Source organism: Dromiciops gliroides, chromosome 2 (genome assembly GCF_019393635.1).
Source record: "Dromiciops gliroides isolate mDroGli1 chromosome 2, mDroGli1.pri, whole genome shotgun sequence".
Lineage (NCBI taxonomy): Eukaryota > Metazoa > Chordata > Mammalia > Microbiotheria > Microbiotheriidae > Dromiciops > Dromiciops gliroides.
In genome coordinates this window covers 49750502-49891894 of record NC_057862.1, presented here as the reverse complement: position 1 = coordinate 49891894, position 141393 = coordinate 49750502, and the positions used below count along the sequence as shown (strand labels likewise).

Below are 141393 nucleotides of genomic sequence, written 5' to 3'. Positions count from 1 at the left end.
TAGAGGTGAAAGCTCAAAATTATTTTACTTTGTATTTTTCATTAGTATTTGGTGTGGTCTTTTATTTGATGGTTTATAGTTCTTTTGATAAGAGTTAATTACCTTTGACCAGTTTTTTGGGCAATAGCTCTTTGTCTGAAATACTTGTTTTAATTCTCTGTGAGCAAAAGGATTTTTTTTCAGTTTAACATATTTAAAGGTTATTTATCTTTTATGATCACTTACTTCTTTATTGATTCTCCTTTCCCCTCATCTCCATGGTACTGAGTAGTACCTCTTTTTCTCCTTTTTTTGGGGGTGGGGTGGGACAATGGGGGTTAAGTGATTTGCCCAGGGTCACACAGTCAGCAAGTGTCAAGTGTCAGAGGCCAAATTTGAACTCGAGTCCTCCTGAATCCAAGGCTGGTGCTTTATCCACTGTGCCACCCCACTTCCTTTTATCTTTATCTCTGGATGTGATCTTGTATATTCGTTATCTCGCTGTCTGGAACTTTCTTTCGTATATATCTTGTAAGATGCTGGCCCAAACAAAATTTATTTATTTTTTTGGGCCAGGCTGCTCTCTAGTTTTCCTAGCAGTTATTGTTGAATAGGGAGACCCTCCCTAAGCAATTTGTTCAATAAATTAAATAAAAAAAAAAAACAACAAACCTCTAGGCTACCATTTATTTCTGATTCTTGTTTATTTGGTCTTGTTTGCTTTTTTAAAAATTTGTAACAAACAATATTGATTATTGCTTTATCTTATACTTTGAAGTTTGGAAACTAATGACAACACATATTTGATATGCTGATATTTATTATTATAAATATAAATTCTACCTGGATTCCTTCCTATACCATGGAAGCAATATGTATTCTTGATTGGAACTGTAGGACATTTAATGCCCTGAATTTCATCATATAAGAAAAGGGGGTATCAAGAAGTACTAAGGGAGATAGGTATGAAAGACTGGATACATGCATGCTGTAGATGAAACAGTATAATTTTAGTCTAGTAGCTACAAGGGTAGGGTAAATGAGACTCAATCCAAACACTCAGTGTTTAGTAACTGTAACAGATACTGGTTATTCAAACAGCCCGAAGGAAAGAATTACTCTTGAAAGTTTTTAATCCTGTCCCCCAAGAATTCCCATCTGCGGTGTTTCTCAATTGAGCATTTATTAAGTGCTTCCTTACTCTGTGCCAGGCACTAGACCTCAGTCCTAGGTATTCAAAGACAAAAATTAAATCGTCCTTTTCCTCGAGGAGCCAAATTCACACTTGAATTTAGCAACCAGTATAATAATTTTTTGAACAAAGACCAAGATAATAGTGGTAACTAAAAAGGTTGTAGAGATGGCAGATAGACTAGTCCTAAGAGACATTTAAGTTCTTTGCAGCCTGACTCTCATCTGTTCCATCTTATATATTATTTCCCAGCCTTCCTGACCTTTTTTTGCTATATTTTACATTCAATATTCCATTTCCTTTCTCTCTGGTACTACCACTACTGGTGGCCTTTTGGATCTCCTCCACCAGCTGTTTGTTCCTCCCCTTCTCCCTTTTACACATACTTGTATTCAGTTTGTTTGTATTTATATGTGTACATGTCTCTTGTATGGAATATGTTTTCTTGGGCAGATATTGTTTCTTTTTTGTCTTAGTATCCTGAATGACTGGGATATACTATGTTTTAATAAATGCTTGTCGATTAATTGATTGGAATGACTTAATTATAGGAAGTACTCCAAACTCAGACCTCCTGATTGACTTTCATTAAATCAGTTTTGTACTTCCTAGCCAACCTTATTTATTTATTCATTCATTCATTTATTTTTGCGGGGTGATGGGGGTTAAGTGACTTGCCCAAGGTCACACAGCTAGTAAGTGTCAAGCATCTGAGGCTGGATTCGAACTCAGGTACTCCTGAATCCAGGGCCAGTGCTTTATCCACTGTACCACCTAGCTGCCCCGCCAACCTTCCTCCAACAATATCTGGTGGGGAAATTTGATGGTGATTTGAAGACATATTGAAGGTGGACTTTTCATGTTCTTTTCACTACTTTCTCAAATCCTTCCCTTTTTGTGTTTCTTTATATAACTTCTCTTTGTCATTCCCCATATGTCCATAAAGTGACACAACAGTGGTTAATACACATAATCTCTCTCCCTGAAGGAATTTATAGCATTAAGTAATTCATATGATGAGGAGTGCAAATAAGGAGCTATGTAGGTTTAAAGAGGAGAGCTCCTTATTGGTATGTAAAATTGAGAAAGGTTTCATGGACAAAAAGTCTTAAAAGATTTTAAATAAAGATGGGCTTAAATTAAGTAAGAGGGAACACCATTGCTAAAGATGTAAGAAAGTGCAGGGTTTTTTGGGAGGGGGGGGGAGAGATGGAAGATGATCTCTGATATTTCTTCCAGGTCTAAATCCCTAAGTTGATTAATTTGGATTGCTTAGCATTTGAAGTTGACAGGTGCCAGATTGTGAAGATTTTTAATCACAAGGCTAAGAAATTTGAAATTTAGGGTTTTGAACAAGAGTGTGACAAATTAGCACTATAGGAAGATTAGCCTGGAAAATTGGATAGTGGAGACTGGACACATACACCCACCCACCCTAGTTCAGGCTTCCATCCCTGCCGTTTGATTTATATGTTGTGTTGGTGTTAATTCATTGTCTTTGTTACTTTTTAGTAAAATTTTGTTGTTCCATCTCTTAATTAGCTTTATTTTTATTTTTGCTTTATTCGAGATCATGATTGCTACCCCTGCCCTTCTTACTTCAGCTGAAGTATAATATATTCTTCAGCCCCTTATTTTAACCTTGTGTGTATCTATCTATTTTCAAGTGTCTCTTGTAAATATAACATATCGTTAAATTCTGGTTTTTAATCTATTTTGTTATCCTCTTCCGTTTTACAGGTGAGTCTGTCCCATTCACAGTTATGATCGCTAACTGTATTTTCCTCCATCTTATCTCTTCTATTTATGTCTCTCTTTTTTAACCCTCTTCCCTCCTCCAAAGTCTGCTTTGCTTTTGACCACTGCCTGATTTAATTTACCCTCCCTTCTTTCTCTTAGCCCTTTCTTTTCTTCTCTGTTGGGTAAGATGAATTTCTGTACTCAACCATGTTTGTATATTCTTTCCTCTTTGATTCACATGTTGTCCACTCCCCCCCCCCCCATTTTCCCCTCTTTTATATGAAAAAATGTTTCCCCCTTGATTCCTTTCCCCCCTTCTCCCAGGAAATTCCTCTTTCTTACCCTTCCTAACATTTTAGACTCACACTAGTGCCCTGTCTAAGTAGATTCCTAACTGTCCTGATAATGATAAAGTTCTTAGGGGTTTCCATTAGGGAATATAAGTAGTTTAACCTTATTATATGACCCATATGATTTCTCGCATGTTTACTTTTTCATGTTTGTCTTACATCTTTTCGTTTTGTTTTGTTTTTTGGTTTAAGTGACTTGCCCAGGGTCACACAGCTAGTAAGTGTTAAGTGTCTGAGGCCGGATTTGAACTCAGGTCTTCCTGAATCCAGGGCTGGTGCTCTATTCACTGCGCCACCTAGCTGCCCTTTGTCTTACATCTTATGTTTGAATGTCAGATTTTTTATTCAGCTCTGGTCTTTTCATCAGGAATGCTGGAAAGTCTTCTATTTCATTAACTATCCATCTTCCCCTTGGAGGATTATACTCAGTTTTTGTATAGTGGATTATTCTTGATTGTAATCCTAGCTGGCTCCTTTGCTTTCTGGAACATTACATTCCAAGCTTTCTGCTCCTTTATTGGAGGTAGCTGCTAAATCTTGTATAGCCCTGACTGTGGTTCCACAGTATAAGGGCCAAAATTTAGTAAGGGGAGAGTTAATTGGGTGCCTCACCGTAATATTGGGGTAAGAAAGGAGATTAACAGCCTCTTTCAAAAAACAAAACAGGGTTTATTAGTGGGAACACATTTAAACACAAGTAAGGTTAATAGAACTAGGGACAGTGAAAAAAGGAATAGGGGAAGGAAAAAAAATACAACCCGCAAACTCACCACCACCCAGAAACAGCAGTTTCAAAGAGAATCAGTTGCACATTGTCCCTCTCCCTCTCTCACTGGTGCCAAAGTGTATTCTCCTCCCTTCTCTCTCCCAGAATCCCCGTCTCCCACAGGAAACAGAACCGACCACACAAACACAGCCCCAAGCTGGCAGCCCTGATTGACAGAACTAACAAGCATCTCTACAGAGACAAGTTCCAGATGCCGAAGACCACCTGACCTGTCCTCACCAGGCTTCCCATCATTTTGATTTGGCCAGGCCCATGCAGGTGCGTGGGTGTCCAGCATGAGGCCAGTGCGCATGGGCGCGTGCCAGGGCCTCCAACCCCAGCCAAAGATGGGGTCACAGAAACCCCAAATCACAACCAATTCCTTACAACAGTATTTACATTTTTTATTTCTGACTGCTTGTAGTACTTTCTCTTTCCCTGGGAGCTCTGGAGAAATTCTGGGAGTTTCCATTTTGGGATCTCAGGGAGTAATTAGTGGATTCTTTTAATTTCTACTTTTCCCTTTGGTTTTTAAATATCTGGGCAATTTTCCTTCATAATTTCTTCAAATATGATGTCTAAGTTCTTTATTATGGCCTTCAGGTAGTCTGATAATTCTTAAATTATTTCTCCTTGATCTATTTTCCAATTTCTTTTTCTTCCCCATTCTTTTGACTTTTGTTTTATTGTTTCTTGATATCTTGTGAAGTCCTTGGCTTCCATTTGACCAATTCTAATTTTTAAGGAATTATTTTCATTTTCTTCAGTGAGCTTTGTATTTCTGTTTCCATCTGTTCAATTTTGATTTTTACTGTTATTTTCTTCAGTAGTTTTCATGCCTTTTTAAACAAGCTATTAATTTTCTTTTCATAGGTCTTTTATTCTCATTTCCTTTTCCATTTTTCCCTGTATTTCTTTTTGAATATTAAAATGGTTATTTTGCTCTTTTAAAAATGTCTGGCTTTTTCTAGGAATTCTTGTTAGGCTTATGTTCAATCTGCATTCATTTTTCTTTGAGGTTTTGCTTGTAGATGTTTACAAGTCATTGTCTTCTGATTTTGTGTCTTGAGCTTCCTTGTCACCATAGTTGCTTTTTGTATGATTGGGTTCTTTTTTTGTTGCTTGTTTTTTTTTATATCCTTTTTCTAGACTTTGGTCTTTATGTTAAAGTTAGGCTTTGTTCGCCTCTGGGGCTTGGGAGGATATCTGTTCTGAGTTCTGTTTGTTATGTCCTTCTGCTACTTTGACAGCTCATCCTGGTGGCTTGTAAGTTTTCTGTGCTTCCAAGGTTGTGTGGTCTGGGGAGAGTTCTGGTCATTTCCCTCCTGGTCTACACTTTGGTCCTTTCCCAGGTAGTGCTTCTGCTTCCTCTCAACTGCAACCATTCTTCTCCACCTTGGAACTTAATATTGGTTGATGGTTCTGCCAGATGGCTTCTGATTCTGTGCCTAGTGCTGGCACAGGCGTCCCCTGGAATCCCTTTCTAACCAGGTTCTGTCCCTTTAACATTCCCTGGGTACTTCATGCTCCTGCTATTGCCATAGCTTTTGCTACCACCTCTAAGGCCTACAGCTGCTGGTGCTTTCTCTGGGTCACACCTTCGAGTTAGCCACCACCCCAGGGTTGGCAGACTTCTCTTTGTGTCCTCCTAAGTCCATCTGGGCTGGAACAATAATGCATTGTGACCTTTTGTTGTTTACCCTGCTTTGAATTTGATTTGATGTGCTTTTTTGTGTTGTTTAGAGGTAGGGTGTGATGGGAGAGCTTGGTGATGTGTTCTACCTCTAAATTTCTTATTTCTACATAGAGCACTACCATTCTAGTTACCCAGGTTTGCAACCTAGCTGTTTTGTCCTAGATTCATTCACTCTGGACCATCTACCCCCATCCATTGAGTTACTAAATATTGTCTGTTCTACTTCTGTCTATCTCTTTCTCTGTACTTGAATTAGGGCCACTCACTGCAACAGTTGGAATGAGGACTTCTTGAGCTTAAGGAACTTAAAAATGAGGAAGAGATTTTGTCATCTTTCCCTATTTCAATCCCTTTATTTTGATGGCAAATGACTCTCCATATAAGTAACTATGTGATAACCCAAGTGTTCATAGAAGGAAGGAAGAAAGGAAACCCATGCTTAAGATTTATTAAGGGACATTCTTTATAGCTGGCTGGAGATGAATACTGTTGGCCTCCAGGTCTCTTTCCTGATGGGGCAATGCTGTGGCAATTCCCCAGATTTCTGTGCTGTGGGAGCTTTAAAAGATAGCTTTCCAACCTTTCCTTTTTGAATAGGAAAAGTCTTATCCCTGATGATTATGAAAGTTGACCCTTCCTTTGGGGGGGAGAGGCTTCAGGATGATGCTGGGTGGGAATAAGGTGTTATTTGATACCTTCACTTTCAAATCTATACCGAGGTCTTTCGTTGCAGTAGTGGAGAATGAGAGTTTAGGAATGGCAGATTTTCCTGATTTATTAAAGATTGACTAGCAAAGGACATATAGACAGTCTTATATCTATGATGCCATAAGGGACTAGTTGGACAGTTTATTTGTGGGGTAATTATTGGGTAAAGAGGGGAGACCTCAAAGAGTCCTACAGGTAAAAGCATGGGATAGTTAATAATAAGGGGATGCTTTCCAATTTTCTGGCTGGTGTCAGAAGTGACCTTGGGTTATCTTTTCAAGTGAGGAATCCAAGCCTTATAGAAGTGCTTATGATTTTTTCCCCCTTGAAAATGTGAGATACCAGCTAAAGACTTATGTAATTGTGTAATATATACATATATTCTTTTTTTTTTTGGTTGGGCAGTGAAGGTTAAGTGACTTGCCCAGGGTCACACAGCTAGTAAGTGTCAAGTGTCTGAGGTCGGATTTGAACTCGGGTCCTCTTGCATCCAGGGTGGGTACTTTATCCACTGTGCCACCTAGCTGCCCCAATATATACATATATTCTATAGCAAGCAGTTCATTCACATTTCATAGAATGAGGAAGGCAGGTACTTAACAGTTACAAAATTCTAAGAAGCAAAATGATATCATTTATATATATAAAATAAGAAAGGGGTATAGAATTACAGAAACCAGAAATTATTGTCAGCATTGTAGAAGTTGAAGTGTTATTGCCCTGTCATGATATCTATCCCTTTGTTCAATAGTTTTTCAGTTGTGTCCGACTCTTTGAGACCCCATTTGGGGTTTTCTTGGCAAAGGTATTGGATGATTTACCATTTCTTTTCCAGTTCATTTTACACATGAGGAAACTGAGGCAAACAGGGTGAAGTGATTTGCTCAGGGTCACATAGCTAGTAAGTGTGTAAGGCCAGATTGGAAGATGAGTTTTCCTGACTTCAATCCCAGCAGTCTATTCCCTGTGTAATACTCATCATCCCTGGATTGTTGCAGGATGGTTTTTTTGCATCCATGTCTCTCTTCTACATTCCAGCCTGCCAGATTAATGTTCCTAAGGCACAAGTTTTAAGCATGTTTCACTGACTCCCAAACTCCTCTGTCATTCACAAGTCCTGCACATCCTGACTGGAGTTTAACTACCCTTTATGTCCTGTCAGCTTGCATGCCTTCACAGCACGTTCATTCTCATTGCTCTTGCCTTAACTTAGAACCTTTGGTTCACTTTCAGGCTCTTCTCAAGTACCACCTCCTTCAAGAGGTCTTTCTTGTGAGCAGTGTCTTCCTCCTCTTCCTCCCCTTCCCCGCGCTCCCTGTGTATTTATTTTGCATGTACTCCTAGTAAACTACCCTCCTTGAGGTTGACTGTCTCATTTCTGTGTTAGTACCCCAGGGCCTGGCACATGGTTTGGGATGAGTGCTTATTGGTCGAAAGGGATGTAATCTTAGGGTTTTTTAGTGTGAGACTTTGGGGGGGCGCGGCAAAATGATGATGATGGCAGTGGCATTTATATGCTTTATGTGGATCACATTTTACCCTCCAAACAGCCCTCTGAGGTAGGCGCTGTTATGTCTTCCTTTTTTACTAATAAGGGAACTGGTATTAAAAAGGGTCACACATGAAGTGTCTGAGGCAGGACTTGATCAGGTGCTAAGAAGGAAGAGACAGAATGAATGGGGAAAGGTGTGTCTGTTTCTGTCTTCTTGATTTAATTCTATTGCTTCTAGCCAGTTAGATAATTTTAAAATTAGGAGATTAACACTGTTAATGTGCTTTTTAAACAAAGAGGATCCTTAGATTGTAAAACTTGAATTTTGTCTCTCTCTCTCTCTCTCTTTTTTGCAGGGCAATGATGCTTAAGTGACTTGCCCAGGGCCACACAGCTAGTAAGTGTGAAGTGTCTGAGGCTGGATTTGAACTCAGGTTCTCCTGAATCCAGGGCCTGTGCTTTATCCACTAGGCCACCTAGCTGCCTTTGAATTTTGAATTCTTACAAATTTGTCTGTTGAAGAGAAATGTTACCCTCAGGACTTAGTTAATGTGTTAGTTTTGCTGACCTTCTTTAGATTGTAAAATTTTTTTATTATAATGGAAGTCTTCCAGTAGGAAGGATATATTGATAAGTGAAGATGATGTGAAAAAGAAATGATTTTAATAAAAACTTTAAAAGTAAATGTTGCTCTCCTTAGCCCCTGTCTTTGCTGCTGCCCCCCTCACCCTCCCCTGGAAATTATTTTTACCTTTTTAAAATAAATTTCATTTTCCATTAAATGATCCTAGGCCCAGAGCTTCACTATTTGTGGTACATATTCCCTTTTTTGTTTTGAATTTTGATTCTTATGATTCATTAGGGTATTTTGGGTAATTTATTAACTCTAGTTCATTGCATTTTTGTAACAAAATCAAACTGCTTAATTTTTTTATACTTCAATGCTCTTCCTTGCTTTTTTGGAATTCAGTTTTCACAAGACCATAGGAACTCAACACAGCAAGACTCAGGTGACATGTGAAAATTATATCTACCAAAGGAGAAGTCTAGAAAATAGTTTTTGTGACATGTGGCTTTGCCATTATATTTTAGAGGAAATATTCAGTCTTCACCTTGCTTAGGACAATTCTACTTGTATCTCGATTCTGTCACTTTGAGCTTCTTCTAGGACCTAAATGTCCCATTGTTGTCATCCTTAATTAAAAGATTTTTCAGTTTTCTTTCTTCACCAGCTTTTTACTCTCTGCCAGCAAACATGCTCACTTTTCTAGCTTTTAAAAAAAAAAGTAGCCTGCCCTTGTTTAGCTACTCTCTCATTATATTCTTCATGACCAATCTCTGAAAAGTTTTCTATGCCACACTCTCACCATTTACCCTTCTGTCCCTACCACTTTCTTAAAGGATATCAGTAATCTTTTTTTTTTTCCTTTTCTTTTTGCGGGGCAATGAGGGTTAAGTGACTTGCCCAGGGTCACACAGCTATTAAGTGTCAAGTGTCTGAGGCTGGATTTGAACTCAGGTCCTACTGAACCCAAGGTTTTATCCACTGTGCCACCTAGCTGCCCCTGGATATCAGTAATCTTAATTACCACATCATAGAATCACAATTTAGAGCTAGAAAGTGACAGCTGGTCATATTCCTCTTCTTTCTCTGCCTCCTCCTTTTTTTTGTTTGTTTATTTGTTTGTTTTTGGGGAGGGGGGAGTTTGCAGGGCAGTGAGGGTTAAGTGACTTGCCCAGGGTCACACAGCTAGTAAGTGTCAAGTGTGTGAGGCTGGATTTGAACTCAGGTCCTCCTGAATCCAGGACCAGTGCTTTATCCACTGTGCCACCTAGCTGCCCCCTGCCTCCTTCATTTTACAGATTAAGAAACTAAGATCGGAAAAAGTTGAATGACTTGCCCAGAATGTCAGACCCAGGCCCGTGTTTAACCTCAAGCCCTCAGCCTTCAAGTCCATTATTCTTTATACTATATCACCTTGCCTCAAGAGAAAAGCTAAGGCCTTAAAAGATCAACTGTCTTGTCTATTTCAGTTTTACTCCTGAGCAAACTTAAAAACATTTCTCCAGGTTATAAGCAATAAATAGCAAAACCAGCATGTAATCCCGGCTCCGATTACATACCATTCTGCCTCAAGAAGTAAATGCAAAAAAAAAAAAAAGTAAACACATGTCCTGGGAGGTTGTTCTGTTTTGTAGATGAGATGGATTCTAACTAGAGAGGAAGCATCTGTTTGGTCCCTTGCACACAGAAAGTATGCCATGAATGGATCTAATGGTGAAATTGAGGCATCTTATTCACCCCATCCACCTAACACTCTCCTACCTTTCTAATTCATAGTGTAGTACTCCCTTCAAAGTACTTATTCTATTGATCTCTTTCAGAATTCTCCCCATCCTGCACCTTGGCCTCTCTCAGACTTTATTCATTTTGTAGCTAGGTGGTGTCCCTTTATCTATTTGGAACCCTTTCCCCTTCACATAATCCTGTTTTTTCTTTATTACCTCACACCCCGCCCTCCCATCCTTGCTATCTCTAAATAATCTTCTCAAATTAGTCTTCAATCTCCTTCTCAAAAACTTAAGGTGGCTTCTAATTGCTTACAAGTTTAAGTGAATGAATGTAGGAAAAGGCATCACTATATGCTTACAAAATGCTCACTACATGCCAAGCACTTTGCCAAATGCTAGAGATATAAATAGAAAAGGAAGATAGTCCCTGCTTTCTAGGAGCTCGTTCTAATTGGGGGACACCACATATAAAAGGGTTCAGCTGCACATCAGTTGAAAAGGCCTTTGGAGTTTTTAGGGTGTTGCTGTGGGAGGACTTCACTTATATATGTAAGAAGCTGACCTGGGGAGTTCTATATTTGTAGCTTTTGATGGCATCTTACCAGTTGGGGATGAATTAACTTTTGATGGGAAGGAGCCATCACTTTGGTTTTTGTTTCTTAAAAATTTTTTATTTTTCAAATTAACAAACATTTTTTCTCTCTCACTTAACCCAACCCCAGTGCGGAAACAAAATCTAGCCAAAGAAGTTTCCTCATTGGCCATGTCCAAAAATGTATGTCTCATTTTGTAACTTGAATTTATCACCTCCCTGCAAGAAGGTGGGTAGCATGTTTCACCATCTATTGTCCCATTAGTCATGGCACCAATAGAGTTCTTAAATCTTTCAAAGTTGTTTGCTTTTACAATGCTGTTGTATATATTTTTCTCCTGCTTCTATTTTCTTCACTATGAATCAGTTCATAGTGATTTCTCTGAAAGTTTTTCATGATTTTTTACAACACAATAATTTTCTATTACATTAATATACCATAAGTTGTTCAGCTATTGCCCAGTTGATGGCCACCCCCCTCCCGAAGTTTCTGGTTCTTTGCAACCCCCCAAAAGACAGCTATACTTTTGTACATAAGAGTTCTCTTTGATCTCATTGAGGGTAAAGGTGTTATTGCAGGGTTAAAGGGCATGCACAGTTTTAGAACTTTTAGTCTATCGTTTCAAATTGCTTTCTAAAATGGCTAGCACAGTTCATACTTCCAACAAGGTATTAATGGGCCAGTTTTCATATATCCCTTCCAACATGTGTCATTTAACTTTTTGTCAGCATTGCCTATCTTAAGAGTATGAGATGTATCCTCAGAGTTGCTTTTGGGGGGGTGGGGCAGGGTTAAGTGACTTACTTGCCCAGGGTCACACAGCTAGTAAGTGTCCAGGGCTGGTGCTTTATCCGCTGTGCCATCTAGCTGCTCCCATCAGAGTTACTTTAATCTGCTACTCTAGTAATCATTTGGAGCCTTTTTTTGTTTGGCTATTGTTAGCTCAGACTTGTGCTTTAGAAAACAACTGGTTTGTTCCTTTGAATTGGAGGATGACTCTTATTCTTATAAATTTGAATCAGTTCCTTTTATATCTTGGAAATAAGACCCTTGTCAGAGAAAATTGCTCCAATGTTTTCTCCCCCCACCCCACCCTCAGTTACCTGTTTCCTTTTTAATTTTAACTGGATTGGTTTTATTTGTGCAAGATCTTTTAAATTTCATATAATAAAAGACTGACTTTTATCATCTGTGACCCTCTCTATTGTTATTTGATCACCAATTGTTCCACTATTCATGATCTGAAAGGTAATTTTTTCCTTGCTGCTTTAATTTATTTCACCTTTTATTTTTCAATCATATATCCATTTGGAGTTTATCTTAGCATGTAGTGTGATATTGGTCCATACTTAGTTTCTACCAGACAACTTTCCAGTTTTCCCTGTAGTATTTTTCCAATAGTAAGTTCTTAACCCAGTAGCTGGAGTTCATAAATTGGTCAAATGAGCGCCCTCTTTGTACTGCAGCATATTGTCTCCTTCCTCCTTCCCCCTCTACTGTTCCCCCCTCTTTGGAGTAAGTCATCCTTTGATCTTTTTTTTTTTTTTCCAGTTTTTATTGTCCTTGGTTTCTGTGTGCCTCCTGAGCAAAAATCATGACAGCTGGTGGTGCAGTGGATGTAGTGCCTAACTTGGAGTTAGGAATATGTGAGTTTGAATCCTACCTCAGACATTTAAAATAGATGTGTATTCTTGGGCAAGACACTTAATCTGTTAGATGAAGATAACAATGACATCTAAGACATTTACCTGGAAGGATTTTTGGGAGACTCATATGAGATAATGTTTGCAATATTTTCAAGACTTTTCAAACCATCAGGCACCAAATAAATGCTGGCTATTAGTATTATCATTATCAACATCCTTTTGCCTTTTTCAGCTCTTATTCTTTTAACAAATTCTGTGGGGTTTTGTGTGTGTGTGTGTGTATTTTTCAATCAGAAAATGTCTTTTCTGTCTCCCACCTTAACCTCCCCCCCCATTGAGAACAAAAGGAAAACAAAACCCCTATTACAAACATGTATAATCAATCAAAACATTTCCACCTTGACTATGTTTAAAAAGATAAGTCTCATTCTGAATTCTGAATCCTTTACCTCTCTTATCAGGAGATGGGAGCATGTGTTATTATTAGTCCAATGATTGTGGGTTAGTCATGACGCTGATCAAAGTTCCTAATTCTTTCAAAGTTGTCTTTACCATGTCATCACTGTATGAATTGTTCTCTTATTTCTGTTTGTCTTTCTTAAATTTCTCTGAAACCATCACCTTAATTTCCCTTTTTTTTTTTTTTTTTGGCGAGGGAATGGGGGTTAAGTGACTTGCCCAGGGTCACACAGCTAGTAAGTGTCAAGTGTCTGAGGCCAGATTTGAACTCATGTACTCCTGAATCCAGGGCCAGTGCTTTATCCACTGTGCCACCTAGCTGTCCCTATCACCTTCATTTCTTAACAACTCAGTATTCCATCACCTTGTTCAGCTATTCACCAGTTAATGGGCCTGTCCTCAGGTTTCCCTCAGAGCACTTCAAGAAGAGCTCTGGTTTTTACATCTTTAGATTAGGATCAATCAGTCCTTTAATCTACCCTACCTTTTCTACTTTGTTTCCTATTTCTTTGTTTATTGAGATGCATTTTTGTGCCTAATTCTGTTTGTGTTCATGCATGTGCATGTGTGTTCTTTGATCTGTTCAGATGAGAGTGAGGTTCAAGGGTCAATGGCTTCCTATCACTCTTTCCTCCTTATTTGTATAGGTGCCCACTAATTATGTGATTATGTGAAAGAGCTTTTCCTTTTCTACTCAGCCCCAGTGTATTCCTGCTCTTTTCTCTTTCTATTGTTAAAATCATCAAGAAACAGCTGGGCCACCTCCAGGCCTTTTCTCTAATCAGTCCTCCCTCTGACCCCTGATGATGATAGGGTTCAGTGGGGATATATGTATCATTTCCCCATATTAGAATGTAAGTAGTTTATCCTTGTTTAGTCCTTTATCATTTTTCATTCATACTTGCATTTTTATATTCTCTTCTGTGTTTGAATTTCAAAGTGTCTATGCAGCTCAGATCTTTTCATCAGGAATGCTTGGAAGTTCTTTATTTCATCTCCCATTTATAGCCATCCATCCATATCTTCCCCCCCCCCCTACTTAGTTCTGCTGGGTAAGTTATTCTTGGCTGTAAACCTATGCCCTTTGCTTTCTGGAATATGGTATTCCAGTCTCCCTGCTCCTTCATAATGGTACTTGTTATGATCATGTATAATCCTGACTGTGGCTCCCTAAGTATTTGAATTCTTTCTTTCTAGCTGCTTGAAGTATTTTTTCCTTGACCTGGAAGCTCTGAATTTTGGCTACGATGTTCCTTGAAGCTTTCATTTTAGGGTTTGTTTTTTTTTTTTTTTTTTAGGAGATGGCTCTCTGGTTGTTCTGTGACATCTGTGCAGTTTTCTTTTACGATTTCTTGAAATATGATGTCTAGGTTCTTGTTTCGGTCATGTGTTTAGTCATGGTATTCTGAAGATCTTAAATTATTTTTCTTTGAATTGTTTTCCAAGTCAATGGTTTTTGCTGTGAATGTTTTATATTTTCAATTTTTTTCAGTCTTTTGACTTTGTTTTAATATTCTTGTTTTGTGGAATCATTGGGTTCTTTTTGGTCCATTCTACTTTTCTGGGAGATTGTTGCATGGACAAGGTTTTCTGCTAAGCTCTTAATGCTCTTTCCATTTTTTCTTCTATAGTTCTTATTTATTTTCCAGGTTTTCCCCCTAGAGTCTAATCTGATTGACTGAATCAGTTTTTAAAAACTCTTGCTTAATCTCTTCTAGGAATTCTAGTTGCATTTGTGTCTAAGCTGTTTGTTTTTTCTTTGATAATTTGTTTGTAGATGTTTTGGAACCATTCTCTTCTTTTGGGGGGGGTGTCTTTTTAAAAAAATAATAAACATTACATTTAAAGTTTTGAGTTTCAAATTTTATCCCTTCTTCCCTCCCTTCTTTTCCTCCTCCCTGAGGCAATAAGCCATCAGATACATATGCAGTTATGTAAAACATTACCATATTAGTCATTTTGTATAAGAAAACTTGAATAGAAGAAAGTGAAAAATAGCCTGCTTCTGTCTGTGTTCAATCAATATCAGTTCTTTCTTTGGAGGTAGATGGTATTGTGAGGGCCGAAATTTAATATATGGAGTGTTAATTGGGTGACTCGCCAAACTATTGGGGTCCTGGAAATAATGAGGAACCTTTAGATTCAAAGCTCCCTCCCCTCTGCACTGTCCTTTTAGATATTTCTCCCAGGCTAATAAGAAAGGAGCCTTATAGCTTCTTTTTCACAAAAGGATCGGATTTTATTACTTGGGAATTAATTAAACAACAAAGGTGAAGTTAATAAAAATCAAAGATAAGGAAGTAGGAAAAAGAAAATACAGATAAATTCTTTTAACTCTAAACTTAGCCTATGCAATCCCCAGATCGTTTCCAATTAAGCTAATTCAGAGAGTGGAGCTAGAAATGTGCTCTCCCTTTATTAGATGAATCTAGGCCTTTCTCTGTCTTTAAATGCGTAAAAGTCTAACTCTTGGAGCAGCTAGCTGGCACAATGAATAGAGCACCAGCCCTGGAGTCAGGAGGACCTGAGTTCAAATCCGGCCTCAGACACTTGGCACTTAATAGCTGTGTAACCCTGGGCAAGTCACTTAACCCCAATTGCCTCAACAAAAAAACAAAACAACAAAAAAAAGTCTAACTCTTGCTAAAGCTTATAATTTATTGGCGACCACTCATTAGATATTTTAGACAGACTAGCTAGAATTTTAGCCCCTTACAGTATGCTTAATCATTAGTCCTTTGGGATTGTCTTGGATCACTATATGGCTGGGAATAGTTAAGTCATTCACAGTTCTTCATCAAACAATATTGTTGTTTCTGCACAACATTCTCTGGTTCTGCTTACTTCACTATACATCAGTTCATACAAGTCTTTCCAGGCCTTTCTGAAATCATCCTGCTTGGCATTTCTTATAGAACAATAATATTCCATCACCATCATAAACCACAGCTTGTTGAGCCATTCTTCAATTAATGGGCATTTCTTTGCTTTTCAATTCTTAGCTACTACAAAAAGAGCTGCTATAAATGTTTTTTATACAAATGGGTCTTTTTCTCTTTTGGGGGGATGTCTTTGGGATATAATCCTAGCAGTGGTATTGCTGGATCAAAGGATATGTACAGTTCTATATCCCTTTGGGCATAGTTCCAAACTGTTCTCCAGAAAGGTTGGATCTTTTCACAACTTCACCAACAGTGGATTAGTGTGCCAGTTTTGGGAGGTTGTGGCATAAGCATCCTGTTCCCATAATAGCTTTTTATGGTGGGGTTCTTTTTTGTTGGCTCATTTTTCTAGCCTACTTTGTGACTTTGGATTTGATTTTAGGGCTGGGCTCTGCAGAACATGGAGGGAAGGTCTCTTCTGGTCCTGTTGTGTTTTTTTCTTGGGATATTGAATGTTGTTTTAGGCTTTCAGTGGAAGCTTCCAGTGCTCCCAAAGGTGAGATCCAAGGCAGAGTCTGATTGCTGCCCCCTGGTCTGAGCTCTGCAAGTTCCTGACTTGGGTTTGTGTCTAAGCAACAGGGGATTGCTGTTATCTGACCTTCCTGTTTTCCCCTAGGACAGGGGTTCTGAACCTTCCTTTGTGTCATGTGCCCCTTCTCACAAGAGCTTACTGTGTGCCAGGCACTGTGTCTGAGGTAGGAGGTCCTTGACCAAGATGTCTGTATTTCCTGTTGTGTGCTCTCTTCCTCGCTAGAGCCTGTCCTCCTTCATCCACACATCTTTACCTGATTTAAACTAAGTGTCACTTAGATTCAACAAACATTTAGTATTATGTTGAATGAGGATACAAAAAGAGCACTTAACTTTTCTACTAATTTAGTCTGAAGTATGAACTGCTGTTTTGTATTATTACCCTTTCATGTTTGTATGCCTTATCTTCCCAATTAGATTTTATAATTCTGAAGGGTGGGATTTTTGCTTTTAAAAAATCAGTTCAGTAAATTTTTTCTCACTATTCTGAAAGGGTTCTTGTACATTGTATATTTTTTAAATGTAGTGTACAGTTAGTAGGGAAAAAACAGGAAAGGCATGGAAAAAGTTTTCCTTGTAGCTTTACATCCTATGATTCTACCAATGGCAAAATAAATAAATAAAAAATGGAATGAGTTCAGTAGAGTAGGGGAGGGGGATTGAGCAAGTCTAAAGCTTCCCTGGTGATAAGTCCCTAAAGAAACAAGCTTTCCCAAGGCTCTACCATTGCTTTAAGAAGTTTTAATAGGTAGAAACAGTGGGTGTTCTGAGTTGTCTTCCTGAAGTCCCAGGTAGGTAAATCATTGTTGTTTAGACCCTCAGTAGTCATAGACTTTTCTTTCCAAGAAGGCTGTAGCCCTATGGGAAATTAGATCTGTCTCCAGAATAGTTGGGGGCTCAAAGCTGCTCCACCTTGCAATCCAGGCACTTCCATTATCTTGGTTTCTTCTGGGTGTATCGGTTTCTGCTCCTTAAGTATACTCTTTTTTTTGAAATCCTTTCCCTGCTGTCAGACTTTAGTAGTTTTTTGATAAAGGAATTTATTATTTGGAGCAAGTAAAGCCATTAAAAAGACAAGACTTCAAAAGTAGGCAGGATGACCCGACCCTGAAACTGGAGCAAGAAAGGTGGCCTCTTCAAATATAGAAAATAAATCATCTCCTTAAGAATGATTTAGCATTTCATATTTATTGGCATTTTACCTGTGATTGGTGAATACATACCCTCCTGACTAGTGGTAGTCTTAGGACCAAGGTGTTAAAAAGTGACCTTAGAGGGAGTCCTTAATGTTTACCAGGAGGGGACCTTGTGACAGAGAAAGTGATTTTATCAGAACACCTACAAAGGACAGCTTGGAGCACTGGAAAAGGGGAAGCTGCGTCAGGAGTTTGGGGGGAGCAGACAAGCCGCTGAGAGCACCTGGGCCGCCTTCTGCTAGATTTCCTTCTGTGATGAGAGCTCTTCCAGCATGAAAGGTTAAAATGAATTCACTAAAGGCAGAGTTGTGTCAGAAGAAAGCACCAAAGCTTCTAAACCAGCAGAACCGAAAGAACAGATTCTGGAGTTCAGTGACAGAGTGGGGACTTGGAAGCCTAGCGGTCACTCAGCAAGTGTTTAGTAAGCACTGACTAGGTACCAGCCACTGTTCTAAGCACTGGAGGTAGAAAAAGGGGCAGAAACAGTCCCTGCTGTGCTCCAGTCACTCACAGTCTAAGGGAGGAGGCAGGTAACATGCAAAAACTAAGTAAATCCCGGGTCATTTGTGCTGCTGATCTCAGCCTGAAAGCGTGAAGGGACCTTTTCAGTCTTCTTCCAGAAAATGGGATTGTAGCTGGAAGGTGAAGGAAGCCAGGAAACGTAGAGGAGGAGGAAGAGAGAACTCCAGACGTGGGGTACAGCCAGTGAAAATGCCTAGAGCCCCAAAGCGTGATCGCCAGTGTCATCGGAGAGTGGAGGATATAGAGGGAGAGCTGGGAGGAAGCTATCGAGATAGGAGGAAGCCAGGTTGTGAGGCCATGTTGCATGGGATCCTCAAGGTGCAGATACATGGTTATTCCTGAGAATGATTGAGAAGTGGAATGAGCACCAGGGGCAAACCTTGGTTCTGCAACTTCCTTGTTTGGTGACCTTCAGTTAGATCATTTTAGTTACTGAACCTGTTTACTCATTGGTAAAGTAGCACTGTCTAATCTTTATCTCATAAGGTGGTTTGTAAGGAAATGTCAAATGTGTATAAACCAATAAGCTGCTGTTAATTGAACTTTGAAACTGCCCTACATATGCTATCAGAGTTCAGATAAAGGGACATGAACCTGATGGTATAAAAGTCTCTTCTAATATTATACAGATAACCATTTGTGATGAATAACATTAAGGTTGCATGTTTTACTAAATGGTTGTCTTGATCTTCTTTTGACTTAGGTTTATGAAGTCTGAAGGTTGGTGGAGAAAGGGCAAGAGTGATAGGGTATATAGTTCTGGGAAACATGGGGGTAAGGAGCCAAAGAGATGACTGAAGTAAGTGTGAGGGAGTTCTGAGAGCCACCTCCACTCCATGACCAGTTTGTACCTAAGGAATGGGGGGAATGGTGGGAGAGAAGTTCCCTACAGGTTGTGACAAAGCCTCTTGTGTTTACATTTTCTCCCAAGTGCTGTTGTTGCTTGCAACTGGCTACTGTTGCTATTCCTTTACCAGGCAGAGTGATGGCATTTGAAGAAATCTTTGTGAAATGACAGGAAGTAAAACATGGCCCCATTGTGTCTGTTGGAGGATGGAATGTGCTTCTGCCTGCTTTTCATCTGGCTGCGAATTGTATTTGTGTTAATGATAATTGATTTTGAAAAGAGCTCTGGAAAGACCCTAGGCCCTTGTGGTTAGTCTTTGTAACTTTGTTGTTCTGTTGAGAAAAATACTGCTCAAATGGAAGTATTTCTGAGTTAACTTAATAGATTAGAGTTGGAAAGGTATTCACAGTTGGTTAAATATTGGACAATTTTGGACCAAATTTACTATTAAAATCCTAGAATTGTAAGGGTAGAAAGGATCTTATAGTAATCTAGATAAAAGGTCATAGAATGTTAGTGTTAATGCAGGGGTCTAGAAAACCTTTTTCTGTAGACTCAATCTACTATTCTTCCAGTAAGATTTGTAGATAACATCATTTGGGAGGTAGGAGTTGAATGTTTCCTTTGGGAAAAAAATAGAGTTAAAATTAGAGGGAGTTTGAAAACAGGGAGGTCACTTGTTTAATAGGAAATCACTTGGCCAGAGAACTAACCAGAACCTTAAGAATTTATTATATGTATTAGAAGTGTTATATTGGCCACACCTGTATGGCTGACATATAGACAGAATTGGACTTTAAAAAAAACTCAGAAACCAAGCTGGTGGTTGGTGTGTCTTTTAGAAATTAGAGGACATTTTTATTTGTTTTGTTTTGGGTTTTTTTGCAGGGCAATGGGGGTTAAGTGACTTGTGGTTTGTGCCCAGGGTCACACAGCTAGTAAGTGTCAACTGAGGCCAGATTTGAACTCAGGTACTCCTGAGTCCAGTGCCGGTGCTTTACCACTATGCCACCTAGCTGCCCCTAGAGGACATTTTAAAAAGCTTTTTTCAGGTCCAGATTAGTTACAAGAAATATTTTCGTTTTGAACACTTGGTATTTTGAAAGTAGGAAAGAGTGCTATGGCCTTGGAGTCTGGAAGACCTGTTTTTCAAATCTTAACCTCAGCTATTTATTAGCTTTGTGACCTTGAACAAGTCCCTTCACTTCTCTTGGCCTTAATTCTCATCCGTAAAATGAGGGTGGACTACGTATCTCCATGGCACTGAGGTCCCTTAACTCTAAAGCTCTGGATCCTGTGATCATTTTTACAAGTGCTGAGATTATACCCAGGCAGGGTCCTTCTCTGGCAGAGGTCTGCCAGCTGGGTGGACTTTGAATTGAAACTGTTGAGCAGATACCCCATTAAGTTTGTGCACAGCTGACGGTGTATCTGGGGTGGCAGAGTGTGTGATTCAGCCATTTTTGTTTCCCCTAGGTTTTGTAGAGCAGCCCCGAGTATGACTGCAGAATGAAGCGGCGCTTAGATGACCAGGAGTCACCTGTGTATGCGTCCCAGCAGCGACGTATCGCCAGCAGCACAGAGGCATTTCCGCACCAGCACCGCGTGCTTGCCCCTGCACCTCCTGTGTATGAGACGGTCTCTGAGACCATGCAGTCAGCCACGGGGATTCAGTACTCTGTTACTCCCAGCTATCAGGTAGGCCTGGGCCGCATTCCCAGAGCAGCCAAGTAGCACAGGGCATCTGGCCCACACTTGCCCTCTCACCCTCTCTTTTGTCATCTGTAAAATGGCAATAAGAATACCTACCTTTTAGGGTTACTTGGAGGATAAATTGAAATAATAAATCTTATCATCATTATCATTAGTATCCTTTTCACACTGTTCTCATATGAACATGAATGTGAGGCTCATCACTCTGCGTTCTTGGCCTGTCAGTGTCCTTTCCAAACTGTGTCAGAACCGAGTACGATAGAGAACAGGAGAACTCCAGTATCCCGAGCCAGGTAGTCTCTTCTTTTCTGAGTGCAGCCTAAGCAGATACTTGCCTTCTTGGTTATCACACTCCTGACTAGGAATCTCTGCCAGAAATGCCTCATTCTTTTTCATTTGTGTGTGGTGCAAATCCCCCCCCCAATCTTATACTTGTGAATTCACCCCCATAACCCACGTTGTAAGATTTGGCACGTACTTTGTCCTGATCTTATTCTTGCAGACTCCCTCTACTGGTGCTCCCTCCCCTAGGTATTGTTCTCGAGCAGGTCTTTTTGAGCTTTTCCCACTCTCAGCCCTGGGTAGATAGGTATATAAAATAGCTATACAGAACTTTTTACTGTTGCCAGATTTTTCTCAGTCCCTACATTCAGTTTTGCAGCCTCATATGGGGTCATGACTCAGAGTTTAAGAAGCTTTGTTCTAGAGTATTGGTTGGAGCACTGAGGTTTAGCCTTGCCAGCGGAGGCACAGCTAGTGTATGTCAGGCCTGAGCTGACATTCATCCTTATTAAATTTCACCTTGTCTGAGTAGTTGGAGGAGGGGACATAAGGGGGAGGAGGCTGTAGGGAAAGTTATGAATGATGTTTTGGATACACAGGTTTAAGAGGTTATGGAACATTTAAGTTTTTAAAATTCAGGGTTTTTCCCCCCAATTTGTTTTTTCTCCCAAAAGAATAAGAAAAACAAGTCAGCCCTTGTAAAAGATGCAGAGACAAGTCAAAACAAATTCCCTCAGTGACCATGTCCAAAAAATTATCTCAGTCTGTATCTTGAGCCCTTCATACTTGTCAGGAGGTGGGTACTTCATCTTTGGTCCTCTGGAATCATGGCTGGTCATTGTGTTGGTTAGATCTCTTAAGTCTTTCAAAATTGGTTGTCTTTACAATGTGCTTGTTGTATAAACTGTTTTGGTTCTGCTCACTTTATTGTATCAGTTCATACAATTCTTCTCAAATTTCTCTGACATCATTGAATATCCAGTTTGAAATATCCGGTAGGAATGGGTACTAGGGTAGATATCCAGGTCTGTCATCTCTTCCTAGATAAGATAGTTAAAGCTAAAGAAGCTGATGAGATCACTACGTACTACAGTGTAGAAAGAGAATAGCAGAGGGCCTGGAGGAGTCCCAGGGCCTTGGGCACTTTAGGGCCATGTTGGAAAACCAAAGAGAGTGTTACAAGAACCCAGGGAAGAGTGAGTGTCCAGGAGCAAGAGGGTGGCAGCAAAGTCATTTGCTCTTCACAGAGGAAAAATGACAAGCACTGAGGAAAGACCGTCTGAGGAGGCAGTTACCATTGGTAAATTTGGAGAGGGTATTGGGGTGAGAAACTGGATTGCAAAAGGAGTGAGGAGAAGGAGAGGAAGTGGGGAGGCCAGTAGAATTGTTGGCAGCTTCTTCTAGGCAGTTTGAGAAAGGGATGAGATCTTGAAGAGTTTATAGGCTCAGGGCAGCTAGGTGATGCAGTAGATAGAGCACCGGCCCTGGATTCAGGAGGACCTGAGTTCAAATCCGGCCTCAGACATTTGACACTTACTAGCTGTGTGACCTTGGGCAAGTCACTTAACCTTCATTGCCCTGTCTCCCTCCACCCCCCCAAATTTATAGGCTCTAGTGAAGTTTTGTGTTTGCTTTTTTTAAAGAATCAAGAGACTTGGACAAATTTGAAGGTGGCAGGAAAAGAACAAATATATTGGGAAAGATTGAAATTAGAACAGTGGGAGATGATTGAGGGAGTAATCTGCTGGAGAATGGGATTAAAGGCTTGTAGAGAGGGATGGCCTTGGCTAACCTCATTCTTAGAGATGGGTAGAGGACAGTGAGAAGAGGGGGAATTTTCAGGAAAGAATAGGTTCTGTGCAGCCTCTGGGTGGAGTGGGCTAGGGAATCATTTAGGGAGGAGGGAAAGGATTGCTTGCTACAGTGAGGACCCAGGTGAGGAGTCTCAGTTCATCATGAGTAGAAGCATGGAAGAAGGAAGGTAACCTTGGGCTTGGATTTGTCAAGGCTAGGGTGATGAGGAGACATATTGAGCAACTAGAGAACAGTGTGGAGTTGTACACTTTTAGGTTAAGATTGGGATCTTTTTTTTTTTTTTTAGTGAGGCAATTGGGGTTAAGTGACTTGCCCAGGGTCACACAGCTAGTAAGTGTTAAGTGTCTGAGGCCAAATTTGAACTCAGGTACTCCTGACTCCAGGGCAGGTGCTCTATCCAAAGATTGGGATCTTAAGAGAGGAAAGTGAAGTCAAAGCAATGCTGAGCAAGTACTGAGGGATACAGGGATTAGAGGTCATGGTTAGGATAAACAAATAGGAGGGTTTGGTGTGGTGAGGCATGGAATAAGAGAAAATTAGGATGAGATAGAGGAATGTCAGTTTTTGATAATAGAAGTGGGACACTTGTGAATGATGATGAAATAGGGTATGACCATCCCTTTGGTTGAAGTTTGTGGAGGAATAGGTCATGGAATTGGAGATTGTGGAACTGGGAAGTTAAGTAAGGGGTTTGAGGGAGCATCACCCTGAATGTTCATATCCCTTAGAGTTGGGGAAAGATGGTGAGCCAGAGAGCTAAACTGCTTGAGAAAGGAGGGAGGATGCCCTACCTGGTGTTTGAGTCTTTAAAAATATTGTTTTTGTTGATGAGTTGCCCCTTTCCTCCTTATTGAAATTGTTTCTGTTTGTGTATTCAGAATCTAATTCTTTAGAGTTTCTGTCCCTTTTGGTCTGATATAGAAGTTTTAATTCATTGGATCCTAGCTTGCCTTTCTCTGAACCCTTTAAAATCTACTATTGAAAATCCAGGGGGCATTTTCAGGATATTTCCAGCTTGCTTTTCCTTTTGCATCACAGATTATTTTTTTTTTAATAGTATTTTTTCCAATTACATGCAAAGATAATTTTCAACATTTATTTTTGTAAGATTTGAGTTACAGATTTTTCTCCCTCCTTCCCTTCCATCCACCAATCTGATATAGGTTATAGATTACAATCGTGTTATACACATTTCCACATTAATCATGTTGTAAGAGAAGAATCAACAAAAGGAAAAAAAAACCACAAGAAAGAAAAAACAAACACCCAACAACAAAAGTGAAAATAGTATGCTTCAATTTGCATTCAGACTCCATAGTTCTTTTTTTGGATGCGGAGAGCATGAGAAGATCTAAGTCTATCACAGTTGATCATCACACAGTATTGTTGATACTGTGTACAGTGTTCTCTTGGTTCTGCTCATTTCATTCCACATCAGTTCATGTCTTTCCAGGTGTTTCTGAAATCCACTTGCTGCACGTCATTTCTTACAGCCCAATAGCATTCCATTACTTTCATGTACCCCAATTTGTCTAGCCATTTCCTGGTTGATGAGCATCCCTTCAATTTCCAATTCCAAAAAGAGCAGCTATAAATATTTTTGTACATGTGTGTTCTTTTCCCTTTTTTATGATCTCTTTGGGATATAGACCTAGTAGTGGTATTGCTGGGTGGTATGTATCACAGATTTTTAAAGAGAGTGGTTACTTTCCCTCAAAATTGTCATCATTCCCACCCCAACAATCAGTCGTCCTTTTTGGCTTGAATCAGAATTTTTCCTTGTTAATTCATCCACCTTTTTTAAGGAAATCCATGGAGGTAAAAAAGGAAATAAGAAATTGCTTTTAAAAACCTTGTATTTGCTTCTAAGGAGACTGAAGAAAAGATGTTTGTGTTTGGATTTTCTTTCCAAGTTTGTATAAATCCAAAAGAACAAGACTATTTTAAATGACCAAACTCCTCTTTAAAACACTGCCCCCTTCTCTCTGCCCCCTTATCAGACATTCCCAGGTCTCTCTTTTGATACGGTATCAGCTTGTCTGTTTTCTATTAGTCAGAATCACTTTTGTTTTGCTAGTTGTTGTTTTGGGGGGGGGGGCACGATTCATTTGCAAATACCCCAGGAGTTTGTGTGATATGTTGAAATGTTATCAATATACTTTTGAAAAGCATACCATTTGTGTTGGGAAGGAAGGTCCCGACTAAGGATTTCATTATTGTGTTTAGCTGGGGTGGAATTTGTTCATCAAAGATTCAGCCCTGGAGTTATTTGTTTTCAGGTTTCAGCTGTGCCACAGAGCTCTGGCAGCCATGGCCCCACACTAGCAACTGTTCACAGTGGCCACCACCACACAACATCCGTTCAGCCTCATGGAGGACAGGTGGTTCAGAGCCACGCTCATCCAACCCCACCAGCCGCACCAGTGCAGGGACAACAGCAGTTTCAGAGGCTCAAGGTAGGATTCAGCTTTGTCTTTCAGAATTCAATGTAATACTCCAGAATGTCTTAAAATCTAGGGGGGAAAAATCTCCTTCCATGTGTTGTTTTGCCCAGCAATTTGTAACATGATAGAATATCAGGTAAACTGATTTAATGTGTATTTTGATTTCTGATTTAAGTTTTATGAAATCTTGTTTGATGTTTGCTCTGTTCCATCAATTACTGATAAGATAATCACTATTGCATTATCTCTGCTTATGACATTAGCACAGCCTCCATTCTGTGTTAGATCACAGTGTGTAAATAAGCTAAGACAAAATATTGGTGCAAATCCTGGTACTCAAAAGTAAGAGACTCCTGACTGGATTATTTTCTTGCAAATAAAGTTCATCCCATTGTAATTCTATTCAAATCATCTTTAGTTAATAGTCTTTCAGTTACACAAATTCCTGTTTCTTGAATTCTGTTTTCACTTAGGAAAAGTATAATTATAGCATTTGCAGTAGCAACATTATATATTGTTTACAATAGCTTATTAAAACATTCCTCTTCACTTCTTGGAAACAAACTGAAGCTCTTAGCTGAGTCCTCAACAGAACATATAATGAGTTCTCATAATAAAGGTTCTGTAATAATAGAAGGTAATATTATAAATCTTACTGCTGTTCTGGAATCTTGAGAGCCAACTGGTTGGCTTCACAGAGTTCATTCTTGATAAATAAGTCACGTTTCTTTTTTGAGGAATCCTTGTCAAGTTTTAGAGAAAAGCTCTAATTGTGAATTAAGTGTTAATGTTTACATCTGTTCTCCTGAGGGTATGGTAGATTTTCTTGCAGCAGAAGTGCATTACGTTCATAGTGCTAATGTAACACTTGAGCTCCAAGATCACCTGACTTGAGTATCATCTCTGAATGTATTATCACATCTTCATTTCAGATTTGGGGATCTCTGCTTTTTCTCTCTGCATGCAGGGAACATGAATTTAATGAAAGTATAAAATGTCAGTTTGTCATTTGAAAATGCCCTCTGCCTGAATATTTTTTTCCATATTATATATGTTTTATCATGTTTGAGAGTAATAGTGATTTTTTTCTGGGTAATTTAATAATTTTATTAATAGGCTGGCAAGTTATTAGTAAAAAGATGGTCATTTGGCCATCTCTCAGACCAAAAGACCCCTAATGGTGGTGGGGTCACAGTTTATCATCACATAGCAATCAGATCTAATTGGTTGACATGATATGGAGGTATGTTATATTAAATTAAATCTGGGGGCAGCTAGGTGGCTCAGTGGATAGAGCACCGGCCCTGGATTCAGGAGGACCTGAGTTCAAATCTGGCCTCAGACACTTAACAATTACTAGCTGTGTGGCCCTGGACAAGTCACTTAACCCCAATTGCCTCACCAAAAAAAAAAAAATTGATGTAAAAAAAAAATGAAATCTGGGGTTACGTGATTTAGTTCACTTGGGAATATTGGTTATAATATAAATTGATTAACAATGGCTTAATCATCATGATCTTGATGTGAACTGTTCAATGGAATCAACTTTGGCAAGTGTTTAAACCCTCAATATCCTTATCAACTAGCATGTTTCTAATCCCTTCCTTGAAAGGGGTGTGTGTGTTCAGGGAATGCAAATTTATTTTTATATTGGTCTAAAAAAATGTCTGAGGAAGGGATGGAACATAAATGGTTCTAAAGTCAAAAGAATTTTAGATCCGTTCATTTGTCTCAGATAATTGAATTGACTGCTTAATGTGAAACACATTATTTGAAGAGTGCTTTACTTGTCTTGTTCATTTCAAAATTTTGATAATGACTAGCATAGTCTCAAAAATTCTATTTAAAAAAAATTGTTAGGTGAATTAGTGGTCCTCCTAGGGAAAGTTAGACCATTGCTTTCTTTCTGATTCATATAATTTTATGTTTTGGTGAGGTTTGTCAAATCTCTCATGCTATGAAGAAACAGTATAGTGAGGCCAACATTGTGTATGCCTGTATTGGATTGTATTCACATGATGGCTGGTGACTATTTTTCCATTAATATTGTGTAATAGAATTCAGTGTTACTGATGCTACCCAAGGCTGTCAGGTTGTGTCATGTATTTGTATAATTTTTAACAAAGGAATATTCTGTGAGAATAGTGAAATATTCCAAGATTCTTGATTTTACCTCAAGGTTCTCCCTCCATTGATATAGTTCCTTTCCCTTCTATTCCATAACTTCTGGTCTTTATGATTTTTTTTTTTGTGACTACCCTTCTGGAGATGAGGCTGTTTGTGCTTACTAGGCTTATTTTCAAGTGACATGCAGCCCGTCATCAAGCTCATCATGCTTGAGCCTTGGCCATCTTGCTAGACCCTGCAAGAGTCTGCCCTAACAGAGAATCCAGTCACTTTTCATACCACAAAGATGCCTCAGAAGATGTTAAAAATGGAGGTCCATAAGAATATTCAAATATTCCAGGAATCATTTGTGTCTATGCCATCTTTTTTCCCCCCTGTCTTTGGAAAACAAAATTATAACAGTTTAATGGGGAGGGAGGGGTGTTGTGATTTTTTTTTCATGTCAGCGCAGCAAAATATGCATTTACTGTTTGAATGTTATTAGTTGACATTCCTTAATAATTAATAATAATTACACTCTAGGATGTTCAAGTTCTTAGTGTTCTCCTGAAGCCTTCTCAGAATATCAAATTCATTATTACTTCCAGGTTACTAGATTTATATTGTTCCTCTTTGCAATTGGGGATCCCAAACATGTATGGAGCACTCCTATGGAGTTTTGATCAGTGCTTTTATGTGATGGGGGAGGATTTTCTTAACTGTTTATCCTGATAAATTTTTTTTATCCTGTTATATTTTAATGAAATCCATTTCATTTTTGCTTTTTAAAGAGAAGTACTGTATTTCACTAATGTATTGTTTATAAGCACCTATAATTCCCAATTTCCTTTCCTGTCAAGCTTGTACATAGCATTTTCCATTATATATTTTCTGCAGGGGGATTTCCACTTTAAATGTATTTTTTACAATTTAAATCACCATCTCTCTATGGTATAGATTGTGAATTTCTTGTCATATCACTTTGGATTTTATTCCTTTCTCTCAAGGAATTAACACTTACCTGCTTAGTTGCCTTCCACAAATTTAAAGAACTTCTCCCTGTTCCATCATCCAGATCACTAATGAAAATTTTTCAATAGCAATGCTACAGAATCAAAATTCAGTTGATTTGAACTTCATAAGACATTGAAGCATCTGTAAACTTTTTTTTTTGTTCTTTTTTGGTTTTGTTTTTGCAGGGCAATGGGGGTTAAGTGACTTGCCCAGGGTCACACAGCTAGTAAGTGTCAAGTGTCTGAGACTGGATTTGAACTCAGGCAGGGCCAGTGCTGTATCCACTGTGCCACCCAGCTGCCCCTTTTTTGTTTTTTTGGTGTTTTTTTTGTTTGTTTATCTGTAAACTTTTGAATAAGGAAATCAATGAAAGTAGATGTGTGAACATATACACGGTCTTTACCAACACTTTAATATGAGCATTTTGGATGTTTATATCCAGTGGATTATAAATTTAAACTTGGAAGGGGCCTTATGGTTTATAGAGTACCACATTGTTTGAGAGCCTCTTGCTTGAGGGCATGTGGATATTCAGTCTTCAAGTCACATTTGGAACCTGGGTCTTCAGGTTTCAAATCCATTGTTCCTTTCACACCATAGCTACCTTATAACAATAAATGATGCGTAAGGACATCAATGAGAACAACTTAAGGGAATTAGAAAATGAGGATGAATCACAGGTGTAACCCCCTTTCTTTTTAAACATATGTTTAGAAAATGCCTTAATGTAAGACTTGCTGATTTTCTTTTGTGTGTGTGTTGTGGTTTTTTTTTGTGGGGCAGTGGGGTTAAGTGACTTGCCCAGGGTCAAGTGTCTGAGGCCAGATTTGAACTCAGGTCCTCCTGAATCCAGGACTGGTGCTTTATCCACTGTGCCACCTAGCCATCCCTGACTTGCTGATTTTCAAAGGGACTGCCACATGCTAAATTGCTGATTAAAATAAATTTTTATTAATAGTTTTGTTTGCTTTTTTAATGTTCCCTAAATTTCTCCTTGTCCCTTTTCCTTTCTCCTCTCAAAAAGCCATCTATATAACAAATAATAATTTTTTTAAAGAAAAGGAGGAGAAAAATAATTGTCAAAATCAATCAGTATATTGAAAACAATCTAAAAATATGTGTAATGTTTCACACCTGCATACCTGCCATTTTTACAAAAGAGTGGGTGTGGAGGTATCATCACATAACTGTTTTGGGGGGACCATATTTATTGTTTTGGGGGGGGGAGCCAAGGAAATTGGGGTGATATAGCTAGTAGTTTCAAGTGTCCGAGGCTAGATTTGAACTCCTGACTCCAAGGCTGGTGCTCTATCCATTGCACCACCTAGCTGCCACCATAGTTATTCTTGATAATTTTGCATTTACTTTTTTATTATTTTGTGGCTGTTTACCTAGCCACTTACTCTTTTGAAGTCACTGTGTATGTTTCTTGGTTCTGCTTAATTCACTCCATGTCAAATTATGTAAGTCTTTCCATGCTTTCGTATTTCATCATATTCATCAGTGACCTCCTTGGGGCTTATATGGTGAGTAGGGGAACCTTTACATCAAAGGATAATTTAGTCACTTTATTTTCATAACTTCAATTTGCTTTCCAAAATGATTTACTGGGGCAGCTAGGTGCTGCAGTGGATAAAGCACTGGCCCTGGAATTGGGAGGACCTGAGTTCAAATCCGGCCTCAGACACTTGACACTAGCTGTGTGACACTGGGCAAGTCACTTAACCGTCATTTCCTCTCCAAAAAACCCAAACCCAAACCAAAATGATTTACTTATTTACAATTCCCCAACAATGTACCAGTATCCCCATCTTCTCACAGCCCCTCCAATATTGACTTCCCATCTTTTGTCACCTTTGCCAGTTTACTGGGTGTGAAGTGAAATTTCAGGGTTGTTTTAATTCATATTTCTCTTATTAACAGTGGCTTGGTTGTTAATATTTGACAATTCTTTTGAGAACTGTGTTCATATCCTTTGAATACTCATTTGTGAGGGAATGGTTTTACGTCCTCTATATCTGTTGGTTGTCCTGTATATCCTAGATAACAAACACTTACCTGAGAAACTTGATACATAGATTCTTCTCTTCCCGCCCCCCCATTCAATTTTTTTTTTCTTATCCTGGTTGTGTTAACTTTATTTGTTGTAGAAACTTTTCAAGTAATCAAAATTGACTATCTCTTTTTTTTGTATTTGCCTATATTTATATTCTTTGTCTGGATAAGAATATAACCCCATTTCTTTTTTTCTTTTTCTTTTTTTTGTGAGGTAATTGGGGTCAAGTGACTTGCCTAGGGTCACACAACTAGTAAGTGTTAAGTGTCTGAGGCCAGATTTGAACTCAGGTCCTCCTGACTCCAGGCCCGGGGCTCTATCCAGTGCACCACCTAGCTGCCCCTGTCTTGATAAGAATATAACTCAGATAAGAATATATCTTCCAATTACTGTTTTTTAATTCAGCTCACCAAATACTTGCTGAGTGTTTACTTTGTAACAGATCTTTACTTTTTTTGCATGTGATCAACTTATCCTTTCAAGGAGGGGTTGGGGAAAGGATGATTGCCTTTTAGAAAGTATAATCAGGTGTAGTGGGGAGCAGAGAAGGAAGAGAGGGGTGTTTTATCCTGCCCTCCATCTTGGGGTCAAAGTATAAGGAGTCCTCCCTCTTGATCTTTTACCCTCACCTCCAAACTAATCTGATTCTAGCCAGGGGAGAGAGTGAAGTGAGGACCACCATCCTCAGTCCTGGACCACCTTTCATTTATGGGGAGGGTTCCATTGGTACCTCTGTTTCTCCATTTAGTAGAGGAAGGTTTAATGTTTTTATTTATTATTTTATTATTATTATTTTTTTTTTTTAGTGGGGCAGTTGGGGTTAAATGACTTGCCCGGGGTGGCACAGCTAGTAAGTGTTAAGTGTCTGAGGCTGGATTTGAACCCAGGTGCTCCTGACTCCAGGGCCGGTGTTCTATCCACTGTGCCACCTAGCTGCCCCTTTGAGGAAGGTTTAATGTATACACCACTTGCTGTCCACTAGGGCTAGGGCTGGCTCAAGACTGTGGGCGTTTTTTTCTTCTGAATAGTGTCACTGAAGGCCCTGAGAACATTTTTGGCCAAGAGACATTTCACTTACTCCCTGGGAAAGGTTGGAAGGGAAAGCTTGGATGGTCCCATCCCAACTGGACTCATCAGGTATTGGCTCTGGGGATTGAAGTGGAGGCAGCTAAGGATGGGAGGGAGGAGGAGAATCGTCCAGGTGAGTGTGTCAGGGACCCCTCAGTGGGTGGAGAGCAGCTCCTTTATTTGCTGAAAAAGCTTTTTTTTTTTTTGGCCTGGCAATGGGGGTTAAGTGACTTGCCCAGAGTCACACAGCTAGTAAGTGTAGGTGTCTGAGGTCGGATTTGAACTCGTCTTCCTGAATCCAGGGCTGGTGCTTTATCTACTGTGCCACCTAGCTGCCCCACTAGAAAGGCATTTTTAAAAATATCAACAAACAGTGGGATTTTCTTTCCAGTCAATTGTTAGCCTATAAAGTTTTGATCTGCTAAAGAACATTATTTGCAGAAGCCTGCTCATTCTCCTCAAATCTTCATGAAGGATGCCCTCAATCCGTGGAGAGATGATTCTCCTAAAGATTTTTGTCGAGATGCAGAAGTATTCAGTTATTGCCCCTCTCTTCTAGGGTAGTGATCACACCTGGGACTTTTACTAAGACTTTGATATCCTCTTATTTTTCAAATACCTCTTCTCAAAACTTGTAACCACCAGTATAAATAAACCTTATGAATGGTCTCATTACTTTAGGAGCTAATACTGCTGATCATTTTCTACCATCTTGCTCTGTAGGAGTTTACAAATGAGTTAATATTCTAATCTGGTTTTGTCCTTGACAGCTGTCTTTCTGCTTGACAAGGAAATCAGGTGTTTGCTAGGGTGAAATCATTTAAAGACTCTCTTGGTGATTTATCTGTGTGGTTTTTTTTTTAAGTCTTTCTCATAGTAGATACTAAAGTGTTTGCTGAGTTGAATTAAAAGACAATAGCTGGCAGTAGAGGCACATGGTAGATTTGAGTAGGTTGTAATATATTACCAATGAAGAAATCATTAGGATAATCAGTGTGATATGAGAAATGTATGGTTGGATAGGCAGTAACTGGCCCTATAATGAAAGTGAGGAATGAGTAGCTTATGTGTTTGGAAGACATGGACAGGGTTAGAGAGAATGGGTTACAGTTGGCCCCATTGAAAGGACTATGCACAGCCTTGAGAGCTCAGCTGTCCACGTACTAGAGAGTGTGGAAGGCACTGGACCAGGGGATCTACGTTCTTGGTCTTCCAATTCAACATTCTTTGCTTCCTTGAAATGTTCTGTTAATGTTTTACTCATGGAGAAAACTAGTTTGGTTTTTCACTCATATATTTTCAGAGATGGGGCTTTCCCCAGTGATGTGGTTCCTTAATTGTTTTTTGAATCGAGGTATGGGACTGATATCCTTAATATTGGCTGTGTTTTTAAACTGGATTTTCCATCTGTTTTCTAGGTTTTATTTATATTCAGTTTTATTTGTAACTAAAGAAATCACGAGATAGCTTGTGGATTAATTTTTTTGGTGGATAATTTGATGATTTGTTTTTGTAGGTGGAAGATGCTCTCTCCTATCTTGATCAAGTAAAGCTGCAGTTTGGTAGTCAGCCTCAGGTCTACAATGACTTCCTGGACATCATGAAGGAATTTAAATCTCAAAGGTAAAAAGGCATTTACAGCTATCCTGATGTCCTGTGCTTAGGTGTGAACATTGTTTGAGGAGGAAGTTCCGTCTAATGTAATTTGGGGGGATATGGGTGGATTCTTGAGTTTTAGATCTCCATTAATGCAAGGTTCTTCCATGGGATAGTGGGTCAGGGAGAGTGTTGAACACTTTTTTTTTTTTTTCTCCTTAAGAGCCAAATTTCCAGCTCCTGGGAGCCAGGTTTTCATCAAATTTTTTCTCCCCTGAGAAATACACATTGAGATGGATCTAAATAATTTCAAAGAAGAATTTAAGACTGCCTTGTGTTGTTATAACACAAAATATTAACATAGATGAAATAGTGGTTAACTAAATTCTGCAATGTGTATAGTATAGTGTATAATATATATAGTTTTATACTACATACACACACACACACAGTACAGCCCACAGGTAACTTGAGCTTCTTAAAAATGAATTAGTAGGGGCAGCTAGGTGGCACAATGGATAGAGCACCGGCCCTGGATTCGGGAGGACCTGAGTTCAAATCCAGCCCCAGACATTTGACACTTACTAGCTGTGTGACCCTGGGCAAGTCACTTAACCCCAATTGCCTCACTACCATCACCACTCCCCCCCCCCCCAAAAAAAAAAAGAATTAGTGACCTAGACTCTTTCCTTGCTTTGAAGAATTAAATATTTGGGGTTAGCTTCTTCACCAGGTTCTTTATTGAAAAAAAAAATTATTACTTTTATAGTGGATTTCAGAGAAATCATGGTAATCTTGTTGTATGTCATAGCTTCTTAAACTGTGGGTCACAATCCCATATGGGATCGCATAACTGAATGTGGAGGTCTTGAAAATTTTAGTGACAGTCAAAGGTTATGTATACCTATTTTATATACCTATATATCTGGGGTTGTGAGTGGAAAAAGTTGACAAAGCCCTGGTGTATATGACATGTATCTGCATGGTTCTCAGGTAATTTATAATGTTTCTTTTTCTTTTCAGTATTGATACTCCAGGAGTGATTAGTCGGGTGTCACAACTATTCAAAGGCCACCCTGACTTGATTATGGGCTTTAACACCTTTTTACCTCCTGGCTATAAAATTGAAGTGCAGACCAACGACATGGTGAATGTGACAACTCCTGGCCAGGTTCACCAGATTCCCACCCATGGCATCCAGCCTCAGCCTCAAGCCCAGCCCCAGCATCCTTCCCAGCCGTCAGCTCAGTCCACCCCAACCCCTGCCCAGCCAGCCCCTCAGCCACCACCTGCCAAAATCAGCAAGGTAAGGACTTGGGAACATTTTGTCCATGTCAGAAATGTGAAACATCGTCTCTGAATTCTCATAATGCTTTGGCAAAGAGATCATTGAAAAATGTCTGAAATTGTGGATGTGAGTATTTTAGCTATAGTTCTTGTGGAATGATTTAACTTTGTACATCAAAACCTAGAGAAAGGGTTTGGGTTTTTCTGTTTACAACATGAAACATACAGTTTATAGGGAACATGGGTAATGTGGCAGAACCAAGAGTGCTGGGCTCAGGGTTCAAATCCTGCCTGAAGTACTCCCTCCCTATGTCACTGTGGCCATGGCAGTTGGGCATCTTCCTGGGGCTTTGTTGAGAAGCGTTAACTTTCACTGGAAGAAAATCACAGAACTTCAGACCACTTTGAGGGTTTTTTTGCCCTTGTTAGTCCACAAGGGTTTCTCCCAAATTTTGACTGAGTAGATTCTGTAAATTTCAAGAGGTAGCATGATGGCAGAGTCGACAGAGAGCTGATCATCAGTCACTAAGACCTGGGTTCAAGTCCTTCTTCCAACACAGCCTGGCTATGTTACCCTAGTCAAGTTATTATTTTTTTTTTCTCTTTTTTGGTGAGGCAGTTGGGGTTAAGTGACTTGCCCAGCGTCACACAGCTAGTAAGTGGTAAGTGTCTGAGGCTGGATTTGAACTCAGGTACTCCTGAATCCAGGGCCAGTGCTCTATCCACTGCGCCATCTAGCTGCCCCTAGGTAAGTTATTTAATCAACTTAGTGCCCCTAGCCAACATCATAAGACTACTTTGTGGGACAGTCATGAATCTGTATTGGTGTATGAAATTTCTTTGGGAAGTTCTGTATACCAGTGAAATCACAACTTCTCCCCCAAGCCCCCATCACCTGCAAAACCCCCCCAAAAAAACCCTTGTGTGAGGATATGTGTGTGATTCTTCTATCAAGTCTCTGATTTGAGTTCAAAACAGTATGCCAAGAGTAAATAAATGATGTGAGTTTATCTGGAAGCATATTCTTTCTCCATTGCTGTGGGCCTATTTCAATCACATCATACCTGTTCCTAAAGGGGGAAATGCATTTTTTTTTCCAGCCATCCCAGCTCCAAGCACATACTCCAGCCAGTCAGCAGACACCTCCCCTCCCACCATATGCTTCACCACGTTCTCCACCGGTGCAGCCTCACACACCTGTGACAATCTCCCTGGGAACTGCCCCATCCTTGCAGAACAATCAGCCTGTGGAGTTTAATCATGCCATCAACTATGTTAACAAGATCAAGAATCGATTCCAGGGTCAGCCGGATATCTATAAAGCATTTCTGGAGATTCTGCACACATATCAGGTGAGAGCTGTCTTCTTAATGTGCTGTAACCAGAATGTCCTCTAAGTGTACAACTCACATATACTATGTTAATATCTCTTGGCTCTTTCTGAAAATGATCAATAACTCTGCTTAACGTATTTCAGCTAGATTCTTTTTGTTATAATTATCTTGAATTGAACAAAAATGTCAAAAATTGATTCCATGTGAAATTAATATTTATATACCTAGGCAGTCTAGAGGGTCACTGGTATAGTACAGTTAACAGACAGTGGAATAAGGGGAACATTCTGCATGGAGGTTTTTATCAGTTGATCATGGTCTCATGAGCATTGGGAATGCCTGCCCTAATTTTTAAAGGGGCTGCCATTTACCGTTGTTCTCATCTTGATGACTGAGGAACCTTCAGGGAGAAGCAGAGCCACGAAGGTCCCCTTCCTCCTTCCTCTGTGAGGCCTGGGAGTGTGTGCACTATGAGGGTGTCAGACATGGAACTCAGGCCTCCCTCCCTCCCTCTCTTGTGACAGAAGGAACAGCGGAATGCCAAGGAAGCTGGAGGGAATTACACGCCAGCCCTGACAGAGCAGGAGGTGTATGCACAGGTGGCCCGTCTGTTTAAGAATCAGGAAGACCTCCTGTCAGAGTTTGGGCAGTTCCTCCCCGATGCCAATAGCTCCGTGGTGAGTTCTTTTCATTAGGACTGTCACAGTGGGTATGGATGGCTAAGGAAGCAATGTGGGGTAGACTCCTGTTCTGAACAGTTCCTTGATCAGGGAAAGGGGTTTGGAGAACATTGAGCTGGGTGCAGAAATCCCTGTAGATTGGCTTACAGACAAATGGCAGAGGAGCATTCACGGGTACCTGGAACTAGCAGTGCTCATCCCACCTCCCAATGTAATTGGAGGTCTTGGATCATTTATGTCTTAATCAGCTGTTAAGTAAGACGACTGCAGAGAAGGTCGAGTCTGTGAGGAATGACCATGGAGGCACCGTGAAGAAACCTCAGCTGAACAACAAGCAGCAAAGACCTAGTCAGAATGGCTGTCAGATCCGTCGGCACTCTGGGACTGGGGCCACGCCCCCAGTGAAGGTGAGCTTGGGTGCCCCTTCTCTGGCTCTGGGTCAGGGCCTCCTCCCAGGTGTCAAGCATGCAGAGAAGTGGCTGGTCAGATGCGCTGAGACCAGGTGAAGAAGTATCATTGCTGTTGGGGGCAGACCTGGGATTGATCTCACTCGAACAGATGAACAGCTCTATCCTTCGTAGTCTAAATGAACTGTTTGCATTCTGAGAGGTCAGATGCGAGGCCTCTTGGATCACATAGCTAACATATGACAGCTTGAATCCATATCTTCCTGACCCCTGAGCTAGTGCTACTGACTACAGTGAGCTACTTTTTCTGTGTGTGTGTGTTTTAATGTATTTTAATATAATTTCCATGACATCAGTCAAGTTGAGCACCTCTTGTCTTTGTTTTGGTTATCTGCCCTTTTGTATTAATTTTCAGTGTGACAATATTTAGGTCAGCAAAGTCTCCTCCCATCCTCTGTCACCCCTCATGTGGAAGCCTTGGCTTTTCTTGGGGGTTTGTAACTCCACCTGTCTTTTCCTGATGCAGCTTAGGGTTTTTTCATATTTTTGGAGTAAGGTTGTTTATTATTATTTTTTATTATTATTATTTTTGGTGAGGCAGTTGGGGTTAAGTGACTTGCCCAGGGTCACGCAGCTAGTAAGTGTCAAGTGTCTGGGGCCGGATTTGAACTCAGGTCCTCTTGAATCCAGGGCCAGTGCTGTATCCACTGCCCCACCTAGCTGCCCCAAAGTTGTTTATTCTTACACTAAGAACTAGATGCTGGAAATTGTTCCATTGACTTTCCCTTGTAATTGAACTCACTTGCTTGAGGTCTGGGTTGTCTTTTTAAAACCTGTGGCTCCTGTCGTGTGTTGTGCTATGGTTCCATACGTGTGACTCTTCTTCCATCATTTGGGTATCTCATTACAAATAGTTGGAGAACAGCTTTTTAAGGATGAATTTGTTTGCTGTGTGTAGGGTTACATATGTCATCATGACATTATCATTGATCTGGGTTGGTTTAGCATTCTCTTTAAAGAGAATCCTTAGATTATGTGATCTCAGATTAGTCTGTATAAGATATTGCTCCCCTTTCCAAAGAGTTGGTCATCTTGGTTAGTTTTTTTTCCTAATTAGTGATACTTTAATGTGTTATCATTTAACTGTCAATACTTTCATCTAAATTGGACCCCAAATGCCATTCATATGCTCTAAAAAAACCACATAGGCAACTTTTTTGTGTCTCCTTTTATAAATAATCTACCTGCTTGAAATCTTTAAAAGAAGAAAAGCACTATTTTAAGCATTACAATGGGGTCACAACAATTTATAGAAATGAAAACTAGGGAATCAAAATATTTTGGAACATTTCATTGAAGAAGAAAACTGGTGGACTAAAATGAGTTCAAGAGATTGGAAAGCTTTTTTAGAGGACCAAGTGAGGCAGAGAAATTGTTCCTTGGAGTTGTTTTCTCCATGCTAGTTGAAGATAGTTAGAGATGGACCTCTGAATATACAAGTAGTATGAGCTCTTTCATCCTTGGTTTCTTAATCATATGATTGTAATTTATCTTTTTGCAGAAGAAACCCAAACTGTTAAGCTTAAAGGACCAGCCTTTGGCAGAAGCCAGCAAGCATGGTGTAGGAACTGAATCCTTGTTCTTTGAGAAGGTGAGGAATGTATAGATGGAATGAAGTTTGTGTCATGTCCAATTAGTTTAATAGTAGCCTATTTTTTTCTGGTTTCATTTATGATTGTGTTGTAATAAAATTTTTCTGAATATCACATCCCACACCTCCTTACCATCATTGAACCACCACTTGGCTATAATAAAAACAACTTATAAAATGAGTGCCTGACAGCATATGTGACATTCTAGTCCTCTACCTCACCTCTTGTTCTCTGGGACCAGCTTTTTTGATCATTGGTAGCAGTGCCTGGAGAAGATCCCCTCAGAAAAACTCCAGTGGGTTTTTTTGCTTGTATGTTTGTTTTGTTTGTTTTTTGTTTTTGTTTGGGCTTTTTTTGGGCATTTGCCTAGTCTTTGATTTGGTTGCAGTTGTTAATTGTGTTTCCCTGCTAATCTGTTGGAACTAGCTAGATGTATCACTCGCGTGAGCATTCAGAGTGTGTGTGTGTGTGTGTGTGTGTGCGCGCGCGCGCACGCGCGTGTGTGTGAAGTCATTTGTCCTTAGACACAGCTTTGCCCTCATTCACTAAGTGTAGAAGCTGTTTGAAATACCTAAATGTGATCTCGCAATAATACTGAGAATTCTCCATTATCAAGAAACCAGGTAGGTTGTGATGTCTATAAAACCTGTTGGAGATGGGGGAGACATATTGTAACCCTTGACCTTGAGAAAGTTTAACATTTCATGGCTTCTGGTGTGCTTCTGGACAGGTTGGATTTGTTAGCTCTGATCTGGGAGGGGTCTTAAGCTATGCAGTGTATGGGCAGAGAGGTTAGATTTCTTCCTTTGTCTGACTTCCTTCACCCATGTCGGTTCCTCTTGTCATGGGCTGTGTAAAACATCCTGAGGATTGCTGGCAGGTGTTAATGGGCCTTGCTGGAAATCATACAAAAAACACCTTAGCCTAAGATGATCTGGGGTTAACCCTGTAATGTTGTTATAACCCCACCCTGAAGGGCATCTGTCAGCATCTGGTGTGTGCTCTTCTGTGAGTTAGTCACTCTTCTTGGATCCAACCTATATCATCTCTTGAGCAGTCGACAGCTGTTGACTGTCTTTATTAAAGCAGCTGTGCAAGGCTTATGTCAGGTCAGGGGGCAGAAACCACTTGTTTCAAAGTGTTGTTATTCCTGAGGTTCCTGCTGTGGGCCTCTGTATGGATAAGCAGCATGAAGTTTTGTGCTGCACACTGAGGATGGCCCCTGCAGCATCCCTCCCTTTTTCACCGTTACCTTCTCTCATTTCTCTAAGGTCCGGAAAGCCCTGCGGAGCACAGAAGCTTATGAGAATTTCCTGCGCTGTCTGGTCATCTTTAATCAAGAGGTCATCTCTAGGCCGGAGCTTGTGCAGCTTGTCTCTCCTTTCCTGGGGTGAGTAAGGGGAACTGAGACTGGGGGAGTCCAGGGTGGGGGGCCCAGGAATGCTAAAACTAAAGGAAACTTTAAAGGTCATCTTGTCCAACCTCTTCATTTTCCAGATAAGAAAAGTGTCCCTGGGGGCAGCCAGGTGACACAGTGGATAGAGCACCGGCCCTGGAGTCAGGAGGACCTGAGTTCAAATCCGGCCTCAGACACTTAACACACACTTAGTAGCTGTGCGACCCTGGGCAAGTCACTTAACCCCAATCGCCTCACCAAAAAAAAGAAAAGTGTCCCTGACAAGTTTAACATTTCCCTCAGGGCCAGGTTCTAAGATCAAGACCTCAGCCTTTGACTCCCAGACCATTGTCAGGTGGTTTTGGAGACCTGGTCAGTCATTTCATTCTTGGGTCTCAAGAATTACATGAACATTGGCAGCACCTGAGTTGATGTTGCCTGAGGAAGAGGTGATAGAAGTTTTTAAAATTAAATTTCAGGTCCAGTAATGGAAAACAGGGCACTTGTCAGGAAGCTTTTCTTTTCTTCTCTTTTCTTTAATAGCTTTTTTTTTTTGTCAGGGCAGTGAGAGTTAAGTGACTTGCCCAGGGTCACACAGCTAGTAAGTGTAGGTTTCTGAGGCTGGATTTGAACTCAGGTCCTCCTGAATCCAGGGCCAGTGCTCTATCCACTGTGTCACCTAGCTGCCCCCTTCAGGAACCTTTTCCTGCTTTTTGCTTGTGATCCAAAGATTCATGGTCCATTTTCAGCCCAGCCTTTTTCTCGGGTCACCTTTCCATGTTAGCTTAGAATGACAGAGATGAACAAGGGTGGCTGCTTGGAGACTTTGGGAGGCTTCTGGGAGGCTTGAGCATTGAGAAGTGGCCAGAAGCAAGACTGGAGGAGAGTTCTGACACCTTGTGCTTCCTTTTGAAAACAAAGCTTTGCTACTTTAAAGTACTGCTATTGTTGACCCATTATTTTATTTTATTTTTGCCTTGTTTAGGAAATTCCCAGAATTGTTCACATGGTTTAAGAATTTTCTGGGGTATAAAGAATCTGTTCACCTGGAGACCTTTCCAAAAGAGCGTGCCACAGAGGGTATTGCCATGGAGATAGATTATGCTTCCTGTAAAAGGTTGGGGTCGAGCTACCGAGCCTTGCCCAAGAGCTACCAGCAGCCCAAATGCACGGGACGGACCCCGCTGTGTAAGGAGGTAGGAGGCCTCGACCTGATCCACCCCGCATCCTCATGTTCCTAGAGTGCTAAATGTCTCGAACTTGTATCTTTGGACCAAGGAAACTGGAAGCTCCAAGAGATGGAAAATAATTTCTCTTGTTATTTAGTGCTTCTCTTAGCTAATATCCTTTTGTAAACACAATTCTGGTTGGAGGTCATATCAGATAGGGGAGAGAAACCAAGGAAATGATGACTCACATGATATCTGTACTCTATCAGTCACTTAGAAATTATTGAGCTAGTGAGATCATATTTTTAAAAGAGAAAAAATATTTATAAGGGTAGGAGAAAGTTTAAAATCTTAAAATCTTGCTTTATTTGATTAATGCAACATTTTTGGAGTTCAAAGAACTGGCTATAATGAAAGCTTTTAAAAAAAAAATTCTCCACACTTTTCCCCAAAAGGTTTTAAATGATACCTGGGTGTCCTTCCCATCATGGTCCGAGGACTCCACTTTTGTCAGCTCAAAGAAGACACAATATGAAGAACACATCTATAGATGTGAGGATGAACGCTTTGAGGTATGGCTTCACCCGGCTAGGGACTTTGATGTTGTGGGGAGCACAGGCATTGAGTGCTAGAGCTAGAAGCAGTGTGTTTGGGTTGTAAATCAGCCTTCCCTGCCTCTTCCTCTCCCTTTCCTACCCCCCCATTTTTGAGCTGCTTAAAATAGGCATCTTGGTGAGGTTGTGAGCTGAGAGTCTAGAACTTCTTTTTATTTTTTCTGAAGTTAAAATTTGAAGCTTATTCAAAGAAGGATGAAGAGGTTTATAATTAAGTTGTGAGGAAGTAGAAATCTAGGTTGAACATAAAGGAAGGTTGGGCAGCTAGGTGGCACAGTGGATAGAGCACTGGCCCTGGAGTCAGGAGGACCTGAGTTCAAATGTGGCCTCAGATATTTAATACTTACTAGCTGTGTGACCCTGGGCAAGTCACTTAACCCCAATTGCCTCACAAAAAAAAAAAAAGAATAATTTAGAAAATAAAGGAAGGGAGGTTGAGGTTGTCATCATTCTATGGGGTATAAATAGTTTTCTATCTTTTTGAGGTTTTTTTAAAAAAAGTACCCACTGCAGGAATAACACAGAGTTTACCAATGTCAACAAAGCTACAATAGTTTTTGCCCCTAAATATTTGGATGTTTGGGAGTCTGGAGAATGTATACTTGACTAGATGCCTAGGCAGGCAGTATGAGATAGGTGTATTACATATGTGGGGACCAAATTCTACATGAAAGACATGTTTCATATTCAGGAAAAGGTGATAGCTCTAGTCATGGGGTGTCCCCCACTAGAGGCATGTAGAAATTTGTTAATAAATATGTTTGTTGTTGTTCTAAAACATTAAAACACATCAAAATAAACTTCAGGACACTAAAATCCACTGGCTTATTCACATTTAGCCTTGTCCTACATATAGTCAATTCATGCAATCCAGTGTGAAGGCAAGAATAATTAACATTCCCAAGTATATATTTTTTCCTGGTTGAGCATATATTCACATTTACTTTAGGACCTGATGGGATTTTCTTTCATGGGCTGTGCAGTGGAACTGTTAATTCATGGCAGGCCAAAGACCTGACCATCCCCTTTCTATCTTCATTTGGCTCTAGAACATAAAACACTGGCATCAGGCAGTGCCACAAGTGTTCTTCACATACTTAGGGAATGTGTATGGACAGCTTTGAATTTTGGATTTTAGTGTCCTGAAGTTTATTTTGATGTGTTTTAATGAAAGACACATTTCATATTCAGGAAAAGGTGATAGCTCTAGTCATGGGGTGTCCCCCACTAGAGGCATATAGAAATTTGTTAATAAATATGTTTGTTGTTGTTGTTGTTCTTCCATAGCTCGATGTGGTCTTAGAAACCAACCTGGCAACCATCCGGGTCCTAGAGACAATTCAGAAGAAACTTTCACGTTTGTCTGCTGAGGAACAAGCCAAATTCCGCTTAGACAACACCCTGGGTGGCTCCTCTGAGGTGATTCACCGAAAAGCGTTACAGAGGATCTATGCCGATAAAGCCGCTGACATCATCGATGGCTTGAGGAAAAACCCGTCCATTGCTGTCCCCATAGTTCTCAAGAGGTGCGGTCCCAGCAATGGAGAAGCTCCTGTGTTCATTGTGCTTGTGTCTGTGAAAGAAAGGCTAGAAAGCGTATTCTGTTACAAGCTGGGCATTGCTTTATGAAACCTTTTTCTGCTTCTAAACTCCTAAGGAAGCTACTAGGCTGCAGTGTTGAAAGAGAGAGAGAGAGAGAGGGAGGGCAGAAGGGAGAGAGAAAGGGGGTGGGGGGGTGGGGGGGAGAGAGAGAGAGACAGACAGACAGACAGACAGACAGACACAGAGTATGTATGTGCCAGAATACAGAGCAGAGGGAGATCCTTCAGAGGTTGCTCCGTAACTGGCTTTCTTTGTAGTCACTAGCCCCATCCTGGCTATGTTGGAGGCTGCTGAGACACTTCACATTTTCTCCTTAGTGGAAGTTCGCTGTTGGTCCTGAACAGCCCCAGGAGCGTTTGTTTCTTTTCCCTTTAAGCTGTCAGGTGTCTGTCTGTTCTAGCAGCAGACCGTGAGTACTTCTCTAGAATGTTTTTTTTTTTCCTCTGTGTGTGAAAAGGGGTCCAGTGGAGTTCAGTTCTTGACTTTCAAGGTCCTGGATGAGTTTCTTTACAGTGGTGTGGAGTTCATTCCTTTGGATCATTTCTGTCATGCCACAGTGGAATGTCTTAGGCAGTTTATTCAGATTTTTATTTTGGTCACTCAGAAGTGTTCCCAAATTTAACTTAAGTTCTTAATGAATAACTGTTCCCTAATAAACCAGTCTTCTAAGGTTAGTTTTGCACAAACTCTTGCCTCTTTTATCTCCATTTATTTAGTATCCACTTTTATATTGACTGTAACTTGAATGTCTTTTCACCATTTAAAATATTTTTACTATTTTATTTATCTGAGATGCCTATTATTTTTCTCTTCTGCTTATACTCTTTTTGTTGAGCTAATATCAAAGAACTGGGTTTTCAGTCACCTTTCCTTTACTTGTTATGCCTGTTTACTTATATCTTCATTAATGGTTTTAACTTTTTATTTGGGCCTTGAATCATTTTCTCACAATTCCCTACCTTGTTCTCTTTAGAGTTGGTATTTTCAGCCAAAGTTTCTGAAATCTATGAGATGGGTTTAGGGAAAGAGCCTTTAGTAAGGTTCTTCCTTGTTACAAAATTTAAGAAAATAAATCGTAGACATTGATGTGTGCTCCAGAGAGTTAAGAGGCAAGAGATGAGTGGGTTTCCAATACTTCTAGAGTGCTTGTTATGGTCTGAGTAGCTGACAGTCAGGGGTAGAGTCAACTTTACTGGTGCCTTGATTGAACCTGGTTCTATGTGCTCATATCCCTCGGTTCCTTTTTATTTTTGTTTATGTCCATCAAAGGTTGAAGATGAAAGAGGAGGAATGGAGAGAAGCTCAGAGAGGGTTCAACAAGGTCTGGAGGGAGCAAAATGAGAAGTATTACCTGAAGTCCCTAGACCACCAGGGAATTAACTTCAAACAAAATGACACCAAGGTCCTGCGGTCAAAGAGCTTACTCAATGAAATAGAGAGCATCTATGATGAAGTAAGCTGGGAATCCTCTTCCTTTGTGGGCACTGTTAACACTGTATTCCCATCTCATCTGTGATGTTATTGTAGGGACACTAGCATTTGCTAATCTGTGATTATGATGTGTAGATTCTGTCTATAGAAGGGCACCACTTTTTTGGCTCGTGTAAAATGCCCTTATGTTCTGTAGAAAAGAATGAGAATGGTTTCCCCAAGTTCTGATGTATTTCTTCATATCAAGTTGTGTAGGTGCTTCGTTTATAACCTGTACCTTCATTTTTCTATCTGCTGTCTCCTTCCTAGTCTTAGAATTCCTTCTTCCAGTCTCTCCCTTTTCTTTCTTTCTTTCTTTCTTTTTTTTTTTGTGAGGCAATTGGGGTTAAGTGACTTGCCCAGGGTCACACAGCTAGTAAGTGTCAAGTGTCTGAGGCCAGCTTTGAACTCGGGTCCTCCTGAATCCAGGGCCGGTGCTTTATCCACTGCGCCCCCTAGCTGCCCCACAGTCTTTCCCTTTTCAATCCATCTTACATGCCAGTACCAGACTCATCATCTTGAAACCCCACCCTCAATCACCTGACAGATAAAGTCAAAGCTTCCCACAGGACCTTTTAGGTGCTTGATATATTCTTAATTCTGGTGGGTAGCTATTTGTATTGATGCTGTTGGGTATTAACTCATGTTCTTTTTGGGTGACATTGTATAGAATCGGAGTACCTGTCTTATCTCTTCCTGTTGTCATGTGGTAGCCATTGGGAGTTTGGCAAATGGCATGCATCTGATTGGTGGCTCATGTTTCCTGTTTGTGTCTTTCCTACCTCAGAGGCAAGAGCAGGCTACGGAAGATAATTCTGGAGTCCCTGTTGGTCCACACCTTTCTCTTGCCTATGAAGACAAGCAGATCTTGGAAGATGCTGCTGCTTTGATTATCCACCATGTGAAGAGGCAGACGGGAATCCAGAAGGAAGACAAGTATAAAATCAAGCAGATTATGCATCATTTCATTCCAGACCTGCTCTTTGCCCAGAGAGGTGACCTCTCAGATGTGGAAGAAGAAGAGGAGGAAGAGATGGATGTGGATGAAGCCACAGGGGCTGCCAAAAAGCACAACGGGGTGGGTGGCAGCCCCCCCAAATCAAAGCTACTATTCAGCAACACAGCAGCTCAGAAATTTCGTGGGATGGATGATGTCTACAATCTCTTCTATGTCAACAACAACTGGTATATCTTCCTGCGACTGCACCAGATTCTGTGCTTAAGGCTGCTGAGAATTTGTTCCCAAGCTGAGCGACAGATTGAAGAAGAAAACCGGGAGAGGGAATGGGAACGGGAAGTGCTGGGCATAAAGCGGGAGAAGAGTGACAGCCCCGCCATCCAGCTCAGACTCAAAGAACCTAGTGAGTGCTCTGGGGGTGGCTGCAGTTGAAATGATTTTATTGGTAGAACTTGGGCAGGTAGATTAGTCACTTGTCCTTTTTTTCCCCCATTTTATTTTCCAGTTAACAAACATCTATTTTTTCTCCTTCCCATTCTTATTTAAAAGGGAAGGAACCCCCCCCTTTTTTTAAACAAATATGCATAGTAAAGCAAAACAAATTCCCACTGTGTTCACGTCCAAAAACGTATATCTTAGTCCGTGTCTCAAAACTGGTACTTTTCTGTCTGAAGGAGAGTTGGGCAGTTCTTTTGAATCTCCTGCCCCATCTAATTGCTGACCAGCCTCTTAGTGACCATCCCTCACTGGTTCTTGTTGGATAAGGAGGTGATTTAAACTCTGTATGTAGCCTCTGTCACAAGAGAGATTAAGCCCTGGGCAAAGCTCAGACTTTTTGGGGCTGATGCCCCATATACCAGTGAGAAGCGTTTTCTTCTTAGTGACCACAGCAGTTACTTGGTCATGCCAGAGCTTCTCAAAGAGGAGCTGGAAACAGAAATAAGACTTGCATAGGAAACTCCTTCTTTTGTGAAGAGCCCAAAGCAGACGATATGAAAGGAAATGGGGAATCAGAGAAGCTAAATAGGGCAGCTGTTGATGGCACTAGAGAAGGGGCTACAGCATTCGAGTGCATCGAGTCTGCAAACCACGGCCTTTCATAGACTCTGTGTGCTTGAGCAAGTCAGAAATCTCTTGATAGAATCATTCCCTTTTGCTTGGGGAGTAGAGGGAGAAAGTTCTGAGGAACATCTACAAATAAATGGAATTCTAAGACACAGAGTTAGTGATTCTAATTTTTATCTCCTTTTCTACTGAGAAGGCTAATTATCCTTTTGTGGCTACCAAGGTATATGGTTAGTGGCAAATCACTTAGAATATTTCAATCTTGAAAGCTAACCCTTATTCCACAGAGAATAAACTTCATTGTGGTGCAGTGTTTTGAAACAAAAGTACTGCATAATTTCAGGTTGGTTGTGTTATTTCCGTCATTGCTGTTGATCAAATAATCTTTCAAGCCTTAATGTGGACTTTAGCGGTTCCTAACTCTTTTTGATTTTACCTTTAAAAACTAGAAGGCACTGAAATTTAGATTGAAATGTGAGCAGAAGGCCTAGGCAGTTACGTTTGTCACCACAGGTTTTCTTACCTTCACCTTCTTTTCTCTCTGGTTGTTGCTAAGTAACGATTGGACAGCCACTTGATTCTATTTCAGCCAATGGGTGAAAAGATTCACATGCAGCTTGTGCTAATCACTTAATTCACTGTGTAAAGAGCGTAGTTGAAGATCCATCTAGACAGAAGGGTCCTGACAAGTGTATATATGGAGACTATCATTAAGTGCAGATTATTAATTGCTGCCCTAGAGGATTTGTCCTGTTTTCCTCTTTCTGTCTGGAGATGGCCCAGCTCATGAGCAACGTACTGTCAGTTTGTAGCCAGACACTTTCCCCTGCATTAAAATAGCTCTTGAGTAAGTGATCCGTGTAGTAAATGCTGTATTAATACAAGCCCAGGAAATAGTGTTCCCCTTTTGCATGGATCCAGAGGCTTGCTGCAGGCACTCAGTGCTGAGATGTTTTTGTGCTCTCAGAATGACTCAGAGCCAAGCAGCCCCGTCAGTAGCCACTTTTATAAAGTGGTCAGTCATTCAATTTTAGAAGCTGCCATTTGTTGTAGAATCACCCCGCTCTTCTCCGCCAGACCAGGCCGGTCATTTATCCACCTGTTGTCTTCAGCCTCAGGGGTTGGGTAGCTTTGTTGAATTCCTGTGGGAAGTGCCCTGTCTGGGTATTTTGGGCATCAGGCAAAACTTGAGTCATCTGTTGCTTCTTTCCCACAGTGGATGTTGATGTAGAAGACTATTACCCGGCCTTCCTGGATATGGTACGGAGCCTGCTGGACGGCAACATAGACTCCTCACAGTATGAGGACTCCCTGAGAGAGATGTTCACTATCCATGCCTATATTGCCTTTACCATGGACAAATTGATCCAGAGCATTGTCAGACAGGTGAGAAAAGGACAGCCACGCCTTGAAGGCTGGAGATGAGGGAGAGTTTTTCACAAAGAGAACTCTTGAACAGTTAGAGCAGAAAAAGTTGTAGTTGGTAATCTTAAAAAAAAAAATAAGCTTGTGCAGATTTTTCTGTGGTCTGAGGGGGTATGGGGAAAGAGTGCTATTAATTTTTTGTCTGTTTTCTCATATTATCAGTAAGACCTGTGTTTTATTTGTTTAGGGCCATATGATTTGCATCATGACCCTTTCTTTGCCCAAGGCTCTGGGGTTTTCTGCTTCATTGTTTTGTAGTTCACATCGAAGGAAGTAGGATTGGCCTTGGTCATTCTGATGCCCTGTAACAGTTCCAGAGCCTCCCCACCCCGTGCTCTGCTTTGCTAGCAGGCCTGGAGGGTGAGCAGGTCCGACATCCAGGTCTGGTAGAACTGACCCCATGGGTGTAAAGTTCCCTTTCTCTTAAGATCCTTTCATCTTTTTGCATTTTCAGACTTGAAATGTATTTAAAAGAGAAATAGTATCATAACAAATATTTGCCTTTCATATTTTCCTCCTTATCTTTCACAGTGGTTTCCTTTGTTTTGTGGCGAGTAAAACTCTATGTGGTCACCTTATTTCTGTTGCAAGTTTAGGGAAAATTAGCTGGGGTTTCTAATAGATTTGTTACTTATAAATTAGAAGCTTTAGCACCAGTTTGGGGCATTAAGCATTTATTAAAGCATACTAAATATTAGTAAAGAGAGAACACTTGGCTCAGAAAGTTAAGAAAAGGCCTATCTAGCCTAGAGCTCAGCCTGGCCTGCTTCTTCCTCCAAGTCTTCCACCACGAGCCTGTTTAGAGAGCCAAACTGAGAGTGGGAACTTCCTCTGGGTCCGGAGGAGAGGTGGCCCTTCCACACTGCTCAAAGCTCATTGGCTAGCATCACTCAAATCCATTGGCCCACTGGACCTGCGGGTGATCCATGAGCAGACAGTGCTGAGGTCAGGGTTCAGAGAACACAGCCCCTGAGGGCCAGGCCCTCAGGTAGGTGTGGTTCCAATCAAGTTAACATCAAGTGAGTCAATCAGCAAAATCAATCCAATCAATCTTAATATAATCCCCTCAACTGGGGGCCTCTGCATGTCCCAGAACCATTATTTTCTCACAGATTCTGTATGTATTTTACTTCTGCTCCTGTGAGTTTTGACTAGGTGCTTTATAAATTAGTTATTTACAACTAGAACAACAGTAATGAGCAGTTTACCCAGAAAACTCTGACTAGTGCTTTGCCTGGAGCGCTGAATTCTCTAGAGGGATGTGGTCCATTGTGACACCATTTCTTGAATCATTGTCTTTAATATTGCAGAAAACTGTAGTTCATGTGTTTGTTAGTAGAGGAGGTGAAAATGGTACTGTTGTGCCTGTTGTTTTCATCGAATAATCCAAGTTATTTCCATTATGCTTAAAGCCCCTTTTATTCGTATTGGAGCAGTTAGAGTATATATGCATCTTTCATTGGATTCAATATAGATTAAACAATGTGTGTTTTTTCTCAAAATCGCTGATTGTGATGTTTGGGAAACAATTTTCAGCACAGCTGATTTTACTTTCTGTCCTTAAGAAATGATTAGGCCTTTATCATGACTATGATGTAAGAGTTGTCCTAGGTACTATGACTATAATAGATTGCTGCTTGTCTTGCCAGTGGAGAGAACAGGGATTTGGAATTGGAAAACTCAGGCGTGAAACCTGTTCCTCTTGTACTTGTTATCTCTTGGATCATGGCCCCCTCTTGGGGCTTCAGTTTCTTTATCTCTAAAATAAGGAGATCTGAACTAGTATTCTAGTCTTGCTTCCAACACATTTGGTTATCATTGGGATATCCACATAGTCTGGTGGAAAGAATGCTGGACAGCGTATCAGAGGGACCTATCCCAGTTCTGTCCCCAGGTGACCCTGTATGGTTTCCTCATCAGTAAAATGAGGGAATTGTGTTAAGGGCTAAAATTCTAGCTAGTCTGTCTAAAATATCTAATGAGTGGTCGCCAATAAATTATAAGCTTTAGCAAAAGTTAGACTTTTAAGCATTTATTAAGGAGAATAAGAATTTGGTAAAGAGAGAAGGAAAGGCCTAGATTCCTATCTATTAAAGGGAGAGCACATTTCTAGCTCCCTTCTCCGCCAGAGTCCCCAGGAAAGAGCCCAAGACAGAGCGCTAGTCTCTTCCTTCTTCCTCTCACTACTCGCTTCATGGGCGGAACTCTTCTACAGTAAGTCTCCAGCAGGTGGCGTCATTTCAATCGTTACAGTTGGTTGGATTTGATTTAGAATATTCTAAAATTCTACGCTCTGATTTAATGGAACTAATGCTTCTGGGTCATTTACAAACTAATTTAAATGTAACAGGTTTTTGTTTTGTTTTTTATATGTTAACTGGTTTTGCTGGGGTATTTTTTCTCTTCCTCTTATGTTTTTTTGTTCTTGCGGGGCAATGGGGGTTAAGTGACTTGCTCAGGGTCACATAGCTAATAAGTGTCAAGTGTCTGAGGTCGGATTTGAACTCAGGTCCTCCTGAATCATGGGCTGATGCTTTATCCACTGCGCCACTTAGCCGCCCCCTCTCTTCCTCTTATTTTTTTTTTTTTTGTTTTTGTTTTGCGGGGCAATTGAGGGTCAAGTGACTTGCCCAGGGTCACACAGCTAGTAAGTGTCAAATTTCTGAGGCCGGATTTGAACTCAGGTCCTCCTGAATCCAAGGCCGATGTTTTATCCACTGCGCCACCTAGCTGCCCATCTCTTCCTCTTATAAAAATTGTTAGAAATCATGTTGAATCTCTGAATTTAGGCAATGTAAAAACCAGAAGATAGGTGATATAGTGAAGGCAGTTGTTCAAGCTTCTTGTGGCTGAATTTTAAATATGTAAACAGTCTATCCATTAAGTGAAATCCACAAGCTAAAATCTTTATTAGGAAAGTTTGCAGGGTACATTTGTTTGTTCCTTGCAGCATCCCAATGAGGTAGGTACAGCAAAAGTATAATTTCATGTTACATATGGGGAACTTGTCTTGGGATGATTTGATTACACAGCTGATGTCTGAAAGGATTTGAAATCAGGTTCCCTTTTCAGCCCTTTGAAGAGCCATTGGTCTCTTTTGCTATCTTGTATTTGTTTTCTTATTACCATTTCTGTGGAAATGAGAGCACATTTTACCTAGCAAACTCATAGCACTGAATTTTAAATTGATTTAGCATTTCTCTTTATTCCCCCAAATCCTTTTCATCCTCCAATGGAGGCTTTCCTTCTCTTGCTTCCTCCAGCCACTGAAGATTCATCTTTCCTTTCATTCTCTAGCGCCACTTCTAATCTACTCTGCTATCTATTTTTTTCTTTTTTTTTTTTTTTTAAGTGAGGCAATTGGGGTTAAGTGACTTGCCCAGGGTCACACAGCTAGTAAGTGTTAAGTGTCTGAGGCCGGATTTGAACTCAGGTACTCCTGACTCCAGGGCCGGTGCTCTATCCACTGCGCAATCCAGCTGCCCCATCTGCTATCTATTTTGATGCCACATCCTCTCTTTCAAAGTAAATACATAGCATTTTCCTCCTTGTCATTGATTGACATCCAGGATGGTTACCAAGTCTTACACATGGAACTCTTGCATTCATTCATTGTATCTTTACCTTTCACCTTTCTGATTGCCTTAAGTCTCTCCCATCTACTTGTTGCCATTGTCATGATGTCCTACTCCATTCATTCCTTCTAGCTTTACTTGCCTCCCTCCCTAGCAGAGATACCACAGCCAGCTGTTTTCAACACTGCCTTCTTAGATTCCTAGAGACACTTGTTCTTCTGACCCTTTGGTGCCTGGCCATACACATGACTAATTGTGAGTTACTCTAAATGCCTGCCTCTGGGATGGTAACATTTGCTAGAAAAATAACAAAACTGTTGAATCCATGGTATAGTCATTCATTCTGTCCCTGTTGTTCTGGAATTATTCAGTTATTTCAATGAGACTGTTTCCTTGCAGTGGTGGCTGCTTTGAATACACTCACCGGACTACACATTCTAGCCCTTCGTTCATAGCAGAGAGCAGATGAAGGCCATGCTTCCTTTCATTGTGTCCCATTGTGTACCATCCTTTCCAAAAAGTCTTCCTGTTTGTCTTTTCTTACTCCCATTTATGTCCTTTGACTTTCCCAAGGCTCCATCTTTGTGCTTGAACCTTCATCTTTCTTGGATTTTGTTTTATCATTTATATCCTTTTCCTTTGTATTTTTCATTCCTTCTTCTTCTCTACTGGATCTTTCCTACTTTCATTCTTGAGAATCCCTGACCCAGAAAACCTTCCCTGAACCTTGCTTTCTTTTTTCCTTCCTTCCTTTCACCCCTGATACTTCTGTTTCACCACCCTTAATCCTTAATGCTTTTCATGTGCTGGTGTCCTAGCTGCTCAACAGAAGAATGCAGCTTGATTCATCACTAAACAGAAACAATGGAGAAGGAGACTGGACTCTTCCCTCAGGAGCTTCCTTGCTATTGTTTTGCTTTTAATTTTCAAGGAAGTGGAGGAGCTCTTTATGGTGGCCCTTATAAAAAGTGATGGCTTTAAAAGAGAGAGGGAGAAACTGTACTCATACAATGGAAATGCATCTTTTTTTCCCCCCATAAAAGTATTTTGTTTTTTCCAGTTACATGTAGAGAAAGTTTTCAACATTTGTTTTTATGAGATTTCTAGTTTCAAATATTTCTCCCTCCCTGCCCCCCAAGACAGCAAGCAATCTGATATAGGTTATATGTGTACAATCACATTAAACATATTTCTGCATTAGTCATGCTGTATAAGAGGAATCAGCAAAAAGGAAAAACCTCAAAAAAGGAAAACAAAACAAAAAAAAATAGTATGGTTCAGTCTGCATCTAGATTCTATAGTTCTTTTTTTCTGGATTTGGAGAGCATTTTCCATCCAAAGTCCCTTGGAGTTAAGTCTGTCTCAGTTGATCGACACACAGTGTTGTTCATACTGTATACAGTGTTCTCCTGGTTCTGCTCATCTCACTCAACATCAGTTCATGTAAGTCCTTCCAGGTTTCTCTGAAATCCTCTTGCTCATTGTTTCTGACAGCACAATAGTATTCCATTACATTCATGTACCTCAACTTGTTCATCCATTTCCCAATGGATGGGCATCCCCATAATTTCCAATTCCTTGCCTCCACAAAAAGAGCAACTGCAAATATTTTTGTACATGTGGGTCCTTTTCCCTTTTTTATGATCTCTTTGGGAAAAAGACCTAATAGTGGTATTGCTGGGTCAAGAAGTATGCACAGCTTTATAGCCCTTTGGGCATAGAGTTTCAAATTGTTCTCCAGAATGGTTGGGTCAGGTCACAGCTCCACCAACAATGCATTAGTGTTCCAGTTTTTCCACAGCTTCTCCAACGTTTATTATTTTCTTTTTTTTTTCCGTAATAGCTCATCTGATAGGTGTCAGGTGGTACCTCAGAATTGTTTTAATTTGCATCTCTCTAATCAATAGTGGTTTAGAGCATTTTTTCTTATGGTGATAGCTTTGATTTCTTCATCAGAAAACTGCCTGTTCATGTCCTTTGACCAGGAAATACATCTTGTAGCAAAAAAGATTTAGAAGGAAAGAGCTTAAGATGGTGGCTTATCTACAGGCTTTGGTCTTGTTTTGATTCAGTCCTCACCATCAGTGTTGGGCTTGGGATCGTGTCCTTCTGAAATCATTTAGTCCAACAGTGTCCATGGGGAAATGGGGAAACAGGCCCAGAAGATGACACGTACTGAGTCACCCACTCAGGACAGAGGGTCTTTGAGCTTTCGAACTAGTGTTGGCGGAAGCCTCAGAGGCAGTCCAGTCCAGCCCAGACATTTTCCAGATGAAGGAACTGAAGCCCAGAGAGGGTAAGAGGCAAGCCCAGGATTCAAGAGGAACAAGCATCATGGGCCAAATAGGAATCTGGGAGGTCTGGCTCACCGCAGTCAGATCCAAGTCTCGTGACTCTCAATCCAGTGCTCCTGTGATTCCATGCTGCTGCCTGTGTTCTAGGGACACTCAGCCCTTGGGAGGGACTCATGGTACCAACTTCCATCAGACTGAAGCAGGCACTGAGCTGGCCTAGGGCTTTCTGTGGGGTGTATGGGGACCCTTATCCTTCACCAGTCCTAGGTTCCCCAAATTCTCTTCAAACTTCCCTTTTCAGTATTCCCAATTACTTTTGTCCTGAGAACACCAATGGTGCTATCAAAAGTCCTTGATTATTTCAGGGAAGTAGCTTCTTGGAGATCATCCTTAACTACCTTTTAGTACTTACTGGTTAGGTACAAACTCAAGGAGTATGCCTTCCTCTACCACCCATGTTAGTTGGAGATAAGTTTCTTATTGTCTAGAATTCAGCCTTTATTTTGTAGTGGATTATAAGTATTCTTTAAAATAATTTTTTATTTCCTCTTTCCTATTTTTAAAAAAATCTGAGTTGTCCTAATTATCACCACCACAAGAAAAAGGTTCCCTACCAACAGTAAGCTTCCCGACTATCAGACTGCTGTAAAGCAATAAAATGGTGGCAGATGGACCTGTGTCTGGGCGTTCATCTCTTCTCATTCTCTGCTTGCACTTTCCCCATTGTCTGAATTGTCCACTCAGAGGGAGTTTTAATTTCAAAATAAAAATACTTGGGGAGGTGGGGCATAGCTAATAATATTCTATATGTTTCTAACAGCCAGAATCTAGAAAGGCAGGATTTCTTTCATGAGGCACTCATGAAATTCCAAATGTTAATCATTAATCATTGTCTGAATGTCTGCTGTGGTTGTCCTTAAGTGAATACAGAGTTAATTAATACTAAATTACTCTGTAAGTGTTCCATTCTGTTGAGTTCCTCAGTTAGCCTTTCTTTTTTTAAGCATGAACAGTAATGCTGAAATACTTAAAGGTATGGTCTGGGTTCATCTGTTTTCCTTCTGTTACAATAATGTAGTTCTTTTAGAATTAGGTTTTTTCTTTGCTTTTGCTTTTTTTCCACTTGAAGCTAACTTCTGAATTCCTCAGATAGAATGAACAAGAAGAGGTGGAATAAATAATGTGAGAAAAGTAGAGCTGTTGACTTCATGTGTATGCGGTCCGTGTTCTGAGATTGTCTTTCCTTATGGCTTTTCCCTTTGCACCTTTCTAGCTCCAGCACATTGTGAGTGATGAGATTTGTGTACAAGTGACTGACCTCTACTTAGCAGAAAACAGCAACAGTGCCACGGGTGGCACCCTAAATACACAGACCTCCCGAACCCTAATGGAGTCCACATATCAGCGTAAAGCAGAACAGCTCATGTCTGATGAGAACTGCTTTAAGGTGAGAGCTCTTCAGAGGCTTAGCATTCCCAGGATTAGGGGGAGAGGTGGGGGATGTAGAAGTCCAAACACAGGATCACTTGACCCTCTTAGGCCTATTTGATTCACTTGAATGATTTGCTCCCAAACTGTCAATATAATAATACTAACCTTTTCATTTGTATAGTACATAATAGCTTTTGAGCATTTTACACAGATTTTATTCTTAGACCAGCCCTGTCAAGTAGCTGCTTCAAGGATTATTCCCCATTCAATTGGTGACAGCTCACTTCAGGAAACAAACAACAGAGCCAGAACGGACACCGTGCCATACTTCCCCACCTGTGCAGGGAGGCGGAATGCTCAGCATTGCAGCTTAAGCTTTTTCCAATTTTGATTGCCCAGCACTGTTACCATTTGCCTGATTTCATATCCTAGCCCTGGAAAGATCTATAAGAGTCATCTCTGGTTCAGTCCCACCCTTCATATAGAAGTGTATCACAGAACCTTAGGCTAAAGGGTTTGTCCTTAGTGATTTATATAGATGGGAATCTTTGTCACTCAGTGGTCTTAGGCATGTCTTGAAGTAATAGGATGGGTTTATTTCAATCTAGATATATCCTCAGGCATGGGATAAAAATCTTCTGTAACACTTCTTTTGAGTGAAAGTATATTCACACTATAGTAGTGTTGCAAAAGGACATGTCTACATGTCATCAATCACCATATTTGATTTTTAGCATGCAAAACTAGACACAGAGTGTGTGTGTGTGTGTGTGTGTGTGTGTGTGTGTGTGTGTGTGTGTGTGTGTGTGTGTGTGTGTGAGAGAGAGAGAGAGAGAGAGAGAGAGACAGAGAGAGACTGACTGACTGACTGACTGACTGACTACCTGGCTTGTAAGTAACCTTTGAACTTCCTCTTGTGTCACAGGACTGCTTCACCATTTGGGATAGTCCATTGCTTAATTTTCTGTTGTTCTCCCTTGTAGCTCATGTTTATTCAGAGCCGAGGCCAAGTTCAGCTGACAATCGAGCTGCTAGACACAGAGGAAGAGAACTCTGATGACCCTGTGGAAGCAGAGGTAGGAGCCCCTCACCCAGAGGTCAGAGGTCACAGGCAAAGCTTCATGTCTTCCTATAGAAGTCAGTGTGTCGGGGCAGCTAGGTGGCACAGTGGATAGAGCACCGGCCCTGGAGTCAGGAGTACCTGGGTTCAAATCCGGCCTCAGACACTTAATACTTACTAGCTGTGTGACCCTGGGCAAGTCACTTAACCCCAATTGCCTCACTAAAAAACAAACCAAAAAAAAAAAAAAAGTCAGTGTGTCATGTTCTTTCACTGAAGCTACCAAACCTTTAAGTAGAACTCCCACATGCCACCCTGTTTTTGTCCTGCGGCATGACTTTTGTCCCTTTCTTGCCCTCCAGAACTGTCACACTTTGCAAGAGCCCAGCATGATGAGGTAATAACATTGGGCAGTCATAAAGTATAGGTCACTCTCATTGGACCCTTTTATTCTTTTTTTTTTTTCCCGGGACAGTTGGGGTTAAGTGACTTGCCCAGGGTCACACGGCTACTAAGTATTAAGTGTCTGAGGCTGCTATTGGACTCTTGCTAAAGGGCAGGATTCTCCAAGAGGTCCTTTGGGGTCCATTGCATGGAAGAAACCATGTTCCAGCCTCTCCTGAGCTTTTGTTCTTCCTTAGTTAATATGAATCCAGGATCCTGCCCTACTCAGACAGAGGGTAAGCTGAGGAAGAGAGACCATCACCGAGCACACAGTGCTGGTTGGGTAACTCGCATCCTGGAGAAGCCATAGCCCTTACTGTCTTTGCATTTGCCCTCCCAAACCTAGTGACCAGCCAAAGGGCATTTATAAGCACTTTCTCTGTGCCCCAGACCCTGCTGGGACTGAGGATACAAACCATAGGAAACTGTTGAGCTCTCAAATAGCCTGTATTCTGTAGGGCAGATGCTGTGCACAGGCCTAGTTACAGATCTCACAAGTGATAAGGGGTACAGAAAAAGTGGTGCTTAAGCAGAGGTTTGAAGGAAACAAGGGATTCTGAGAGGCTGAGAAGGGAGGCAAGTAGGGGAGCCAGCCAGTGTGAGAGGGTGGAGGTGGAAGGTGACAGGAAAGGGGATGGATCTAGGTTGGGGCAGGGCTGCAAGAGGTGGGGAAGCTCAGCAAAGGAACTTGATGACAACATTGAACATTTACAGCCCTTTACGGTTTGCAAAGCACATTCCACACGCGTCATTTCATTGATGCCCCACCACAACTCTATAAAGTAGCTACTATTGATGCCCCTGTTTTGTAGCTGGGGAAACTAAAGCCTGAGAGCATTTAAGTGACTTGCCAGGTCTCCCAGCTAGTAGGCATCTGAGGCAGGATTCTAACTCAAGCCCAATACTGTATTCACTACACTGTCGAGCAACCTCATCCTAGAGGCAATAGGGAGCCACTGGAGTTTGTTGAGTGGGGAGGTGCTGCTGCACTTTAGGAAAATCACTTTGGTAGCTGGGAGAAGAACAGAGTGGAGAGGGGAAAGCCTGGAAGAAGGAAGACTAATTAGGACCTAGGCTACTGAGATGGAGTCTTGAAGTAGGGCAGGTGGGTGTATGTGTAGAAACAAAGCATTCCTCTTAGCCTTTTGGGATTTATTTACCTGTAAAGTAAAGGCAGTGGGTCTGGTTATTTCCAAAATCCTATCCAGTATGACCTTATTGACTAAAGGTCAAGCTCCTTGAGGGCATGAACACATCTTGCACCTCTTTTATATCCCCCAAGGAATAGAAATGCTTAAATGAAGTGATTCTTCTATTAGTTCTTCTCCACATTATGTTCTGCCTTTATCAGTAGCAGTAAGGGAAGGGGAACCTCCCCATTTAATTTTCATAATTTGAGAAGAGGAAAGATGCCAAAGATAATAACTTTTGTTACAACTAATAATTAAAATGTTTTGTTGTGTGGAGGCACTCAATTAAAATTGAGGTATACAGATTTTGGACTTTTCTAGAATGTTTATGAAGTTACTTACAGCAACTAAATTTGAATGGTGACAACTTTTCAAAACAATTTCTTTCTTTTGTATGCCACTGACAGCGATGGTCAGACTATGTCGAGCGCTATGTAAACTCTGATACTACCTCCCCAGAACTCAGAGAGCATCTGGCCCAGAAGCCAGTGTTTCTGCCAAGGTGAGTGAAGCCTGTTGTGTCTGGGACAGAATATGAAATTATGCTGATCAGGAATGTGAAACTTGATACATATTAAGTAACTGACACCGTTGTCTTTTCATTCATTCTTTTAATTAATCTGCTTTTTGACAGTCTCTTGTTATTAAAGTTTATACTGTTCTTAGCCAGAGAACTCATCATCTCCCAGCAGGGAGATGAGCAATTCAGGGGTTTCACAAGCACAGCAGTTTTCAGGAAGGCCTGCTTTTTATAGCTCATCAGAGACATGAATTTCTGATTCTTCATCTGGGGATTCAAACAGCTATTTCAAAACAGGGAAATGGGTGGGAGGGGAACAAGAATATCATTGCTCTCTTGCCCAGATAGGGAATTGAAGCCCTGGGACTTGTATTATCTTAGTGCCGTGTACGGGCCACCTGGGTCTTCCATCATTAGTGATCTTTGGTCCAGGGTGTCCTCAGCCAGGTGGCCTGTGCCCAGGGAGCTTCTCCAGATCCACTTCCGGGACAAGCACTGATGCCCACAGGGATCCTTTGGTTTGCAGGAATCTAAGGCGGATCCGCAAATGTCAGCGTGGGCGGGAACAGCAAGAGAAGGAAGGCAAAGATGGAAACGGCAAGAAGAGCATGGAAAATGTGGAGAGTTTGGATAAGTTGGAGTGTCGATTCAAACTGAATTCTTACAAGATGGTGTATGTGATCAAATCGGAAGACTATATGTACCGGAGGACAGCTCTGCTGCGTGCTCAGCAGGTGAGAACAAAAGGATCCAGTGGTTTAGGCGGCTTCCTTGCCTGTGAGGGCTGCTGCTCAGCAGAATCCTGAACAGGGGTTCCCAACTACTTGGTCTGAGGAAAGGCACCCACATTCTTCCCCCCTAAGTCCCCTCATTCCTAATCCTCTTCTTCCTCAAAGTCAGAGGGTGAAGATGGGGAGAAGGTTCTGAGACTAGACAGTGTGTCTAATAGAGGAGGAATCCTTTGGTGTTCCTACTGTGACCCTCTTACAAATGAGTTCTTTTTAGTCTTCGATTCCCAATTTGTGTCGTCGAGAAGTTGAATCAGATGACTTCAAATGTCTTTTAGTCCTAATAGTTGTAAGGGCCTAAAATTCTAGCTATGATGTCTAAAATCTAATGAGTGGTTGCCTTAAATTAGAAAACATATAGCACCAATCTTTGGGCATTAGGTATTTATTAAAGTATATTCGGGGGGCAGCTAGGTGGCTCAGTAACACGTACTAGCTGTGTGACCCTGGGCAAGTCACTTAACCCCAATTGCCTCACCAAAAAAAAAAAAGTATATTCGGGGTCAGTAAAGAGAAACAAGTAATTAAAGTATGAGATTTGCCTGCTCTCCCTATCCTGCCTGTCTTTGCCGCCAAGCCCCCGTTCAGCAATGAAAAAGCTTTGCTCCTCCCAGAAGCCTCCTGTGAAACAGGGAACAGGGCCGTGTACACACACACACACACACACACACACACACACACACACACACACACACACACCCCTCCAAGCTAATTGGTTGGTAGCTCTGATTGACAGGACTCACAGGGTGGCAAACATCACTTCCTGAAGCTGATCTGACCTTCGAAACCCCAGAAAGGTCACTTCCGGATGCTAAAGTCACATGGTTTCTTTTCAGGCCAGAGCTCACACTGTCCCTTCCAGCAGGGGGTGTCATTCCAATTCTCACATGGTTTTGAGTCCAAGTCTGTGAATTGGGAAGCTCTTTATTAATGTAGTCATTCTCTTAGCTAATACCCCATTGAGCATTAATGATGATATGGACACATTGCTAGGCCCCTCAGAAAGTCTTTCCCTTAGGGGGCTCTGGTTGATATTTCTAAGGCAGGGAGTGTTTCCAGAACCTACATTCACAGTGTCCAGTGACAAAAAGGGAACACATGAATGGGATTGAAGGCAAGCAAAACAAGTGGGTAGAATGCTTGGCTCAGTGGTCAGCGAGGGTCTTCAGACCTGAGCTGTCATGGAGCAAAGACTGCTGTGGAGGACATTGGGTCAACTTAATATTTATAAAGGTTTATGTGCTAAACTCATCTTTTACCTTCTTGGCAGTCCCATGAACGAGTAAGCAAGCGGCTGCACCAGCGGTTCCAGGCCTGGGTGGACAAATGGACCAAGGAACATGTCACCCGTGAAATGGCAGCGGAGACCAACAAATGGCTGATGGGTGAGGGGCTGGAAGGCTTGGTGCCCTGCACTACCACCTGTGACACGGAGACCCTGCACTTTGTGAGCATTAACAAGTACCGCGTCAAATATGGCACAACTTTTAAGACGCCGTAACTCCCCAGGACGGATGTGTGGCGTGTGTGTCCCTGTGCATCGAGAATTGAAGTGCGATGCCTTTCAGACCTCACTGTGTCTCTGTCAGATGCCACCTGACTAGTGTGGGGCCGGTACAGCCTCTCCCCAGCAGGCTCAAGGTTGGGAACGTGGATCCTTTTTAAACCTAAGCTGGGACTCCTATTTCCCAGGGGTCTGGGACTCCAGGGCATGCCCTAGAAAGGGAAGGAAGGGAGGCATGGACAAATGGTGGTTTTGCTCACCCAGCCCAGCGGTGCTGAGCCCTCATTCCCCATGGCCCGGGCATCGAATGAGCAAACCGAACACTGTACAAGCTCGACTGGATGGTGTGCATTGGGAAAGACCAATAGCAAAGGACGTTTAAATTCAGAGACGTTCTAAACCATGAAGCCCCCCCAAACAACCAGGTGTCATTTTCTTTGGCTCATTCACATCCATCTGGATCACCCGCAGGGTAACTGGGCCTGTGGTTTGGCTTTGGGAGCATCTGTGAATTTGTTTCTCAATGATTGCTCCACTCCTCACGCCTTCCTCTCTTGTCTTCTGGTCCCCGAGCTCCCGACTCACCAGGTCAGATCAGTTGGGCCTTTTTAGCTCCAGTGGAACTGTTTTGTACCTGCTTGTTTACTAGTCTAGCCTAGTGCCATCCACCAACTTTTCTCACACACACTCTTGCACAGAGAAAGTTTTCACGTGATCCCCCCTTGTGTTTTGTAAATAATGTACATACTGTCAATTTTTTTTTTATTAAAGGAAATATGCTTTGATGTGCTAGCAGAACTGCTCTAGCTTCTTGTGTACCACAGCACCGGGTGGCTTCAGATTTAGTCTTTACAACAGATGGACAAGACATTTATTCCACTTTTTACCAAAGGGAGTTACCATTGTAGTGCTTTTGTGTGAACTTTTTCTCCCCTTTCCCTTCCCCTCCCCTTTTTTGGTAATAAATAAAGCTTGCTTCTTACTTGAGGAAAACATTCTCAACCCCCTGGTCCTGCTAGAAAGATACTGTTTAAAACACTGGTCAAATGCTTCAAATCCCAAAGAGGGAAAAGGAATTTTTTTGCTCTAAGTGGTCAAAACTGGGATGTTCAGCAAAGCCACTCAAGCAGCCTGTTTCCAATGTAAAGTCTCCATCTTAACTTTTTAAAAGAAAGAAACTTTGTTCTTTTGGTTAACTGTTGCATCTCCTATCTCCCAGTTCAAAAAAACGGTCACTTGGGGGAAGTTGGCAAGCTATGCCATTTGATTGTGTTCATTTTTTTTTTTCCTTCTCAGTATTGGGGAGTGGGGAGAGAGGGTGAACATCTTAAGTACCAAACCAGTATTCAAAAGAACTTTCCTGAATATGCGTATTTGTGCCCACAAGTATATTGCTCTGTGTGTGTGTGTGTGTGTGTGTGTGTGTGTGTGTGTGTGTGTATGGGGCTGGGGAGTGCTTATATATAAAGGGTGCTAGGGAGTCAGAAATTTTGTGATACAATTCACTAGCAAAAATCACAAATGGGATATATATTTTTTTAATTATAGAACTTTAATCCTGTAATACTGGCAGGTGTTTAAATGTGAGTTACTGGGATTTTTGAAGTGGTTAGCCTGGACTCGTGAGCCAAGACCCACACAAACTCCATAGTACCTGGCTAGGGTGCTTTAGGATTGGCACGACTCTCAGCATCCTGGCTCTGGAGCTTAACAATCGTGGTGGAGGTAGGGGGGGTTCACAGTAGGAGACAGGCCTCTCTGTGTATATGAGACTTTTCTGATTTGATTTTATTTAAAATATCTTTTGTCTCAAAAACGTGGGCAAGGGGTGCAGGTGGAAAGAAGATGAAATGGATCCACGGCGTAGAAGAAACAGCCCTTCACTAAAAGCCTCGTCCGGTGGAAAGGTTTGAGAAGGAGCTGGGTTGGGGGTGGGGGGGCGTGTTGGAGAGTCTCCAGTCAAGAGAAGAGAAGGGTGGTCCAGGGAGTGGGAGGGTGGTGGTGCAGAAGATCATCAGGAGTGGCTTGGAATAAGGCCCTACATCTACTCAGGAAGGGGCTCTGGGGATATGGCATCCCCCACACCTCTGATTTTTTTTTTAATAAGAACATTTTATTTTTAAAGATGTATATAAACATAAGGAGGCCTTGTGCAAGGAGGGGTGGATAATACACTTGACTTTTTCATTCCTCCTGATGTATGACATTGGAGCTCCAAGCTCTGTTCCCAGCCTGTAAGATAGCAAAATTTTCCTTTTATTTTAAATCGCTTTTTGTATTCTGTATTGTGACTTTGGCCACCTTTCCATGTGATTTCTATAAAAAATGTTGTAAACTTGACTGTAGTGCAGTATTTCCATTAAAATATCAGGGCTGATTGTGGTGTATATATATTATTTCTTCTGGTTTCCCAGTAGAGAGAAAAAACTGCTGAGGTTACCTGCGTTTTAATTCACATGAAGACGAAGTTGAAGGTTTGTATGGAAAAGGTTGCCCTTGAACGCCCATTTCCATTCCCAGACACATCCATATTTCTTCTGGTTAGGGAAACACAATTTTTCATGTGATTTGTATCTAATGTTATATTTGGATTATTCTTTAGAATTTCAAACTCTTGTTTTCTGGCATTGGTTAGGAAGGAGTTCACACACACACACACACACACACACACACATTTTGTAGAAAGTGGAAGAATGAATCACACGTGGACGGGGAGAGGACCAAGAGATCAGCTTTGTCTAGAATAGCTTTGTTTCAGCAAATCAAGGGAGAAGGGGTTACGTTTTTTGGGTGAAAAACCTGCAATACTTAAAAATGGATGATTCATGAGTGTGGCTACTTCTGTTAAAGCAAAGAAGGGTCTTCTAGAGTTTCTTTCAGTGGCTAAAAAAAAAAATGACCCTTCATAAGCTGATGTGAGTTGCTTCTTCAAGGGCCTGACCCATACTCAGTCCATTTGGGAAGGACTGGCCAGAGGTTGCCCTCTGTTGGCACCTTTTAAATTACAGGGTTAGTTCTCCCTGCCATGTTTGGGAGTGTTAAACACTTGTGTAAAATGAAGAAAAGATTTGTTGGACAAAGAATGAAAATCAGACATACCAGGTTCGGTATGTTTGCTTGAAATAGCATGGTGTGGGGGCCAAATTTAATATAGGGAGAGTTAATTGGGTGCTATCTGCATGTAGATAAAACCACCATAACAGACAAGATGTTTCTGAGCTAGAGACTCCCACCTTATACCAGATACTTTTTTTTTTTTTGGCTGAGGCAATTGGGGTTAAGTGACTTGCCCAGGGTCACACAGCTAGTAAGTGCTAAGTGTCTGAGGCTGAATTTGAACTCAGGTCCTCCTCACTCCAGGGCTGGTGCTCTATCCACCGTGTCATCTAACTGCCCCTACCAGATACTTCTTAAAGTCACTGTTGTGCATTTAACCTTGTTGGAGAGCTGTTCTCATCCTCAAGTGTATCCACAAACTAGTCTACTTTTAAGGGATTCCTTCTCCCCATTCCCCACCCCCTGGGTTATTAACATCTCTGCCTTTTACTCTGAAACCCCCAGTTCTTTCTGCTCTGAAGATATCATGTTTATAATAAAGAGTTCCCTGCCACCACCATCCCCAACCTTTTGGACCACTGACACCCCACATTTGTACTCTTACTCTGAAAAGACCTGAATGATTGAGTCATTCTGACTCAACAACCGGAACTTTGAACTTAAGGAGAGAAAGAGGGATTCTGGTTTTTAATCCAAGGAGCCCAGGGTACAGCTGAGCAGCTGACTTGGGCTCCAGTAATGTCACAACCTATGCGTTGGCTCCTGTTCATACATGCTAACAGCTGGGCAGCAATTTGGGAATCTGATGCCCTCATCTCATGAGAAAACCCAAGCCATGAGGTGAAGTGACTGAAGCCTGGCCTTGCACTGTGGATGGAGAACCTGGAATGCACATTTCTTGGAAGAAGCCTTATTTCAGGACACAAGGTCCTGCAAGGAGGTGGTGTGTGTGGTGGAAATCTGGTGGGAAGGCAGTGATAGCACCTGAAACAACCTGGCATTGAAGCTAGGTCCTGCTGCAAGTGCAGGGGGACGGGAAATCAAAGGGCTGCTTCCGTGAGCTAGCCCTCTCAGTGCCCACAAAATCGAAGGGTTCACCCCTAACTATATCACGCCTTGTACAACGGCCTCCTGGATGATGATCTGGATTTACGGGAAGACTGCATTGGGGCCCCGCCCTTGGAATTTACTAATTGCGTGCAAAAATGGGCACGCCAATCAATTAATCGATGTGTATAAAGCACGAAATAAAAAAAGTAAAAGCCCTCCCCTGGCTTCAAGGAGCTCACGATCGACAGCTAGTACTGGGAAGCTTTATACAGGATAAGTAGGACTGGAATAATGAATAATAAGGGAAACCGTAATTGAAAGGTCGGGGACTGCTTCCCGTGGAAGGTGGGAATCGGCCCCGTCTTGGGTGCCTCAGTTCCCAAAGGAAGCGGCAGGGAAGAAGCCCCTGGTGGGTGCTCGATGGAGATCACGCACGACCTGGGGAGAAAGGGGGAGGGGCAGCTAAGTGCTTCAAGAAGAGCACCTGATTGCGATTTCACGGGCGACGTTTCCACGCCTGCCCCGTAAGGCTCGGGGTGTTTAGGGCGGCGTAACAAGAAGGGCCCTGGAGCTGTGGCTTGGGCCGGACAAACTCCTCGAGGGTGGAGCCCAGGTAGGGGCGGGGCGGGGTGCGGCGCTCGGAAGCTCGGGCGGCCCCGCCCCTCGCTCGCTTGCGCATGCGCGCGCACCGCCCGCCGCTGAGTTGAAGGAGTCGGGCGACTGGGGCCATTGCTGCTTCGACCATGGCGGCGGCCCCGGCCTTGGTGCTGAAGCACCGGCGCACCACCTTGGAGCGGGTGGAGAAGTTCCTGTCGCCCACTTACTTCACCGACTGCAACCTGTGGGGCAGGTGAGGGCCCGGGTGGGCCTGAGGGCGGGGGGCCCGAGGCCGGGGAGGCCCAGGCGGGCTCCGGCCTCCCCTTCCGGGGCGGGGGAAGCTCCTGTCGCTTCCCCCCCAACCTCCCCCGCCCCCCCCCGGGGCGCCCCCAAATGCGTCTGGTCGGGGAACAATTTCCGCCTAACGACCCGGGCTGCCGCTGACGTCAGAGCCGTCACCTCCCCCCGCCCCTTGACACGGGCGGGGGGACGCTGAGGCCCCGAGAGCGCAGAGCCGGGGCTCCGAGCCTCGTCAGTGGCCGGGCGGTGCCCGGGGACGTGCCTGGGCCGGGACGCTGGTGCCACGCCTGAAGCACGGCCCCGCCGGCCTGCCTCAGTTTCTCCATCCGTAAAGCGCCGATGATAACAGCGCGCACTGGCCGGGGTGGCCCCGGAATCCGAGCCCGCTGCAGTGCCCTGCCCCCTCCGGGGATCCCAGGGATCTTCCAGGTCAGAGGGACTTAGGAGCGCATCGAGGCCAGCCCCTCGCTTGACATTTAGCTGCAGAAGGCCCAGTGACTTTGTCCGAGGTCACACCAGCGGCTGGCGGAGCGAGGGGCCTCCGAGGTTTTGTTCTCCCCTGTCTGAGTCTAGGGCATGGAGGAAACCAATAGACTCGATACTGGAGTCAAAAGGGGCCTTGGAATCAAATAGGCCGTCCAAGTGGTTTCCAACAATTTTTGTTCAAACCATTTTCAACTAGAAAAAATATGTTCTTAACCCCATGGATAACTTAAAGTACAACTCATAATTTTCCCTTAGATTTATTCAATAGGTACTTAAATAAATTTTGCCCAGAAAATTAAACTAAAATTTACATTATATAATTATAAAATGTAAATTTTTCTTCCACCTATAAATATGAAAACTCCAACTATAAAATTATAAAGTAATTATTTTCTACATAAGGTGCCATTAAAGAATTTTTAGCTTGACTGCCTCCTACCAACTTTGCAAACCTGCAGTGAACCACCAGATAGATGGGCCCAAGTGCCTTGGCTGCCCTCCCAAGGATTTGGCATCCAGTGAAACAGTAATAATAACATCATTCTGTAGTAGTGTGGAGTTGATGGTGCTTTATGAACATTTATCTCATTTCACTGGGCATCATAACAACTCTGAGGAAGGTATGGCAATTATTTCCAGCTCTTCATATTTCAATACTTGATCAGATCCACTGTCATTGATATGGATAATGCCCCCCCCCCCAAGGACAAAGAACATCACTCACCCATGCTTTCTCACTCTGTGACTTGTCTCCATGTTCTACAGAGCTTCCTTAGGCATTGTATTTAACATGCTGGGAGCCTTCTTCTAGGTACTTCCACATTCTGTTAACATTAGTCCAGCACTCTGACTGTCCATTTGTTATCTTCTGGATCTATGATGAACAAAGGACCCTTCTCCTTTGTCATGCATCTTCTGACACATGACTTGTTTATTGTTCCTACACTGCACCTCCTTCTGCCCATTACTCACGTCTCCATGGCATTTTGGACCATGCGTAGTGTTGATTATTCAGAGTGTTCTGTTGGTCCGTGGAGAGACAGCATGTGTAGTGGAGAGAGTGACAGATTTGGAGGAGGCAAGATCTGACTTCGAATCACAGGCCCGGTTTTTTCTTTTGTAAAATGAGGATTATAAAACCTTTTGTGCCAATCCTACAGGCTGTTGTGAGGATTCAAATGAGACAAGGTCTGTAAAAGTACCTCTTGGACTCTAAAGCACAGTGATTTGCATGAGCTCTAAAACATCAGTGGGGGGTAGCTAGGTGACCCAGTGGATAGAGCTCTGGCCCTGGATTCAGGAGGACCTGAGTTCAAATCCGACCTCAGACACTTGACACTTACTAGTGTAAGGGGCTAAAATTCTAGCTAGTCTGTCTAAAATATCTAATGAGTGGTCGCCAATAAATTATAAGCTTTAGCAAGAGTTAAGACTTTTAAGCATTTCTTAAGGAGAATAAAAATTTGGTGAAAAGAAAGAGAAAGGCCTAGATTCATCTATCTGTTAAAGGGAGAGCACATTTCTAGCTCCCTTCTCCACCTGAGTCCTGGCAAGAGAGCCAGCCTGATCCCCTCTTCCTCCCACAAGCAAACGCCACTTCCTGATGCCAAAGAAAAGCTGCATGGCTTTGCCCTCAGAGGCCTTCTCCTCATGGTGGAGCTTTCCTACAGTAAGTCTCCAGCAGGTGGCGTCATTCCAATTGTTACACAAGCTGTGTGACCCTGGGCAAGTCCCTTAACTCTAATTGCCCTGCAAAACAACAACAGTGAACAAACAAAAAAACAAACATTAGTGGAAGAGTCTTGGTGTTAAAACGATGGGTTTGGGATCATTGGGCAGGCCTCATGGTACAGTGGAAAGACTGCTGAATTTGGAATGAGAGAACCTGACTCTGCCACTGTTTGCTTTGTGAATTTGGACTTTTCAGTAACTTCTCATGAAATTGTTTTCCTGCACCAAAAAATATATAAAGAGGGGGTGAAGTAGGAGGGAGCAATTTAACTAGATGACCTTAAAGCTTCCTACCATCTCCAGATTTATGATTTTATAAGAGCACTGCACATTTTCCCAAAAATATAACTTCTAGGCCCAGTTAATTGTCCAGTTCCATCGAACTGCATGTTATGAGTCAGGCAAGGGGTGGTTTTCATTTTGTTGGATTTTCCTGTATACACTGGTAAGGTGAATTCCTTTGAGGAGTTGGGGATCTCATTTAAGAGGCTTTGTAGCATCCAGTGGCTTGATATCATCCACAGACGGGAACATCTGGATAAGCTTACTATCCATACATGTCTTCTTCTATTTGGACTTTGTATTGAAGGTTCTCCATGACAGGAGTAAATTCCTTTGTCCAGGATACTTCTTTACAGTTTTGTTGTCTTGTTGGTGTTGGTAATCAGAGGATCCTTTAGCAAAGTTATTTTTGTTGTTGCTTCTTCAGGGAATGTATAACCTTAATATAGGAATAGGTGACACCTCGGGGAGGAAGAACATTTAAGGCTATATTTTGCTCTACTGAAACATACTTTTGAATAATTGACAAACACAAAGGGACCTTATATTCTAATATCTTTGCATTATTTGTGTGACTGAAGATGTCTGTTGTAGAATATTTTTATAAAAGCCTACGTGTTCTCGCATTGTAATCAAGGATACCCTTGATATATGTGTAGCTAAAGCTTACAAAGATTTTACCTAGATGAGAAAGTAGGCATTTAGGTCAGAAAGTTATTAATATCAATACCAACCTTGATTTTTTTCCCCAGTCATTCACTATCTTTTTCAGATCCCATAAAAATTGATCTTTCTGCGCTCTCAAAATTGTGTTGTTTCCAGAATGGATTTCTTCTCTTGTTACCTGGTTTGGTCTAGCTATTCTTCATATTTTTTTTCCATAAGATTATAAGGTCCTAAACTTAGAACTAAAGGTAATTTATAGGCAAGGGTGAGTGGGAGCCAGTTCTTATTGGCTCACAAGAGTCGATTGTTAAATTTCAATTCAATAAACTTTTATTAAGCACCTACTGTGTGCTAGGCACTATGGTATGTGCTGGTGATACAAGTAAGAAAAAAACAGTCCCTGCCCTCAAGGATCTTACAATCTGATGAGAGAAGACAATACACAAAAAAGAAAGAGGAAAAGGGGGGAAGGGGGGAGCCGCACCACGAGGTACCTGATGCTAGGGGCATGCATGGTCTGTGGAATTGAAAGCAGGCTGAGCTGCTGATGGAAAATGGAGAGTTACCTGGGAAGTTTGGTGACTTGTCCAAGTCATACAGGGTCATAAATGGTAGAGCCAGGATTCAGTGATAGCTCGTCTGACTTGAACTCCAGTGTCCTTTCCACTCTAGCAGACAGCCTTCTTTGGTATATTTTACCCTTCCTCAATCTAAATGTGGTATTAGCACTGTCATTAATAAAGATCAGACTTTGTCACTAAAAAGGTTCCATTCTCATTTGTTGTCTTCCTAGATTCATCTTTCAGTGCTCTTGGGATGATTGATCGTAATTTGGTCTGATGCCAACCTTACATCAAACTATTTTTTCCTCAAGCATCAAACGAGTGTTTGGCACAGAGTAGGCACCAAATCCATGCTTATTGCCTTCCTTTTACCTCAATAATGTCTCACTTTTATTAGATGATTATATAGTTTCATAAATTGATTTATATTCTAAACTGGTATTGTCCTTGGCTTTCATGTTCTCTTCTTGAGAAAGAGATCAATAACCATACAAAGGAAAGTGAAGGAAACAAAAGAGGTTAAGAGACTTGCCCAGGGTCACACAGCTAGTCAATGTCTGAGGTAGAATTTGAACTCCGCTCTTCCTGACTCCAAATCGTACTCCATCAACTGAATTGAATACTTTACCTGAGACAGCAAACATGGTGTGTTGTCTGGCCTATATTAACCTTGCTAATATGATAGAACCTGCCAGAGGTGAGTGCCCAGGGTAACTGTGGTATCAGAATGAAGCATCAGAGTAGGTCTTTTTTCCTAACTTTATAGGTGAGGAAACAGTCTTAGGTAGAAGGAAGATGTTCAGTGCTCATTTGTGCCACACCCTCTCCTGCAGTCATATGCATGAATGTGCATATGATTGTTTGGAGAGGGGCTTTCTGTCCACATGCCCCCATTCCTTTGAATGTGTACCCTTGTCAGCCATAAAGAGCTCTGAATTTTAAAGAGGCCTGCTAATGTTTGATCACAAACGTAGAGACATGCACATGTTTGTGTTTCTCTTCCCAGGCTCTATGGAGAAAGTTGCCCCGTGACTTCACTGTCTTGCTTCATGACTCCAGAACGGATGCCCTATGAACAGGCCATTCAGCAAAACTTCCGCATGTTCAAAGTTGGTGATACCTTTGGACCCATGTAGGTAACATGCGGTTTGGGGGTAAGGCAAGATTGGGAAAACATTTTTTAAAAAATCAAAGCCAGGGGCAGCTAGATGGCGCAGTGGTTAAAGCACCGGCCCTGAATTCAGGAGTACCTGAGTTCAAATCCGGCCTCAGACACTTGACACTTACTAGCTGTGTGACCCTGGGCAAGTCACTTAACCCCCATTGCCTGCAAAAAAAAAAAAAAAAGAAAAAGAAAAAAAAAATCAAAGCCAACCAGTGGAACATTCAGTAAGCCCCCCTTCCTAGAGTGAGGATCAAGAAGGATTGAGAAAAATGGAAGAGTTCATTTTAGAAGTCTTTTAATTGTCTGTTGTTTAGAACATAGATCATAAAATTATAGATTTAGAGCCTAGATGGACTTAGAGATCATCTGGTTCATTTTTGGTTTTTAGAACAGTAGCAGCACATAGCAGGTGCTTACCAAGTATTTGTTTAATTGAAATGAATTTTACTGATGGGGAAACAAGGCCAGAGAGGGGAAGTGATTTGCACTAGGTCACACAGATGGTTGAGCTGTTGTCCAGATTCTCATTAGAGAATTAGAGTTAGAACCTGTGACTGTGAAGGATCAACTTACCTGATGCAGGAGTCCCTTCTAAGGCTTCTCTTGAACACTCTCAAGACGGGGAGCTCACTCCCTCATAAATCAGCTCATTTCAGTATTCGGTAGATCTAATTGTTAGGAAGTTTTTCCTTATATCCAGCTGAAATCTGTCATCTTGTCACTTCTGATTGTTCCTAGTTCAGCCATCTAGAGGCACCCAGAACATGTCTGATCCTACTGTCCTATGAGAGCCTTTGCAATATTTGGAGATGGCAATCTTCTCCAGGCTACACATCCTCGGGCCCTTCAAACATGTCTCACATGGTTTGGGATCTTCTCCCTGCCTCAGCTGCCTAGCAGCTTGTCAGTGTCCTTCCTAGACCAGGACATCCTGAACTGGGCAGATATGCTGAGCTGCTGAATGTTGGGAGGTTGCCACTTTCCTTGTTCTACATGTCCCACTCTTCTGTTGAGTGGGTTGCCCACATTCTATGTGAGTGCGCTTTATTTTTTTGAGGCGCCTCAATATAGAACTTTATATTTATTCTTGGGGGGGGGGCAATGAGGGTTAAGTGACTTGCCCAGGGTCACACCGCTAGTAAGTGTCAAGTGTTTGAGGTCTTTTTGAACTTGGGTCCTCCTGAATCCAGGGCTGGTGCTTTCTACATTGCGCCACCTAGCTGCCCCCCTTGTTCTTTTTTAAAAATAGGTTTTCATTGCTATATTTTGTTTTTATGTTGCTCACTTTCCCCTTTATCCTTCCTATAAGCCATCCCTTATAACAGATTTTTTTTTTTAAATGAGGAAGAGAAAAAAATTCAGCAAAGCCATTCTATACACTGAAAAAATCTGATGCCACTAGGGCAAGGATTCTGTTTTGCTTATGAAGAAATTGCAGCTAAGAGAACTGAGTGATTTCTACAAGGTCACGGGGTCAGTGGCAGAATAGGATTATAATACTGAAGACCTGTGTCTTGCTCTTAGGACTTTGTGTATTGTCGAGCCTGATTAGACTAAAAAATGTGAGATGGAGAATGGTGACTGCCCCCATCCATTCACTTTCCTCATGCATGGCTCCAATCACATCATTCACTATTTAGTAATTTTTAAGGGCTTCCCACTGGTTTTTGCATAAACTCTTCCTCCAAACATCTGAGACCACCACAGTCTGGCTCTAGCTTACTCTTCTGGCTTTATCCTGTGCTTTTCTTTTCTTTTCTTTTTTTTTGCAGGTCAATGGGGGGTTAAGTGACTTGCCCAGGGTCACACAGCTAGTAAGTGTCTGAGGCTGAGTTTGAACTCAGGTCCTCTTGAATCCAAGGCCGGTGCCTTATCCACTGCGCCACCTAGCTGCCCCATATCCTGTGCTTTTCTTTCCCATTTTCCATGATTCAGCCAAACTGGACTGCTCACAGGTTAATTAACACACTCCTGGCATCCTTGCCATTGCCTTTGGAAGCACCGTTCTCTGTGTCCAGAATGATCTTGCTCTGGGGCAGCTAGGTGGCACAGTGGATAGAGCACTGGCCTTGGATTCAGGAGAACCTGAGTTCAAATCCAGCCTCAGACACTTGACACTTACTAGCTACGTGACCCTGGGCAAGTCACTTAACCCTCATTGCCCCACAAAACAAAAAACAAAAAACCAGAATTATCTTGCTCTCTCTCTACTGAAATCATATTTGTCTTTCAAGACCTTGTGTTCCCCACTAGAGGGGACTTTCCTTCACTTTACTCTCAAGTATTTTGTTTATATCTCTCTTAGAGAATATATCATATTATATTTTCTATGTGTGCTAGTCCCTTCCATTAGGAGACTATGAGCTCCTTTTGGGCAAGGGCTTTGTTTCTTTTATCTTTTTTGTCTCAAGTCCTTTACCAGTCTTTTGCTTATTAGATATATATGTTGAATTCAAGAGAGTGTATAAGATTTCTTGTACTTTAAGTACTAGACCTTGTGTCTCAAATTGTTGTTTAAAGTAGTTGGGAGACTAATGATGAAGCATACTATCCACCTCCAAAGACAGAACCAAAATTTATTGAACACAGGTGAAGCATGCTATTTTCCACTTTTGTTTATTCAAGTTTTCTTATACAAAATGACTAATATGATAATGTTTTACATAATTGCACATGTATAACCTATATCTGATTGCTTACTGCTTCAGGGATGGGGAAATGGATAGAATTTGGAACTCAAAACTTTAAATAAAAATGTTTACTATCCAAAAAAATAAATAAAGTAGTCTGGAAAAGACTCATGAGAGGGAGTGTATACTTAAAAAAAATTAAAGTACAGTTGAAATTGATTGGAGAATTTTTGAAACATCCCTTAAGATCTCAGTAGAGATCTGGAGTCCTTGCCTCCCTAGAACTGGGAATCCTGGGTTCAGGGACTGATAGTCTAAGGCAATACTACCAAAGATGGGATGAAAGTGCAAGTCCAAAAGTCAAAGATCTGCAGACCACCAAAGGAAAATCATTTTCTATACAAAGCTAATGTAGATCACTAGATTCCTGGCCCCGGTGATGCCTGCTCAGGCAGGTCTCTTAGCAAGCTGGTGACCTGAGAGCACTGGAAGAATAGGAGAGACCATCTTCTACTGTACTTGGCTCTGACTGGCAACTTTTGGATTGGGGGGGGGCCTTCCAAGGCCATGGCTCCCATTTCACAGATGGTGAAACTGGTCCTCCGTGACTCTCCCAAGTGACACGGTAACATACTGGAAGGTAGAATCCAAATTTGAAATGATCTTTGACAGACTAGCAAAATGAGATTCAACAAGAAGAAATACAAGCAGTCTACAATGACAGTGGAACTCTAAAGAACAACTACAAAATGAGCACAACTAAATAATCTCTATACATGCATCACCATCTATCACAAGGGCGAAGGCCTTTTTAGGGGATGGGAATGAGAACCAAGACTGGATGCTGAATTTCAGTGTTTAACTTTGCCGGCCATTTCACCAGTCCAGACTCTCCATTCTGCGTGCTGCCGCCAGACCATTCGCATGGATGCCCAGTCAGTCCCTTCTTCATAACCTTCCAGGGACTCATCCACTCTACTGTGTTCCTGAATCTGGCATTCAGGACATCCCACAGTGCAGGCCTCCTGCCTTCCTTTCTACTCTTACCTCGTGCAGGAAGCTTCTTTCCCAGGGGAGCCACATTCCTTACTTTCCAACATTTAGCACAGTGCTTTGACATAGAAGGTGCCTAATAAATGCTGGCTGATTCTTCCTCTCCTTACTTCTTTGAATATGATACCTCCTCCCTTTCTTTCCACCTAGGGTTTAGAACTAGAAAGGGCTTTAGAGATCATGCCACCCTTTCCCTGAAGAAATTGAGGTCCATAGATGTGTCCTAGAGGCAGTAAGGAGCAGAGCCTGGATTCAGACCCAGCCCTCAATTCCAAACTTGTGTTATTTCTGTTGTACTCGGCCGCCAGATTGCTCCATCAGAAGGCAGAGCTAACCGAAATCACTTTCTTCCTTCCTGGGCTGGGGGGGTTGACTCTTATGAGGTGGGGAGGACAACTGGACCAGCTGAGGCAGGCAGCACTTCGCAGTCTGGGTGATTTTAGATCTGCATGATCAGAATCATTATTGTCAGGGAATTAGACCTGCCTAAGAGTAAAAGGAGTTGGGGCAGCTAGGTGGCGTAGTGGATAAAGCACCATCCCTGGATTCAGGAGGACCTGAGTTCAAGTCTGGCCTCAGACACTTGTCACTTAACCCTCATTGCCCCCCCCCCCCAAAAAAAATAAAAGAGTAAAAGGAGTCGTTTTCGTTTATCTCTGTCCCTTTGGCACAGATTTTACAGTCTTACAGCCTTAGTGATCCCATACTTCTCATGCTACAGCTCGTGTCATTTCTCCCCCAAAGTGCTTTGTGCCTTTGGCACCACAGCGGCTGCATCTTCAACCACTTCCATGGGAGCTCCCTGGCAATTGCATTTGAGGCTCAGAAAACAAGCACAGACTTACTAGGTGAACTTAGTACATGTGTCTGATCCTCTATCAGTCTAATAATGACTCTGCACAATTGGCCTGTCCAAATCCTACCCCTTGTTCAAGGCTCAGGAACACAATCCTAAATGCCAGGCTTATCCCCACATCTGCCTCTGTTCATGCTCTGCACTCAAACTCGGGTTTTCTTACTCTTTTGTGTGCCATGGACCTCTTTGTCAGTCTTGCGAGGCCTATGAACCTTTTCTCAGAATCTTGTTTGAAGATGCAATTGTGTGTGTGTGTGTGTGTGTGTGTGTGTTTCCAATTACAAAGGAAAGCAAAGGTTAGTGAAAATAAAGATGTCACTTTTTCCCGTCCACACACCCTGTGAATTCTCAGTGTGCCTTCATTCTTCCACGGCTCCCTCTCCAAATCTTCAGCCTTCCAGGCTCACCCCAGGTCTTAGCTCCTCCAAGAAGCCTTTCTGTGGTTACTTCAGCTGAACCAATCGGACAGTGCCTGACCCTTACCATCCAAGTCATGCACCCCACCCTTTAGTATTTCATCATTTTCTAAGCCGTTTTGTGTGTGAATCTTGTGTGCTTATCGACTGGAGAAAGAAAAGAGTTGTTGCCTTTCTTATGTGTTCTTTGCAGCACCCAGCACAGCCCTCGAATGTGCTCAATAAATCCTTAGTGATGGTGCTGGCCTCATACAGTAAACTCCTTGACAGTGAAGTTTACTGGCTTCTCCTCCATGTTCTGTACTCTGGACTTCATGGTGCCTGCAAGGGAGGTGGGCTTTGATTGACAGCCTAGTGGAAAGTGACTTTCTGTTCCCCAGGCCAGAGGGCCTTGGCCCTGTGTGCTCTCATCCCGGCCTTGGCCCTGTGTGCTCTCATCCCGGCCTTCTCTTTGTGTCTCTTGTAGATGGTGGACTTGCTGGTTCCGAGTGGAGCTGACTATCCCCAAAGCTTGGATGGGCCATGAAATTCACTTTCTCTGGGAGAGTGATGGAGAAGGCCTATTGTGGAGGAATGGGGAACCAGTCCAGGTGAGACAGCAACTATGGATCCTTCTTAGGCTGGTTTCTACAATTGAATATTGCCAAGGGACACTTTAATGCTCCTCTCTCCAAAGAACATCAGCACTGGGAGGCCCAGAAGGCTTGCCATTACTGTCACTGGTGGGGCATGGTCTGCATTTCATTGCCCTGTGGTTCTTAAGAGTCTGGAATGCAATCCGTTTTTAAACCTCATTGTTCCAACTGGCCCTCCCCAGACTGGGAAGGTAGGGAACTTATGCAGTTCAAGGTTGGGCTGTGGGGTGACTCAGCTGTGGGTTCTCTACCCAGGCCTGCCTCTGATGTGCTGTTTGACCCTCAGTGTTTCCCTAAAGCCATATGCTATCTTTGCTTCTCCAGTCTACAGGTCCCCCCTTTTTGACTCCTAAGGAGAATAGCAATTGTGTGTTGTCTTGATCAGTTAACATAATAATCAGTTTTGGGCTTGTATATAACCTTTGACTTTTCAAAGTTTTCAAAACTGCTCCCAGATAGTTATCCTGTTTGATTCTCATATCTTGCATTGAGATAGGTAGGCCTGGGAGTCATTTTCCCATTTTATGAATAGAAAAACCAAGGACCCAAATCAATAAAGTGTCTTGTCAGGTCTCACAGCAAATCAGTAGCAGATTTGGGCCTAAAACTAAATGCTCAAGATTCCTGGGCCAGGGTTCTTCCTATCATACTACCCCTTAGACGGGTCACTTGGTTTCCCTCTTAATAAACTCTGACTTTTAAAGAAATGGGATTTTGCAGCTCAAGGGGAAGGTTAAGTAGCCAGAGAGACTGTGTGCATAGGCTCCTTGTTAGCCACAACCCTTGTTGCCTGGGAACTATTGATCTAGAGCTGGAGAAGAGATGGATGGAAACACCCTATGGGGAATGGGTGAGAAAAGGACTCTCAGTCACATCTGGGCCCCTGTCCAGTCATCTGCCTAAGTTGGTAGCTGAGAGGACTCAGGACCAGATTTCTCCTCCCCTCTCAGGGTTTGACCAAATTGGGTGAGAAGACCAGCTACATCCTGACTGACAAGATGAAGGAAGGAGATCCCTGGAGGCGAGTGTGAATCCCTCGGAGGGAGGGAGGGAGTGCCCAAGGGATCAGCCCACAAAGCAGTAAAGCTGATGGAATTTGGGGCTTGGCATTGCGAGGTAGGAATGGAATACCAGCTAGACAAAGTTAAACCTACGTGGGCACAAATGTACACACATGTACCCATCCATGTGCACAACAATACCAACCCCCTTCTTCAGAAATCTCCAGGTTATCTAAACTCTGCTCACTACCTACAAAATAAAGTCTAGATTTCTTAGCTGGACATGCATGGCCCTCTGTGGTCTTGCTGCAGCCAGTGCTGCCAGGCTTATTTCGTACTACTCATCTTCACCTACTCTGCAGTGCCAGATGAGACAACTAGCTCTTCACTAAATCCATGCTGCCATTTCCCATTTCCTTACACATCGACACATCACCCCTTGAGCCTGGAATGAATTCTTTCCACGTCTGTCTGACTGTCCAAATAACTTCCTTCCTTTAAGGCTGCCTCAGGTACCACCTGATTTCCTCAGCTACACGTGCCTCTCTGGCCTCCTCTGTGTTTTTTCTTCCTCTCACTTTTAGTATTCCCCATAGGTTTCAGTCCCCTGCTAGATGGTCAATTCACTGAGGCAGAGACCAGGAGCATAGAAGGCTCTTAATGAATATCTGTTGAATTACATTTGGAATACAATTTGGAAGCTGCATACAACCAACCCTACAATCAGTTAAACAATGAACAAGCATCTGTTCAATACCTGTTGTGGTCCAGAGTTCTGGATGATCTATTACTTGGATAATTGAGAAATAGCCTAGATTGGTAGGCTGGTATGTAGGATAGACCACTACTTGTGTCAGTGTCCACAGTGAAGAACAGCTAGTAAATTCACTAATTATGCCTCTGTGCACATTTCTCTTCTCAAGGCCACTGATTTGTTTAATCAGTGCCATCAATTTTGGTCACATGAAGGTGTCTGAACCTTGATTCCTAGTCAAAAGCATGAAATTCATGAAACCCAAACATAATTGTGAAATATTGACCAACTTACTGGAATCCAAGTTCCTTGAAGATAAAGACCAAGTCTTCTCTAAATTATCTATTTGTCTCCACATCTAGCACAGTGTATTTCACATAGTGAAGGTCTGTGGAATTGAAATGAATAAAAACACAAAGGTTTGTCTCTTTTTGGAGGGGGGATGAGCAGTGATTTCAGCAGCCACTTAGGCAGGTACTTCAGACTTGAGTGGAACTGTGACCTCATTCCCATGGATGCTTTCTGTAGGTGATGGCCCACAGTTCATCCAGGCCAGCTCATTTGTTTCACTCTTTTCCATGTCCTATAAATCTACAAACATTCTAGCCAACTTCTAGAGCCTGCCTGCCTTCCTCCCTTCCTTCCTTCCTTCCTGCCTGCCTTCCTTCCTTCCTCCCTCCTTCCCTCCCTCCCTCCATCCTTCTTTCCTTCCTTCCTTCCTTCCATGACATTCCATGGCTTCTAGTACAAAATCTAGTGACTTTCTTTTCATTAACCCTCCCTCTGGTTACACGGTGGACTCACCTCCTTTTTGGGTCATATATTTCTGGGATGATATCTTTTATGTTGATTTCTGTGCCCATCATCTTTGGTAATATGCCACTTCTTTCCACCATTTCCTTTTAGGTGCCTGGTACTCTTAATTCTTCAGAGATTATTCTGTTCCCCAGTTTGTTGCCACATAACATCACCAGGAGAATATTGGTGTTTAAAAAGATGGGGTTTTGTGGCAAACCAATAGTTTGGGATAATTGACAATACTGTACAGTTTTTTTTTCTTTTTCTTGTTTTTTTTTAATACTGTACAGTTTCTTGAGTTCAATATTAACCCTCTCTCTTTGACTTTGGTGCCCACCCCCAGACCTGACCATAAGGCCTATTGTTTGTCCTTCATTCTCAAAGAGGACCATGACATCAGGGTGATGTCATGACTTGCATTGAATTAGATTTAAGTGAGGGAGAGCTGTGCAAAGTCACCAGCCTCATTCTCTCCTCCAAAGCCATCGGGGTCCAGTGGCAAGTATACATCAGGATGACTGGAGAGGGCCTTGGATGTTTAAGGCAATTGGGGTTAAGTGACTTGCCCAGGGTCACACAGCTAGTAAGTATCTGAGGTCAGATTTGAACTTAGGTCCTCCCAGCTTCAGGGCCAGTACTCTATCTACTGTGCCACCTAGCTTCCCTGGACCTGACCAAGAGATGCACGGATATTCTTTCAGCAGGGCACAGTGCAGGAGTTTGCTGCTTTTTCTCTCTTACTGCAAGTTCATTAGCCAGAGGTCAGTTTTTAGCTATGAAATAATCTCTTAATTTGGTCTACATCTGTGATTCTACTGGTGTAGGAACTCTAGATAAGGAAAATCTCTCTACCAGTAAAGATCAGCTACTCCTTTTTAATTTGTAGTAAGGGATTTGCCTGAGTCACTAAGAGATAAAGCAACTTGTCTGGGGTCACACAGATATTCCTGACTTTGAAGCTGACTCTATCTATTCTGCCACACTGCCTCTTTGATTTAAGGAAAACATTTGTAACAGCAAGATAATCTTTGAATATACCAAAAATGATTTGATGTTGGAGCTGTTTTATTTCCCTTTGCTCTGACTCATTAGGTATCCCTGGGGGTGAGAGGAAGCAGTCGAATGATTCCCTTTTATCTTCAGGGTCCTGGGTCGCAACCTTTGCTTTTCCCCCTGAATTACTTTTTACAGTTCTGACAATTTCTCCTTCTGCAGTCTGACATTGTATGTAGAAGCTGCCTGCAACGGGCTCTTTGGGGCAGGAAAAGGCAGCATGATTGCACCACCTGATAACGAGAAGAGATTCAGTGTGAGCCGGGCCGAGATGGCAGTGTTCCACCGGGATGTTCACGAACTGATGATGGATATGGAAATCCTTCTGGGCATGGCCAAGGTAGCGAACACACCCCTGTGTTGCTTCTCTTTCTGTCATTGAGCAAGGACACCCTGAGCATCTACTGTGTGCTCACCCTTGGGCCAGGAGAAAAGGAGGCTGAGAGAATAATACTGTGCCAAACGACAATGTGGGGTCTGTATTTGTAGAGTTAAGAGAAGGGAGAGCCAGTGAAGGCCTCACAGAGGAGCTGGGCCTTGAAGGACAGTAGTTTGAATAGGCAGAGAAGAGTGGGGAGAATGGAGGAGGAGGAGGAGGAGGAGGAGGAGGAGGAGGAGGGCTGAGAGCACCTCAGTCAAGGGGAACCTCCTGAGCAAAGGTGGAGACCCAGATGGGCATGGACGTGGTACTTGGAGCTGGAGCTAGCTACAGACAGGAGGCCTGTTTGGGGACCAGTGGGAGCAGAGCCAGATGGAAATGGCTTGGAATGCCCGAATGAGGAGCAGACTAGGGGCATGACAATGGTGAAAGCTGGTTGATTAAGGTGTTTCTATTGGAGAAAAAGGAAGATGATGGTTTGTCCATAGACAGATCTTCTAAAAGATGGTGGGATGAGGTTAGACCCTCCTGAGAGCTTTCTCTGCTGCCATGTCTAAGCCTGATCAATCCCTCTTTTGCCCTCCTGCCCCAATTAGTGCCTTGGAGAGGGCAGCCAGCGGAGCTTCCAGGCCCTCTACACAGCCAACCAGATGGTGAACGTGTGTAACCCAGCTGACCCTGGCACCTTTTCGACAGCCCGTTCCCTGGCATCGGGGATCTTCCGCCAGCGCAATGGGGACAGCCAGCACACTCTGCATGCCATTGGGCACTGCCACATTGACTCAGGTATGGCTGGGGCCGGGCAGGGGGAGGAAAAGTCTGTGTGTGTGAAGAGGAAGACCTCTCCAGGGAGCGGGTGCAGCTGGGTGGGGATGGGGAGGGTGAGACAAGGCCACAGAAAGACTGGACTGGGGGTCAAGAAACCTGGGGCATCGGGCCACCTCTGCTGAGTAGTCTGTGTGTGACCTCATCAGATCACTTCACTTGTCGGAGATGAGGGGGTTGAATGAGGTAATTCCTCGGGTCCCTTCTAGCTCTGACATCCTCTGGACTATTTTCTAATGTTCTTTCCAACTCTGAAATCCTGTGATTTGAGTCAGTGATTTTTGAGGTTTCTTCCAGACTTGACCGTTATATTTTGTGTTCTAAGGACCCCTTCTAAATGTTATATTCTATGATTCTTTGAACTCTGCTTAGTCCTGCACCAAGAGGTGTGCTAGAACCATCTCTGAGGGTCTTGAGAAAGATTGTTAAATTTTCATAGTGAGCATATATACCTCAGAAAACAGAAATAGAAATCAGGGCTCGATTTGTTGTTTTGTTAATAGTCTAATCTTAAGAAAGTGTTAATAATGCAGATTAAACTTAGTGTATGTGCACCTATTTCTCCCCACTTCTCCCCCCCCAAAAAAACCAAGTTGTTAACCACTTATCAACACACTCCTGTATTGCTATATAAACATGCTTGAGCTCAGCAAGCATGCAGGAGAAAGCTCAGGGAGTGAACCAGAGACTAATGATAATAATAATAGTAACTTGCATTTTTATAATGCTTTAAAGTTTGCAGCCTTACAGTATCCCTGCCCGAACCAAAATAAGTCTCTATAGAGACTGGGTATGGGGCACATTCATTTTGGTTTGTTGCCTTATTTCTTTTTCTTTCTTTCTTTCTTTTTTTTTTTTTTTGGTGAGGCAATTGGAGTTAAGTGACTTGCCCAGGGTCACACAGCTAGTAAGTGTTAAGTGTCTAAGGTCGAATTTGAACTCAGGTCCTCCTGACTCCAGGGTTGGTGCTCTATCCACTGTGCCACCTAGCTGCCCCTTGTTGCCTTATTTCTTTCCAGATACTAACATGTCATTTAACATTTTGGAAAAGACTTCTCAGCCAGAGTGTTGAATGCCCCTCTAGATCAGTAAGGGTGAATCAAAAGAAGTAGAGGTGATGGTTCTTGACCTTGGGAAGCAGAATACAAAGAAGTAGTTTCATGCATCCATCCATTCCTTCAACATCTACTAAGCCTGTTATGTGTAAAGCTTGTTGGTGATTCAAAGAGAAATGAAAAATGATCACATTTCTCCCAGAAACGATATCCCCCCTAGACAAGAATGGCATCTTTGACTTCCATCCATGTGGAACTTAGTCTATACTTGAATACCAATTGTACAGCTCAGAATAAGGGCACCAGAAGCAGTCAGAGCAGGTGACAGGTGCTTGAAGGCTGTTTGTGAAGCCCTGGAAGAGATAGGGCCTGAGGTGAGGAGCTGAAGGGAACAGACAGGGCGGAGCAGCTTAGGTCTGGGAAGGGGCAAGACTTGGCGGTCAGAATGCATGCTCGTGATGTGTGCAGGAGAGGGGAGAGCTGGCTGACTGCCGGGGAGAATGTGCTGAAGGTCAGAGAAGGGAAGGGGAGGTCACACCATGGAGTCTGTTTTACAAAGAACCCCAGTCACTTGAAGGAATGACTCTGCTGCCACAACCCCAGGATCTCACTGATGTCTGAAGGTCTCCTCACAATCCCATCAGTGCCTTCTCCTTGTGTGGGACTTGTTTGTGTCCTAAAGTCCATCTCCCAGCCAGCCTGTAGTAACTGAGACTGTCATCATGTGGGTGCCCGTGGGCAGCGCCCCCTTCTCTGGTGTTTGGCCATCGCTCCATGGCAATTCTTTTTTGGCAATATGTTGTTGCTATTCATCCTCACCACCTGTCTCTCCATTGGCTTTCCTAAAGGCGAGACATTTAATTTTTATTTATGAGCAAGAATAATTGTGTACTTTCTTTTTTTTTTAATCTACTATGGAATATAACTAAACAATAGCAATTCAATTCAATCGACAAACAGTTCTTAAGCATCTTATGTATGACAGGCAGTGTGCTCGATTGTGAGCATGCACAGACAGAAGTGAAGGGAACTTAAATTCTGTCCAAGAAGATGATATATACATGTGTAGATAGATGCAGAAGCAATAAAGATAAATAAAAGATGGCTTAGGGAGAATGCATGCTAGTATTTGGGGGATTAGGAAAGGCTTCTTGCAGAAAATCATGATTGAGTCAGAGGAAGCAACCCAAACTATGAGTAGTCTGAAAAAATGCTCAAAGTCACTACTAATTAGAGACATCTGAGCTCCTACTTCACACCCATCTAAGTGGCAAAGATGACAAAAGGGACAAAAGACAGTTGTTTGAAGGGCTCTGGGAAAACAGGCACAGTTACTCTAACAGACAGTTAGTAGAACTTTGGATTTTTCTATTCATTCTGAAAAATAGTTGGAAACTATACTCGAAAAAGTCATTAAACTGGGCATACCCTTTGACTCAGTTATACTACCATTGGCTGTTATCTCAAAGAGAGCAAGCAAAAAAAAAATAACCCACATATGCAAAAAATATTTATAGTATCTCTTTTTGTTTTGTTTGGTTTGGTTTGGTTTTTGGGGGGAGGCAGTTGGGGTTAAGTGACTTGCCTAGAGTCATACAGCTAGTAAGTGTGAAGGGTCTGAGGCCGAATTTGAACTCAGGTCTTCCTGAATCCAGGGCTGGTGCCTTATCCACGGTGCCACCTAGCTGTCCCTATAGCATCTCTCTTTTTTTTTTTTTTAGTGAGGCAATTAGGATTAAGTGACTTGCCCAGGGTCACACAGCTAGTAAGTGTTAAGTGTCTGAGGTCGGATTTGAACTCAGGTACTCTTGATTCCAGGGCCGGTGCTCTATCCACTGTGCCACCTAGCTGCCCCCTAGCATCTCTTTTTTAAAAAATGTTTTTAATTTCCAAATTCTTTCCCTCCCTCCCCCATTGAGAAAACAAAAAAATACAAAACCCATTACATATATGAAGTCATGTAGAACATCTCCTCATTAGCCACATTTCTCCCTTCCCACCCCACCAAAAAAGAACAAGAAATATAAAGGAAAAAAATACGCTTTAATCCGTATTCTGAGTCTATCAATTCTTTATCTGAAGATGGATGGCATTTCATATCATGACTCCTTTGGTGTTGTACTAGTCGATTTTATCATTCAGAGTTACCAAATCTTTCCTAGTTGATTACATTTACAATATTGCTATTACTGCGTAGATTGTTTTCCTAGTTCTGCTCACTTCACTTTGTGTCAGTTCATATTAGTCCTCCTAATAAGTTGTTTGGAAATCATCCCCTTCATCATTTCTCAAAGCACAGTAGGATTCCATCACAATCATATGTCCCAACTTGTTCATCCGTTCCCCAATTGATGAGCATCCCTGTCTCCAATTCTTTGCCTCCACAAAAAGAACTGCTGTAAATACACACACACACATATGCAGATATATAGATGGATAGATAGATAGGTAGATAGATTTTTTTTCCATATAGGTCCTTTTTCTTTGATCTCCTTAGGTCATAGACCTTGCGGTGGTATTGCTGGGTCAAAGTTTTATAGCCCTTTGGGCCTAGTTTTTGAGAGTGGCGCCCATCAATTGGGGAATGGCTGCATAAATTATGGTACATGAATATAATGTGATAGGAATATTATTACACTGTAAAAAATGATCAAGGGATGGTTTCAGAGAGACCTGGGAGGACATGTATAAATTAATGCAGAATGAATGGGGCAGAACCAGGAGAACAATTGATGTATATACTATACCATATAATATGTGTAATACTATGTAGACAATTTATACAGTAACAACAAGCTGTGTGGTGCAACAGATAGAGTGCTGGGCCTGGAGGCAGGAAGATCTAAATTCAAATCCTGCCTTAGACACTAGCTGTGTGACCTTGTGCAAGTCACTTAACTTCTGTTTACCTCACTTTCCTCAACTGCAAAATGGGGATAATAATGGCACCTACCTCCCAGGTTTGTTGTGAGGATCAAATAAGATATTTGTAAAGAGCTTACACAGTGCCTGGCACATAGTAAGTCTTTAATAAATGCTAGTGATGATGATGGTGACAACGACGACGATGACAATGACGATGCTGGATGATGATTGATAATGGTGGTGATGATGATTCCGAAGGACTGATGTTGGCACATGCTACCCATCTCTTTAACAGAGAGGTTATGGACTCTAAGTGCAAAAACACAGATGGGAGATGGCATGCTGTGTGTGAACACAGTGGCTAGTTTGGCTGTGCCATTGAATGCAGGGGAGGGAACAGTATATAATGAGACTTGAAAGATAGATTGGGGCCAGGTCTCATCTGACTGGCAAAGGGAGCCACTGGGGTTTATTGAGTAGCTGAGTGACAAGCTCAGACCTGTGTTCAGGGAAATCCTCTTGGAAGCTAGCACAGTAGCTGGCACATAGTAGGTGCTTTTAAAATGCTTGTTTCTTTCCTTCCTTTCTTCTATGTTTATATGCCTTTCCTGCATCCCAGTTATAAAGAATAGGAAGGTCTGCCCCCTTCTCCTTTCTTTCTACACACCCTGGCTTCCTGTAGCGACCTCTGGCTCCCTTGGATAGGTTGGTTGCCCTGGATCTTTGAGGTCCAGAAAGCTGTGTTTTCAGGGCCCTGTGTAACGTCTCAAGACAGCGGTGAGGACCTTTGGGAGCTTGGCTGTGTGGAGCACGTTATAGGGGCACTGTGCTGGTTTCTTCCATTGCTGGGCCTTCCGGGGTCTCCCCTCAGCATCCTCCAGGTTCCAAATCTCTGGCCTCCCCTCTCTGTAGCTTGTTCACTAATGCTAGTGCTTGCTGGGCTGCTGGCTACCTTGCCAGTGGCCTGGGGGATTCTGGCTCGCTTTTTACTTCGTGTAGTTCTAGGGTCGGTGATTTACCAACTGTAGTTTCTCATGGTTTGTTGCCTTTGTTTTATGATTGTGTGCTCTGGTACAAATGCCAGGTTTTTGTTGGGGGGCAGATATGTGGGAGTTGGATACTGCCTTCAGTCAGGAACCAAGCACCCTGTGAGTTGCCTCTTGGACACTTTCCATCTGGGTGACGCTGGGCAAGTCACTCAGCCTGTCTCAGCCTTGGTTTCTTCAGCTGTGCCAAAACGGGCTTCGTCATAGCACCTGCCTCACAGGCTCGTTGTGAAGATCAAAGAATGAGTGATCAAATGGGAACACAGGATGTCAAGTGCTTTGTGAATCTCGAAGTGCTATAAGCATGTCAGTTTGACATTTTTTAAAAGTTATTTTTGCTCTAACAAGTTAGAAGTCTGAAGTGGCCAGACAGCTGATTTGGAAATGATTCCCATACAAGTAACCAGTCATTGCCTGTTCAAATAGAAACTGTTTCATTTTGTTCCCCATGGATTGCTGTATAGTATAAGACTCTACCAGCCTTTTGCTCTCTCTTGTTATTCACAAACCATGTTTCTTAACGTGCTTTTCCACTCTTCTTCCCTCTGCTTGCCTTTGCACTCAAGTCAGTGAATATCACAGTATTCACAGATTTAATTTAAAGCATCTTATTGGGTTCTTCATAGACTTTCTCTGCCTCATTCTTCACTGTAGATAGCACATAAACTGCAGTCTGTTTCATGAGGGTCTTCTTCACAGACACATAACACGAGCTGTTACGACATAAGATGGCAGTGCCTCATGAAGTAATGCTTCTTGTTGTCTCTGGCTGCACCATAAAACCAACTCTCCCAGCTCCTTGGTTGGCTTCTTCAAAGAGCACCTGTGCACTAGCCTTCCAGTTAGCTCCAATTTCCCTTTCTCTTCTGGTTGATGTGTCAATACTGACATCAGATTTAATGTTCATTATCCGTCTGAGCGCTCTGTGATTCTTAGTACCCTCTGCCCCCATTTCTGCTTTTTTGCCCCTGTCAGCGCAGAGGGCTGTTTTGTATTCCCCTGCTTTGTGGATAGCCATCGCCAAAGGGTTCATCTCTGACTGATCAAACTATGGGGGATGGATTTCTTGCTACATAACAAGGCCAAGTCTCCAATAGCAAGGAACAGTCTATTGCCAGGCCCATGTCCAACGCCTTTCCAGAATGGTAGATCCTGCTGGGGCTTTCACTTCACTGGCAGAGCTTTTCAAGAAACCAGTTTCACCTTCACACCATAATAAAGAACCAAGTCTAGGACTTTGTGAAGGAGCTTATAACGCCAGAGTTCAATTTTGTAAAGAAATGATTTGAAAGGAACAGAATGTTATATTCATAATTTATCTATAGATTATATACTCATCATCTTAGAATTTAGGGCTGAACGTGACCTTAAGAGATCATCTAAGCTAGTACCATACCTTTAATAAGATAGTCTTGTCTATTTTGTAGCTGAAGCAACTGAGACTAAATAAGTTAAATATTTACCCAGTCCAGTGAATTAATGGTGGAGGGGGAGAGCAAAACCCTGTCTATTGACTCCTAACACAATGTTCTGCAAGATACCACAAAATTTAAAAATATTATCTGTAGAAAAATGTACATTAAGTTTAGAGTTCCTTAGCTATTAGAGCTTAAAATATGTTGGCATCTATAATATTACCAGTTTTGACGCTTTTTTCCTACAAAAGGAAAACTCCTTTATTATCTTGTTTTGCAGGAGGGGTAGGGCAGTCAGGGTTAAGTGACTTATTCAGGATCACACAGCTAGTAAGTGTCCTCCTGCCTCTCAGGCCAGTGCTCTATCTACTGCACCACCTAGCTGCCCCAAAACTCCTTTCTTATTTTGACAATGCAGCTCATAATTCTCTTCCAAGTTCTTTTTGAACCTGATGACTGATTTTTGTCAAGGATGCAGAGGGAGAACATTGCCACTTACGGGTGCTGGCTTTTGGTGAGAGATCTAGGAGACAGAGACTCACAGACTGTAGAATTTGAGAGTTGGAAAGGTCACCAAGAGCCTTCTAGTCCACTTGTGACTCCAGAAGACTCCCCTTACATTATACCTGACAGGTAGCCCTCCGGCCTCTGTATCTGAGCTGAAAACGCCATAGCCTTTCCCGAGCACTTTTAAATTATCCTTTTTTTCCCCCCCTTTGTGGGGCAATGGGGGTTAAGTGACTTGCCCAGGGTCGCACAGCTAGTAAGTGTCAAGTGTCTGGGTCTGGATTTGAACTCAGGTCCTCCTGAATCCAGGGCTGGTGCTTTATCCACTGCGCCACCTTGCTGCCCCCTGAGCATCTTTTAAGAACGTGATTCTTAACTCCTTGGGCCCTCCCTCGAGATGGAGACTCCATGCCGTGGCCTTTCAAGAATGCCACGTGGGCTAGGACTCAGGAGACCTGTGTGTCAGCTTTTCCACTGACTCACTGTAGGATCTGGGGCAAGTCATCAAACCTCTCAGGGTGTGAGTTTTCTCATCTGTAATGAGATTAATACCATTTATTTGGCAGGAATGTGGAGGGGATGGAGATGCAGTGGGATTTGAGATTTAAATAAAACAAGTGAGATGGCAGTAGAATGGGGGGGGAAAAGTCTCCATATACACAGAAGATTGCTACCTGTAAGGTTCCCCAAAGAAGCCCAAGTTAAGGGAAAATAACTGTTTGGTAGGTCTCTGTTACAGGTGAGGTAAAGTCACTGTCTCTGGGCAAGGAGGCAGGATTTTAATGTATACACAATGCCCTGAGCTTTCAGAGGACATTCGGTTTGGGGATTGGAAGAAGAAGGGGATATGAGATGATGCTAGGACAGTGTCTATTCCCTTCCCTCTTAGCTTGGCTCTGGCCCTTCAAGGAGACAATCCGGAAATGTGCACGTAGCTGGTCATCAGCCATCCGACTCATGGAGAAGAACCCACAGTTCACATTTGCCTGCTCTCAGGTAAGAGTAGGGAGATACCTCTAGTTTCCTCTGTCATGGTCCCTTAGTGATCTTCTCTGGGGTGAGCTTCAGTGTAGGGAAAGGTATGTGGGCTTTTGTTTCTGAGGCCCACCATGCTTCAAAGGGTGGGAGCTTCTCAGCATAGTCTGGTTCATTGGTTGGAGATAACATCAGCTGAATCCTGCACCCCTCACCCATGGTTTCCCACCTTCACTTTTTTGTTTGTTTGTTTGTTTTTGGTGAGGCAATTGGGGTTAAGTGACTTGCCCAGGGTCACACAACTAGTAAGTGTTAAGTGTCTGAGGCCGGATTTGAACTCAGGTACTCCTGACTCCAGGGCTGGTGCTCTATCCACTGCGCCACCTAGCTGCCCCCCCACCTTCACTTTTGCACTGAGACTGAGATGAACTCAAGAGAATGACTTAATGGGAATTTATCTCACCTACTTTATGGGAGTCTGACATCCTTGTTGAACCAGAACTTCCATGTCAGCCTGGAAGGGACAGATAAGAAGCGCCCCATCTTGCCTTAGGGCTTTAGGTCCAATTTGAGCCATGCTGGGCCAGGAGGGAGAGCTGGAGGAAGGATGGACTCATTCAGCATCCATGCTTCTGCTGAGGCTGACTTTTCCACCCTCTGACTCACACCGTCCTGGGCTGAGGCACAGAAAGCCTTTACAAGAGAGCCACTAACATAGCTTATTCTCCATTCCCAGGCACAACAGTACGAGTGGGTGAAGAGGTACTACCCAAGTTTATATTCCCAGATCAAGGAGTACGTCCAGGCAGGACAATTTATTCCAGTGGGTGGCACTTGGGTCGAGATGGTAAGAACTCGGTCCCTCCCTGGCCAGCACATTCGATTTCTTTGCATCCTCCCTTCCTGACTGCACCCTTTCTTCACACCCCACATTTCTGAGGATGCTTATTGTGACAAGAACAGGCCTCAGAGGCCTGTTCACACCTTTCCATCAGTTAGTCAGCCAGTCATTGCTTTCGCTCTTGATTATAGTCAGTGTAATCACATTGTCTTCCTCAACCAGATTAAACTCTACATTGGAGTCTTTGGCTTTACTTTCTCCCTAAGTAAATACTTTGTCGAGTTGAATCATTAAGTTTAAGCCTTTATTGAGCACCTCCTGTTTGTTCATTCCCATTACAGGTAAAGGTACAGAGGACAGAGAGAAGTAGACAAGTTTTTGTATTTGGGAAGCTCACGGCCTAATTGAGGAGCTAAGACACCAAGCATTTATCTTATAACTACTGAGTGCCCCTTATCTCCCCTGCCTTTTCCATCCTTTCTTTGTCCTCTTCCCTTCCCTTTCTGTCTCAGCTTCCCAGTTCTCTCAGGCTGTTGAGGTCTCGGGTGTGAGTTATTAAAGAGATTCTTTTTTCCATTAGGGACCTGTAGAGTGTCCTGTTCTCAGGACAAGGAAAAGAAGCCCTTCCTAGTCCTCACACACTCTGCCTATGCACAAATCTGGCTCTGATCCCTGCCCTCGGGGATCTTGGACTGTAGTGGTACAGACAGGCCAGAAGAGCAGACACATACTGAAAACAGGTGGGGCAGAGACTGTTCCATCCCTCAGTCCGTATCTCAGGGCTGACACAGATTCCCCCAGTCCATTAGGGGAGGAGTAAGTGGTACTTAGAATTGAGTAGTAATATTAAATTTAACAGACATTTATTAAGTTCCTATCAAATACATTGTACACACCTGGCTGTACGTGTGAGGTGCTACAAGAGGTGTATAGTTTAGAGAACACATGGAGCATCTAGCCTAGTAGGTAGGTACAGATAATTATGATACACAACATTCTATGATTAAGTGCATTTTGTTAAGTTGTTTAAGTCGTGTCTGACTCTTCATGACCTCATTTGGGGTTTTCTTGGCAAAGATGTTGTAGTGGTTTGCCATGTCCTTCTCCAGCTCATTTTACAGATGAGGAAAATGAGGCAAACAGGGTGAAGGGACTTGCCTAGGGTCACACAGCCAGGAAGTGTCTGAGGCCAGACTTGAACTCAAGTCTTCCTGACTAGGCCCAGTGCTCTACCTGCTGCACTGCTTCACTGCCCCCATCAGTGCACTGGAAAATTGAAAAACAAAATACCATGTGAGATTATCGTGGTGCAGCGCAAGGGATCAGAGAAAGTGACCTGGGATGGTAGGGACTTAATAAGAGGGAGGGGAGGGCATTCCAGGCATAGGCAGAACCATCAATTGTTCAGAGGACACCTGTTGGTTCATTCAGCTCTCAGGTAGGAATATTGATATTGGAGAGGCGAGACTTTGAACACTCGGGAGACCTAGGGAGTTACTGCAGGCTTCTGAGGAGGCGAGTGCCGTGACAAGGCTCTGTTGTGTAAGAGGTTACGCTGCCATGGCCTGAAGGGCAAGTGGCAGGTGGTCGAGTCCAAGCAGGGAGAAGGCCAGTGAGGGTAGCGAGGAAGAGACTGAAGAAAGCGATGCATAAGTGAAAGAGCGGGTGAGCGGGGCGCACCTCAGGCACAGATCGTGAAGGCCGTGTGGTGGGCAGCAGAATAGACCTAGACTGGTGCTGTGGAATGTTAGGGAGGACATCCTACCAGGGGATGCCCATCCAGAGACGTAGGCCCGCAGCCCAGAGGACGGGTTGGGGGTCATCTTTGCAGAGGTGGAGGCTGAAGTCATAGGTACCAGTGAGGTTCTTACCACGTGTAGAGAGTCAGAGGTTGTGGGTGACTTTTGCTCCCGCAGGATGGGAACCTTCCTAGTGGAGAGTCCATGGTGAGACAGTTTCTTCAAGGACAGAACTTCTTCCTTCAGGAATTTGGGAAAGTGTGTTCTGAGGTAAGTCCTCCTCCACCCATCTTCCCTCTGCCCCAGGATCCCTCCCCATTCCTGTTCTTGGGAACACTGGGCCCTGGACTGCCCAAACTAGCCTGAATCACATTGGCAGGCCAGGGCCATGGTAAGGGTTGGGGAGCTCACGCTGCTGGCTAGAGAAGGGAAGGAAGGGGCTACTTCGGCTCTGGATTCTGGTCTTGCCAGAAACTAATAGAATCTTGTTCCCGACAGTTCTGGCTTCCAGACACATTTGGCTACTCGGCCCAGCTCCCCCAGATCATGCGTGGTTGTGGCATCCAGCGCTTCCTGACACAGAAGCTGAGCTGGAACTTGGTGAACTCCTTCCCTGTTAGTGAGAAGGACTGGGGGGGGGGGAGAGAAGGGGAGGGTGCAGGGCAGCTCCCAGAGAATGCAGGGCGTTCAGCTCTGTTAGCTCTTGTTTTGGGTGACTAGAAGCGTCCTTAAGTCGGTGCTGAAAGAAAGCTCCTTTGAGGAGTCCTCTAGTTCCACCCCCTCCCTTCAGGTAGGTAAGAGGCAGGACTGCCGCTTGTCCTTGTGAGGGCGCTGCCTCTGGGAAGAGCACCGCTCCCCCCCTCGCCCACCGGGGTTAGAGGGCTCATGGCTCAGTCAGGGATGGCTTCAGCTCAGTTGAGCATCCTCGTGTGCTCCTAGGCCCTGACCTTGCCTTAAGAATTCTTTCCCACAGTGGGCACAGTAGGGCCATCTTTCACTCATCCACTATATACCCTGCACTGATTTACCCTTCCCTCTTTGTTGCCCTACTCTGTCCTGACAGCATCATACCTTCTTCTGGAAAGGAATTGATGGTTCCCGGGTATTGGCCCACTTTCCTCCTGGGGACTCTTATGGGATGCAAGGCTGTGTAGAAGAGGTGAGCCGGGGAATATGGATACAGCACAAACCCCCTGGTTCTGTTGATGTCAGGGTGGGAAAGGGGGCTCTCTGTGCCTGGCCTCGGCCTGGGTATCATGCCTTTGGGGTGTGATGACTTCCTCCAGGTACTGAAGACCATGAACAACAACAAAGACAAGGGGAGAGTAAACCACAGTGCCTTCCTCTATGGGTTTGGGGATGGGGGCGGTGGCCCCACCCAGAACATGCTAGACCGGCTGGAACGAATGAAGGATACAGACGGACTGCCCAGGTCAGAGACCCTGTTCCCTGCCCTTCTTTCCCCTCTGCCCTTGGCAGAGCCTCTCACATGAGGCTTTTGCTCTTGGGTTCCTAGTTGAGGAATCAAATAGAGCAAATAACATCTTAGCTTTGAGGAGAAAGGCTGAGAACCCAACCAAGGGAAAAACTGTTGTTCTGAAAGTATTATTATGAGAATTGCACTTTGGTGACGAGATTTGTGGCTCTTTGCTCGTCTGGGGGTGGAGTAAGAGCAACTCAGAAATGGGATGCAGACCTGTTTGTCAGCTTCTGCTTGCCTAGGAGGAGGGAACTGCGCAGGATGACCCCTCCACATCCCTTCCAGTTAGAGGATCCATGAAGCTGCTGGGCCCCAGGCACTTCCTGCTCTCACCGTCCTCAATTTTGTTGTCTTTGCATAGGGTGTATTTCTCTACCCCGGAACGGTTTTTCTCATTACTGGAGAGGGACACGGGGCAGCTTTGCACTTGGGTAGGGGAGTTGTTCCTGGAACTTCACAACGGCACTTATACCACCCACGCCCAAGTAAGCCACTTCTAGCCAAAGGTGGGGGGATTTAGAGAGGAACAGAACATTACAAGACAGTGTAGAATCAAGCTTTAGACTTTGCTGGGAGGCTTTGAAATATGTAGAAATGAAGAGGAGATGACATCAGTGTGGCCCCAAAGGGATGGTCTAGTGAGACTTGATTTGGGCTCGAAAAAACGAATAGGGTTTGGGTAGGAGCTGAGCAGAAAGGGCATAACAGATGAGGGCTGACAACATTAGGAGGGGCAGCAAGCCCCTGTGAAGAGCTGAGACTAGGCCAGGCACCATCCTAAGCTATGAGGATACAAAGAGAAAGCAAAATACAAGTCCTGCCCTCAAGGAGCTTACATTGTATCTAAATCAGAACGTGTGAGATGAATAGAGAGGAGATAGAAGGTGATCTGGGAGGAGATAACCGAAAAGGCCTCCCTGCTGTGGGAGGCAAATCTTAAAGGGAGCCAGAGACCTCAGGAGGTGGAGGTGGAGAGGAAGAGGGAGGGCATCTCATTCTTGGGGAACAGTCACAACAGTGGTGGGGCAGGGCTGATGGGCAGCCGGCCGCAAGCCTGCCCCCCAAAACCCTCCGGCTGGCCGAGCCCGGGCAATCCACTTGGCCTCACTGGCTGTCCTTTCTAGCTCGGACTCTGATCCTCTGAGAGTGAGGTTGTATTCAAGGAACAGCTGCTGGGTCAGTGGGGCTGGGTCAGAGAGTCTGTGAGGAGGGGGAGGAAGAGAAGAAGAGGCCCTTGTGAGATGAACGCTGGGCATGCAAGGGAAGGTGAGAGAGGGTGTGTGGTGAGGAGAGTGCAGTCAGGTTCTCTAAGGCTTTTGTTCCCTTAATGCTCCAGAAGGTTTGTGATTCAGTTAATGGATGTGTTCCCTCCATTTCTTAGTTAACAGTCTCCATGATTTTTTGTGCCCAAAACCCATTCATTCTCTGGGCTCTAAGCTTTTCCAAATTGTCATGTCCTATCCGGGCCACAATGAGTCATCACAATAAGACTTAAGGGGAGAGGATAGGTGTAATATCAGGGAATGACAGGGCTGAAGTCTACAAAATACGACCATGAGGGAGATGGGACTGGAAAGGGAGATTGTGGCCAGATCCTAGAGGCTAAGTCAAGGAGTTCAGATCTTACCTTGTGTGAGGGATGAAGCCTGGAAGTTTTTTTGAGCCATGGAAGATGAAAGTGAAGTTGGTGTGCAGACTTGATTGGAGCGGGGAAAGACGGGCACAGAGAACCGCCCCGGTGGGAGGTGAGGATTGGGGTCTGCTGTCACAGGGTGTATGAGTGAAGAGGGCACCCAGAGAGATGGGAGGGCCATGGGCAGAGGCTGCAGCCTGGGGCTAGTTGTTTCCAGGTTGAGAAGTACTCTTGGCCTTCTGACCCACGTTCCTCTCCCTCATATCCTTCTTGCATTCAGATCAAGAAGGAGAACCGGGATTGTGAGCAGATCCTGCACGACGTGGAGCTCTTGAGCAGTCTGGCCTTGGCGCGTGGTGGGACTTTCCAGTATCCTGCTGCTGAACTACAGCACCTCTGGAGGTGAGGCAGTCTCCCTTGTGTGCTCCACTAGCAGAGCCTAGTCCCTTTTCTTTTAACTCTCCATAAGAGATCACTTGGTAAGCACCACCTGCCTTTGCAGTATTTTCTCAGCCTCATTTGACTGGCATGGCTGCCACTCTCCTGCTCCCAAACACATTGTCCTCTTTTTTCCTCCCACGGCCACAGGCTCTTGCTCCTAAACCAGTTCCATGACGTGCTTCCCGGAAGCTGTATCCAGCAGGTGGTGGACGATGCTCTGAAGTACTATGGAGGTGAGAGGAAGGAGGAAGGCCCAATAGTCCCCTCTATCCGTCTTCCTACCCTCAAGCATGCTGGCTGAGGGAGAGGCTCTCCCATTTCTAGCCTCAGTTTCCCCATCTGTTATATCTCCTGTGATAATGCCCTAGGAAGGTGAGTATGATTGATGTGCAGAATGGATTGGCGTGGGCAAAGACTGGAGGCAGGAGAGCGGGGTACCTGGCCCTGGCCACCTCTTAGGGCTGGGGTCTGGAGAGAGAAAGAAGATGCCTCCAAAAAGGCCTTCCAAGTGGGAAGTGCCCATGACAGCAGCACTGACTCTACCTCTTATTTCTTCTGGGAACTCAGGCAAGAACCTGCCTCCCTCAGACACAGCTGGAGCAGCTTTTAGATGTCAGAGGTCGCTTCCACATGCGTCATTCTGTGATGCTCCGTCCTTCATGGGTAGGGCTGTTATTGGAGGGCAAGGAGAATCTCAGAGGTCTCTTCCTTTGGCCACTGTCACTTGTGAATTGTCAGAATACCAAGGATAGAAGAAGAAAACTTGATGAGAGGAAGAGCTCCCCAGAGCTGGTGGCGGATGGGTGTGTGTGTGTGTGTGTGTGTGTGTGTGTGTGTGTGTGTGTGTGTGTGTGTGTGTATGTGTGTGTGTGTGTGAGATACACCAGCCCACCTAGAAGTAGGGGACTCCACCAATTGTTCTTGATTCAGGAGTTTATTCAGGGGCAGCTAGGTGGCACAGTGGATAGAGCACCAGCCCTGGATTCAGGAGGACCTGAGTTCAAATCCGGCCTCAGATACTTGACACTTACTAGCTATGTGACCTTGGGCAAGTCACATAACCCCAATTGCCTCACCAAAAATAAAATAAAATAAGAGTTTATTCAGCAAATAGCAAATGCCCAGCCTTGATAGTGGGAAGAAAGGAAGAGAGGCTCTGGTTGCCATTCTCCCCAATCCCAGCCTACTTTAGGAGAAAAGATGAGCTAGAGGAGTTCAGAGGATAAAGACTTTGGTCTGGGTTCAAGTGGTGGTTATGAAAGGCCTCTTTGAGGAGGTAAGGCCTGGGCTGTCACTGGGAAAATGGGGAGGATTTGCATACAGGGAGAAGGTGAGGAACATCAGTCCAGGTGTGGGTTTTTGTGCCCTGGACCCCTTCTCAGAATCGCATTTTTGAATGTATATAAAAAGACATAGGATTACAAAAAAAAAAATGAGTTTAGCAGAACGCAGTTATCGAAATATTTAAAAAATAGACTCACAGCCCAAGGTGAGGAGCCCCTGATTCAGAGGGAAGTGTGACGAAACGCCAAGAGAAGGAAGGAGTGGGCACTTTTAGACGGTCCTGAGTCTCCTCTGGGCAAAACAAAGCATTCTGGCCAAGAAACCCCAGGGCTCAAGCCTGGAGAAGTTGGGTCGACTGAGATGATGGAGGCTTGGGAAAACCCGGCTGGTGACACTGGGTCCTGTGGGCACCGAAGGTTAAATGACAGCACTTGTATGTAATGAAATTCTAGGACTGGTAGCAGGTAGGAAAGAGGAAAGACTAGAGCTGTTCAAAGACAGCTTCCTAGAAGGGGTGCTGTGGCCTGAGCCCCCAGAGCACCCCACAGGCCCATTTCCTGACTGGGTCTTGCTATGTGTCCTGTTGCTTTCTGGATGTGATGTAGATGTGGTTCTCTGTCTTCTCTCTCTAGAGATTCGAAGCAATGGCTCCCGCCTTCTGAATGCTGCAGCTTGGTCTTTGTGTGGAGGGGAGCCAAGCTCTCGAGACCTGAGCCTGCCACGCAACTACCTCATCTTCAACACGCTATCCTGGGAGCGCACAGAGGTGGTGGCCTTACCAGCAGCCAATGGTGCCGAGAGCCTGGGTATGTGGACGCTGTCCCCTGAGCCCCCTGCCCTGGGAGGGGGGTGTCTTCGAGTTAGAGCTGGAAAGGACCAGCTGAAGGCTTAAGGGGGGGGGGGGTCGAGGCAATGGAAGGGAGTGAGCAAAGAAGAGGACAAGAGACTCCTAGAGTCTAGAGGTTTGGGGCAGAGCGAGTGAAAGTTCAGTAGAAAAGCCGGCCAGCCAGGAACAGGAACGGAGCATTCCCTTTGGCCACCTCTGGCCTGGGCATCTGGGTCATGTGGAGGAATAGGATGCTGTCTCCACCTTCAGGAGCCTCCATTTGGATGGAGGGGAACGCAGGCAACAGACGGGTCACTGACTCCAAAGAACAGCTAAGCCTGTGTGTGGCGTCCACAGAGAAATCCTTCCCTCTTCCCAGCAGTCATCCTCTGTCCTAGCTGGCCCCCTGGATTCAACTGCCCCTAAATTAGGCACAAGGACAGAGGAACAGAGAAAGGTCTCTAGAAGCTTCCAGCACTGACTGTTTTCCCTTTCCTCCCCGAGTCCAGTCCTGGTGACAGTTCCTAGCATGGGTTACACCCAAGCCCCAGCTCCTGCCCCGCCGCCTCACGCTGTCAGAGTGGTGCAGGAGGTGAGTAACGCCTAGAACTGGAGGTGAGAACTGGGGAGAGGGCTGAGTGTAGGCTGAGACCCAGGGCCAGGCGGTCTCCTCTGCTCAGCTGTGAAGGACGCCATTGGGCCTCCAGATCTTGTAGGTCTTTCTGTATACCACAGTCTATCTGCTCTCCCTGATCAATCCATGATAAAGTGTTAAGCAGCACAGGAGCATGGGTGCATCCCGGGGACACTGCACTAGAGATTTCTCTCAAAGTCCCTTTGAAGCAACCTTCCATTCTCACTTGGCTGAACTCAGTGGAGCCCCTGCTTTATAAAACCTTGCTTTATAAGTGGTCAGAACCGCCCCCCCAGTAATGGAACCTCAGGTTTTGGGATGATTAGAAGCCAAATTCACTGTAGGTTTTCATTTCTCCAGTTCTATAGTAACACTCAGGTTCTTCTCAGACTTTCAGAGGTCACTGACAGTGACTCAGTAATGACATCTGCCAGTTTTTCTCATTACCCTAGGGTGTCATTCATCTGAGGTTGGTGACTTGAACCCAGTGAGGGAAGCTAGACACTGTCTGACCCCTTCTTTGCTTGCGTCGGACTTCCCTTCTCTGCTCACCACTTTTGTTCTTGTCTGTCCAGTCTAAAGATTATTTTACTTGAGAGAAAAAAACAAACCAAGGGTAGCAACTAGTCTGTTCTTGTCACTGCCATCCACTACCAGAATCCTGCCCACTCCAGGCATGCTCCTCGTCCTTCTTTCATCCTCCTTTCCCTCCTAACAGAGATTTTTAAACCGACCTTTGTGTTGTCCTTGACTTTTGTTGCCCGCTCATTCTAGCCTTTGGCCTCCTACTCTACCCCCAAGCTGGCCCTTGCTGCTCTGGCGTGCTTCCTCAGCTCCTGGCCCTTGTTCCCTGTCGGGCTTTTGAAAACCTCTGTTGGCTGACGACAGTCGTCTTTTCAGGCAGCTGCCTTTTCCCCCTCTTCATTGAACAATTTCTGACAATGTTTTCAGCCTTTTACTCTGAAGAACTTCACATCCCTTTTGGGTCACCTTGCCCTACAAAATTCTTTTGCTGAATTCTTTGAAATTTGGCCTCATTTGTCTTCCTGGGGTGTGTCAGACTATTGGCTGCCCTCTCCTTTTCTGTGCTGAACTCCACGCTGGAATGGTCCTGACCGCAAGATCGTGCATTTAGTCTTTGGTCAGAACCAAGGGTGACAAGAGCCGTTTCCCTTGGTGCTTCTTCACCGATCTGGGTCACAGTTTGATCCACTGCTCTGGCACAGAGAGCCTCCTAGTTACAGTAGGAGGCTCTGGGCTCGGGCTCCCCAGATTTCTCCTCCTGTGTCTCTTTCGGTTCCCCCACTTTTTTTGCCCCCAGAACATCATCACTTCTCTTTTCTCCCTCCACCTTGTCATCTGCACAGGCTGACGGCTCTGTGACGCTGGACAACGGCATCATCCGAGCGCACCTGGACTCCATGGGCCATTTAAACTCCTTGGTTTTGGTTTCCTCAGACAGGTACCTTTGGCTCTTCATTTCCCTCCCACTGGGGTGGCTGACTATGCCTCTTGGGTTCCAGCCTGGGGTTGGGCCACGGTGGAAAAGCTCAGCCCCCACTTCATCATCACAAGAGAGCTTCCTACTGATTGGATTCCTGGGCCCCTTCTCCTGGTGAGAAGGAAGGACTAGTCAGAGTTTTATTAATTGTAATAGAAAATTAAAACAATATTGGAAAGAAGAGAGAGCCGGAATTTGCCTAGAGAAATCGGCATCAGAGGTCTCTCCTTCCACCATTGCTATGTGCACTTTGTCCAGCTGGGGCAGCCCTCTCCCTCCGGAATCAGATAGCAAAAGATGTTAGATTTTCAGGTACTGTGGAGAGAACACGGGCCTTGGAATTAGAAAATCTGTTTAAGTCCTGGCTTTGCTCCATAATGCTCTTTGACCATGAACAAGTCATTGTGAGGGATGTGCTTGGTAAAACTGAGTCTAGAAGTAGATTCTTTCTTTCTCTCCTTCCCTGTAACTGCCCCCACCCCCACCCCCCAGCATCCTGGGCAAGCCTGGTGACTTAGCCTTCTTTCCATCCTGTTCAGGGAAACCATCCCCCGAGGGGTCTTTGGCAACCAGTTTGTAATGTTTGATGATGTTCCCTTGTACTGGGATGCCTGGGATGTGATGGATTATCACCTGGAGACCAGGTGAGACGTGGGAGGACGGGCCCAGCTGACCGCATGAGCGATGGCCCCGAGCTCCCTGGCCCTAAGACCTCTATCCTTGCTCTTGGCCTGTGGTCACGGCCACGCCGCCCCACCCCCTCTTCCCCGCACACTGCTGCACCGCTCCCTGACCCCGCTGGCCGCCTGTGCCCTGCAGGAAGCCAGCCACAAAGCTGGACCAAGCCCTCGAGGTGGGGATCCCGGGAGGTCTTCGAGGCAGTGTCCATTTCTCCCTGCAGCTCAGCAACCGGAGCATCCTGACACAGGAAATTGTGCTGGACGCCGCATGTCCATATCTGCAGTTTCACACCGAGGTGTGAAGGGGGTCCCTGGGCTGGGCACGGGGCTCATCCAGAAGGGGGCCCCTCATCTCGGGCCCTGGACCACCTCCCCTGTCTGTGACCTCTTCATGGGGGGAGGGAGAAGAAGCGTTTCCCAGAGCGAGTCACAGGATAAAGTTGTCTTCCCTCCCACCATCTTATGTCATTCCACAGGTAGATTGGTATGAGTCCCACAAATTCTTGAAGGTGGAATTCCCCGTCTGGGCCCAGACCTCCAATGCCACCTATGAGATCCAGTTTGGGCATATACAGAGACCCACACATTATAATACCTCTTGGGACTGGGCTCGATTTGAGGTGGGTTGGGAAGGTGGGGGCTGGGGGTTGGAAGGCAGAGCGTAGGGGTCGTGCCAGGAGAGTGCTAGTAGTGGAGGGCGGGTATCAGTGGGAGTGGGGTCCTAAAGGCTGGGAAAGGGGATGTAGGAGCCATCGGGCCTGGAAAAGGGTGGCGAAGCTTTGTCTTCCTCCACCCCAAGGTATGGGCCCATCGCTGGATGGACCTGTCCGAACATGGCTTTGGGATGGCACTTCTCAACAATGGCAAATATGGGGGCTCTGTTCGGAACAACATCCTCAGCCTCTCCCTGTAAGTAAGAGGGGAGGTGATAAAAGAAGGGGCAGGGGGAGGGGCTGGGGCGGGTTCTCTCCAGGCCCCTCCCCCAGTGCTGAGCCTCACTGCCTTTACAGGAAGGCTACCTGGGTTGAGAAGTGGGGATTAGCCTCCCCCCTCTCCAGTGTGGGATAGGGACGGGGAGGAGGGTTCTTCACTCCCTGTGAGGGACGCTCCAGCTGCCTACTCCCCTTCCCCATAGCTTACGGGCACCCAAGTCCCCTGATGCTTCTGCCGACATGGGCCATCATCAGTTCACCTATGCGATAATGCCACACATGGGTGAGTACAGCGGGACTGATGTGCTTCCTCTCTCCTCCCCAAAGCCCTTTCCCTGCGTCTGGAGCTGACCCTGCTCTATTGTCCTGAGCATTCTGGCCTCTTTTCTTCTTTGGGCCCAGGCCCTTCATCTCTAAGGGTAGCCACACCAGCCTGCTAACCTCGTAATGCAAAATGAGACGAGGGGTAGGAAGGCTTTTGGGAACTGTGTCATGTGGACATAAAGGATGTCAGTGGATGGAGGAGGAGAGTGTCGGACCGTGGGGCTGATGTCGCTCGGAGCAGGGCAGGAAGCTGGTCTGGTGACTGAGGAGGGCAGAGGATTCTGCAGCCGCCCCTCCCCACGCCAGGCTTCCACACCTGACATCCTTGGCGGTTTGTCTTCCGTAGGAACATTCCAGGATTCTGGGGTCATCCAAGCTGCCTACAACCTCAATTTCCCCCTGCACGTGATACCCACGGGCCCGGCCATCTACCGGCCCTGGAGCGCCTTCTCGGTCTCATCCTCTGCTGTGGTGCTGGAGACTGTTAAACAGGCAAGTAGATGTTGCCACAGCTCCCAGGGCAGAGGCCCAGGTGATGGGGTCCGAGGTAGGGGACTGGCCAGAGAACACTTTGGCTCCCCCGCCAGCCCATCCCATGCCAGGCTGCTGAGCTGGGGCCAGGCTTGGAGCCCTGCCAATGTCAGCAGCCCGCTGGTCTGTGGTCGGGGCTTGGGGGCCACTTAGCCCGAGGTTCCTGAGGAGTAGAGTGGACCTGATCCCCCTTCTCTGTTTCCCCAGGCAGAGGCTGGACCCTACCCTTATGCCCTAGTGCTGAGACTGTATGAAGCCCACGGCAGCCATGTAGACTCCTGGCTGCAGACATCACTCCCTGTCCAGGAGGCTGTCATGTGAGTGTGGAGACCTGGGGAAGCCAGGGGACACCACGACAGACCCCTCATGTGGCCTCATCTTCTCCCCTTCTCCTTCTAGCTGTGATCTTCTGGAACGTCCTGACCAGAGGCAGCGCTTGGCCCTAGAGGGCTCCCGCCTGAAGCTTTCCTTCTCCCCCTTCCAAGTGGTTTCTCTCCTCCTCGTGTTGGAGTCCCCAGCCCCCTGATCAAGAGATAGGGACAGCACCTTGGGCCCCCTCAGACAAGTAGGAGCCCCCACCATGATCCCAGCCCCTCCATCTTGGTCCCATCCAAGCATCCAGCTCCCATCCCCGTAATACGTTTGCATCTGGGAGCAGTGCTGTTCACCTGGGGCTAGGAGGGAAGCCGGACATCTTAATAGCACACACACCTGTGGAGGGTGGAGGGAATGGGCTGGGAAGCAGCTCTGCCCCTGACTCAGACTCTCCCACTCAGCCTCTGGCTCCTCCTGAAGAATTCAAAGGGCCACCATGGGGTGAGAGTGAGTCTCGCCCCCCCCCCCCCCACTACATCCCTTTGATTGGCCTTGGCCCTTTAGCTGGTCTGATATACTGCATAGTGCACACATTTCAATCAACCCAATAAATATTTTCATTAGCCACACCCATTTCCATTTCTCTTGGTGCTCTCTAGCTTGGTAATTTCCCTTAAGCCTCACAGCCTAGCCTCAGGAGGCCAGGCTACCTAGTTGGCAAGGACTGTGCCCCCCAGGATGTCTGTGAGCATGTGCCTTCTTGCCCCCTTCTTTGTACCAGTATTTATGGCGGAGTAAACAGAGATTTCTCTCCAGCTTTGGCTGCTGCCCAGAGGCCTCTAGATTCGGGGTCGGGGTGGGGGGGGGGTGCTGTGACAGAAGCATTAAGGGAGCAGTGGATGCAACAAGAAAATGACTTCTCCTAGAGAATCTTGGGATTGCAGTATCAGCACTAGAGGAAGGCCTCAGAGGAAAAGGTAGAGGCCTGGGGACACTTGTAGAGCAGAGGAAGGCCTGTCCGGCCTGACTGCACTGTAGACTTGGGGAGAGTGATTGTGGGGGATCCTGAAAAGGGCTGTGGGGCATCTCTAGGGACAAGGTCTCGAAAGAGAAATTCTGAAGAGGAGAGTTGTCTGAAAGGGCCCCCATGGAGGCACAAGGTGGCCTCAAGGAGATGAATACAAAGGCTGGAGTGTGTCAGGAGGGAGGACCCTCAATGAGCTGGGCCTGGTCGTGGCTTGCAATCAAGCTTATTAGTAGGACTGGAGTGGGGGGAGATTAAAGGAGAGACAGGACAGTCGCTTGGTGTTTATGGGATGACTGATGAGAGAGAAGGAAGAGCTGCTCTGCCTCTCTCCTGCTTCTGTTTCTTTGCCAAGGAGAGTGATCTTCAGACTCAAGAGGACAGAACAATGGCGACTAGTGAGGAACTGATCCCCAAGATAAATAAGGACAGTGTAAGAGAGCACCTTCTTGCCTGCCCTTGATGAGTTCTAGTCCCAGCCCAGATGAATGGCATCTGAGCTGCTGCAGAGATGCACGCGCCTGGGAGATGCTTTAAGAGATGGTGGAGATGAGTAGAGGGGACAACAGGCTCCAGCCTTGAAGGTGGTGCCTCCAGCCCCTCCTCTTTGTGCCTCACTGATCTGCCTACTTCCAGTCCCCCCTGGAGGGGAGAAGGGAGAGGGAGAGGAGGAGAGGCTGGCACGCAGTGGGCTTTCCTGGGGAGGGATGGAGGCCTGCACAGAGGAGAGTCTGTCAGTCGAGGAAGGAGAGGGGCCCTGTACTGGGTGGAAAGTTGTGCCGCTACTGTCGCCTGACACAGCCCTTCATGGTCTGCTGAGTGCTTCATAAAGATCATCCCATCTGATCTCGCCGCCACCCTGGAAAGTAGGTGCTGCTGTTATCTCCATTTTACAGGAAGCAGGCCAACGTGTGGAGTGATCTGTCCAGGGTCACACAGCTAGTGAGGGTCTGAGGCTGGATTTGAACCCAGGTCTTCCTGACTCCAGGTCCAGCGCTCTGTGCACTGTGATGCCATCTCACTGCATAGATATGACCTTGGTTGGTCCTGGTACAGCAGAGAGAGCGCTGGCTTTGGAATCAGAGGACCCAAGTTCAAATCCTTCCACTATTTATGATCAGTTGTGTGACCTGGAAAAAAGTAATTTAACCAAAACTCTTTATAGTAATGTAAAAAAGATGCTCTAAATCACTGTTAATTAGAGAAATGTGGAGTAAAAACTCGGGTACCACCTCACATCTCAGACTGGCCAGCATCACAGAAAAGGAAAACGACAAATATTGGAGGGGTTGTGGGAAATCGGAACACTAATGCCCTGTTGGAGTTGTGAACTGATCCAACTATTCTGGAGAGCAATTTGGAACTATGCTGAAAGGGCTATAAAACTGTGCATACCCTTTGATCCAGCAATACCACGGCTAGGTTTATATCCCAAAGAAAAGGGACAAGGACCTATGTGTAAAAAAATCACTTACAGCAGCTCTCTTTGTGGCGACAATGAATTGGGAATTGAGGGGATGCAGATCAGTTGGGCAATGGCTGAAAAAGATGTGGTATATGGTCATGATGGAATCCTACTGTGCTTTAAGAAACGAAGAGCAGGATGGTTTCAGAAAAATCTGGGAAGACTTAGGTGAACCATGCAAAGTGAAGTGAGCAGAACCAGAAGAATAGTGTACACAGTAACAACAATGCTGTGTATGAGGATCAACTGTGAATGACAGCTCTTCTCAGCAATACGATGATCCAGGACAATTCCAGAGGATTCATGATGAAAAATGCTATCTACCTCCAGAGGAAGAAGTGATGGAGTTGGAATGCAGATCGAAGCTTATTGTTATTTTCTTTTTGTCTGTTTTTTTTCACAACATGACTAATATGGAAATGTTTTACATGGCTGCACATGCATAGCCTTTATTGAATCGTTTGCCTTCTCAAAGATGGGGGAGGACAGGGGAAAAGTTTGAAACTCAAAATTGTAAAAGGAAAAAAGTTTTAAATTGTTTTTTATGTGTAATTGGAAAAATATTAAAATTCTAGGAAAAAAAATGTCATTTAACTTTTCTGGGCCTTGGTTTCCTCTCCTGTTAAATGAGGGGGCAAAACTAGATGGCGTCTGAGGCCCTTTGTAGCTTCAAATCTGCTATGCTGTGAGCCTCACCATAACTGTGAATGACCCCCGTTTTACAGATAGATGAATGAAGGTAGGAATCCTTTATGAACAACAGCACTATGAGCAAAGCCCCGAGTTAAGTGCTGGGGATTCAAATAGAGAAAGACCCCTGCTCCCAAGGACTTGATATTCTAACGGGGGAGACACCACCCATGGAAGGTTTGAGCCATTGATCAGATGGAGAGGTACTCTGCTCCTTGGGGTGCAGTGGCAAAGAAGACACTGATGCTGCTGCTTTACTGCAATTCTCATGGACAAAACCAGCATCAGTTTCTGATGTTGAACCATTTGTCAGTGCCAAGGACTTGGGTGAAACCAAGGCAGGCTGGGGGGGGTTGATGACTGGCCCAGGGTTATGTGACGTATCTAAGGCAGGAATTACACTCAGGTCTTACTGACGTGGAGTCCAGCTCTATTTCTCATGTCACTTAGATGAACCCCAGGGCTCCTTCTAGCTCTGAGATTCTGGAGTTAGGAAGTCCTTCTGAAGGGAGGGTTCCCCCATCCTCCTCTTCTTTCTGGTCCCATTCCCTTTAACTGTGAGGGTTTTTTGCCAATTTGCCAAAGAGATGTGAGTTATGGGGTGGTGACAACAGGGCTTGAGGTTTTTGGTTGGATTTTATTGACAATATAAAAAATATAGCATCTCCCAAGCTGGTTCAAGGGCCCTAAAAGGATCCTGGATTCACAGCCCTGCTGGCAAAGGAGCAGAGGACAAGAGACCAGGATACCTAAGAGGGAAGTGGGGAAGGAGAGGGTAGGGACAGAGGTACTGTTATGAGACAGGCTCCAGGGCTCTAGGTGCCTCACCTGACACCAAATCCTCTGCTTTCACCTCTGAAAATCAATCGTTTTCAGACATCAATTTAACCTTTTGGGCAGGACTGTGCATGGACCCAAGAAAACTGACAGTTTATCACAGGAGAAGCATCGGATCCTCTAAAATCTGGAGCACATAGCTTTTGCCAGGGTCTCCCGGCTGCCCTGACCCTGGGGAGGCCCCATCATCGGGCAGGACTAAGAACAGGAGGACCCAGGGGGGCCTTTCCCCACCCTGGGGCTGAAAGAAGACTTCAAGGAGGAGACAGACTAATTGTGTCATGCCCCTGGTGCTCCAGAGGTAGAGAGGAAGATGAAGAGAGCCTGGGCTTGGAACTAGCCTTCCTCCTCCTGGTTCTGCCTATTGGAAGAGAAGAAACAGAGCTATGAGATCACTAGAAGCGAGCAGGGGTCCTGACGCCGAAAGATGATGGAGATCCTCTCAATGTTGTTGTTCCCTGCCTCTCTCAGGCTCCTCAATGACACTCTTGCTCAAGACCTCTTCTCTGCTTGGAGCCCCCTCTCCATCTTCTCTTTGCCTGTCCTCAATTCTTCCTTGTCCTTCAAGGCCCAATCAAATCCCATTTCCTCTCGGAATCCTCCCCAACCTACCCCAGGCCACTCACTTTAAGCCCTTCTCTCAGAAAGGAATCCCAGCATCTGGACACATTTCTCTCCCAGCTCCAGTCCCAGTAACTTCCCTCCACCATCTATCCAAGGACTAGAGATTGCGGCACTCACAGCCCTCTCGCCCACCCCAAACAAATCGATTCCCTCTCTTAGCCCAAAAGGGAAGCTGGGATTCGATGTGCAGTTCCCACCTGCTCGTCCTTGGGTCACCAGCTGCTGTTTTCCTTCCAGAATTCCCGGATCATTCCCGGGGGGTGTTCGAGCAGAAGTCTTCAACTGGGGCTGGGATTTAGTTGATTCCACATTTCTCTTGGCTCCTGGGTCAAAAGACCCCTTCTTCTGTGACTTCTTGCCTGGTTTCCTTGCTCTGGTGGGGCTCTTCTTTGGCAGAGATGTAGGGTCCTGGACAGAAGAAAATCAGGCCCCAAGGGCTCAGGGAGGGGAGGGTGGGACATGGCAAAGCAGAAAAGGGGTGGGGGTCCCTGCCTAATGCCTCTGGAGCAAGGCTTCTTGGGGCATCTAGGTAGCACAATGGATAAAGCACTAGCCCTGGATTCAGGAGGACCTGAGTTCAAATCCAGCCTCAGACACTTGACACTTACTAGCTGTGTGACCCTGGGCAAGTCACTTAACCCTCATTCCCCCCCGCCCTCCCAAAAAAGAGAAGGAAAATAAATGAATAGAGCAAGGCTTCTTGAACTTTTTCCACTTGTGACCCCTTTTCATCCATGACCCTGGATATAATATAGGTATATATAATAGGTATACATAACCCTTTACAAATTTGTTGTGACCTCATATGGAGTCACAACCCACAGTTTAAGAAGCTTTGCCCTAAAGCATAGCTTTGGTGGTCTTAAAATGACCATTGAAGTGAGGTGATTTGGGAGGCAACAACATGTGTTGGGAGGCCCAGACATTGCTTGAAAGAAGGAACGTAGTCACCCTCCCCCTCAAGGGAGCCAGGCTTGTTCCTAGGAAATGTCCTGGGCTCCCAGAGATGCATGACTCCATTTTTCTGAAGGGGGGATTAGCCTTGGGTGGGGGGGAGGTTGTTGGGAGATGGAAGCCATACCTCTAAATCAGTAACATCAGGGATGGATTTTTCCTTCACACGCTTCTTAAGGGATTTCCCTCCTGTGGGAAACCAAGGTTGACGTGGAGCCCTTTGAGAGTTGGGGGTGAGGGGAGAGGGCATCGAGGGCTGACCTCGTTCACAAAGTCCTGAGCCCTGCCTAAGATGTCCCACCCGGGAGGCTGCTGTAAAATCATGGGGCATCAGGAGTGTGGGGTCTCTGTAGACCTCAGCTCCAAGTGCAAGGACCTCTTAGGGTGGTGGAGAACACTTGCGGGGGGGTAAGAGGCTGGAGAAAAGAAGAAAGGGTAAAATTGGGGTGCTGCCCATGTTTTGCACACAGGAACTCTATCAGAGAATGCCTGAATCCCCTGTCTCTGAAAACATCAAATATCCTATCGCACTTGGATAGCTGTCCTTTCTTACTGGACAAGGAGACATGACCTACCTTTGGGGGCCAGAGGTCCAGGGTCTCCCTGAAATGAAATAGGAAATAATTCAGACAAAAATCTTCCACTATCTGGCCAGTCCTCCACAGCCTGGTCAGCTATATCCTTGCTAGAGGGATCTTTTGAGAACTGGGAAGCTCCTGCCCCAGTCTGGTCCCTCCCATTCCCTAAGTGGGTAATGGGAACTGTCAGAGAATGAGGCCAGAGAGGAAGAACCAGGTAGACCTCACAGAACAACTACTCAGGAAGAGAATCCCTTTGTTCCCCCAACACACACAGCTACTCATGTCTTTGCTTAGGCTCCTGCCATCTTATCCTGGCATGACTTCTCTCATCTCTGCTCCCTCTATCCAAATTCTACCTATCCTTCAGGGTCCAGTTCAAGTTCTGCATGGGCAAGCCTTTTACTACCCTCAGGAACCCTGTCAGGTACCGGAGTTAATTCGATCAGACAATTAGTAAGTACTTACTATGTGTCATGAATTGTGCTAAGGGTCTGGGATACCAGGACAGGAAAAAACAACAAGAACAGTCCTTGCTGTCATAAATAATCCTTAATAATTGTTATCTTGGGGGACACAGTGATCTCCCCTTCTTTCTAAGTCCTTATTCCTCTACACCATGACACCAAAGGCAAGAGTCAAATGATAAATGTTGGAGAAGATGTGGGAAAATTGAAACACTAATGCACTGTTGGTGGAGCTGTGGACTGATCCTACTATTCTGGAGAACAATTTGGAACCATGCCCAAAAGACTATAAAACTGTGTATGCCCTTTGACCCAGCAATACCGCTAGTAGGTCTATATCCCAAAGAGATCATAAAAAAGGGAAAAGGACCTACATGTACAAAAATATTTATAGTTGCTCTTTTTGTGGTAGCAAAGAATTGGAAATTGAGGGGATGCCCATCAATTGGGAAATGGCTAAACAAATTGTGGTACATGAATGTAATGGAATACTATTGGGCTACAAGAAATGATGAGCAGGTGGATTTCAGAAAAACCTGGACTTACATGAATTGATGCTGAGTGAAATGAGCAGAACCAAGAGAACATTGTACACAATATCAACAACATTGTGTGATGATCAACTGTGATAGATTTAGCTCTTCTCAGCAATACAATGTTACAAGTCAGTGCCAAAAGATTAATGGTGGAAAATGCTCTCCACATTCAGAAAAAGAACTATGGAGTCTGAATGCAGACCAAAGCATACTACTTAAACTTTTGTAGTTGCTTTTTGGTTATTGTTCTTGTTTATTATTTCTTGGCGGTTTTTTTCCTTTTGTTCTGATTAATGTGGAAATATGTTTAACATGACTGTAATGTATAACCTATATCAAATTGCTTGCTGGCCTTAGGATGGGGGAGGGAAGGGAGGATGAGAGAAAAATTTGGAACTCAAAAAATATCCTTACATGTAATTGAGAAAAATTAAAAATAAAAATAAAAAATTTTTAAAGTATTAGCATAATGCAAAAAAAAAAAGAAAAAGAAAATAAGATTCATCTGGGTCCAAGGAGTCTTGGGTAGAGACAGATCCTTTTGTTTAGATAGCTGAAGGACTTTACTGATAAGATGGAACCATAGCTAGGTGGAAACTATTGTGCTCTGGTCAGCTTGAGTGGGGGGGTCTTCTATTTTTTTCTCTGATGTGTGGTAAAATATGAAAGTTTTTAACAGTCGGTTAGGATAAGTGAAAGACGCCAGTTTTTCAAGGACCACCCTTTTGGGGAGGAGATGAACAGTCTGCCTGCTGCGCATGTCAGACTGCCTGCCGGGTACAGTCCGCCTGCTGCGCATGTCAGACTGCCTGCCAGGTACAGTGCGCCTGCTGCGCATGTCAGACTGCCTGCCGGGTTTTTTTGACTTCCGGGGTGGAGAGAACGGGAGTAGCCTTTTTTGCCGGCTTGGCGGGACTCCGGGCGGCGCGGCACAGACGGTCTGACTCACTCCAAAGGTGGCCTAAATCGGTTTGGTGAGTTTTTATAAGGAATATAGACAGCCTAGATTTAAGACGATTTGTACTGTATTTCTGTTTTCCTATCCTTCTAATCAACAACACCTTATATACAATAAAGGCTCTATCTAGAAAACCAGAAGCTTCTTCCATTTACTAGTCTGGGAGATGAATTAAGGGAAGGGTTAAGTAGGGGAGATTTATGATCTAATATCCAATTTTAAATCTCACAGTTTGGCGACCACGAAGGGACCTTAAGGACCCTCCCACCCTCCCTAGTTTGGCCATAAGCCGGCTAATTCGGTGGATTTTCCAAATACCCCCCCCCCCCCCCCCCCCGCGGACTTTCCCTTTGTCTAATCTCCCTTAAAGACTTTAAGCCTCTAAAAGTCTTGCTTTAAACAGAAAAGCCAGCCCAGTTTAAAGGGCAAGATGCTCGAATATTCTACCATCCCTTTGATTTTTCTCATCGGAATGTATTGGGACAGCATAACATCCCGACTTAGAGGAATAGTTTATTCAATGGTCCTTCATAACATTATTGGTTTTTTCCTCATTCAGGCAGCAAAAAGTTTTTTGTATAATAGTATACGTGAGAATCTTTGGGAAAATACGTTTAATATAAGTAGAAATTTTATGCCTGCAATTGAAATACCTTTTAATACCACATCCATAGTTCATACGACTAAGGATTTTATTTTTTTTTGTTGTTTTTTTTTTGTTTTTGTTATTAAAATTCCACACGCCCTACCATCCACAAAGTTCAGGCCAAGTCGAACGTATGAATAAAGAGCTTAAGAGTATGATTGGCAAATTATGTACTGAAACCCATTTGAAATGGCCTGATGTTCTACCATTGGCATTATTCTATCTACGAAGTAGACCAAGAGGAGAACTTCATATATCTCCTTATGAAATGCTTTTTGGTCACCCTCCTATCCAAGCTAAAACTTTTTCCCCAGTTTATACATCACTGGTGGGAGGTGATACTTCTGTTGCTTCCTATATACAGGAATTACAGACCAGGCTACGTGAACTCCATGAGGCAGGAGCTGTGGTCCAGGCAGGACCATTAGACTTTTCATTGCATAACTTCAACCCAGGAGATAAAATATATGTAAAGAATTTTCAGAGAACCAGTGGAACTCAACCTGCCTGGGAAGGACCTTTTCAGGTATTATTGACAACTCCTACCGCCATTAAAATTGGTGAAAAAGACTCATGGATTCATTGCTCTCATATAAAGCCTGCACCATTCATAGGTGAAGAGATTTCAGATAGACCTGAGGTAGACGCTAAAGAGGTAAAAACCCTAACGATAGCAACTGTTAAAGAGCAAAGAAAGTTCAGAGGAAACAGGAAGTTCCCATTTAAGAATCCCACTGATCAGTTAAATGCTTTGGGACTCAGTCTTCGTAAAGTATCAGGAGACGGAAATTGCCTTTTTAGGGCTTTAGCAGACCAGCTAGAAGGTCACTGTAGAAATCATCTCAGACACAGACAAGAAGCTGCTTCTTATATGATTAACCATAGACAAGAGTTTGAGTCTTTTATAGTAAATGACTCCCCTTTTGAAGAATATGTTGATGAATTAAAGAAATTTGGAAAGTGGGGAGGAAATGATACAATTGTAGCATTTGCTAAGCAGCATCAGCTGAATGTTGTGGTTCATCAATTAAATCAGCCTTTATTGAAAATCAGTGGCACAGACAAAACTGATGCTACAGAACTCCACATTTTCTACCATAAAGAACATTATGACAGCATTAGAAAGATCAATGACAATTCAGAAACCCCTGCCACTTTGGCATGCAGAGAATTGGGGAACCAGTTAAAACAATGTGGCATACCCCAAACTCTAGCAGCTTAAATACCTTATAATTTAACAAGCATTTCCTTCTACAGGCAAAAGCACTGAAGTACATGGCCTAGTTTTCTGGCCTACCTCAACTATTTTTTTTTTTTTATTAATTTTTGGGTTTTTTTGTTTTTGTTTTGACTTTTGAAAGGCACTGAAAAGACCTGGAATTGACTGCACCTTTAAGTTCTTTAAGAGCACAAAAGGGTGCTTAGCGAATCTTTTGCTTTTTATTTTTTATTTTTGGTTTTGCTTTGGTTTTTTTTTTTACTTTTGTTTCTTTTGCTTTTCTTTAAAACTAAATTTTGTAAACTAAGTGATTATTCAAAGACATTTTAAGTATATGCTGTGGGTGAGGCTATCGGGCCTCAGAAGCTACCAGAATTCTTCTTTTTTTTTATTTACTCTTTCTTTTTGAGAGAACCATGAGTTCTAATGAGTTTTGTTTTATTTATTTATTTTTCTCCTTTCTCTTGTATGTTGTTCTGTTTAACTAAAAAGTACCAGAAATTGCTTGATACCTCACTGAAAACATTGAATATTGAATCTTGCTAATTGAAGTCTTATTTCTTTTTGATGAATTAATCACCACTTTAAGTATCTGCTACTGTTATACCAGAGAATTCATGTATAAGATGATGTGGTCTACTGGCTAAAAGAAGATTATGTAATAATGTCTAAAAGAAGATTATGTAACAATGTCTAATATAATCAGCTATTTACATTCGTTTATTATTTATATGTCATTATACTCTGGGTATGGTTTGGAATTATTGTATATATCACTAATATATTCTCAGTTATGCAGCATAGCACACATTTTTACCATCATATTGTCTTTGGTGAAATTAATGAGATTTCAGAAATATGGAAACTTATCATTTCAGAGACTAACTTGCTGTGAACTCTGACGCAGGCCCTGGAGAGAATATATGTGCAACAAAAGGAGAGACAGGTATACGTAAGTCCATGGTTTGCTTATGATGGTGACTATGTAGAGCACAATTACTAGGCACAGTCCAGTATTCATCCTCTCTCCCTCCTAATTTAACCTAATTTAACTGAACTTATTTATCTTTTTATCTCACTCAGTTGAATTCACCTGTGGCCTAGCACAATCACTGGCTGTCTCAGAACCATGAGATATGGTATGATAACCTTTCCATAACATTTTCAGGTGTCATGAACACATACTAAATTTGGCTTTGATCCAGACACATGGTGGTAAAAAGTGTTACACATTGCATAACTACCTCAACCCTCTATTACAAGTCTAACCATATAAAGGAGGGAATGTAATGGAATTTATTAATTTGATCATTGACAATGCTATGCTAAGGTTTTAAAAATACAGCAATTCAAACAGTTAAAGAAGATAATCCAGCTTTCCAGACCAGAGTCCAGAATCCAGTTTTCCAGACCAGAATCCAGTTTCCTCCTGATGACATCTTACCACTTCAAGAAGACAAGAGAACTCAGAGACTTTATATGAACTGTTTTGCTTTATTAGCTTTTACTATCTCCTTTCTGTTATATACTATCTGTAACATGTACTCTCTGCAGAGGCTCTCCCTTTGCAAGACTAATGTCAAAGCGTCGGTTCATGAGAAAAAAAAAAAATCGCCCCTCTGGACAAAACTTTCCTCTCTTCCTTTTCTGTATTGTTGTTCGCATATTATTAGTCAGCAAAAGTTATTATATTCTTTTTACTGTTCCATCAAGGAAACATTCCGTTTCTTGAGGAAGCAAAGGGGGGAAATGTGGTAAAATATGAAAGTTTTTAACAGTCGGTTAGGATAAGTGAAAGACGCCAGTTTTTCAAGGACCACCCTTTTGGGGAGGAGATGAACAGTCTGCCTGCTGCGCATGTCAGACTGCCTGCCGGGTACAGTCCGCCTGCTGCGCATGTCAGACTGCCTGCCAGGTACAGTGCGCCTGCTGCGCATGTCAGACTGCCTGCCGGGTTTTTTTGACTTCCGGGGTGGAGAGAACGGGAGTAGCCTTTTTTGCCGGCTTGGCGGGACTCCGGGCGGCGCGGCACAGACGGTCTGACTCACTCCAAAGGTGGCCTAAATCGGTTTGGTGAGTTTTTATAAGGAATATAGACAGCCTAGATTTAAGACGATTTGTACTGTATTTCTGTTTTCCTATCCTTCTAATCAACAACACCTTATATACAATAAAGGCTCTATCTAGAAAACCAGAAGCTTCTTCCATTTACTAGTCTGGGAGATGAATTAAGGGAAGGGTTAAGTAGGGGAGATTTATGATCTAATATCCAATTTTAAATCTCACAGATGTCATACCAAGATTTGAGTGACCTGAGTCACACACCCCAGACTTCATTTTCCTATAACATACCTCCAAATCATGCCAACCAATTGGATTTGATTGCTATGTAATGGACCACCGCCATTAGGGGTCTTTGGTCTGAGAGAGACAGTCAATAGACCATCCTCTTACTGATAACCTGCCTGCTTATTAATAAAATTACTAAATTACCCAGAAACTATGTATCTCATATTTTTAATCATCACATTGCCTCTCCTGGGAAAAGGGAGGGCAAAGAGTCTGTAGACAGATGAACTAAATATAATTCTGGAAGGGAATACTTCTAAAATATATACAAAACAGAAATAATTTGGGTGGGTGGGGGAGATTCAGGAAAGGCCTCTTGTAGAAGCTGACACTTGACCTGGTCCTGAAGAGAACCGGAGTCCTGAGAGGCAAAGGTGAGGAGGGAACCATGGATTCTAAAAGGTGGAGATAAGGAAGGAGTACATGACCTGGAGATGGAGAAAGAGAAGGAGGAGGAGGAGGAGAAGAAGGAGGAGGAGATGGACAGTCAGAATGTTAGTTTGACCTTCAGAGTGAACCTGCCCTGGGATCCAGGGATCCCTTCAGGCAAGGGAATGGGAAGGAATGAGAAGAACCCAAGGCAGAGATCTCTCCAGTCCCAGGGGAGCCCAACCAGTAAGTGTCAGCTGCCCTGTGAAAGACGCTTCCCAGATGGCCTTTGTTGGTGCACTTTGCCTTCATATTCTGCTCATCCAGTCACCACCTGGCTGGCATGTGCATAGCTAGGAAAGGCAGAGGTGGCCCCCAATTTCTCCTCCCTGACTCTGCTACTCATTCATTCAGTGCATGACCTTGGGCAAGTCTCTTGGGGCCTCACTTTGCCAGTCTATCAAATGGGGAGAATACCCTGCCTATCAACCTCACGGGGCTATTGGAAAGGCTCAGGTGAGATAACAGACATTTGGAGAAAGCAGAAAGTACTGTAGAGATGTGTTATTGAGTATTACCTGGAACCAAATGGTTCTGCCGTGCCTATCCCGGAGGCAGTTCATGCCGGACACAGAGTAGCAGCGTAACCAGGCCCGGAAAGCTGAAAAGTCATCTTCATCCTCCTCCATTCCATAACCCTTACCCCCTTCAGACAAAGGTGGGGAGAGGGAAGATTTGAGATCAGGCTTGCCCAGTCAAGTCCACTCAGCCCCACCCCTGTCCTGGGGGCCCAAGGATGGGAGTGGCAAGACCTGGGTTTCAATATTAGCTCTGCGGCTAATTTGCTGTGAGAACATGGACAAACCACTTCCTTTCCCTGAGCCTCAGTTTCCTTATCTGTGAAGAAGGGAAAAGGTCAGAAAGGGCAGTGGATTTGAAGTTGAGGCTTGAGTTCAAACCCTGCCTTGGTTTCTTGCTATCTGAACAAACTTGGATTACTCGGTTTCCTTCTCTGGAGTTAGACTAGATGATCAATGAGGTTGGTTCTAATTCTGAATGCTGTGACTCCTACCTTATGGACCCTATTGGACTACAGGGAAGATGAGTAAGTCCTATAAAGAAAACCATTGCTGCTTTCCCCTTGTTCCAGACCCCGGGGAGCCCCTAGCTATTGAGGCTGCATGGAAAGAGTGCCAGGGCATGCCAGGGCCCATGCCACCAGGCCTCACCTAGTTGGATCACCTCCATGGGTACTGAGTGGCACAGCTCCAGTAAGTCTGGGTTCTCTAGTTTCGCTTTGACTTTCTTGCTCAAGGTCAGTTCTGGGCTCTGGCCAGGGGAGAACAGACACGTGCTTAGTAACCCTCGGCTTTCAGCCCCTCCCCATTCCCCTAGCAATCTACCCCAGGGCTCAGTCATGGTCCAGAGTTACTGTGCATGAGGGAGCATACGTGCGATCTGTGGAAGTGGCCTCAAGCTTGTCGTGCTGTCTGAAATGCCATCATTTGCCCTCTTTGGTCAGGGTCTGTCCCCCCCACTTCCACCCTAAAACTTTGCTGACTGTTCATGGCATGGACCTTGGGGACCTAGTGAAGGGTAGGCACATAGCACTAATGAGCTTGTTAGCACTTGGCATAGTGCAGGCTCACAGTAGGTGCTTAATAAATGCTTGTTGATTTGACTTGGAGGTAATATAGAACCAAAAATGAACAATTGATTTGGGGTCCGGAGAGGCCTGGGTTCCATGGACGAGTCACTTAAGGTCTATTTGCCCCAGTTTCCTCATCTATAAGTGAATCAAATGAAGATCAAATGATCACATGAGATAATGGTTATGGGGCACTTGGTAAAACTTAAATTGTGGTATAAGTGTTGGTCTTTACTATGGTCCAGCCCCTGCATTTTACAACAGGAGAAAACAGGAGCAACCAGGTGGCGCAGTGGATAAAGCACCGGCCCTGAATTCAGGAGGACCTGAGTTCAAATCCAGCCTCTGACACTTGACACTCACTAGCTGTGTGACCCTGGGCAAATCACTTAACCCTCAATGCTCCACCAAAAAAAAAAAAAAAAAAGGAGGAGAAAACAGAATCCAATAAGAGAAATGCCTATGAGCACACAGTGCACCAGTGGCAGAATTAGGATGAGCCATGAGGTCTCCTACCTCCCAGTCAAAGGCTATGTCACAATCTCAGTGCCCATGACCTGGTCTTGGGCCTAGCCCCTTCAATCTCACCGGCTTCCGATGCTTCAGGGCCTCCAGGACAGTTCGGGCCTTCTCAAAGGGAGGGATTTTCAGCCTAGGGAAGGGGGAACCATATGAAGCCAGACAGGAATAGGAGCCAGTAGAGACAGACACTCTCCTGGAGACCCATAGCTCCAAAGCGGCCAGGGACCTCCAGACATTTGGGGAGATGGGGGCCCAATCTAGCCCAGTTTCTCCAAACATTAACTCTTCCCTCTCCCTTGCCTACAAGGCAGATCCCTGGAGGCCTGGATGCCTACTCCTTTCTAACCCCTCCTCTACCACTGACCGGTGAAGAATCTCTGCCCGAAGATAGTTGCCAATGCCGTTGAAGAATTTCTGGTCTAGGAGAGCTTCACAAATGGGCTTGTCGAAGGTCTTGTCAGCCAAGTTCTGGAGCACATTCTCCCTGGAGAATAGGGGAGATATCAGGGGACCGGGTGATGCCCTCCATGCAAATGACCCCTTCCAACACCTGGTTTCACTTCTCCCAAGATTCAAACATGTGAGCAGCCATGGGGAACTGAAGGCAGGGGAGGAGTCAGGATGGAGATGTATTCCCTAAGATGGTGGAGGTATTTTTGTCCTCAGCTTAAAAAACCTTCCACTCTGTGCTCTCTTCTGAGGCCTCTGTGGGTTGTAGAAGTGACTCTGGGTTCTAGAAAGCTATACCAGCACCTTGACAACCTCTGGCAGGTCTTGACAACCTGGAAGAGCTTGAAGTGAGGCCCCGAAGTCTTACTCAGACAGTATGTCTATTGCTTCAGGACTAGCCCGGCTTGGGGCAAGGAGGCTCACCTCTAGCAAGGGCTGCTCACGAGGTGATAGTGCTTTAGGCTGCTGCCACTCCTCATAAAGCATGCTACTGTGATGTGGAGGGCCTGTGAGACTGACAGAGGGAGAATTCACACCAAGGACAGCAAGGCCTTGCTAAAATACGGCAGTCCTTCAACACAAAGCCCAGTGTTTTGCACATGGTAAGCACTTAATAAATGCTTATTCATTCATCCATTCCTTTCCATTTCCATTCCTGAACATTAGCCTGGCACAGAGCACTGAGACCAGGAGAGAAAGCACACAAAATGGAACTCTCTGTCTCTTATGCTGTTGTTGCGTGTTCATCATCATGGTCAAAGAACGTGGAAAATGAGGGAGAATGGGGGCCAACAGTGAGGGGGAGGAATGTACAGGAATGCAACGGAAAGCTGGACAAGCGTGTGGAGCTCAGTAAGCCGAGGGCAGAGGAGAGAAACAGAGGCACGGAGGGTCTGGTCTCTAGGGCTGATGGAGCAGGACCCCCAGTCCTCTACTCCTGGCCTTGCTGTTTGGCTCTAATGGAAATCCTGAGGACTGTCCTTATTATTCTCTGGCACAGTCTCAATGTTCTCATCTGTAAAATGGAACAAATTCCTAGCCCTGAGGATCTCTTGTATGGTAGAACAAATGGGGTGAAGGGGTGGGGGGAACGTGTGTGAACCATAAAGTGTTACATGAATCTGAGGGTCCACTTTCCTTTTCTCTCTCTCTTCTGGGCCAAGAATGGAAGAGGAAAAGGAAGAGGAGAGCCAGGAACTCGGAAGGGTAAATCCGACAAGAACAAACAGAAGCTTCCTTCCCCTGCTAGAGAGAGAAGGGACAGGGGAAAGACCTGGGATCAGGGCTTTCTTTGGGGCTCCACTCCCCACCTCACCCCCAGACCCTACCTGAACCTCTCATACTCCAGCAGCACGCAGGGGCCTCGCCCAGGCTGCCAAGTGCCCTGGACCTCCCAGTGGCCAAAGCGCCGGATGTCCACAAAGCAGAGGGCTCGGCTGGGTGGAGGAGAGACCGTATAGAAGCGAAGGTGGGCATGCTTGGGCAGGGCATCTGCAGGCACCATCTGAAAGGAGCCAGACATGCCAAAGCGGAACACGATGTCCAGGGGTGCCTGTGGGGGGTGGGCCTCTGGCAGCGGGCTCAGCGTCAGCCGTACCTCCTTGCCCCGAGAGGTGGCCATGATCTGGTAGGCGCTGCTCTCAAAGGGCACCTCGGGGTTCCGGCTCACCTCGGACTTTTCCACCCGCCCCCCAAACACCAGGTTCTTGCACATGGTGTTCACATAGCAGCTGGCCAAGTGGAGCTCTGGGCCCTCAGGCATCCTGGAAGCAGAGAAAAGAGCTTCACCATGTTGTCCTTCCCCATTTCCCAGCCTCTCCTTATTCTGATGAGTATATGGATGATAAGGTTATAGGTTATAATTCCCCTACCACCTCAACATGGCCTGGGAGCCAGGAGACTTGGGTGCAAGACCTGGCTCTGCCGCTGATTCACTGTGTGCCCTTGGACAAGTCACATCCCCCTCCGGGCCTCAGTTTCCCTATCTGTAAAATTATGAGAAGCTGACTATAAGATCTCTAAGGACCCTTCCACCTCTGAAATTCATTCATTTATATTGTGCATTTAGTTTTCTAAAGCCTTCTCCTATTCATGAGAATTTTAGTCAGAGCTGGAAGGGGCTTCAGTTATAATTGTTATTACACAGGAGGCAGGTCTGGTAAATATTTCTGAATTCAAATGTAGACTCAAAACAACATCCGGACTTCATGGCCAGATGACGGGGGTGGGGGAGGGGGTGGATAAAAGCCAAGGAGTCAAGAACTGGGTGCTTTAAGTCATCTGTAAAAGGAGGAAGTTGGACCAGACAGTCAGCTGGTCAATGGGCATTTATTTATTAAGCATGTACTGTGAGGCATTGTGCTAAGAGCGAGGGATGCAAAGAAAGGCAAAAAAACCAAAACAAAACAAAAAACCCACCAGTCCCATCCCTGCCCTTGAAAAGCATAGGTGTCCCCTCCTCCTCACATTCAATTTAGTCAGCAAGCATTCATTAAGCACCCAATGTATGCAGACATCGTTTTGAACAAGGCCCTTTAATCAGCGGACAAGGTCCACTCAAATGACAAACAGGGTGAGCCCTTAAGCGGTCTGGATTTGGCATGTGACACCTGGGCGCTGCTACTTAGTAAGTGTGAGCTCCGGGACAATTCCCATGGGCTCAGGCTTCCCCCTAATTAAATAGGGTGGGTGGTCTAGACGTTCTCCAAGGTCCCTTCCAGCTCTAGCTATACTATCCCTGCCCTCGACCGGCTTAAAGTCCTGGTGGGGGGTGATTTGGGTAAAGGAGAGGCGCAGGCCCCCAAGTGCCCTAAGACGCCAATGGAGCTCATTAAGAAAAGGTCATTAGGCTAGGAGTACAAATGCTACCTACCCGTGCTACCTTTCTGGGCCTCAGTTTACCCATCTGTAGCCGGAGGATGTGCCCTCCTAAGGTCGCTTCCAGATTCAACCTCTATTGCTAATTTACCTGCCAGCCTCCTACCCCTGAAGCCAGTCGGAGTCCCAGGTGGGAGAAGCAGTGTCTGGCAGAGGCGAGGGAAGGGAGCTTGGGACCGTTCCCCACCCTTTTCCCCTTGGCTCCTCTGGGAGGCAAGCACCTAGCCCTCTCCCACCCCTCTTCCATGCTGTGTGTGGTCTGGAAGGTGAGGGGGTAGAGGGGCCTCCCTCCAAGGCAGAGTTAGGGTGGAGTGGAGACTCCTCCGCCCACCACTTACCACTTACCTGCTCTCAGCTGTGCTCAGTAGAGACTCCTGCCACCAAAGAGTTAAGGCATAGGCTGATGCTTGGTCCAAAGGCATCCTGGGAAATGTAATCGCTATACCCCATAGCCTTATGGGAACTGTAGTTTTATTGGTGTCACAGTGGAGTAAGCTTTGGGAGTAAGGCTTGGAAGGAGGAGAGAGGGAAAGGGAAAGAAACAGAGGGTTGGGAGGATGGAGAAAGAAGAGGGAGAAGGACTAAGACAGAGAGAGAGATGGGAGGAAGAGATCAAAATACTGAGACAGGGCGAGAAAAGGAATGACTGAGCCTGGATGGGGGAAGATTAGGGCTAGGCCTCGTTAGAATGGTGGTATCCCAGGCAGAGTGATGATGGAATTTAGTGCTGGCAGTTGGGGGAAAGGGAAGCTTCCAGAACTTGGGGAGACAGGAGGGAGTGAAGTCCTGGGTTTCTGAACAGATCCACCCAGTGTAACCTGGGACACAGAAAGGAATAGTGACTTTCTTTTGGGTCACACAGTTTTGAGTTACAGAATAAGGATTGGGGCCCAGGTCTCCTACCTCCCACCCAGGCTAAGCAGGAATAAAGGGACAGATAGGTGAACAGAGTCAGAGCCCCACCCACTCCTCCGTGATTCAGGGCCCCATGAGGGTATCTGGGGGAGGCAAGCACAGCTGGTCACAGGAGCTGGGGTCCACTGGTGCTTATACAGGAAGTAGGAATGTCAAATTTATGTGTATGTGTGTGTTTATATACTTCTTTGCATATACCCTAGCAGGGCCTTGCTTAAGTGCTCAATAAACAATTGGGGTCTTTTGGGGAGATCTGTGGATTCATGCAATATATACATATACTGCAAGACTCCTCTTATACTGTTTCTGGGGGCCCTAATCACCTCCACTCGTCACTGTGAAGTGATTTAGGTAAGACAGAGTAGTGAGAAACAGCCTGATGAAGAGAGTCCAACAGACCCAGGATCAAATCCTGCCTCTGACACATACTGTGGTGACCCTGCCCTAGAAACTCTCAGTGCTACCTACAGGCATTCAAGGCTCTAAGCTGCAGAGCAGGAGCAGACCTGCCTTGGTTGAGGGAATTTCCTCCCTTGATGTTCACTACATCAATAAAATAGCAGACCTAGTAAAAAATTTGTTAAAAAAATATTGCTAACTTATTTTATATCATCTACTTTTTTTTTTAGTGAGGCAATTGGGGTTAAGTGACTTGCCCAGGGTCACACAGCTAGTAAGTGTTAAGTGTCTGAGGCCGGATTTGAACTCAGGTACTCCTGACTCCAGGGCTGGTACTCTATCCACTGTGCCACCCAGCTGCCCCAGTAATATTCTATTACATCTGTGCACCACAACTTGTTTAGCCATTTTTCAATCTCCAGTTGTTTATTTCCAGTTCGTTGCTATTACAAAAAGAGCTGTCACAAATATTTTGGTGTATATGGGAGACTTCCTTTTTATTATTATCATTATTTTTTTTAAACATTGACTTCCTTTTGGTATATGACCAGAAGGGGGATCTCTGAGTCAAAGGGTTATTATTCTTTTTTAATCTATTTTTAAAAAAAATTTGCAAAATAGCAAAGTAACAATGGACAAATAGTAGGGCCAAAGGGTTGTGCTTAGCCCCCACAGGTAAATGAGTACAGCTCCTTTCAGGTTCCCAAGGGGATTATACCATAATACTATGACCGAACTCAGGTACCTAGGAAGAGATAACCATGTCAATAAGAATAGCCCACAAAGTCATCGGTCAAAGCTAGATTTCAGCATTAGTGTGGAAGCCTGAAACCCTTCCCCGTGGAGTTTGACCTCCTGGGTTCCTGGCTCCTGAATAGAGGCTAGAGGTCGAGTAGCTCTCAGTCAGGAGACCACGTTTCCCAACATCAGATGATCCACACTCTGGCTCTGTCTGCCCTTGATGGCTTAAGGCCATCTAAGGCCACCCTGGACACGAGACTCAATTGCCTTCCCCCAAGGGCTACTCCCTGGACACTTCCGAATCAGCGTAATCACAGTCCTGCCTTCTCAGTGTTGTCTTGAGGCGAATATGAGAACAGGGCCAGGATAAAAGGATGAAGGTTGGTTCTAGAAAACAGGGGGTCCTCACTGCCCCTCCCTCCGGTCCTTTAGCTCATCCCCCTGCTTCCTAACCTGGGCTTTTTGCTCTGGCGAGGCTGCTTGCCTCTGCCCTTGCCTCTTTACTCCAGACACCCAAATTATGTCTATCCTTCAAGGCCCAAGCTCAAGGCCCGCCTCTTTTGAGAAGCCTTCCCTGACCACTCTAACCAGCAGTGAGGTGTCTCTCTCTCCTGACTTACTAAGAGCACCTGGTCTCAGTACCAGGCTCAAGCCTCAATTCTCTTCTCTATTGCCTCTTCCCCGGGTGGAGTCTTCTCTTGTTTTCTTCAGAGGGACGACAGCATCTCACAGAGACAGACACAGCGTCAATGACAACATTTATTCCTTCCACCCTTCAGTAAAAAGGTACAAAAGTGGGGCTAGGCGGTGGTGGGGGTGGATATCAGGAAGGCACCTTAGGGGGTCCCCAACCCAATCAGGTCCTTTTGCTGAGCTCCTGGGGGCTGAGCTGCCTTGAGGATGAGAGCCAACCACACCCAGGCCTGGAGGAGAGACTGAATGCATGCTGTAGACAGAGGGAAGGGGCATCAGCCCAAACACTGAGGAGAGTCTGGCAGGTGAGGTTCAGGTCTGAGCTGAGCCAGCCTCATTCCTTGGCTTCCTTTTCTTGCTATCTGATGGCTCTCAGCCCAGAGAACCCATCAACGCTTGTGCTTGTTTGAGTTCTGAAAGACACAGAGATACGGATTGGGAGAAAGGGAAGGAGCTGGGAAGAAGAGAAGGGATGCTGGGCACCAGAGGACAGAGCAATGGGAGGAGGTTGAAAAGAGGCAAATTGTATATATGGCTGATATAAACTGTACCAATTAGAGCTACTCAAAAGGAGAATGAGCTAGCTCAGGAGGCAGTAAGTCCCCCTTCACTGAAGGTCTAAAGCAAAGGGTGGATGGCTACTTGATGGGTATCCTGTGGAGGGAATCCGCATAGTACAATGAAAAAAGCTCCGGCTCTTCAAGTCCCATCTCTGATGCTTACTACCTGTGAGACTTCCAGCAAATCATTCAACCTTCCTGGGTCTCAGTTTTTTCACCTATAAAATGAGGAGGCCGTGTGAGATGGTCTCCGAGGGCTCTTCTGGATCCCATGAGTTCTTGTTCAGGTATGGATGGGACTAGACAATCTTTGGAACCCTATGATTTCCCAAGTGTCTCCCATCTCCTTCCCCCTTACCTGCCAACAGAACTTGGAACTTCTTCACCGACAGTGTCATGGCGATGGGCTCTGCTGGACCAACTGCGTCACGCCGAATATCCAGCCTCAGGTGCACCTCTGGCTCATGAACGTGGCAGAGCTGGCTGGAACTCACTGTGTAGTCCACGCGCCAGCCAACACCATCCAGTCTGCTCACTGTGGGGAAGGAGGCAGAGCTTCAAGACCCCATTTGTCACCAAGAACCACCAGGATTCCCCACAGCTGCCAATAATTCACTAAGACTTGAAAAAGTCACTTAAGTTATCTGGACAAATGGGGACAAAAATTCATTAAACAACCCATTATTAAGCACCTACTATATACAAGGTACTATACTAGGATCTGGGAATACAAAGACAAAAATGAAAGTCTCTGTCCTCAGGAAGTATACATTCCACTGGATACTAGTTCCTGTCTGCTAACCCTGCAGGGCAGCTATGAGGATTAAATGAAGTTCTGGGTCTGAAAGAGCTTTGAAATAGTGTTGGACACATGCTAAGGCGGTCGTCCCCATCCTCTGTGACCTGCCTCCTCTGGGAAACTTCTTTGATTGCTTCATCCCCTAGAAGTATGTGTCTTCTTTTAATGCCCCTAGAGTCCAAACCCCTCATTGGACCCCAAACGAATACTGTCTCGTGTTACTGTGTTTTCATGTGTGACTCTTGGCTCCCTAACTGGACCTGGGCTGGGGCGGACGAAGCTCCCCCAGGTCAGGAGCTGCGGTCTTCCCAACATTACACTGTGCATGGGGCCGAGTCCTCGGGAGATCCAAACTGGGGCGGGTATGGGGTTGGTCCATAGCCTCTCCCAGGCTCAGCTCTCCCGGGCATTGCCTGGGCTAGTCGCTGTCCCTCCCTCTTTAGTCAGAATCAGGGATCCAGAGCTGGAGGGAACCTAAGAGGTCACTGAATCCAGCCCTCAGGACCCTCCACCCTGGTTCCTCATGAACACCTCAAGCGGGCCCAGGGCTAAGCCCAAGGCCGTCGGCCTGGCCCCCAAGTCTACTTACACCTTAGGCTGCTGCCCCTCAAGCTCTCCTGGAGGGGGCCCTGCTTCTCTTCATAGGACCGGCACAATCCTGATGCATGTTCTAAGGGGGGGCAAAGAGAGCAGGGGCGTTAGTGACCCGGGAAGGGCAGAGACGCCAGGAGGGGGAGCTGCGGCCGCCCCATATCCGCTGCTCCACCCCCTTACAGCTGGTGAAAGCGAAGGCTCAGAGAGGGCAGGTCACAGGCTCACACAGGGTGGGACAGGCAGAGTCAGAGATGGGAGAGGGGCAGCCCCAACACCTCCCCTCCCCCCACTCCAGCCCCCATACCTTTGGGTAGCCCCAGCTGCTGCAGCTCACTGGAGAGGGACTCACTGTCCACGTTGTGTTTGGCTGCACTGGAGAGGATGAAGCTGAGCACCGCGACCGTGGCCTTGACATCACCAGACTCTGAGAGGAGCAGAAGGACGTGGAAAAGATGCCCAGAACTTCCCCTACCCTATCTTGGCCCAGCCTGGCCCCTGGGACAGGAGACTGGACGCCCACGTTGAGGAGCTTACCCCAGTGCACTGGCATGAGGGCCAGGTTCAAACCCTAACTCTCCCTCTTACCACCTGGTGGTAGAAGTGGGGGTACTGGGGACGGGGGTGGGGGACAAGAACTTATGAAGCACCTACTGTGTGTCAGGCACAGTACTGAATGCTTTACAAACCTTATCTCACTTGATCCTTGGGGCAAGTCACTTCACCTCAGTTTCCTTATCTCAAAAAACTGGGGGTTAGAGTACATGATAATGGTGGTGGTAATAATTAATAATAATAATAATAATAATAATAATAATAATATAGCACCTTAAAGTTTACAGAGCACTTTACAAATATCTCATTTGAATCTCACAACAGTCCTGGGGGAGGTTAATACTATTATTATCCCTATTTTAATAATAATAATAATAATAATAGCTAACATTCATAACCTGCTATGTGCCAAGCACGTGTTAAGTACTTTACAAACATTATCTCATTTGATCCTCACAATAACCCTCAGAGGTAGGTACTATGATTATTATCCCCATGTTACAGTGGAGGAAACTGAGTCAGATGGAAGTGACTTGACCAGGGTCTCAGAGATAGTGTTTGTGGCTGGCTTTGAACTCAGGTCTTCCTGACTCCAGGCCTGGCATTCTATCCACCAGTGGCCCTTGATGGTAGAGCTGAAAGGTGTTTTTGAGAACAGCATTTTCCTCCTCTACCTTTCCACTATACTTAGAGGAAATGGAGGTCAAGGGAATGGATTCCTTCAAGGTCAAAGGGATATAGTGACCAAGACGGGAGAGCAGGGCCAATTCTCCTTCCCCATCATTAATGCTCTCTAATTGTTCTATGAATGGGAGTCCTGTCTCCTGGGGGCTCTTAGAGGGTATTTCTTCTCCTCCCATCTCCATTCCTTCCTCTCCCCTTAACTCCAGTCAATCAACAAATTAGTATTTAAGACCTGTTCTGAGCAAGGACTTGGTTCTTGCTAGAATATTACATTATTTCAGATGAAAGAAGATTTATAAGTAACTCTGTATATTATATGGATAGAATTGTCTCTCCCATTAGAATGAAAGCTCCCTGAGGGTAGGAATTGTTTGTGTGGATTTTTTTTTGTCTTTGTCTTTCCAATGCTTAGCATAGGATTTAGTACACAGTAAGAGCTTAATAATGCTTGTTGACTGACAAATAATTTTAATATGAATTTCATTTATCCAGCCTAGTTAGTTTGGCAAGTACAGTATTTGTAAAATAAACAAAAGTTGCTTATTCTACATGTGTGTGCTAAGAGGCTTAGTGTGTGACTCAAATGATGAGGACTGAGGTGGTCAGGGGAGGCTTCTGGGAGGAGGTGGCTAGAGTGTGGGAGCATGCAGAAGATATGAATGTGGGGGTGGCATCCAGACTCACCAAACTTGGCATCTGCCGTAAGTTTTAGGATTTTCTCGAACTGTAAGAGAAGATACCTTGATCACTGCCCTGAGTCCCACCCTGGTCCCCATTCCACTCAGGAATCTGCTGGTAAATGTTTAACAACAGGCTCACCCCCCCCCCAAAAAAGTATACACAACACACTGTTAAGTTTAATCTGCATTATTAACACTTTCTCCCTCACTTTTGCAAGTCTAGACAATCAATAAATCAAGCCATGATGGGTAGCGCTTGCCAATTTTTCTGAGAGTTCATGTTCACACTGAAAATTTAACATTCAGTTTCCCCAGTTAGAGGGGTAGTCAGCCCTCCCCTGATCCCACCTCCCTGGCTTCTTCACTCTTTCCCAAGAAGTTCGACCAAGTGGTACTGACACGACCCACCTGTAGAAGACTTCAGAAATCCCCTCGATAAAAAAAGAAAAAAGAAAAGAAAAGAAAAAAGAAAGAAAGAAAAGAAAAGAAACCCTTTCGGTCCAGGAGAAGGGACCTCAGGATCCCAGATAGCTGCTGACTTACGTCAATCCCCTGGCCCAGGAGGTCTTTCAGAACCTGGCTGCAGATCAGCTTCAGTTTGACAGAAGACTGCAAGGGAAGCACAGACATGTATGCCACCTCACCATCCACCATTCACCTGACAAATGAGCTTTAAATCCTGCCTTTCCTGGTGTATAAAACACTCTGCATGCCCTGTCTCCTCAGATCCTGAGGATTGGCTGGGAGGTAGAGACTAGGGGTTCCCCATTTTACAGATAAAGAATCTGAGGCTCAGGGGCAGTTAATTGACTTGCCTGTGTTTGGATAATCAATTAATTAGTATTGATTAAGCATCTACCACAAATACCAGACACTTTGCTAGGGACAGGGAAGACAGATGTAAAGAATGAAATGCTCCCTGCTCTCTGGGGGTTTCTGTTCTAATGGGAAGATGCCAGGGACATATCTAATTATATACCGAAAAAATATCAAGAGAATAAATACAAGTAAGTGCCAGGTAGTTAAATCCAAGGTGGTTTGTGAGGGAGGGTGCTAGTACTTGGGGAGATCAGGCCGGATTCCTGTAGATGGTACAGCGGAGCTGCAATGAGAAGGAAGAGAGGGGCTCTTTGATGAAGTAACGAGGAAGTGTATCCTAGGCATGGGGGGATGGGAGATGCAGAGGCAAGGAGATGGGAGATGGAGAGAAAGTGAGAGTGTGTGTGTGAGTGAGTGTATATATCAGAGAGAGAAAGAGTAAGTGTGAATAAAGTGTGAGTGTCTGTGTGTGCAGCAGAGAAGGACACAGAGCTGAAATCACAGAGCACAGGAGGGAGAGTAACATTCAATGAGGCTGGAAAGATACTAGGTTGTCGCTAAGCATCAAAGGCTGGACCCTAACTCGGTTCCTTCCTGCCTACATGTCCATCCCTCTCTGTTTCACCACACTGTTTCTTGCGCTAACTCCTGCCTACCCACCTCCAATCACAGCCAGGGAAACTGAGGTACAAGGGAAACAACAACTTGTACCCAGGGTTTTGGGGAGGGGCCAGCCCGAGGACCCTGGAGTCCTGCCACCCCACACTGGGACAGAACATGTAACACCCACATCCCTCCCTCCCACACCCTCAAGCATCCCTCTTCCTTCCCAAATACAGGAGCTGAAATACTTAACGATCTTGGCCAACGTGCTGATCTCTGCTAGGACCCAATCTGGACAGTCCAGGTCACCACAGAACCGGAACCTCTGGAAAGGGGAGAACCACAGGTGCTTCAGGTGGGAGAAGGGAAGGCTGAAGGCAGTGATTTACAACCTATAAAGGATATACCACAGACCATAGCAACAGGCCCCTCTCTTGGCTTTAGGGAGCAGGAAGGCCAGACATTGGACAATAGAAGCAACTTGACCAAGTGGGGATGTGGAAATTCCTTTTGGTTTCAGGTGCCTTAAGTAAGTGGGGGGCTGGAGAGGGTCAGTGGCCCCAGTTTGAGAGGGGTGATGGCATCACAGGATCACAGATTAAGAGATGGAAAGAACCTCTTTGGGATACACATAATAAGGGGGCAGCTAGGTGGCACAGTGGATAAAGCACTGGCCCTGGATTCAGGAGGACCTGAGTTCAAATCTGGCTTCAGCCACTTGACACTTACTAGCTGTATGACCCTGAACAAGTCACTTAACCCTCACTGCCCCACAAAAAAAAATGGGGCTGCTGGGATACACATAATAAAATCTATTAAGAATATATTTTAGGGGCGGCTAGGTGGCGCAATGGATAGAGCACCGGCCCTGGAGTCAGGAGTACCTGAGTTCAAATCCGGCCTCAGACACTTAAAATTACTAGCTGTGTGACCCTGGGCAAGTCACTTACCCCCAATTGCCTCACTTAAAAAAACAAACAAACAAAAAAGAATGTATTTTATATGTTTTACATGATTGCACATGTATAACCTGTATCAGATTGCTTGCTATCTCAGAAAGGGAGGAAAAGAGGGATAGAATTTGGAACTCAAAACTTTTTAAAAAGAATGTTAAACTTGTTTTTACATGTAATTGGGGGGAAATAAAATATTATTTTAAAAATCCATCAATTATAATGAAATCTCTTGATGTGGCAATGCTTTATGAAAACTACAGTGGTAGTAGCAACAACCTATCTCCTGCAGTAGATATTTTTTATACTTAGCAATTCCATGAACAAAATTATAAAAGACAAGCAATTCCTTTAATGTTCGACACATTGTTTTGTTTTCTTTTGCTAATTAAAATATCTATTCTGGAAGAAAATTCTCTTGTCTTGCCAATGTATTTTCTGTGTACATTTTCCAGATGCCATTACATTTTATTAGGTTTCATGTGGTCTGCAATTAGCGGATTTGTACAAAGCAAATATAGCAGCCTTTTCTCCATCAATAACAGTGTCTGTAATCCCAATAATAAATATAATGGATTGTAAAAAAAAAATGTATTTTCTGGGGCAGCTAGATGGTGCAGTGGATAGAGTACTGGCCCTGGAATCAGAAGGACCTGAGTTCAAATCTGACCTCAGGCACTTGACACTAGGTAACCCTGGGCAAGTCACTTAACCTCAAATGCCTCATCAAACAAATAAACAAAGCAAACAAAAACAACACACAAAAACCATATTTTCCAGGTGTCTTGCAGATTTAATAAAAAACCTTTACATTAAAAAATAAAATAACCACAAAATGTATTTTTTAAAAAGAACCTCAGTGCTAACAATAACTGACATTTATATAGTGTCTTAAGATTTGCAAAGCATTTAACATACATTATTTAATGTACTCACTTAGGCCAACCTCCTCCTCCTTTTTTTAATTTTTTTTTAATTTTAGTGAGGCAATTGGGGTTAAGTGACTTGCCCAGGGTCACACAGCTAGTAAGTGTTAAGTGTCTGAGGCCGGATTTGAACTCAGGTACTCCTGGCTCCAGGGCCAATGCTCTATCCACTGCGCCACCTAGCTGCCCCCAACCTCCTCCTTCTAATAATGAGGAAAATGAGGAGGAAGGGATACCTCTGCAGGTACACAAGGAAGACACCTCCAAGATGACACTAAGAATTGGACCCCAGGGCCTCATCTGGCCTTCCACCCTCAGTCCAGGCATGGTGGAGGCTATTCTTTTTGTTTTGTTTTGGTTTTGGGGGGCAATGAGGGTTAAGTGACTTGCCCAGGGTCACACAGCTAGCAAGTGTCAAGTGTCTGAGGCTGGATTTGAACTCAGGTCCTCCTGAATCCAGGGCAGGTGCTTTATCCACTGCGCCACCTAGCTGTCTGGTGGGGACTATTCTTAAAGTCCCCCAAGATCTTCAGAGCTGAGGATCCACAAGGTTGGCCTGGTCTTTTCCCTCTCTTGACAAATAGTAGCAGACAGTGTCTCCCCAGACTTCTGCAAAGACCCCATCACAAATTACAGAACCTCAAGGTTGAAACAGACTTTAGAGTCATCTAGTCTACCTGTGAGATTAGGCCTGTGACTGAAGCACAGTCTCTGCTTTTCCATACCCCTCCACTCTGAAGATATTTTTCTAATTTCTTTTTAAGTGGTTTGTATTCCTTCTCCTTATACTTTTTGGTGGCATAGTGGAGAAAGGGTTGGATTTGAAGTTCAAATCCTGGCTTAGGCACTTAGTAGCTGTTTGGCCCTGGGCAAATCCCTTAGGTTTAAGGGCAGGTGGGTGGCAAAGTGAATAGAACACTGGGCTTGGAGTCAGGAAGACCTGAATTCAAATCTGGCCTCTGACACTTACTAGCCGCGTGACTCTGGGCAAGTCACTTCACCCTGTTTGCTTCAGTTTCCTCATCTGTCAAATGAGCTAGAGAAGGGAATGGCAAAAACCCTCCAGTATCTTTGCCAAGAAAACCCCAAATGGGGTTGGACTGAAAACGCCTGAATAATAAAATCCCCTGTCATCATCATCAAGCATGCACTTGACCAACAGCATCCTCTCTACACAGTGTCCCCCACGGCAGAAGCAATTACCCAGCAAGTGCACTACGGAAATTTAAAGCCCAGAGTCCACCGCACAGGAGGGCTTTCTGAGGCCTGCAGAGGCTGACATAGGGAAGGAAACCGAGGCGGAGCACTGAAGTGACTTTCCCAAAGTTACACAGAAAACATAAGGCAGAGTTAGTTTTGAACCCGGGTCCTCTGAGATCTTTTCCACCCATCACATGGATGTGATTAAAGCTTCTCTGAGACAGGAAGTGAAGAGTTAATGGATTAAATAACTTTCCTGCTCTTCCCTTTCCTTCACCCCCACACCATGACACCCCCAAGTAAGCCAAGTCTGCCCACCAGAGCCTCGGGAGTGAATGAATGGAAGAGCATCCCAGGGCCTGGGACCCTCGGCCCAGTTAAGAGAGCTGGGAGTGTGCCCCGAGCCCCCCGACCCCCAACCTGCCCAGCCCAGGCCCTCACCATGTTGCAGGCTGGGCGCTGGATCGATGCCCCAGAGATGCCCCCAGCCCAGCCTCTTTCTCCTCCTTTTCCTCCTCTCTTCCTCCAGGAGCTGGGTCAGCTGATGCTGGAGCGCCTCACGTGAGCAAGACCAGCCTCCCAGCTGGTCAGCTGACCCAGGACCGCCCCGGAGGCTGGGCCAGCGAGCAGGGCTCACCCTGGTTCCTCCCGGGATGTGGGATCCTAGAGAAAGGGAAGGCAGCCGGGAGGAGGGGCCTGCTCTGCTCCGCTCCCCTCCCCTCCCCTCCCCCATGCTGCTTCCTCCTGAAACTGACACTGTTCATTTCAGTGTCTCCCTCATTCCTTCCAAGCCGCCTGCTACTTGTCCCCTCTTTGAGAGCAGACAATGTTGTTCTTTTTCTTTGGTCTTTGTATCTTCAGCAACTGCCACAGTGCGGGGCACTGGTTGATTTAAAATCTCCAGACTTTTGCTGTGCTCATCTAGGGGGTACAAAATGACAAGAGTTGAGGTACCACCTGACACCTATCAGATTGGCTAAAATGACAAAAAAGGAAGATAATAAATGTTGGAGAGGCTGTGGGAAAATTGGAACACTAATGCATTGTTGGTGGAGCTGTGAGCTGATCCAACCCTTCTGGAGAGCAATTTGGAATTATGACTAAAGTGCGATAAAGCTGTGCATACCCTTTGACCCAACAATTCCACTTTTAGGTCTTTTGCCCAAAGAAATCATGGAAGGGGGAAAGGGACCCACATGTACAAAAATATTTTATAGCTGCTCTTTACGTGGTAGCAAGGAATTGGAAGTTGAGGGGGTGCCCATCAATTGGGGAATGGCTGGACAAGTTGTGGTATATGAATAGAATGGAATACTATTGTGCTGTAAGAAATGATGGGCAGGAAGAGTTCAGAGAAACCTGGAGGGTCTTACGTGAGCTGATGATGAGTGAGATGAGCAGAACCAGAAGAACATTGTACACAGTATCATCAACATTGAGTGTTGACCTACTGTGATGGACTATATTCTTCTCACCAATGCAATGGTACAGAAGAGTTCCAGGGAACTCATGATAGAAGAGGATCTCCAAATCCAAGAAAAAAAAAGAAAGAAAGAACTGTGGAGTATAGATGCTGATTGAACCATATTATTTCTTTTGTTTTGGGTGCTGTTGTTTTTTTTTCTATTTTGAGGTTTTGCATCACTGCTCTGATTCTTTCTCTTGTAACAGGATTAATGCAGAAATAGGATTAATGTTATTATGTGTATATATATATGTGTGTGTATATATGTATATGTATATGTATATGTATAGAGATATATAGACATAACCTATATCAGATTACCTGCTGTCTAGGGGAGGGGGAGGGAGAAAAATCTGAAATTGTAAAGCTTGTATAAACAAAAGTTGAGAACTATCTTTACATGTAACGGAAAAAATAAAATACCTTATACATTAAAAAAACAAAAACAAAAACAAACAAACAAACAAACAAACAAAAAAACCCAAAATGACAAGAGTTAACATGCTGAGCTGATTGTGCCCAGAAGGTGGAGAATGCAGTGACCCGGGGGAAGAGCAGAAAGTCTCCCAGTCTGGCCCAACCACAGAGCGCAAGAAAAGGACTGATGTATTGTAAGGTTAGAAAGTGAGCTTGGGGCCGGGTAGTGAAGGGCTTTAAAAGCGAAACTCAGGAGACTATGTCTGATCCTACAGGCAACAGGGAGTCACAGAAGTATTAGATCTAGTGTCTGTCTTCCTAGACTACTCTTGCTGATGTAGGGTGGTAGCTTTAGAATCCAATCCCCTTCCTTTACCCCCAGTTTTCTTTATTTTTTTAAACAAACATTTATTGTCTCCCCCGCTCCCCCAATAAAAAAGAAAAATGAAACCTTCAAAATAAATATGCATAGTCAAACAAAAAAAATTCACATGTTGTCCATGTGCAAAAACATACGTCTGACTCAAGATTTTAAGACCATCACCTCTCCGGCTGGAGGGGGATTGCACATTTTTTCATCTTCAGTCCTTTGGTCCAATAGTGTCAAATTCAAAATGAAACAATCCCTGTGGGCCACAAACTTACTTAGAAAACGTGGAATTATTATCATCTACGTGACATTGAATTTTATTTATTTTCCTTTTTTTTTTTTTTTTAGTGAGGCAATTGGGGTTAAGTGACTTGCCCAGGGTCACACAGCTAGTACATGTCAAGTGTCTGAGGCCAGATTTGAACTCAGGTACTCCTGACTCCAGGGCCATTGCTCCATCCACTGTGCCACTTAGCTGTCCCCAAATTTTATTTATTTTCTTAAACATTTCCCAATTACATTTTAATCTGGTTTGGGGCCACTGGCTGAGCATGTGACATCTTTACTTTGTACCACCCTTGCCGTTTTATAGAAGAAGATGAGGAGTCCCAGAGTGGAATAAGTGACTTAGCAGAAAAGGAATTTAACTAACATTGAACTTAAGAAACTCCAACTTGGTTTGAAATAAATACAAAAGGGGGGGGCAGCTTGGTGGCACAGTGGATAGAGCACCGGCTCTGGATTCAGGAGGACCCAAGTTCAAATCCAGACTCAGACACTTGACACTTACTAGTTGTGTGACCCTGGGCAAGTCACTTAACCCTCATTGCCTTGCAAAAGAAAAGAAATAATTACAAGATGACTATAGTTATCTGAGTGAACCCAATGTATGTCAAAGCTAATCTGAAGAAGCATCTTGTACCTTTTACCCTCAACCAACAGATCTTTTTGAGGCAGTTAATTGTCTATACCATATATCATCACCTCTATCCTGTTTGTACAAAAGGCAGATTGGCTGCAGGTAATTGCAGAGAGGTCATTTATACCTTTTTAAAGCAGATGTTTCTTAAGCATAAGTTTGTTTTTCTATATTGCCATGTATTCTTTTATCTTGTTGGCGGAGCCAATCAGAATAGAGAACTCATTTCCTTTGATTTTTGTTGTTTTTCTGTACATTAAAGAAACCTCAGAGTAAAATCTAACTTAGGTTGTCTATAGGCATTATCTATGTGGATCATCCTTGCTGACAAGTTGAAAATCTTTACTTTTAATTGATTGGGTCTTGGATTTTTTCTTTTGATTTCCATAACATGCCCAAAGTTCCACAGGAAGTGAACCCTAGATAAGAACCTTGGTCTTCTGACTCCAAAGCCAGCCCTCTTCCCACCGGATGAGGCTCCAGAGAAGGTTTCTATTTTGGTAAATGGCTCATGCCTGCATGCTCACAGAGCTTGCCTGGATAGACCCTGTTCAGGTCTATTAACTAGATACTTCCCAGGTATAGAAGGAAGACGAGGTAGAAAATATGGAAGGACCATTTTACAGTATATAAAAGGGACAATTTTGAAGACTTTTATAAAATGATGAAGAACGAAGTGAGCAGAACCAGAAGAACAATTTATTCCAAACTGTGAAAACAAACAACTTGGAAAGCTATAAAACGGGGCAGCTAGGTGGCACAGTGGATAAGGCACTGGTCCTGGATTCAGGAGGACCTGAGTTCAAATCCAGCCTCAGACACTTGACACTTAATCAGCTGTGTGACCCTGGGCAAGCTGACACTTAACCAGCTGTGTGACCCTGGGCAAGTCACTTAACCCTCATTGCCCCACCAAAAAAAAAAAAAGTTGTAAGAATTATGATCGATACGACAGTTTATAATTCATCTATTTCAGAGAAGTGATGGACTTAGGGTACAGAATGATATATCTATATTTTTGTTTGAAGCCATTGAAGGAATCTCTTTTACTTAACTATGCATATTTGTTACAAGAAATTTGTGGTTTTTTGGTTTTTTTTAGTGAGGCATTTGGGGTTAAGTGACTTGCCCAGGGTCACACAGCTAGTGTCAAGTGTATGAGGCTGGATTTGAACTCAGGTACTCCTGATTCCAGGGCTGGTGCTCTATCCACTGCGCCACCTAGCTGCCCCAAGAAATTTGTTTTTAAATCAGGTAGAGGAGAGAGGAAATAAATTTCTGGGGCTTTTTTGTTTGTTATTTTGTTATTGTTATTTTTTAAATATAGAGTTAGGTGATGTTAGAGATGTAAAATGTTGACACACTTTCATATGAGGTCACTGTAATGATTACTTTTTTTTTTTTTTTTTTAGTGAGGCAATTGGGGTTAAGTGACTTGCCCAGGGTCACACAGCTAGTAAGTGTTAAGTGTCTGAGGCCAGATTTGAACTCAGGTACTCCTGACTCCAAGGCTGGTGCTCTATCCATTGCGCCACCTAGCTGCCCCAATTATTACTTTTACAGTTTTATTTTGTTATGAGACCGCTCACAAAATGAGAGTAATCTATAATATGTAAAAACAAAAAAGAGATTAAAAAAAAATATATATATATATATGAGAACCTTATCTATTCCCTCCCCATTTCACACACACACACACACACACACACACACACACACACACTTGTATTTTATTGATATCTTTTGCTTTGACAGTTCTCCAAGGCTCTGTCCTGAGACCTTTTCTCTTTTGATGTACCAGATATGTGATGATCACTGATAGGCAGTTGATTCTTAGATCTATTTATTCCACCTCTGGGCTCCAGTTCTGACTTCCAGGCTTGCATCACTTATTCCTTATTGGGCATTTTGAACTGGATATCCTGAAGACATCTTTTTAAAATTATTTTGAAATTGTTATCTATTTATTTTTTTTGTGGGGCAATGAGGGTTAAGTGACTTTCCCAGGGTCATACAGTTAGTAAATGTCAAGTGTCTGAGGCTGGATTTGAACTAAGATCTTCCTGAATCCAGGGCCGGTGCTTTATCTACTGTGCCACTTAGCTGGCCCTCTGAAGACATCTTGAACTCAGGAGGCACAAGCTGAATCCATTACCTTTCCCCCCAACCTTCCTGCTTCCTAACTCCCCTGTTACTGCCAAAGGCATCACCATCCTCCCAGGCTGCCGATCCCAGTGTCATTCTAAACTCCTCACCCTCTCATTCTTCCCCCACATCCAACCAGTTACCAATTCTTGTCAATTCTCTTGTCCTGACATCTCTGGTCTATGCCCCATTCTCTTCCGACATAGCCATCACACCAATGCAAGCTCTCATCACCTCACACCCAGTGTATTGCACTCAGCTGCTGGTTGGTCTCCCTGTCTCATCTTTCCTCACTCCACTGTCAAATGATTTTTCTAAAGCAGAGATCTGGACACGTCACTCCCTTATTCAATAAACTCCAGTGGCTCTTTGTCACCTCCAGTATAAAATATAAAATCCCTAGTTTGGCATCCAAAACTCTTCATAATCTGGACCTCTCCTTTTCCAGCCTTCTTTTTTTGGAGGGGGAGGGAGGCAAATGGGGTAAAGTGACTTGTCTAGGATCACACAAGTATTTAACGCTGGGTTTGAACTCTGGTTCTCCTGACTCCCGGGCCAGTGCTGTATCCACTGTGTCACCCAGCTGCCTCATTTTCCCAGCCTTCTTACACTTAATTCCCTGCCACCTTCTATTCGATGCAGTGACACTGTCCTTGTTATTCTTCAAACAAGATACTCTATCTCCTGATTTCAGGCATTTTCACATGGTCTTGCATACCTGGATTTCTTTCTCTTTTTCCCCCCCCCTTTTTTTTGCGGGGCAATGAAGGTTAAGTGACTTGCCCAGGGTCACACAGCTAGTAAGTGTAGTAAGTGTCAAGTGGCTGAGGCTAGATTTGAACTCAGGTCCTCCTGAATCCAGGGCTGGTGCCTTATCCACTGTGCCACCTAGCTGTCCTCCCAGATTTCTTTCTCTCCTTGTCTCTGTCTCTCCTGACTTCCTTCAAGTCTCAACTAATGCCCCACCTTCTGCAATTCTTGGTCTCTTAACCCTAGGGCTCTTACTCTGAAATTAACCCTAATTTGTCCTGTATGCGTCTTGTTTGGATATAGTTGCTTGTGTGTTGTCTCTCCATTAGATTGTGAGCTCCTTGAGGACAGGAACTGTTTTTGTCTTTCTTTATATCCACAGTGCTTAGCACAGTGCCTGGCACATCATAGGGACTTATTGAATGCTTGTTGACTTGGAGGATTAACTGGAGTGGAGAGATTTAAGGAAGGGAGACCCATTAGGAGGCCATTGTAATAGTCTAAGTAACAGTCTCTTTTTTTTTTTTAATTTTTAATGTATAAGGTATTTTATTTTTTCCATTACATGTAAAGATAGTTCTCAACTTTTGTTTATACAAGCTTTACAATTTCAGATTTTTCTCCCTCCCTCCCCTCCCCTCCCTCCCCTCCCTCCCCCCTCCCCTAGACAGCAGGTAATCTGATATAGGTTATGTCTATATATCGCTATACATATACATATACATATAGATATATACACACACACATATATATATACACATAATAACATTCATCCTATTTCTGCATTAATCCTGTTACAAGAGAAAAAATCAGAGCAATGATGCAAAACCTCAAAATAGAAAAAAAAAACAACAGCACCCAAAACAAAAGAAATAATATGGTTCAATCAGCATCTATACTCCACAGTTCTTTCTTTCTTTTTTTTCTTGGATTTGGAGATCCTCTTCTATCATGAGTTCCCTGGAACTCTTCGTAACAGTCTCTTTTAAGGCTACCGTGACTGGGATTTCTCTAGAGAAAATTTTCCCGGTTTCACAGGCAATTTGTTTTGCCGGTAGAAAGCTCTGTATCACCAATATGATAACTTGTACATTTGAGAAGTCATGTAAAAGATATCAACCATGAAATATATGCTCAGGAGAGCAGGTAGCCAGCCAGATTGCAAAGCAAAGGATAAAATGCCTGAGCATCGCACTGATACCCAAGGAACGTTAAAAGATGCAGGGGAAGGTTTCTAGCACAATGGATAATTCTTCCCCTCACCCCCAGATTAATTTTTAATTTAATTTTATTTATTTTCTATTAACTTAGTTTTTTCTGATTTAATATTTTATTTTTCTCAATTACATGTAAAAACAATTTTAACATTAGTTTTTAAATTTTTTGAGTTCCGAATTCTCTCCCTCTCTCCTTGTCCCTTCCCTTCCATTGAGAAGGCAAGCAAATTAACACATTTCACGTTAGCCATGTTGTGAAAGAAAAAACAGACAAAAATAAGAAAGAAAAAAAGTACGCTTTGATTGGCATTCAGACTCCACCAGTTCTTTCTCTAAAAATGGACAGCATTTTCCATTATAAGTCCTTAGAAATTATCTTGAATCATTATTTGCTGAGAATAGCTGTCATTCACAGTTGATCATCATTGCTATTACTGTGTACAATGTTTTCCTGGTTCTGCTCATTTCACTTTGCATCAGTTCATGTAAATATTTCCAGGTTTTTCTGAGAGCATCCTACTCATCATTTCTCATAGAACAATAGTATTCCATCCCAATCATAAACAATTTGTTCAGCCACAATGGATAATTCTTGATGGAAAGATATTGACCATGAGAAAAAAAAGTGTGACAGTGGGATGAGGACTGGCCTTGGAGTCAGGAATCTCTGTTTTGAAGTTTTGCCTCTGACACAGAGAGCTGGGTAGCAACTCATTCAATCTCTCCACTCTCTAGAATTATAAATTGCCCACAAAGCTTTAGTTAGGTGGTGCAATGGATAGAGTGCTAGACCTGGAGTCAGGAAACCCTGAGATTAAATGAAACCTCAGGCACTTACCAGCTGCATTAATTAATTTCTGTCTGCCTCAATCACCTCATCTGGACATAATACTATCACTTTCTTCTTAGTGTTGTTGTGGGGATGAAATGAGATGATATTTATAAAGCATTATTACTTTACAAGTGCTCGCTATTGTTATTGTAATCTGCCCTGAATTTCCACACTGACAAAAACCATTGCCCTGGCCCTAAAACAAAACAAGAGAAAAGAATGTTACAGGATGAGAAGCTGTGGATGGCTTTGAATCTTCACTGTTGAAGTCATGTTGAGGAATTCATAAACTCATTAAAGTATTCAAATATGTAGGCTTCTTAACAATTTGCATTTTTTCCTTCAAAAATCATTCAAGTACTTTGACTATTTCTTCAATGAAGAACATTGTTCTTTTAGTAATGTCAAAATTCCTTCACTTTTATCAGTTATATTCATAGGATCCATAGCTAAAAGGGACCTCAAAAGCCATCTAGTCAAACTCCCACATTTTATAGATGAAAAAACCAAGGCTCTTGGAGGTTGTGACTTGCCCAAGCACATTCAAGTGGTAACCAGAGACAGGTCTGAACCCTGGTCCTCTCTCTTCAAACTCAATATTCTTGTTTTTGTTTTTCTTTTTTGCAGGGCAATGGGGGTTAAGTGACTTGCCCAGGGTCACACAGCTAGTAAGTGTTAAGTGTCAGAGGCTGGATTTGAACTCAGGTCCTCCTGACTCCAGGGCTGGTGCTTTATCCACTGCGCCACCTAGCTGACCCCCAAACTCAATATTCTTTCCACTGCATCACAACGTGTTATAATATTTACTAGAATGAACCTATGATTTCATTGATATGTTTATATTACTATTTTTACCCAAGATAGCTTATTTTTTTTTCATTTTAGAGATGTAACCCAAAACTCAAACCTTTTTGCATAGGATCTCTCTCTTGGTTACAGAGATACTGCTTTTTGTTGTAAAAATCAATCCTTTTGTCTTCACTGAGCAGGAATGAATTGGCTTACACCAGCTAACCTTTGAAGAATGAACAGAGATTTTCTATCTGCTTCTAGTTCAAACCCATGGAAACTTTGGTGAGTTTAATTCTGACCAAGAATGCCTAAGGCGTTCATACTGGGTGATGATGGAAATTCTAATTGACTGAAAGAAATAATGATTCAGCAGGTGTTGAGCTGAGACTGAGATGTATACAAATAGATGACCTAACTTCTCTTATTCTTTCTTCTACAGTTCCAAAGAGGCAACACTGCTTTGAGCTGTCAGGGGGAGAGGGCATTTTCCTGCCTGGCTACCATGTGTGCATGAACACCTGGTGCCTCTGTTTTTTTATGTATCTTCTTTCCCAATCTTAGGTAAGTGAGCATTCTGATAAGGGAATGCCCAGATGAACAGGTGTGATAAGGAGATCTGCAGACCCCATTGCAGGTATCACTAGTGACTGGAAGTTGTAGCAATGCCCAACAGAATGGCCATGGCTGGCAATAGGAAACACCTGCAAGTGGATATGGAATCATCCAAAGGATTGTAACTACTTAGGATGTGAGACCCCTAGTGGCAGAGAGAAGCGGCAGCTGCTGACTGAACAGAGGTTGACCCACAGGAGCCCAGCTGGGCTACCTATCCAGCACCTAAGGGGAACTTCCTGAGGACTCTGCAAAGGGAGAATGGAATTCCAGGGCCAGGATTACCCATTTGCCACATTTTTTTCTCAACTA

The 141393-nt window shown here is 43.9% G+C and overlaps 4 protein-coding genes and 1 long non-coding RNA gene across 12 annotated transcripts in view; 3 read left to right on the top strand and 2 right to left on the bottom strand.

Moving 5' to 3' along the window:
• SIN3A (SIN3 transcription regulator family member A) overlaps nucleotides 1–63277 on the top strand; it is a 76062-nt gene extending 12785 nt beyond the window's left edge. The window contains exons 1-21 of one of the 2 annotated variants that reach the window (XM_043984975.1): nucleotides 4137–4306; nucleotides 20428–20649; nucleotides 25041–25217; nucleotides 32966–33072; nucleotides 34069–34351; nucleotides 35433–35684; nucleotides 36191–36343; nucleotides 36595–36753; nucleotides 38315–38404; nucleotides 39677–39795; nucleotides 40787–40997; nucleotides 41426–41542; nucleotides 42872–43110; nucleotides 44456–44639; nucleotides 45444–46017; nucleotides 47896–48065; nucleotides 55247–55420; nucleotides 56388–56480; nucleotides 58506–58600; nucleotides 59145–59352; nucleotides 60677–63277. In XM_043984975.1, coding sequence (XP_043840910.1) covers nucleotides 20461–20649; nucleotides 25041–25217; nucleotides 32966–33072; nucleotides 34069–34351; nucleotides 35433–35684; nucleotides 36191–36343; nucleotides 36595–36753; nucleotides 38315–38404; nucleotides 39677–39795; nucleotides 40787–40997; nucleotides 41426–41542; nucleotides 42872–43110; nucleotides 44456–44639; nucleotides 45444–46017; nucleotides 47896–48065; nucleotides 55247–55420; nucleotides 56388–56480; nucleotides 58506–58600; nucleotides 59145–59352; nucleotides 60677–60907 — 3825 coding nt within the window. In that variant the 5' untranslated portion in view covers nucleotides 4137–4306; nucleotides 20428–20460 and the 3' untranslated portion in view covers nucleotides 60908–63277. Of the gene's footprint in view, nucleotides 1–4136; nucleotides 4307–20427; nucleotides 20650–25040; nucleotides 25218–32965; nucleotides 33073–34068; nucleotides 34352–35432; nucleotides 35685–36190; nucleotides 36344–36594; nucleotides 36754–38314; nucleotides 38405–39676; nucleotides 39796–40786; nucleotides 40998–41425; nucleotides 41543–42871; nucleotides 43111–44455; nucleotides 44640–45443; nucleotides 46018–47895; nucleotides 48066–55246; nucleotides 55421–56387; nucleotides 56481–58505; nucleotides 58601–59144; nucleotides 59353–60676 lie in introns of those variants that run through there. The other variant, XM_043984974.1, reaches the window with a different exon arrangement.
• Nucleotides 63278–65711: 2434 nt separating this feature from the next.
• Nucleotides 65712–104535, top strand: MAN2C1 (mannosidase alpha class 2C member 1). Of its 5 annotated transcripts, none has more exons than XM_043985844.1 (26): nucleotides 65712–65867; nucleotides 70649–70774; nucleotides 76229–76352; nucleotides 77348–77418; nucleotides 80166–80343; nucleotides 80979–81168; nucleotides 88985–89091; nucleotides 89807–89917; nucleotides 91828–91920; nucleotides 92149–92265; nucleotides 92714–92809; nucleotides 92937–93082; nucleotides 93492–93615; nucleotides 95044–95165; nucleotides 95352–95437; nucleotides 97121–97294; nucleotides 97824–97906; nucleotides 99316–99410; nucleotides 99989–100093; nucleotides 100269–100425; nucleotides 100606–100749; nucleotides 100929–101038; nucleotides 101265–101344; nucleotides 101732–101877; nucleotides 102124–102233; nucleotides 102316–104535. In XM_043985844.1, the coding sequence occupies exons 1-26, from the start codon at nucleotides 65761–65763 to the stop codon at nucleotides 102440–102442; spliced, it is 3129 nt and encodes a 1042-aa protein (XP_043841779.1). In that variant the 5' UTR covers nucleotides 65712–65760; the 3' UTR covers nucleotides 102443–104535. The 5 variants fall into 5 exon arrangements, with proteins under 5 accessions (XP_043841779.1, XP_043841780.1, XP_043841781.1 ...); XM_043985847.1 differs by having other exon boundaries at nucleotides 65731–65867; nucleotides 70649–70778; XM_043985845.1 differs by lacking the exon at nucleotides 70649–70774 and having other exon boundaries at nucleotides 65716–65867.
• A 1498-nt stretch (nucleotides 104536–106033) lies between these two features.
• Nucleotides 106034–120859, bottom strand: NEIL1 (nei like DNA glycosylase 1). 3 transcript variants are annotated; one of them, XM_043989855.1, is made up of 10 exons: nucleotides 120790–120859; nucleotides 118896–119330; nucleotides 117482–117601; nucleotides 117184–117247; nucleotides 116177–116276; nucleotides 115526–115653; nucleotides 108401–108428; nucleotides 107953–108014; nucleotides 107069–107279; nucleotides 106034–106608 (listed from the first exon to the last, which is right to left on the bottom strand). In XM_043989855.1, the coding sequence occupies exons 2-10, from the start codon at nucleotides 119327–119329 to the stop codon at nucleotides 106502–106504; spliced, it is 1254 nt and encodes a 417-aa protein (XP_043845790.1). In that variant the 5' UTR covers nucleotide 119330; nucleotides 120790–120859; the 3' UTR covers nucleotides 106034–106501. The 3 variants fall into 3 exon arrangements, with proteins under 3 accessions (XP_043845790.1, XP_043845791.1, XP_043845792.1); XM_043989856.1 differs by lacking the exon at nucleotides 120790–120859 and adding an exon at nucleotides 120440–120560; XM_043989857.1 differs by lacking the exons at nucleotides 106034–106608; nucleotides 107953–108014 and having other exon boundaries at nucleotides 107074–107279.
• A 1432-nt stretch (nucleotides 120860–122291) lies between these two features.
• LOC122744402 lies at nucleotides 122292–124601 on the top strand. The gene is made up of 2 exons (XR_006355076.1): nucleotides 122292–122879; nucleotides 123211–124601. It is a non-coding gene; the product is annotated as an uncharacterized LOC122744402 (long non-coding RNA).
• On the bottom strand, nucleotides 123241–132158 carry COMMD4 (COMM domain containing 4). The gene is made up of 8 exons (XM_043989878.1): nucleotides 132004–132158; nucleotides 128737–128808; nucleotides 127605–127670; nucleotides 127066–127105; nucleotides 125450–125569; nucleotides 125141–125221; nucleotides 124111–124287; nucleotides 123241–123605 (listed from the first exon to the last, which is right to left on the bottom strand). Exons 1-8 carry the CDS (start codon nucleotides 132004–132006, stop codon nucleotides 123565–123567), a joined length of 600 nt encoding a protein of 199 aa, XP_043845813.1. The 5' UTR covers nucleotides 132007–132158; the 3' UTR covers nucleotides 123241–123564.
• Between the last annotated feature and the right edge of the window lie 9235 nt (nucleotides 132159–141393).

Excerpts from the sequence above, each read along its gene's own strand:
- MAN2C1 (XM_043985844.1), top strand. The coding sequence starts at position 65,761 with ATGGCGGCGGCCCCGGCCTTGGTGCTGAAGCACCGGCGCACCACCTTG. Across the intron at positions 77,419-80,165 it reads AAGGAAGGAGATCCCTGGAG|TCTGACATTGTATGTAGAAG; the intron begins GCGAGTGTGAAT and ends CTCCTTCTGCAG. Across the intron at positions 102,234-102,315 it reads CCTGTCCAGGAGGCTGTCAT|CTGTGATCTTCTGGAACGTC; the intron begins GTGAGTGTGGAG and ends TTCTCCTTCTAG.
- NEIL1 (XM_043989855.1), bottom strand. The coding sequence starts at position 119,329 with ATGCCTGAGGGCCCAGAGCTCCACTTGGCCAGCTGCTATGTGAACACC. Across the intron at positions 116,277-117,183 it reads CCCTGAAGCATCGGAAGCCG|AGCCCAGAACTGACCTTGAG; the intron begins GTGAGATTGAAG and ends TCCCCTGGCCAG. Across the intron at positions 115,654-116,176 it reads CATGGAGGTGATCCAACTAG|GGGGTAAGGGTTATGGAATG; the intron begins GTGAGGCCTGGT and ends CTTTGTCTGAAG.
- COMMD4 (XM_043989878.1), bottom strand. Across the intron at positions 127,671-128,736 it reads TCAGCACGTTGGCCAAGATC|TCTTCTGTCAAACTGAAGCT; the intron begins GTTAAGTATTTC and ends CTTCCCTTGCAG. Across the intron at positions 125,222-125,449 it reads GCAGCTGGGGCTACCCAAAG|AACATGCATCAGGATTGTGC; the intron begins GTATGGGGGCTG and ends GCCCCCCCTTAG.